Below are 144,179 nucleotides of genomic sequence, written 5' to 3' on the forward strand. Positions count from 1 at the left end.
ATTAGGCACACATAAGTCGATTTCCTTCAACACTCCCCCTTGTTCCCCTCAAACTTGGTGGTGACGCTTCATCCATTGCCTCGTTAAAAACATTGCTCAAGTGAAAAACCCTGTGGGACAAAAACAAGCTCGAGGAGGAGAAAAAGAGTACAACACGTTTTTCACTCTTCGAGATCGAACATGTAGACATCATAACTCCCCTTGATGCTGATATCTCCCCCTAATTGCTACAATCGTGGGAGTTTGGATAACTTTCCCAATCCGATGCTCTTCACATGTTTCTCGAAGGTGAATTTTGGTAATGATTTAGTGAATAAGTCCGCTACATTATCCTCATAAATGCATATAGGTACATCCGTGGTAGACTTCAAACCATAAATTCCTCGAATATGTCTAATTATAGACCTTAGCCATATACATTCACGCACGGCTTCATGTAGAGCAATAATCTCTGCATGATTTGAGGAAGCAGCAACAATGGTCTGTTTTGTAGACCTCAAAGATATCGTAGTGCTTCCCATGGTAAAGACATAACCCGTTTGGCAACGACCTTTGTGAGGGTTAGAGAGGTACCTTACATCAGCAAGATCCATCAAAACATCATTGTCATTTTGATGGAGGGGAGGAGGAAGACACCGGCACCTTGGACAATGGCAGTGCCAGTGGCGTTGAAATGGCCAGCGGTCATGAATGGTGGCGTTTTGCCTCTTAGGGTCCAATCCCAATTTTCCATTATTCCTCTTCTCTTTGTAGGGATAAAATAGGCCCATATCAATCGTACCTCTTAGGTATCGAAAAATTGTCTTTACATCAATCCAATGTCGGTGTGTTGGCGCAGAGCTATGTCTAGCTAACAAGTTCACTGCGAATGAGATATCGGGTCTTGTGCATTGAGCTAAGTACAATAATGCACCTATTGCACTTAAATAGGGCACTTCAGCCTCTAATAATTTTTCGTCCTCATCCTTTGGACGAAACATATCTTTTCCGGGCTCAAAATTACGGCCAATCATGGGAATACTTACAGGCTTCGCTTTATCTTCATTAAAGCTCCGTAGAATTTTCTGAGTATATGCAGACTGATGGATCAAAATACCATCACTACGGTGCTCAAGTTCTAAACCGAGACAAAACTGTGTTTCCCAAGATCTTTCATCTCAAATTCAGATTTTCAGTATTTAGCAGTTTCCTTTAACTCCTCTAGAGTTCCAATTAGATTCATGTCATCGACATAAACTGTTACAATTGCAAATCCTGAACTTGTTCTTTTAGTGAACAAGCGTGGGCATATTTTATTATTAATATATCCCTTCCCAATCAAGTAGTCACTTAGAGGGTTATACCACATCCGTCTGAATTGTTTTGATCCATATAGTGAATGTTTTAATCTTATTGAAAACACGCTCCGTGGTTTAAAGCCACTTGATTTGGGTAATTGAAGTCCATTTGGAACCTTCATATACATCTCTGAATCTAGATCCTCATATAGATATGCTGTAACCACATCCACAAGCTGCATGTCAAGTTTTTCGGAAACTACCAAACTGACAAGGTAGTGGAATGTTATAACGTCCATTACGGGAGAATATGTCTTCTCATAGTCAATTCCAGGGCGTTATGAGAAACATTGTGCCACGAGGCGGGCTTTATATCTAACCACCTCATTTTTCTCATTAAGGATTCTAACAAAGACCCATTTATGGCCAACAAGCTTTACATCTGGGGGTGCCTATGTTATACGCCCAAATACCTGTCTCTCTGCTAGTGAATCTAATTCAGCCTGGATTGCATCTTTCCATTTAGGCCAATCCGTTCTTCGTTGAAATTCTTCGACAGAGCGAGGTTCTATATCATCATATTCTATAATTCCTTTTGCAGCATGATATGCAAATGCATCATCAATAGCAATAGAATTTCTATCCATCATCTCATGTACACTAGTGTAATTCATGGAGATCTCCCTATTCTCTGGAATTGGTTCTGACATTGGAACATCCCCTAATGATGTCTCTTGGACATAACTATAATCTGGAATATTCTCATGAGATGGATTATTCACATTGATGATTAATAGATTATTTTGTGCCAATCTCGCTTTCTTCCTTGGGCGAGAATCCATCGAACCTATGGGCCTCCCGCGCCTCCTGGCAGAGCCATGGGCCTAGCCACAACATCACCATGGGAGGGGACGTTGGCGCCATGCTCAGATATCGTTGAGATGACATCATGTCCTCTAATTTTAGGGATATCAATTCTTGCAGGCACGTATGCAGCAAGTATGTGTGATATTGTCACTTTAGCGATATCAGAAAATGCATTAGGCATCGATTCTGCTACCTTCTGAAGATCAGAATTCTCCGTACTTCAATTTCGGACTGTGTGGTTCAGGGATCAAGATGAGACAGAGTTGGGACAAACCACGAAAATTCCTGTCGTTCCTGTTGAACATTTATGTTTTTATCTCCCCCTAACGAAGGGAAGACTGTCTCATCAAAGTGACAATCAGCAAATCTAGCAGTAAAGAGATCGCCTGTTAAGGTTTCTAAGCAGCGGACAATAGTTGGAGAGTCATAGTCGTTGAGGACTAATTTTAGTGCGCTGTGGCGGCGCGATTGGCACATAAACTGCACACCCAAATATGTGTAAGTTTGAGACATCATGCTCATACCCAGTCACCATCTGGGACGCAGAAAAGTGTTGAGCGGTAGTAGGCCGCAAACGAATAAGCAGAGTTGCATGCCCAAGCAGAAATAGGGAGATTAGTGGGCATTACCAATGCCCTAACAACCATTTGTAGTCGTTTAATGACAGCTTTTGTGAGACCATTTTGGGTGTGAACATGAGGAACATAATGTTCAACTTCAATCCTAATGGACATGCAATATTCATCAAAAGTTTTTGATGTAAACTCCCCAGCATTGTCTAGTCTTATAGACTTAATAGGATGATCAGGGTGGTGAGCCCTTAACTTAATTATTTGGGCTAGGAGTTTAGCAAATGCAGCGTTCCTTGTGGACAATAGCATCACATGTGACCAGCGTATTGATGCATCAACCAACACCATAAAATATCTAAATGGTCCACAAGGTGGTTGAATAGGTCCACAAATATCACATTGGATTCTTTGCAAGAATGATATATTTTCTTTAGTGTCCTTTGTATAAGATGGTCTCAATCCTAATTTTGCTAAAGAGCAGGCTTTGTAGAACGAATGTTGGGCTTTAGAAAGAACCAAGTAGGATTTTGGTTGAGTCACGAAGTCACAGTTGACTTTAGAAGTAGAATATGGAGTCAAAGGAGCATAGGTGGCGTCACAGCCACCCTTGGGCCGCAGGGGCATGGTGGTGCCGGCCTTTGAGGTTGGTTTTGGGGGGGGGGGGGGGGGGACGGTGCCATGAGGCTCAGAGGCTCCTTGTAGGTCCAAAATTCAATTTTTACTTCTTTTCATTCTGAAGAATGAATTTCCGTGTGAAGTCTTTAATAGACGGATCATCATATCACGACCTGGATGTCCCAAACGGTCATGCCAAAGCCTATATGTGTCGGAATCCCATAAATCATCTCTCATAACATGATTGGATTCAATGATTAGAATAGTGGTTGGATACAACCCACTAGATCGACACATAAGTTTCTCTAAGTCTCTTTTATGTCCGTACGTAGTCATTAGAGGTGATGCAAAAGAACTCTTCACTACTAGAATAACTTAATCACACGACAGCCATCAGACGACACATGAGTTTTTACTGTCGTCTGTGTTAGTCAGACGACTGATTTTTTAAACCTGTTGTCTCATCTCTACTCATCCAACACATGACCCTTTCGTAAATTTGAGAGATTTCAGACAACACTAACAAGGATATCTGTTGTCTGAATAATGAAAAAAAAAAAAACAATCATTAATTTATATTTATTTTTTCTCCTCTCAAAACACCCAAAACCTTTCCGCATTAAAAAAAAAAAAAAAACACCCAAAACCTAGCAGTAAACCCGAGTTCCCTCCCTTAGCTAAAAACTAGCAACGGTGCCCGCGCTTTGCTGCGGGATGTGAATCGCAACCACGAAATGTACTTACGTTTAGGCAACTTTGTCTCTAAACTGAAGGCTTCTATTGACTACAGTGTCTTTTTTTAGTCCCTTTTGTTGATCCCCTTTTAATTTAAGTATATAAACTAAGGTACCCTATTCGGTGGCAGCTGCTATTGATATTAGAAACTTTGATAAGATCTCAAAGGTAGGACGTGATCTAATTCATCTTTTGTTTTGGATGAACAGCTTAGGACAACTTGAAGGTTCATTCAAACAGTACATAATCATTACAATGTTACCCTGCTAATGACCCACAAAAGTTTCTGAAAAAAAAATGGAACTGAGAATCGAAAGACAATATTTATATTCTTGTGAAGAAAAAACCACAAAGAATCATGAAAATCAAACCAGGAATGTTGAAGAAACATTGGTTTTTGGGAGCCATTAACAATACAAAAAATAGCAAATGGTCTTGGCAACCAATCCATGATAGGAACAGTAGTAAGTGAAATCTGCTAGCAAAATCCATGACAACCTAATATCAAAAACAGCATAATCAATCTATTGTGGCCGCGGCAAACGGGATACATGAACTTATCTTTATGTAGGTTGCTAGTTTATGTAGTGGAGCCCAAGTCGCTTCCTCCAGTTTTGTTTTTACAAAAAGTGGTTTGGAACTTCAGTTGGTTTTCTCCTTGTTGATAATCTCCATTGATGATGTTGGTGGTTCAGTGTTAGCTTCCCTATCATTGTTACGGATGGCAATGGGGCGGGTTGGGGATGGGGATCACAATACCATCCCCATCCCCGGGGTCATTCTCTACCCCCATCCCCGCCCCAATCCCCAATAAAATTATATTGGGGATTCCCCATCCCCATCCCCACTGGGGACTAAACCTCCAAACCCGCCCCAAATCCCCAATAAGAATTTAATAAATAAAATATTTTTTTTCTCATATTGCCTTTTTTAAAATCAAAATCTACAACCAATAAATTTAAAACATGATTAAATTCATAAATCATAATTCATTGAGTGCAAAAGTCAAAACACCATTAAAGTAAAAGTGTAGCCATTAAAGTAAAGTAGTAAATGTATATATTTATGATTTATATTATAAAAAATAAATTAAAATATATATAGTTAAATATATGTATATATTATTGGGGCGGGTTTGGGGATGGGGATCACAATACCATCCCCGCCCCATCCCCAATCTTAGATAGCGGGGATTGGGGATCCCCATCCCCATTCCCCATTTGTCCCCGAATTCTCCCCCCATCAGGGGCGGGTATCCAATGGAGCTCCGCCCCTCTGGGGATTTTTGCCATCCCTAATCATTGTTAAAAAAGAAAACATAGTTAGTGGTTATTTTAATTTTTTTTTTATTTTACATTTGAGCTCTCAAGATAAATGAAGCTGAATGAAGAAAGATTTTATAGAGGTTTACCTGCAAGTTTTTTTTGTCTGAGTCAGTGCCAAACAACTGTCTTCTGCCTTTGTCGAGGACTTTCTTTTTTGTCAGGAAGAGAATGGGCTGGTGTAGAAGTGGTTGGCTCATTTCCTATCTGTAGTGCATTTGCAACCAAATGAACTTGTAACTTTCCACTCAGTCATTTCGAGTTTAGTCGTCGTCTTTTGTCATCTGTGCACAAAATTTTTCATGGTGAGAACTTTATTCTGCAATGTTTTGCAGCCAAGATAACCTTTTGTTTCATAGCTGTTCAAAAGTAAAAAAAAAAAAATGAAGATTATGACAGAGAATAACATTCTGGACAGAAACAATTGAATTGAATTTGTTTTGGTTAAGAAAACAGACAAATAGGAAGACTTTTCAGTCATGTGAATCATAAACATTGAAAAATTGGTTAATCCATGTATAAAGATGAAAGTGAATATCCAAATAAACGAACTGATTATAGGTAACTGAGACTGAAATCTAATAATCTAGTACTCATTAAGGTGAATAATTTAGTAATTTGCTACAGGTTCCACAAATCATTTCTCAATACTGATACAATATGATTTCTAAAAGAAAATTAACCCGGCTTTTATTCATATGCTCCATTTTCATATTATATTTGTCATATGAGATCGAAACCTCACCAAGCCTTTCCTATGTCAATTTCATATAGCCACAGATCAGTCTTGGATTTCAAATAACAATGAAGATAAAATCAATGACAAATCATGTTAAGGCTTGACAATCGACAAATCAGTGCACCAAATAGCTCAAATTGGTGAATAACTACAACATTTTGACATCATAAGTGTAACCGATAGACTAAAGCTTTGCAAAATTTTTCACACACTCACTCAATTGACTGTTCTTAATTCAAAGAACTTCTATAACTCTCCAAAAGCAGAAAGAACACATTTTCAATGCAACCCAACAATACCCAGTTGTTTCTTTTGTCTAGCTTCCTCTAGAGTAAGACAAATGCAATGAAAAGCTGTTCGTCAATGAAGAACATGGTAATACTACACTTGCCTCAACCTAGCAATTCCCCAACTGCTGACTCTGTGGGTGATGGTAATACTACACTTGCCTCAACCTAGCAATTCCACAACTGCTGACTCTGTGGATCACCCACATCCGCTTTCAGTTCCAGAGACTTCAGCTTCATACGGGCTCAATATCTGTGATGGGAACATTCCTTGCTTGCCAATGTTTGGCTCTGCTACAAAGGTACAAAAGTCATACTCAGACATTAATTTTTCATTTTATATGAATGTTATGTATATGAGAGATTAGCCAAACCCAAATCAGATTGCAAATCAGCTAATGAATCTACTTAAGAGTCATCTTGATTAGAAGAGGGGAATATTGTTTGGAACATGTACAATCGTTTCATTTGTTGGAATTGATTTACACTGATTTTGAAGAATTTTTTTGGAAAAAAACTCAAGTTGTTACCTCTCAAGAAAGCTCATCCCTGAGCTTATCCATGCAAGGAAGATTTGAGCTTCAGCACGAAGCACCAGACCTCTCACCCTTCTTCTCATCTTCTCCTGTTCTCTTTTCTTCATTCACAACAAAAATTTCAGGCTCTACCTTCTCTTTCTCACTCTCTGTCCATCGAAATACTCAAATTTCAGTAAAAAAGAACAATGAAAGAAATAAGTGAGCATTAAAATTTCAAAATAGGGAAGAAATCAAGAAAACCCAAAATGGTCTGTACCTTCTTCTGTAGTTTCTTCATTATCAAGGTCAAGAGCAGCCACTCGGATTGAAATACCCACAATGGTATGTACCTTCACTGAATTCTCTGCTTTCTGAAACACCCACAAAATCTTGAATCAAACAAAAGAAAGACTATAATTTCAATGTTTCCAATTAGATCAATTCAACAATTAATACCTTCTTGATGAATTGGTGGGTGGGTATCTATGAATTAATGAAAACATGGACCACTCAATCACTTTGATTTCAAAACAATACACTGCTAATCATGCAAGTACTGCAAAATAGCTAGGCTTAAAACCTTGAATATGGAACAAATGATTAAATTCAATTGAATCACACTGAAATTTAAAACATTTAGCCCAAGAAACCATAGACGAAATTAACATAAGCAATACAAACATCCAGTAGATAAACACAAATGATATATCTTCTTAGTTTAAGAGTTAAGTAAATAAAGAACAAAATTCAAATATAGGCAACAGTAAGAGAAACAAATGAAGAAAGGAAAGTATTTATAAGCTGGAGAGAACCAGCATAAAAAGTTAAGCATACGAAATAGGTAAGAATAGAGGATGGTTCAGTTGAGAAAATAATTTTACATGCAATTTTCTACTGGAAGAAAATAGAAACAGAGCAACTGATGTTATTGTTAAAGAAGGTCATACCTTCTGCGAAAGAAACTGGATCTCCAAGGCTTGTCAGAGCAATTCAACCTTAGAACACTGCAAAACTGTAAGATCTCAATCAAACTTACTGATTCCCATACCAGAATCGAAAAAATATTTGGGGTACATAAATGAGCTTGTGTATAGATAATCAGAGTAAAATTTTGGAGAAAAAATATGTCAAGACTAAACCTTGTTCTTGCAGCAGTCACATGCTCTTCTGTTGTGCTTTATGCTAGTTGATTCAACATTTTGTAGCAAAAGGATGCCGTTGATCTAAAATTTGAAATCATTAATTGAATGTCATAATTAAAGCATGCAGATACAGAAAATTAGAAGTGGCTGAGTGAGTGAAGAAGACCCGAGTACTTTTTAATGGCTCGTCGGAATATGACTGTATGACAGGGAAGGTGAGGCAGCGCTGGGACCGCATGCAGAGTTTAGACTACCCCTTTCCATTTGAAACCTAAAAAACCTAGAAAGCAAAAGGTAACCCCAAAGTTCTAAACTTTCCTACCCGTTCCAGCCATTTCAATTCAAAATCTGAAAACCCCATAAAACCCAGAAACCATACACTTAAAAGATCCAAACTTAACATCGGGACTACCTTTTGAATGCTATAGAACTTTATTGGTTTATAGGCTATATTGCCATCTAAACCAAAAAGTGTATTTGCTTGATCTAACTTTCAGAATCTATTGAACATCATTTACAGTTTTTTGTTCTTTTTTCTTCTTGTTTTTTTTTTGGCTTTTGCTTTGGCTTACAGAGATATTGCATTGAGGTTACTTAATGGCATAGATATTATCTCTGACTTGTTCGACTTGGTGTGTTCATGAACATATTTTAATTCGATCTGTAATTCTGTATACAACCCTGGAATGATGTACTCTATAGAATAAGGAAAGCAGATATGATGGAAAAGGCTTGCAGATAAAATCCCAACATTCTATATGACCATGCACCAAATCCTTGCTAACACAGGGTTTTAAATGCTCCATTTAACTCAACCTAAATAAAAGGAACAAATGTAGTTTTATTTATACTTTCAATTTACCTTTTGACATATATATAGGCTTAATATTCCTTCACCATAAGTTGTTAATCAGCAGTGTTTTAGTAATAATGCTGAACAACCTACAGGTTCTTATTCCATGTAATAAACTAACAATTATGAAACAGAAATAACATGCACTATACAATCTGAAACATCAGAAAGTAATTGTACTACAGGACTGTTTAAATTTTAAGATATTAGAAAGATCAAGTGTGCTTATTATGGCCTGCGGAACTGAATTGGAGCATGCTTTCTGAGGACTTACCATCAAATAACAAATTCATGACAGTAACATGTGTAGCTACTTCATCTGTAGCTACGTTAGCATTGATTTATATGGATTTCTTCTGGGGTTTGAGTCACCCATGAGAGATAATGATGAAACTCACCAGTCCAACCATGGCTGGCATTGGAGTCACTCGATCTCCAATGCCTGTTCCAACAGTAATGTTAGACGATCCAAATGTTCCTATTGCTGAGGCCTGCATATTAATGAAGCAGACACACATTGTGAATACCACCAAAGAAAGCTAATGAATCTGAAGATAAGCCAAAATGAAACTTTACCTTCACAACAGCCACAGAAGCAGCTCTGGAAGTATCCACTGTTCTCAGCAACCTAATTCCATATGAATTTGCCAGAATTTTAATACCATTGTCATTTGTTGAGACAGCTAACAGTATTCCTTCTTTGTTAAATCTAATAGGAGGAGAAGCCTGCAGAATTTTAAGACCATGATGATTAGTTGGAAAGAACGATTTCATTAAAAAATAAATAAATAAATAAACATTACGTAATGCCTACCGGCAGTCCACCATCTGCATCTGTACTCGTCAAAAGGTTAACATTGTCCATGTCCCAGAATTTATCGATGAACTCATCACCAGTAGCCAAGAATCAATTCTTGGTGGTATCAAACTGCACAACCCCAACAGTAAGCTTCCCAAGACCACGATAGGTACGCTTTACAGCTCCTTCACTTTCATTCCATTCCATCAAGTATGGATCCCCTTGTTTATCTATCCCACATGAGAATTGCCTGTGATGTACAGAGATTAGACGTCCATCAGAATTTTATACATAAGAGAACCAAACATGGCATCACTAATGGAAGAAAAGACTTTGTAAAGCAATCAGACGTTATGCCTAGCTTTTAGCTTAGATATTACCCGAGTATCTACCTTTTAGCTTAGTTTCAACAGAACTAAGTATGGTATGGTAAAAGGATGAGTTAATGATAGAGATCTTAGTTGATAACAATCAAAATGTAGTTCACACAATATAACACCTATATTCATGTATTGACTTTACTGAAAAGTTTTTCATTGACCTATATACTATATAACAAATACTGTAGTTTTGGTTTGCTGCCTTTATTTTACAGTGCCAAAAAGGTTTGGTTTCTGTATATATTCAGAAGTCACAACAGACACTACAGAATGAAATCAAGTTCGATATATAAAAAATTGAATTAAATGATCTTTAATTAACAAAAGAAGGAAAGAAGAAAGATATTTGTGTTGATAAATTGGAAAAATTTTAAAAAATTAATCAGTATGAAGATCATGATACAAACAAACAAATAAAAAAAATATATATATATAAATTTAAAAATATATATATATATATATATATATAACAAACACTTAAAACACTTGCACACAAACAAATATATAAAAAAAATTCTATATATATATATATATGTATATAACACAATAAATGCATTCATTTCTCTTATCAGTCGTGCATTAAGCATTGTGTGAAAAACACGCACCAAAAGGGTATGATCACGCCATTGTAATTTGGAAGCATTCCTTAACTGAGAAACAAACCATAAACAAAATCCCAATAAAAACCTTTTCAATGCTTGTGGAATCTGAAGCAGATTTGATTCCCATCAGGACAAACCAGGGTACAACAGCACATCAAATCGACTCCAACCAAATCCTACATAATATGTACAGAAAATCCTAATATTCTAATGTCCAACAACATCACAGATACTCACAATCCAAATAAATAAGATAGATACCCTACATTTCTAATATTTGAACTTAAAATTCATTGACAGCAAATCACAACTGTGAATATAAACTCTAACTCTAAAAACGTCTGTCAAGAACCCTTTAAAATTAGTCTACAAATAATAATATGAAAAGAGTCATTTTTTGTCAAATATGCATTGCTAAATCTTGGTAAACAGATAAACTACTTCTTATATTGAAAAAATGCGGCAAGAGAGTAGTACCCACTTTCAGGTTCTATGCATAAAGAAAACTAAGATTATTGGCCCATGATTGATAAAATATTACAGGCATCTGCTTCAAGAAAGACTTTTGCTGCAAAAACCATATCACAAATGAAGTCCCTTGAACACATAATGCAAACATATAAACTATCTACCAAACAAAGTTCAAATCTTTTCACAACAAAAGCTTAAAAGCTACACAAAAATGCTCATAAAGTCATTCTACACAATCAAGAACAAACTAATCAAATGCGTACAAAAATCAAAATCATCCCAAAAAAAAAAAAATTGCTGAGAGAAGTAGAGCTAACCTCCCTCAAACAATTTTGCTGAAAGAAATACAGTTGTTCAATCAAAATCATCCAAAAAAAAAATTGCTGAGAGAAATAGAGCTGACCTCCCTCAAACAATTTTGCTAAAAGAAATAGAGTTAACTAATCAAATGCGTACAGAAATTTTGCTGGCTGGTTTGAAATGGATCAGGAGACTTCTCAGACAGTTTGATCAAGTAAGTGAATAATTTTCTCAGTCACTTCTGTGCCTTCATTTTCCCTTCCTACCCTTATATCATTGAGGTACATATATGCAGTTGTAGTTATTCTGCATATCAAAAACTACATGCATGCCAAACTGAATAAAGCAGAAATAGAACAATTGAGACAGGCATAGAAAACAAACTCAGGAGAAAGAGATCATTCAACAAATGAAGTTCAGATTTATAGGAATTTAATAATTACTTTACACAGGAGAAAGAGATCATTTAACAAATGAAGTTCAGATTATTACCTTGATTAAATCACTATAAATCGGAGTCAAAAGTGATAATTAAATTACTATAAATCTGAACTTCTTTTGTTGAATGATCTCTTTCTCCTGAGTTTGTTTTCTATGCCAAGCTAATCAGGAATCAAAATATTGTTGTCTACCTTTTGCAGAAAAAAAAAAACTGAAAGTGGCCCGTCCTCCTTTTTCTATTTGATTGCTTGGACTTTGATGGAGACTGTAAATCATAGAAGAAGAATTTCAATGAAATCAGTTTGGGTATATGACGAATAGATGACTAATATCAATTTGAAAGAACTGAAGTGTCACCGAGTTGTCACTGTTCTTGTTCTTGATCTTGATCACCGACTCTGAGGTCAGTTAATAGTGAACCTTGATTTGGATGGAGGCTTCCCGAAGAGTATAGATCAGCTTTGTTGTTTATCTATATTTTGTGTTTCTAAACCCCACGACATCTTCAACTCCGCAAAGACACATATGCCTAGCCAACATCTTGCCAAACACCAAGAACAACCTGACATTGTGGAAGAAAAAGCAGGACAAAAAGGTCCTTTCCCACCCCTGACGAAGAATCGAAATAGTAACCTCAACTCACCACTTGAACTCAGTTTTCATACGCCCTCTCCCCAAAAACCCCCCACAGCACTTTTCTGACTCCCCAAAAACACCTGCAGCAATTTTGTGATTCCAACTCAAAGCCAGGAACAGTCGCGTCATTTCCCAACGCGTATGAACAATTGAAAATAGTAACCCCTAACTCACGTTTAGTATATGTATAATATGGTTGGAGGGTATGTATATAGTTCATACCTTTATTAGTTCCCAGTTATTGAGTGTTGTCATGTGAGAGCACTCACATGTATATACTATTGATGTAACTAGCTTTAGGAAAAGTGTGGGGATAGGAGAACGTGTGCAGCTGCACCTCTCCCTAGGTGAGTAGCATTAGGAGGAGTATGGGATTGACATGACCTTGTCTGGAATATGTTGTCTGCTGCATGCTTGTCTGGAGAAAGTGTGCTGCACCTCTCTCTATATATATGTGTAATCTTTATACATTGAAATATAGAAAAACCTTCTTTATTCATTTCCACATGGTATCAGAGCAGGACCAATTTCCTGTCTGACTCTTTCTTCTGTATTGTGTCTAAAAAATGTCCAGAGGAGATAGCTCCATTTCTTCTTCCTCTACACCAAAAAGTTATGAGAGTGATTCAAACCCAAATCAACGTTTGTGTTCAGTTTTACTCAATGAGTTCAACTATATATCTTGGTCAAGAGCGATCACTCTTGCTCTTGGTGGAAGATCCAAGCTTGGCTACATCAATGGTGACATTCAAATCCCACCACCTCTATCCGCTGATTATGAAGCATGGCTCAGCAAAGATCAGCTAGTCATGTCATGGCTCCTAAATTCTATGGAGCCATCTGTTGCTGTGATCTTTAACTATTCTGAGTCTTCTCAGCATATATGGAAATCTGTGAAAGAAATGTATGGCAACCAAAATAATTGTGCCAGAGTTTTTCAACTTCAAAGAGACATCACCAATCTCAAGCAAGGAGCAACCTCTTTTGTTCATCATCTTGGAAGCATGAAAAACATGTGGAATGAGGTAAATATCTATAGGCCTCACACCACAGATGCAGCTATTCTACAAAAAAGGGCCGAAGAAGATAAAGTGTTCCAGCTCCTAGCCAGTTTAGGACCTGAGTATGAAGATCTTCGCAGCCACATACTCATGACTCCTGAACTACCAACTTTGACCAGCATCTGCTCTACCATTCAACGTGAAGAGACTCGGAGAAAAGTCATGAATGAAGACTTAAAGACATCTGTTTCTGAAGCTAGAGCTTTTGCAAGTGATCATAAGCCAGCTGAGAAGAAACCTTACAGAGGTAAACGCCCTGATCTTCACTGTACTTACTGTGATCATCCTGGACATCTCAGAGACAGGTGCTGGATACTACATCCAGAACTCAAACCCAAGTTTGATAAGCAAGCCAGAGATACCAGGTTCTTTCCAAAAAATCATGGTCACAAGGCAAATCATGTGGCTTCTGCTACTGAGGGATTACTAAACTTCACTGCAAATCCAGCTGCACTGATAAATGAATTTGCAGCCTACATCAAATTGAAGCAAGGAAATGAAAAAGAGGCTGTTACTGAAGACTCAACAGCTTTACTTGGAAAATTCGCTGGTTTTCTAGCAGAGGCAGATGGAATAACTCAACATGATGTGTCAGGTATCTTAAAAGCTTTCTCTACAGCTTTACATGCAAGTAGTATGAATGATTTTTGGATAATAGATTCGGGTGCCACTGATCACATGACAAACCAAAACTCTAAGCTTCAAAACTTTGAAAAATTGTCAACTCCTTCTCATGTCTCTGTTGCTAATGGTAGAGGTGTGCCAGTTTTAGGAAAAGGGGAAATAAACATTCTTTCAGAAACCATAAAATCCATAGCCTTATATGTACCATCCTTTCCTTTTAAACTAATGTCAGTTGGAAGGATTACCAATTCTCTAGGATGCACTGCCATTTTTTATCCTGACAAGGTTATTTTCCAGGATCTAGCCACCAAGGAGCAGATTGGTGAAGGTTTTTTACCTTAATGGACTATACTACCTCTCAAAGGATTTTAGAGTTCCCAAAGTCTCCCAAGTTAATCTTAGTCTAGCTCAAGAACATCAGCTATGGCACCAGCGTTTGGCTCATCCCTTAGAACATGTTTTGTCTTCTGTATTTCCAAATCTATGTAAAGAATCTTTTCAATGTGAAATATGCCATCTAGCTAAGTCTACTAGACTTCCTTTTGGTTCATCTGTATCTCGAGCTAGGAAACCTTTTGAAATTGTACACTCTGATATCTGGGGGCCAGCTCCTCTAGATTCCTTTGATGGTTATAAGTACTTTGTTACCTTTGTTGATGATTTTTCTCGTGTCACTTGGTTATATCTTCTGAAGCTTAAGAGTGATTTTGTGTCTGTCTTCAAAGATTTCTATAATCTTGTCACAACTATGTTCTCAACTAAAATCCACACTGTTACGTCCCGAACCTAGAATTTACGATTTACTTTCGTGTTGGACGGTAATTGTTAAATATTTTCAAGTTTGAACCTTTTTGGATGTTTTAGTGGCCCTAAAAGTTGACTTTTTGTTCGGGTCAAAATTTGAGAAAATGTTCTTCACGAAAGTTGTAGGGGACGTTAAACCGAGCGCGTGCATATGTGGTTCGTAAAAATCGGACTTCGTATGCAAGAGTTATGGCCGAAATTGTAAAGTTACTGTTCATGGTAACTTTTGATAAAAATGGAAAGTTACCCGGGTAGGTTTCCATTTCCGGAAACCACCCCAGGCCTTTCTCTCTCCTCTCCCCCGATCTCTCTTCCTCCGGTTCGACCCATTTCCTTCCTCCTCCGATTGCCGGCGATTCCGGCCACCTCAGGGCGTGCCACCGGTCACCAGAGGAGCGCCTCCTCCCTCCGAGCACCCCAGCAGCCTTGGTTTTCCACGATTTAGCCGGAAAACCACGGATCGAAGCAAAACCTCCTCCGGCTGCAGTTTTGGACTTTTGACGATTTCCGGCGATTCCGGCCACCTCCGGTCCCCATCTTTCTGTCGAAGGTTTGGTTTTCAATACTGATTATTTCCCCTATGGCCTTGTTTCATAATTTGAAGTGTAGAGGCCGGATTGAATTAGGGTTCTTGATTTTTCTGGGTTTGTGTTCTTGGATAGATTTCGACTGTTTCTAGATGTTATTTGTAAATGTTGTAGTTATGAAGTGGAATCAGTGTGTTGAGTAGGTGTTGTACCTGAAATTTGGTGGCCGGAGGTGGAGGTTGGCCACCGGCGCGTGAAACCCACGCACCGCCACTGTAGGTGGCGCGTGAGACAGGGTTTTGGCCGGGAATTTTGACTGTTGAGCATGTTTTGGGTCAATTTTACGCATAGTTAATTAATCGAAGCTTGGAAATCGATTTGGAAGTGATTTGAATATAAATTTTGATGGTTGATCAAGAAAATTGGTGAAATTATTAAACGAATTATGAGGAATCCATCCATCGGATTTCCTCGGTTTGGCCTTTGAGCCTATATATTAAGGAGATAATATTATTGAAGAAGATTGGGAGAAATTGGGCAATGAAAGTGATATTAGGGTTGATTTTAATTAATCCAATTTGGTTTTCCAACCCGAAATTAAAATTACGAACGTTATATTGTACAGGACGTGAGGAGGATTTTCTCGAGGAGGGTTTGAATCGACGGCAAGCTTAGCCGTACTTTGTGAGTGGACTTTTGTTTTCAAACAAGTGATGCATGCATTTATTTATTAAAGCTTGATTTATTTTATTAACGTATTTTTACCGAGCATATAAAGATAATTGTGAATTATCTTATGGAATTACTTTTAAATATTGTTCCTCATGAAGTATTTATGATTTATATCGGTTGAGAATTTGGTTATAAAGTTGTTATGCTCGGATTCGAAATTATATTTGAGACTTTATTTTTAAATGGAGTTTGATTGAAATAAATCACTATGATTATTTATTGATTATGATTTTGGCATTGGGAATGCCTCATTGATGATTTATTTATTTCTTTAGCGTGTGGGACACGCTGTTAATTTATACGGCTTTTTACGAAAATCAGAGTACGGTTGGGAATCGTACCCGTATGTTCTTTATACGTGGGACTTGGGGAAGCTTTAAGGATTTAACGGTTTTTAAACCGCCATACCTAGGGTCGTTATTTATATATTATATTACTGGCTAGCCTATTATTACTCCTCCCTACTTACTATGTGTTCGTAGGTGAGTAGAGGAGAGCATGGGATGCTCAAGAGTGTGGGACACTCCGACCCGAGCCAATAAGGCTCCCTTCTTTCGTATGGTGAAAGTCCTTCCCCATCTTTTATTATGATTTGACTAGCGGGGCTAGTCCGATTTATTTTATCCAGCGGGGCTGGAATGGTTCGCACGAGTTTTGAGTTTAAAGAAATACGTTTTATAAACGTTGCATGCATCGAGACTTTATATTGTAAACTTGTGGGAAAGTATAAATTTATCTTCATTTATACTTATTTATTTTGTCCACTCACTCTAACGTTTTTATGTACTTTCCCCCTGGGCCCTTTGGTTTAAATTGCCCAGATCACAGTGTTGCGGACCGGCATAGGAGCGGAGGCTAGTACCACCTTTATCATCCATTCTCAGTAGGTTATTGATTAACCTACTTATTGTATTATATTCCGAGTCTATTCCTTAGATTGGTCTGAATACTTGTTGAGAGTGGATTTATACTTTTGTATAATTATGTGTATAAGAGTGGTTTATTTTGGGAGATTGTTGAACGATTGAGTTGCTGGGTTGTATTTGTTTAAGATGTTAAGATTGTGGAGTTTGATGTTTATACTTGGAAAATTATGGAATGTTGCTAGGAAGCAGGGTGGCTTCAAGCATAGCATTTAGAGTATTTGAGGAGTGTTTTCAGCAGGTTTAGGGTTGCCCATTTTTAGGGGAGGTTCTGTCGAATTTTCTCGAAAAGTGGGTCCCACAGGTCCACCTAGGAGTTAGGAAATAATTCCGGGGTGGGTCCTGACAGTTGGTATCAGAGCATTAGGTTTCCCGTTTCCTGTCATTTATACTACTTTATACAATTGAGGACATCTAGTATCTTCCGAGTGATGGCCCGACCGCGGCGGATCCCCATCGTATGCTCTTCGATGCTAGTGTGTTCTTCAAGTGTATAAGGTAGTTGTCCTAGTATCTTCATTGTGAGTCATATAATTCTTTCTTAATCTTAGGTGCTATGCCTCCTAGATGCCGGACTCGTGAGGAAACCCCTCCCATTCCAGGAGATGAGCATACTCCTGGAGGAATAGCGGAAGCGTTGGGATGTATTGTGCAGCAGTTGACTGCAGCGCTTCCAGGCTCCAGAACTGACTTTACCATGGAGCGAGCGAAGAGGCATGGAGCTTATAGCTTCTCTCATGCTCCTGAGGCTATGGATGCCCAGAATTGGTTGAATAAAATGGAAAGAGTCTTCACTCAAATCCATTGCCCTGAGGATCGAAAAGTGGGCTTAGCGGTGGATTTTCTGGATGGTGTGGCTTTTGATTGGTGGTCTTATATGAGCAGGGATTTAGAGATTGATGGCCCAATCACTTGGGAACAGTTCAAAGAGCACTTTAGTGAGAGATATTATGGCACAGCTATCCGGGATAGGATGAAATATGAGTTCTTGCATCTACAGAAAGGGGAAATGACCGTGACAGAGTTTGAACAGCGGTTCACCCAGCTAGCCCAGTTTGTGCCTGATATGGTTAGCACTGAGAGGAAGCGGATTTATAGGTTTGTTGATGCTTTGAGTGTGGACAGCAGGGCCACTTTAGGAGGGATTGCCCTCTATTGACTCAGAGAGCTGCATTTACTCCTTATCAGACCGCGGGTCAGTCTTATGCCGGAACGTCTACTAGTGGTACCGTGGCTTCTACTAGCGGTACCCATCATAGTTCAGCAGCTCGTGGCAGCCCGCAGCGGGGTAGGAGTCAGAGAGGACGTCCTACCACTCAGGCTCGATTGCATGCCATGACACAGCAGGAGGGCCACGACTCACCAGATGTTATCATTGGTACGTTGTCTGTTTTTGGTCAGCCTGCTTATACTTTAATTGATCCTGGTGCTTCGCATTCTTTTATGTCGAGTAGATTTGCATGTTTCGCGAATGTACCATCATCGCTCCTTATGGGTGAATGGAATGTGTTATTACCTGCTGGAGCATCACTTAAGATAGAATGAGTTTTTAGAGGTTGTGATGTTTTGATTGAGGGTGTTAGTTTGGAGGTTGATTTAATTCCATTAGATCTTGTTGAATTTGATGTAATCTTGGGGATGGAGTTCTTGGCGACTCATCGGGCCAATATTGATTGTTTTCGTAAGATTGTGGTCTTTCGAAGTCCAGGAAAGCCAATGATTACTTTTCAGGGAGAACGTAATGTTCTAGCTTCCTGTATGATTTCCGCTTTGACTGCGGAGAGGCTGTTGAATAAGGGAAGTCAGGCTTATTTGGCACAGGTGGTGGACACTAACAGGGAAGAGTTGAGTATTAGAGAGATACCAGTGGTTAGGAAATTTCCAGATGTATTTCCTGACGAATTACCTGGTTTACCTCCTGCTAGGGAGATAAATTTCACTATTGATTTACTCCTTGGCACCACACCCATATCTTTGGCACCTTACAGAATGGCCCCAGCTGAATTAAGAGAGTTGAAGATTCAGTTGCAAGAACTAGTGGATAAGGGGTTCATCCAATCTAGTGTGTCTCCTTGGGGTGCCCCGGTTTTGTTTGTTAAGAAGAAGGATGGTTCTTTACGGTTGTGCATTGATTATCGAAAGTTGAATAGGGTTACTGTGAAGAATAAATACCCTCTGCCTCGTATTGACGACCTCTTTGATCAGTTGAGGGGAGCCAAGGTCTTTTCCAAAATCGATTTGAGATCGGGTTATCATCAGTTGAGGATAAGGGAGTCTGATGTACCCAAGACTGCATTTCGATCACGTTATGGGCACTATGAATTCAGAGTGATGCCATTTGGATTGACTAATGCCCCTGCAGCTTTCATGGACCTCATGAATAGAGTGTTCCGTCCTTACCTTGATCGTTTTGTGATTGTGTTCATTGATGATATCTTGGTGTATTCCAAGGACAATAGTCAACATGCCAAGCATCTAAGGATTGTATTGCGGACTTTGAGGGAGGCCCAGTTATTTGCAAAGTTCAATAAATGTGAATTTTGGCTGAATAGTATTGGATTCTTGGGTCATGTTGTATCTGCAGAAGGTATCAGTGTGGACCCTCAGAAGGTAGTAGCGGTGCTAAATTGGGAAAGACCTACCACAGTGACAGAGATACGTAGTTTCTTGGGATTGGCAGGTTATTACCGGGGATTTGTGCAAGATTTCTCAAAGATTGCAACTCCTCTTACTAAGTTGACTAGAAAGGGTGTGAAGTTTGTTTGGTCAGAAGAGTGTGAGCAAGTTTTCAAGAACTCAAGGGGCGTTTAATTAGTGCTCCGGTCCTAACTTTACCTGATGATAGTGGGGAGTATGTGGTATACAGTGACGCCTCGAGGCAAGGCTTGGGTTGTGTTCTGATGCAACATGGAAATGTGATTGCCTACGCCTCTAGACAATTGAAGCCGCATGAGTTGAATTATCCGACACATGACCTTGAATTAGCTGCGGTAGTACTTGCACTTAAACTTTGGAGGCATTATTTATATGGAGCTCGGTGTCAAATCTTTACTGATCATAAGAGTCTTCAATATTTGCTCACACAAAAAGAGATTAATTTGAGGCAAAGAAGATGGTTGGAGTTGATTAAGGATTATGATTGCACGATTGAGTATCATCCAGGAAGGGCTAATGTAGTAGCTGACGCTCTTAGTAGGAAGACATATCCTTCCCTGTTGCCCTCCCCTTCCTTGTCGCATATGAGAACAGTTCGGGTTCCACTCCTTTATGAATTGCGAGCTACAGGAGTTAGTTTGGAAGGGACTGATGAATTTGCAGCCTTAATAGCCAGCTTCCATGTGAGGCCAATCCTTATTGACAAAGTACGAGAGGCACAGCTACATGATGAAGCTCTACAAGAAGTAAGAGAGGCAGTAGAGAATGGAGCTAGAGAAGACTTCATTGTTAGAGGGGATGGAGCTTTGATGTTTGGGAATAGAATTTGTGTACCCAAACAGGATGATCTTAAACAGGAGATACTAGAGGAGGCTCATAGTTCTTCTTATGCCATGCATCCTGGTGGAACTAAAATGTACCGAACTCTCAAGGAATACTACTGGTGGTCTAATATGAAGAGGGAAATTGCAGATTATGTACGAAGATGTCTAGTGTGTCAACAAGTGAAGGCAGAAAGACAAAAGCCCTCAGGTTTATTACAACCCTTACCTATACCAGAGTGGAAGTGGGAACACATTACTATGGACTTTGTATCAGGACTACCACGTAGTCGGAATGGTCATGATAGCATTTGGGTAATTGTGGACCGACTTACTAAGTCCGCACATTTCCTACCTGTCAGCAAGACTTATAAAATGGATAAATATGCAGAGCTATACTTGAATGAGATAGTGAGACTTCATGGCACACCCGTTTCTATTACTTCTGATCGTGATCCTCGCTTCACTTCAAAGTTTTGGAGTGAGCTGATGGAGGCTTTGGGCACTCAGTCTCAGTTTAGTACTGCATTTCATCCGCAAACAGATGGACAGACGGAAAGGACCATTCAGACACTGGAAGACATGTTGAGAGCATGTGTTTTACAATTCAAAGGGAATTGGGATAATCATGTCGCATTGATAGAGTTTGCTTATAATAACAGTTATCACTCCAGCATTGGCATGGCTCCTTATGAAGCCCTTTATGGCAAACAGTGTCGTACCCCTTTATGTTGGAATGAGGCAAGAGAGAGGAAACTCATTGGTCCGGAATTGGTACGAGTTACGACTGAAAAGGTCAACCTAATCAAGGAGAAACTTAAAACGGCTCAGAGTAGACAGAAGAGTTATGCTGATAATAGAAGAAAAGATTTGGAGTTTCAAGTGGGTGACTGGGTGTTCTTGAAGCTGTCTCCTTGGAAGGGTATTATAAGATTTGGGAAACGAGGGAAACTTAGCCCTCGATATATCGGACCATATGAGATCACGGAGCGGATTGGTGCAGTTGCTTATCGTTTGGCACTACCTCCGAGACTATCTAGAGTACATGATGTCTTTCATGTCTCTATGCTTCACAAGTACATTGCTGATTCCTCTCATGTTCTCCAAGAGCAACCTGTCCGGTTGAGAGAAAATTTGACATATGAAGAACAACCGGTTCAAATACTTGATAGGAGGGAGCAGATACTCAGAAACAAAACAATATCCTTGGTCAAGGTGCTTTGGAGTAATCACATGGTGGAGGAAGCTACTTGGGAACCAGAGGAGCAAATGAGCAAGCAGTATCCTCACCTTTTTGGCTAGCAGGTATGTAATTTCGAGGTCGAAATTCTTTTAAGGGGGGAAGATTGTTACGTCCCGAACCTAGAATTTACGATTTACTTTCGTGTTGGACGGTAATTGTTAAATATTTTCAAGTTTGAACCTTTTTGGATGTTTTAGTGGCCCTAAAAGTTGACTTTTTGTTCGGGTCAAAATTTGAGAAAATGTTCTTCACGAAAGTTGTAGGGGACATTAAACCGAGCGCGTGCATATGTGGTTCGTAAAAATCGGACTTCGTATGCAAGACTTATGCCCGATCTCTCTTCCTCCGGTTCGACCCATTTCCTTCCTCCTCCGATTGCCGGCGATTCCGGCCACCTCAGGGCGTGCCACCGGTCACCAAAGGAGCGCCTCCTCCCTCCGAGCACCCCAGCAGCCTTAGTTTTCCACGATTTAGCCGGAAAACCACGGATCGAAGCAAAACCTCCTCCGGCTGCAGTTTTGGACTTTTGACGATTTCCAGCGATTCCGGCCACCTCCGGTCCCCATCTTTCTGTCGAAGGTTTGGTTTTCAATACTGATTATTTCCCCTATGGCCTTGTTTCATAATTTGAAGTGTAGAGGCCGGATTGAATTAGGGTTCTTGATTTTTCTGGGTTTGTGTTCTTGGATAGATTTCGACTGTTTCTAGATGTTATTTGTAAATGTTGTAGTTATGAAGTGGAATCAGTGTGTTGAGTAGGTGTTGTACCTGAAATTTGGTGGCCGGAGGTGGAGGTTGGCCACCGGCGCGTGAAACCCACGCACCGCCACTGTAGGTGGCGCGTGAGACAGGGTTTTGGCCGGGAATTTTGACTGTTGAGCATGTTTTGGGTCAATTTTACGCATAGTTAATTAATCGAAGCTTGGAAATCGATTTGGAAGTGATTTGAATATAAATTTTGATGGTTGATCAAGAAAATTGGTGAAATTATTAAACGAATTATGAGGAATCCATCCATCGGATTTCCTCGGTTTGGCCTTTGAGCCTATATATTAAGGAGATAATATTATTGAAGAAGATTGGGAGAAATTGGGCAATGAAAGTGATATTAGGGTTGATTTTAATTAATCCAATTTGGTTTTCCAACCCGAAATTAAAATTACGAACGTTATATTGTACAGGACGTGAGGAGGATTTTCTCGAGGAGGGTTTGAATCGACGGCAAGCTTAGCCGTACTTTGTGAGTGGACTTTTGTTTTCAAACAAGTGATGCATGCATTTATTTATTAAAGCTTGATTTATTTTATTAACGTATTTTTACCGAGCATATAAAGATAATTGTGAATTATCTTATGGAATTACTTTTAAATATTGTTCCTCATGAAGTATTTATGATTTATATCGGTTGAGAATTTGGTTATAAAGTTGTTATGCTCGGATTCGAAATTATATTTGAGACTTTATTTTTAAATGGAGTTTGATTGAAATAAATCACTATGATTATTTATTGATTATGATTTTGGCATTGGGAATGCCTCATTGATGATTTATTTATTTCTTTAGCGTGTGGGACACGCTGTTAATTTATACGGCTTTTTACGAAAATCAGAGTACGGTTGGGAATCGTACCCGTATGTTCTTTATACGTGGGACTTGGGGAAGCTTTAAGGATTTAACGGTTTTTAAACCGCCATACCTAGGGTCGTTATTTATATATTATATTACTGGCTAGCCTATTATTACTCCTCCCTACTTACTATGTGTTCGTAGGTGAGTAGAGGAGAGCATGGGATGCTCAAGAGTGTGGGACACTCCGACCCGAGCCAATAAGGCTCCCTTCTTTCGTATGGTGAAAGTCCTTCCCCATCTTTTATTATGATTTGACTAGCGGGGCTAGTCCGATTTATTTTATCCAGCGGGGCTGGAATGGTTCGCACGAGTTTTGAGTTTAAAGAAATACGTTTTATAAACGTTGCATGCATCGAGACTTTATATTGTAAACTTGTGGGAAAGTATAAATTTATCTTCATTTATACTTATTTATTTTGTCCACTCACTCTAACGTTTTTATGTACTTTCCCCTGGGCCCTTTGGTTTAAATTGCCCAGATCACAGTGTTGCGGACCGGCATAGGAGCGGAGGCTAGTACCACCTTTATCATCCATTCTCAGTAGGTTATTGATTAACCTACTTATTGTATTATATTCCGAGTCTATTCCTTAGATTGGTCTGAATACTTGTTGAGAGTGGATTTATACTTTTGTATAATTATGTGTATAAGAGTGGTTTATTTTGGGAGATTGTTGAACGATTGAGTTGCTGGGTTGTATTTGTTTAAGATGTTAAGATTGTGGAGTTTGATGTTTATACTTGGAAAATTATGGAATGTTGCTAGGAAGCAGGGTGGCTTCAAGCATAGCATTTAGAGTATTTGAGGAGTGTTTTCAGCAGGTTTAGGGTTGCCCATTTTTAGGGGAGGTTCTGTCGAATTTTCTCGAAAAGTGGGTCCCGCAGGTCCACCTAGGAGTTAGGAGATAATTCCGGGGTGGGTCCTGACACACACTCTCAGATCAGATAATGGTACCGAATATATGTCCAAAATCATGTCACAATTTCTAAGCACAAATGGAATCTTACACTAGACAAGTTGTGTAGGAACACCACAACAAAATGGTGTTGCTGAGAGAAAAAACAGGGACCTCCTTGAAAAGACAAGATCCATAATGTTTCAAATGAATGTTCCCAAGACATTTTGGTCTCAAGGAGTCCTTACTGCTGCATACCTTATAAACAGATTGCCAAGTAGAGTCCTTAAGTTCAAATCACCTTATGAAGTTTTGAAAGGAAGAAAACTTGACATTACACACCTCAAAGTTTTTGGTTGTGTCTGTTTCATGCATGTGCAATATGCTCACAGGGATAAGTTAGATCCCAAGGCTGTAAAGTGCATATTTTTGGGATATTCAACTACACAAAAGGGATATAAGTGTTTTAATCCAAACACTAAGAAGCTGTCTGTATCAAGGGATGTTCGATTTGTTGAGAACACTTCCTTTTTTAGTACTCTTGATTCCTCTCCTCAGGGGGAGTTCTTTCATGATTTCTTTCTCTGCCAATTTCTGGATCAACCTCACAGGATAGTAGAACCTCTCAATTGGAATTACCAAGAGATGATGTTGACATGCAACAAATAGGAACAGATCTCACTGCTCCAAATGTACCAGATACATCATCTGAGCCAGAAACTCACTCTTCTCCTGCTCAAGACAATGGTAACTACCAAAATGATGTCCTTGATGACCTAGAAGAAGCTACTCCAGAACAAGGACAAGCTATCCCCATTCCAATAAGGTATCCTACTCGAACAAGGAGGCCTCCTCTCAAGCTGCAAGACTATAAAGTGTACACCACTAAGTATCCCCTGGAGAACTTTGTATCTTACAACAAGATCTCAAAAGCTCATGCTGCTTTTCTCTCTGAAATCTCTAATGCATCAGAACCTAAAAGCTATCAAGAAGCCTCACAACAAAGTGTCTGGACTACAGCTATGAAAGAAGAGCTGAGAGCTTTGGATGAAAATCAAACTTGGAGTGTGGTTAAACTTCCTAAAGGAAAAAGAGTGGTAGGAAGCAAATGGATCTTCAAAACAAAGTTCAAGTCAAATGGAGAAATCGAAAGACACAAAGCTCGGTTGGTAGCGAGAGGATTCACTCAGACCTTTGGTGTTGACTATAAGGAAACCTTTGCTCCAGTTGCCAAAATGAACACAGTTCGAGTTCTCCTATCTGTTGCAGTTAATAATGCTTGGCCATTATACCAGATGGATGTAAAAAATGCTTTTCTTCATGGAGATCTTGAAGAAGAGGTCTATATGCAACTTCCTCCAGGTCATCCTCAAGAATGTGATCCCAGTTTGGTGTGTAGACTTCACAAATCCTTATATGGATTAAAACAGTCTCCTCGAGCATGGTACTCTAAGCTCAGTTCTGTTCTGGAGGCAAACGGGTTCAGAAGAAGCAGTGCAGACTCATCTATGTTTGTTCGAAGTGGTAGCTCTGGGAGATTAGTGGTGCTCGTCTATGTTGATGATCTTATTATTACAAGAGAGAATGAAGATGAGATCAACACTCTTAAGAAATCCTTGCATCATAAATTTGCCATTAAGGATTTGGGAGTGTTGAAATACTTCCTTGGTATTGAAATGGCCACATCTTACAAGGGGCTATTTCTAAACCAAAGAAAGTATTTAATGGATCTTCTGGAAGAAGCTGAGATAATGGACAGCAAGCCTCGTGCCACGCCCCTTGACAGCAAATTGAAACTAAAACTGGAAGGTGATAAACTCAGTAATATAGGTGAGTATCAAAGACTTGTTGGGAAGTTGATCTACCTCACCATTACAAGACCAGACATTACTTTTGCAGTAAGTCTGGTCAGCCAATTTATGCATGCACCTACTGAAGCACATCTGCAGATTGTCAAAAGGATTCTCAGATATCTCAAGGGTTCCATTGGAAGAGGGATACTAATGCAGAATAATCAACATACAAAGATAATGGGGTTCTCTGATGCAGATTGGGCTGGAAATGCCTGTGATCGAAAGTCTACCACTGGTTATTGCACTTTTGTTGGTGGAAATTTAGTGTCGTGGAAGAGCAAGAAACAGACTGTAATTGCTCGATCGAGTGCAGAGGCTGAATATAGGGCCATGGCCTCTACTGCTTGTGAGTTGATTTGGTTGAAATATCTCCTATCTGATTTAGGAATCCATCATGATCAACCTATTCCTATGTTTTGCGACAATCAAGCAGCAATGCACATTGCTGCCAATCCAGTTTTCCATGAGCGCACCAAGCATATCGAGGTTGATTGCCACTATGTTAGATCTCAAGTTCAAAACAAGGTGATTGATACTGTTTTCACTCGAAGCCATGATCAACTTGCAGATATCTTCACAAAATCTCTTCCTTCTGTCCAGTTTCTCCGGTTGCTTTCCAAGCTTGGATCCATCAATCTTCTGGATCCAGCTTGAGGGGGAGTATTGAGTGTTGTCATGTGAGAGCACTCACATGTATATACTATTGATGTAACTAGCTTTAGGAAAAGTGTGGGGATAGGAGAACGTGTGCAGCTGCACCTCTCCCTAGGTGAGTAGCATTAGGAGGAGTATGGGATTGACATGACCTTGTCTGGAATATGTTGTCTGCTGCATGCTTGTCTGGAGAAAGTGTGCTGCACCTCTCTCTATATATACGTGTAATCTTTATACATTGAAATATAGAAAAACCTTCTTTATTCATTTCCACACCAGTTTATTATTCATGCTTGTCAAAAGGTTTTATAAATTGAATTTAGTGGTGGGTTTATGTACTTTGACACAACCTCATGGGTTCAATAAATTTTAGCATATGGAAGTTTACTAGGCTTGGATTCTGTACTGTCTCTTTGCATTATTATTCTACTAAATTATTATCATGGAGCATCTTCATTTTAACTTATGCCTAGTATTTAACCCAAGTTGAATAAAACCTTATCATTCATTCATTGTCTGTTTGCAGCGGTATAAATAAAGTCAGACTGGTGTCATATACTTTGTCAATGGCTAATTGGAATCCAATGACAATTAAGATGTGACAAGTGATGGAAATGGTTCAGCAAATGGCAGTGTTTTTATGTTGGACTGGACTTACTTTCCTTTCACACTAGCACAGTTTTACAGTGAATGCAGAAGAAGCAGTAGCAACAGAAGCAGGTTAGGTTAGGTTAGGTTTGGTTGGATTCATTCATTCATAAAGGCTTTCAAACTTTGCATCCGTGACTCTGAACAAGAGACTAGGAGGAGTTCTTAACCCAATTGCAATACTTTTTCTGAGTCTCATTTCTGGTGGAATAAACAAATTTGAATTATCTGTCACATATATCATATTTTCTATATGAAGATCCCATCGAAGTGTTTTGGACCACAAGAGAAATGAGCTGCTGCCAATATATTTGTAGTGTGTCTCATGTAATCATCATGTGGTAAGTGGTTAACTAACCATTTCCGTAAAACACTCGCACTAGGAAAACTCTAATACAAATCCAAAGTTGGTGAGGTGATGAGCAAGTGTGTCAATAATGAAGGGTGCGTTTCTTCTTTTTCCAAACTTTGAGATACTCCATAGTCCCTGGAAAAGAAAGACCACACCTTGCCACCACTCAACTCAGCAAGATAAGTTCAGTTGTTTAACCTCCTAAGCCTTACATTTTCTTTATCCTCCATTCAACTCATGATTAACAGCCTAACTGCACAGAGAAGAAAACCCTTTTTTCTGTGCAACCTTGGAGGACCGTTCGCCCAAATTTTGATATATCTGCAGATATTTTGTCTTTTTTACTAGGAAAGATATTTCACATATTGCCAACAAAATGTTCTTTACGACCGAGTGTCTCAGTCACCTTGGCCCAATCAAAATGTAGTGACGTAGGCTCTGCTTTTGGCATTCATATCATCCAAGACCGAGTTCAAAGCGACTCCTAAAGGGTTAAATCTGGCATGGGGAAGTTAGAACTGTAAGAACTCTTCAGCCAGAGTCACACTAAGAGTATCATGCAATTTTACTGTCCTCTTTTCACTCCCATCAGAAAATATGTTTGATTAATATGAAGAAAACATATAATGGTCAAGATTCTGAGACAAATAAACCTTCAGAACCGACCCAAAAACCTTAAGAATCGACCATTTTGGCTGACTCCTGTTGGTGCATGTTTGCATCTGGCACAGCTAATCTTGTCTGTAGCATCATGCACTAGGAAAACATTAAGAATCAATTATAGAATCTTACCCAACTTTGTTTTAATAATACGAGTTGCTGCAATTTTTGTGCATTTCATTGTTCAGAGATGTTACAGTTTCTTAATGTTGCTCATTTCCAGCTTTTATTAATAGCAGCGAAGTCAGCCCTAATGCAGCTGTTAACAACCAACTGTTCTAGCCTAGGTTCTTAATGGGATAGGCTGCCGCAGCAAATTTTGATAATTACATTATAGAATGCCTTGTGGACCTTTGAGCATGTTATGATTGAGCATTGACATTTAGGCTTGCCTGAGAGAGAAGGTTAACTCATTTCCCCAGACAAGGATGGATCATAGTATTTACGAAATTATGCTGTATGGTTTGGTTTGGAAGGAAAAACTATAAAGTAGGCATTGAAAAACAAGGATTATCTTCAGGAAGTTATGGAAGGATTGATAATACTATAATAGAGTTGAAATACTACATGTCTACATGTGATGAAGTACATTGAAAGAGTAGACGAGAAACATGATCAACTTCTGATTCACTAGCGAGCTGACTTAAAGGCCCATAAATATATATTGATCCGATACATTACATTACACTGTGTAGACAAACCAAACCTCTAGTTATTCTCATATTCCGACTCACTTTTCTCGATCAGTTTTACAAAGTTGCGAACGATTGTCCTGCCTTCGGAAGTGATGATACTTTCAGGATGGAACTGGACACCCTGCAATTTTGAATTCAATGGGTTACAACAAGAACACTACATTTAGCTTATAGTGCAGATTCTACAAAACAAACATCACAATAGTCTCGCTCTACAAAATAGAATGGAAAAAGGACGCCAATGTCTTACCTGAAGATACCTATATTTCTTGTGACGAGCAGCCATTATCAGTCCATCCTCGGTCCATGCTGTAATTTCAAGTTCTTCGCTAGGAAAACTGTCCTTTTCAATTACAAGACTGTGATATCTGCCAGCAGTGAAAGGGCTGAAAAGAAAAGAAAACAAATATGTTAATAACATTATTAATTCAGAGCCCATGTAATGCCCAGGGTGTTTAATACGTATTTGTACAACTTCAAATAATTGCAAATCGGTGAAACCGTTCATTTTTTTCAATAAAATACCAAACAAAGTTGGGTGTGTTTGACAGGAAAATACTTTGGACATTTAATTCCACCACACTTGCATACATCATTTTTTTAGCAACAAACCAAACCCCCAATATGCTACTGTCAAAAGCATAGATAAGTTTATAGAAAAAAGGTAAGACCCCAGATTGTTTAAAACAGAAGTAAATCCACCAACTCACTTTGATAGTCCAGCAAACAAGCTGTCTTCCTCCTTCTCATTATAATACACGGGAGAGCTCTTCCCATGCACAACACCATAAGGAGAACGAACAACATTCCCTGCAACACCACAAAGATCACTTACAAGGCAAAATAGAACCAATAATTCCACTGATATTTTATGATTTAATTTGCTAATTTTACAAGACATGAAAAGAAAAATCATAGAAGATCTAGGTAATAACATGATCAAATTCATAAACCAAATATTCCGTCTTAGAAGACTTGCCTCCAAAAGCCTCCCCAATGCACTGCAGACCCATACACACACCAAACAAGGGGACAATGGGTCCTAACTCCAACACAGTTTGCAATGATATTCCAGAATCTTGGGGTGCCCCTACAAAAGGGAGGATACTATGTGTTAATAAGTACAACAGGCTTGCTCACCTAAGAGACAGTTTTAAGGGACTGTGAGGGACAAATGCATCTCAACCACATGTATTAAATATAAAAGCAGAAATTATAACAATTTAAAACTCTGCATTTATTTTCAGCCATCAGATTCACTTGTCTCTCACAATCCCTTAAAAACTGTCATTTAGGTGAGCAGGCCTTATAAGTACAATTGGTGATATGTTTCTCCTTTGTTTCGGTTTTCAAGCATCTATCAAAGGGAAATATCAATAGAACTAACCTGGCCCTGGGGAGATCAAGACTCCTCTAGGATTTTTCCTATAAGAATGGAAAGATGTTATGATGAGACATTTTATAAAATCAGACATTTTAAGAATGATACATGCTCGTTCATATTTGGTTGCACCCACATTAAATAATGTTGATGGATTGGCAAACAACGATCAGGTAAAGACGTAAAGTATAGCTTCTTACCTTTTTAGTTCATCCACTGTTAATTCATCATTGCGATAAACTTCAAAGTGACATCCAAGCTCTCCCATATACTTCATATCATAAGTAAGATATTAGTACCACGCCTTCTTGACTTGTTGGAACCATCAATAAATATATAACGACAGAAAACAATCATATAGGATCGTTACGGAAATCAATACTACGCCTTCTTTACTTGTAGGAATCATTAATTAATAGAACGACAGAAAATAATCATATAAAAGCGTTACAGAAAAATACTTAAAACGCATACATATTCAGGAGAAATTTTGAGTTGTTATATAAAATCTCGTCAAAAGCTCGATACTTTGACAAGTATCACTCCTCATTCCCACATTTCATCTTCATTTTGCATGTGTCATCAACTCAAAAATATCCAACTACAAGAAAGTTCTAATCACTACTCTCATTCTTCACCTCTGTCCAGCTTTCACCATTCCTTGAATGAAATACATCAACTTTTCACTAAAACATCCCTCAGTCCAAAACAAGAACAAGGAAACAGAGAGGTCTAAACCAGGTGTTTCATTTCATTTTCTTTAACCTATCTAATGTTGTAGTCACAGATCTAATACAAAACTCCATGGTATTCCTTACATTTTTATAATTCACAACATAAATGACAAATGAAGAACACAATTCCATGAAAGATCAAATCTTTATCACTGTACACATGCATTTTACTAGCACCAAACATCAAACGAACCATGGCTTATCAAATCCAACAAATTGAAAGAAGGAAAACAGAAACAAACCTGGCAGAGATTGTAGGTGAAGCTATCATAATTGTCAATAACAATGATGGGGCTGTTGGCCCTCTTTTCAGAAACTGAAGACTTCGAATCGCTCTCATTGACAACCATTGAAGCTTTTGCAGCGAACCCATTTCCCAATTTGAGACCAGATTTCAGTTCTGCACATAAAGATAAGATCTTTGAGTCAAAATCAAAATCAAAATCAAAATCAAAACTCAGATAAGTTTGGGAGATTTACTTGAGTTCGTGAAAGAGGGCACATAGATTAAAGTGGGGCGAGGGTTTTGCGGGGTTTTGGGTGAGAAAGGGAGCAGCTTTGGTTGTTTCAGAGAAGCCTGAGATGTCACTGCGGCAGCCATTGAAGCAGAGTGTGGCGTCTCCGTAATTACCAATTAATCCTACTTGGACTCAGGGGCGGATCCAGGAATTCAACCTTGGTGGGGCTTGAATTTCTTAACAAATGAAAAAAAAAAATGGCTCTGCACATCAGCAACATCCATGAACTCCATTCAAGTTTACACACACATTCAGCAAACCCAACCCAGAAATCAAGTTCACGTTTACACACACAAAATTTCAACAAACCCACAAATTCATGTTTACACAATTTCAGATACCAAAAAACAACCCATTACCCAGAAGGTCAGAAATCAAAAAGGGTTTAGCTAATTAGCTTTAACAATTTCAATTTGGGTTTTATGAATTGGTTATCAGAATACCTATTTAACATCGGTGATTAGGTATTTCGATGGACTCACTGATCAAGCCATCAAGGGCCAAAGACAGAGCCAGAGGAGGAGGAGAATAAGAGAAGAGACCTGGAGCAGTAGTCGACTAGTCGGTGGAGTGACTGATCAAGCCATCAACGCATCGAGGGCCGAAGACGGAGAGGAGGAGGAGAAGAAAGGAAGAAACCTGGAGCTTTAGTTTACTGCTGGAGCCTGGAGGCCTAGATCTCAGAGTCGAAGAGGAGTAGAAGAAGACGAGAAGAATCGGTGGTGGGGCTTGAGAAAGGGAAAGAGACTTCAAAAAAAAAAAAAAAAAACACAGATATATAGACTTAATTTTTTTTCCTGCCCAAAAATCTCGGTAGGGCTTGAGCCCAACCGAAACATGGCTGGATCCGCCCCTGCTTGGACTAGAGAGGTGGAAGACGGCGACGTTTGATTTATATGAAAAATAGGATTGGCTTTACTGAGAAAATAAAGGATGCGAGTGATAGCACCCTGAAGAGAAAGCGGTCACGAACTCAAAGTAAATCTCCCAAACTTATCTGAGTTTTGATTTTGATTTTGATTTTGATTTTGATTTTGATTTTGACTCAAAGATCTTATCTTTATGTGCAGAACTGAAATCTGGTCTCAAATTGGGAAATGGGTTCGCTGCAAAAGCTTCAATGGTTGTCAATGAGACCGATTCGAAGTCTTCAGTTTCTGAAAAGAGGGCCAACAACCCCATCATTGTTATTGACAATTATGATAGCTTCACCTACAATCTCTGCCAGGTTTGTTTCTGTTTTCCTTTTTTCAATTTGTTGGATTTGATAAGCCATGGTTCGTTTGATGTTTGGTGCTAGTAAAATGCATGTGTACAGTGATAAAGATTTGATCTTTCATGGAATTGTGTTCTTCATTTGTCATTTATGTTGTGAATTATAAAAATGTAAGGAATACCATGGAGTTTTGTATTAGATCTGTGACTACAACATTAGATAGGTTAAAGAAAATGAAATGAAACACCTGGTTTAGACCTCTCTGTTTCCTTGTTCTTGTTTTGGACTGACGGATGTTTTAGTGAAAAGTTGATGTATTTCATTCAAGGAATGGTGAAAGCTGGACAGAGGTGAAGAATGAGAGTAGTGATTAGAACTTTCTTGTAGTTGGATATTTTTGAGTTGATGACACATGCAAAATGAAGATGAAATGTGGGAATGAGGAGTGATACTTGTCAAAGTATCGAGCTTTTGACGAGATTTTATATAACTCAAAATTTCTCCTGAATATGTATGCGTTTTAAGTATTTTTCTGTAACGCTTTTATATGATTATTTTCTGTCGTTCTATTAATTAATGATTCCTACAAGTAAAGAAGGCGTAGTATTGACTAGCAACAGTGCCCGCGCTTTTTTTTTTTTTCACTCCTTAACATGTTCAACAAAAACAAAGACTATCTAAGTTTGAAGTTTACTTAACCCATGACCCTTGCTTCAAGGTTTTGCTGTAAACATAATAGCATTTATCTTTGGTAGCTGCAATCTTTTTCCATCATAAAAGAAAGTTGTTTATCAATGAAATTAACTTGTTAACAATTTGATCAGTTGATGAACATTAGCATGGAACAAATTGAAACAAAGGAATTAAACACATTGATGAAAAAAACTGACAGTTATGCAGAAGATTGGACAACTGCACTAACTGTAAAGTGGAATCCCTGCTCTAAATCAAGTTTTTTGGACATTTGCCATTATTACTGCAGAAGCTTGATGTATGACCATATTTTGTTCAACTAATACCATGGCTTTGCACTATTTTAGGCATATATATTCAAGACAGAAATCATTACGACCAGTAGACTTTTTTCTACTCCAGTGGATGGGTCAACAACCTGTTCTTGACAATTTTGATATCAGTAATTTGAAAACATAGGACAATTGTGACTAATAGATTCAAAACAGGAGGAAAAAAAAGGAGCTAAGACTACTACACTGTGTGCAAGAGGTGTTTTGTCTTTTGACTGTACCTTCTGAACATCAACCTCTTCACGATCACTTTCCTTTTTTACTAAATCCCTCCAAACCCTCTCTTTGTTTTTAACCAACAAAATCCTGAGTCAAAAACTAGAAGACAAAACATCTTCAGACCCTCGATGAAGCTCTAAGCTCTCAATTATTTGGCATAAAAATGTAATCCTTCCTTTTCTGTAAAACCCAAATTTCAAGCTTTTTCTTACCAAAACACGCAGTTCAAATCCTAAAGTATTCTAAGAATGAATCCACTTACACACAGCAATCAAACTCAAAACAGACCAATTGAATTAAAACTTAGGGAGTTTTGCTCACCTGGGTTTTTGTCAAACCCCGGAAATCTACACTCTGATGGAGATTTTCATTTTCCCAACTTCTTCCCACTTGAGGAGGCAAAGAATACTACAAACAAAACAAAACAAAATTGAAGCTTTAAACAATTAATCTAAAGTGAAAAATGAATCACCTAAGAACAGAGGAAAAAGGCAAATTTGCCTCGGGTCATACTCACTGGAAATGAACTCAAAATTGGAACACAGTTACACAGTGATTTTGATTTAATAAACACATATGACCTAGACTAATCTATACCTTTCATCCTTACCATTCATATCTCCACTACATAACAAAACAGTTATCTGCTCAGAACCGAAACTAAGACCATGTAGAGACGGCTCATGGATTGCAGCTCCAAGACATAAGATTGTTTACTGGTTTTAACTAACTTAGTCTTTGCACTGAACATTATGACAAACATAGAAAGAACATTGACGAATTAGATCACTGGTTATTACCCAAAATAACATTGAATCTGACCCATTGCAACAATGCTTCCAGGATTGTGAACAGTTTTAAAATGTAAACACTAAAATTATAAACATGTCACACATCCTTTAACCTTGTTGACCAATACTGGCCCTTTAATTTACGTGGAAAAGCTGATGCAAAAAGCCCTTTATCTGTTTCTGTTACTTTGCCATTTGCTTCTTGATACAATCTTTCATGCCATTTCAAGCATGCATACAATCTTCAAAATTTATATTCGCTTTCACCTCTGCAGCTAAATGAACTTTTGAACACAAATAATTTAAATACCTAGAAATACATTCATTTAATACACACGATTGTAACTGATTTAATCATTTATACTAACAGCTTCAATTGATCATCATATGTATCAAAACTCAACATGAACTGATCATGAACAACTATTTGAATTGCTTTTAATTATCTGAATTAAACATGTTACTAAAGCTTTGCTTGTCAACAATAAAGCTTAGCCTGTTGGGATAAATAGATATCAATTGATTGCTACCGTCGTTGCTTTTGGTGGAGGAAGATTTTATTCCTTTTCAGTACCACATGATGATAGCAGAAATAATTCAGATTTCGATACCTAATGGCAAACTATCAAGGCTTTGAATGAAGAATACAAACTAAGGGGTATAAGCATTAACTCATAAACTATAAAGAAGGTAACAGCTAAGTTAGAAGGGAAATACTAAACTCATCCCTAATAAATTAGGAGAATAAATCCTTATTCCAAACTATAAATAACTTGACTAAAAGGAAGAGAATCTTAATTAAATTTGGAAACAAAAGAAAACAATCCAAACACTGCACTAATTAGCTTAGTCCTTCTACGTTAAGGACAATGAATCCTTAATCCAGACCAAGAGAAAAGAACGGGTCTGACCCCATTGCATTTTGTACATAAACCTCTCTCCTTTATCTCATACTGCAATTGCAATAATCTGAAAACAGCTTAGGAAATTTGGGGATTTTTCTTCAAGTTAAGGAGTTCATCAAATGGCTACTAATGGAGAACGTACTTGTACAAAACGGCCTCCGAGCCCCTCTCCTGTATATCAAATGGCTACTAATGGGGAACGTACATATCAAAAGCAAGTTTCATTCTAGAATCACATTATACTAAAAGCAGATTCTGTATAGAAAACCCTACTCGCTAATTCATAAAAGCAGATTCTTAATCTGGCACAACAAACTCATAGAAAACAACAAAATTAGAGAAATCATACCTAGATGTTAACAACCTTGGGCTCTAAGATGCTCAGACTTTTCTTCCAAAAACAATATAAGAAAAAAAATGAAGAAAACACAAATCAGTATATAATTGATATAAAAGTTAGCATATAATTGATGCTAACATCTTTCAGAAGACTCCTTAAAGAACATAATTTCTGCACCAAATCCAATTCCCATAAGAAGCATGAACAAAACATAAAAAGGCATAACAGCACCTATCATAAAAAGGCTTAACAGAACCCATCTTGATTGTATTATTTCCTTATGTATTCTCCATTTGACTTATATCGCCAACCTCTCATTTTTCTCTTGCTTTCTTGAGTGAATTAGAGAAGGAAGTATTCTGTCATTTTCATGCTTATTAGCAATCCATAAAGCCATAGACATTACACCGATCACAGCTTTCTCTTTTCCCTATCTCTATCTAAACCCTAATAATTATAATTGGCTGCTAACTTTACCCAAAATTCCACCTTATAATACCTTTGAAGCAAAACAGTAGATCATCTCATCTAATTAGCAATTAACATTAGCAATAACAGTAGCTCATCTCATAAATAGAATGTTAAAAACTCATTGTTGGAAACAGACCACCTCATAATCTTAGTATAGCAAAAGAGAAACCCAAGCACGAAACAATCAAATTCAAGAGATTAAAAGAAAAATAGACACGATTATCTCGATCATAGGACAAAACCCCACACCTGGTTGGTCTAGCACGATTATCTTCAAAACCCAAGCACACCAAAACCTAATCCAGCCCCTTCTATATCGCGTCAAAAAAACCCCTTCTATATCGCGTCAAAAACACAACACACAGACTTATATCAACATACAGACTAATCTCAATCTACCATTACTGTAAACCAAAATAAAATGGAAAAAGAAAGCGAAAGATTTTCCTGTTTCTTTTCTAATAACAATACCCAGACTTTCCAGAAATAAAATACAGACCCTTGAAGGAAAAAAAAAAAAAACCATACTAACACCATAATCTTCTCCAGATATACTAACACCCATAGCCACTATTATTTTTAAACTGAACAGAAAATAAATAAAACATGAGAATTTTGGTTACTGGAGGAGCTGGGTTCATTGGCTCTCACCTAATTCTTAATTTTAGAATACCCTAAACGTTGGCTGAGACATGGCATTCACCTAATTCTCCACGGATATGCACTTTATACAGAGAGAGCCAATACAATCAAGATAGTTGAGATATAAATACATACGGAGGAAATAAGAATGTAGATCATTTACCTTTGCAGCTATCAAATATATTGAAGGATTAGGCTTTTACTCTGTCACACCATCACCTACAAACAAAAATGGAAGGATATTTGTGAACTTAAGTGTGAGCCAGGTATGCAAATGGAAAATCTACATGAGTATGACAAAATCACAATTTAACCGAGACTTTTCTAACTACCAAAAGACCATAACCTAGATCTTTATATAGCAAACTCCATTGTGCTATCATGTAGGTACCGAAGATTGAACAGAATAAAAAATAAAAAATAAAACATGGGAGGTACAAAATCAGTCAACAAATAATGAAAATATGCTCCCAACATTGCACACAACAGAGAAGTTAGAAATTCAGTGCTAACTCTCCCAGTCCAGTGATCTTTAGGCGGTTAAGCACTCAAAATTAAACCGCCAAACACCCAAAACAGATAAAACCCAGATGATATTCCAGGCTCCGAAGTCCAAATTGGCTCTGAAATTTAATCCCTTTTTTCCCTTTCTTTGTGAATGCGTTGAAAGAGAGACATAAAGAGAGGAGAAAACTCATCGAATTAATTTGGGGAAATAAGGGATCAAACTATTAGATTTCGGTTCTTGATTTCTTCTTCTTTCCCTTTTTTTTTTGGTTTGGGTATCATATCAATGAAACAAACGATAATAAACAAACAAACACTATTATCACAGAAACCAGGAACAACGGAGCAAAAAAACCAAATCAAACAAACAAACCGAAAACCCAATTTCACCAAAAAACAAAACAATGAAAAATTCACAAATCGGAGGCCCCAAGTTTCCATCGAAAGACCACAACTTTAAACAAAACCCACAATATTCACATCCACGTGCAACCAGCCCTGAGAATTAGGCGAGACAATTACCGGATTGAAGATTCAAACTTTTCCTCCGATATATCTCTCTACCTCCTCGTCCGAAGCAAACACACACAACCGCTCTCTCTCTCTCTCTCTCTCTCTCAACAATTGATAAAGATGGTCAGAAGAGTGTAGAAGAAAGAGCAAAACGACGCAAAGATACGATATATCCGGAACCGAGGTAGAGCCGGAAAAAAAATCTGAATCGAGGGCAAAAGAGTCAAATCACTTGGAGCCAAATCACTGTTAAATGAACAGTGTAGGAGCTTTAGTATATGTAAAACCAGCAACGGCACCCGCGCTTTGCCGCGGGATTTATATTGCTAATAATTTACAATAATGACAGATATGAATGAAGTACTTGATTCTTGATCAAAATGATAAAATAAGAGAGAAGTTTCGTCTCTCTAAAATTGTTTTGAGTTTAAACAATAATATCCTATCAAAGCATTCTATCGCAACATTAAGCATTGCAGGGAGCAGGGAATGCTAAAGTAAATGAATAGAAATGTTGCAGCAGCTGTCCCAAGAGCCAAGTAAACAAATTTCAGACAACCCTGAGGATATTGAATATGCCAAATTAGCTTTGATTAAAGCTTCCTATCAACAGTTACATACGTTACAAAAGCTTATATCTGAGGATATTCCTTAATGCAGAAATTATACTATTCTAGCAAGTAGATTGAGCTGTGTAGCTAGAAAAATCCAAAATGAATGATGCATGAAAACAGAATTTGGGGACTTGAAGTTGCAAGTTATGCAAAGGGCCAACAAAAGTTTTCACATCAGTTGAGATCAGAACAGTATAACGAATATTTGTTTTGCTTAAGTCTCGTGTTAATTGTGGTTGCAAGCAATAGCTTATGCAAAGGCAATCAATGAATTTCTCTCAAGCAAATGCATTTGTGTTGGTTGCTTTGTCTAAGGAGGTAGAACGAATCTCCTAGAAAAGCTTTTTACTTTTGGTAGCCAAAGTAGGAAGGGAAATTAGTACATTTAACTAAAAATGTTGCTCTTACATAGGTTACACAACAGATTACACAGATTTAAAAGAAGAAAGAATGAGAAGAAGGTTCGTACCATAAGCTTTCTACAAAGCCTACAATCAATTTCAAGGTTGAAAACTCAGAACAAAAACAAAGGCAAGAAACCAAAAACCCAGACTTTTATTTAAAATTAAATCATTAAAATCAAAACATAAAAGAAGATCAGGACATTAAAGAAGAAGAATTTGTGAAAGAGAAAGGGAGAAAACGTGAAACTGAATCTAAAACGGTCCATCAATAGTTCATCCAGCTAATGAATAATTAGTTGGAGTAAATAGTAACACTTACCGGCAGTAATCCAGACCTTAGAAATCAGACCAGTACTCTTAACTGATCTTTTTGTTTGTTGAAAATCCAAGCAAATGCAGAAAACTGAAATTACCACAATGAAACCTAAAAACTGATGAGCACCTCTTTGATAGTACACAGAACTAAACAAATCTCAAATAGTTATTTTTTTTTTTAGAAGAAACAGCTTTTTATTAAAAAAGCAAAAATCGAGATACAGGGAGGCGGACAAGGAGTCCGCTTTAATGATCTAAAGAGGGCAGCTAGGGCTATAGGCCTAGCATCTCGTCTAATAATACTAATCAAGGCTTAGGGGCTTATACTACAGCTGCTTGCCAGTTAAGAATAATGGAAGAAAGGTTATAATCCTTGAATTCCTTAGAAATAGAAACCCATAAGGATGCCCAAAACTTGACTCTCTCCCACAGGTCTTCCTTCTCCACCCCTCCATAGTTTTCAAATAATCTTTTATTTCTTTCCATCCAGACCACCCAAACTACAGCTAGCACCCCACAACCCCAAAGGGTTCTGGCCTTTTTACCTTTACCAAACGCTATGGGGTTTTCCCTTAGCAAGTCATTTCTCTGTAATGGAGTTGTCCAGTCCACTCTTGCTTCCCAAAATAATTTTTTCCATAAGAAATTAGCCACTTCACAATGCACGAAGACATGATCAGCACTTTCCCCTTGAGCTTTACATAAAATGCACCAGTGAGGAGAAAAACAACTTCCTGGTCTTCTCCTTTGAAGAACATCACATGTATTTGTCTTCCCCAGTACCACAAGCCATCCCAAAATCTTCACCTTAGTAGGGACCTTGACCTTCCAAATAAACTTTGCAGGAGGAAAAATTGGATCTGATCCACCACTAATTAAGAAGCTATGGAAAGAATTGCAAGAGAATTTCCCATTAGGCTCAAGCTTCCACCTCCTTTCATCTGGTTTGGACTCCACTAATCGGACATTTTCTAGCTTAACCATCAGCGAGGCAAACTCCTCAATCTCTTGATCATTTAAGTTTCTTCTGAACCCAAAATCCCAGCTCATCGGAAAATTGAGAGGGAGAGCTAACCTTTCCACTGAATAGTTGGTGTGTCTTGATAGTCTGAACAACCTTGGAAAGTAGAATTTTAAGGGTTGATCCTCTAGCCAAGAGTCTTCCCAGAACCTCACTCTTTTACCATTGCCCACAATTAGTTTATGACAGAGAGAATATTGGCTTATTCCTGCTGAAATATCCTTCCAAGGGCTTCTACTTGATCCACCCATACTTGGCTTTGTGTCCCACCCATTCACATTATATCCATATTTGCTCCTTATTACAGCATGCCATAAGGACTCTCTCTCCAAAGGAAATCTCCAAAGCCATTTCCCTAGGAAAGACTTATTTTTTGCTAGTAGATTCCCGATTCCCAGCCCTCCTCTTTCTTTGCTTTTCGACACTATCTCCCAACGAACTAGATGGTTCTTCTTACCCTCTCCGACTCCATCCCAGAAAAAAATTTTCAGAAGAGATTCTAATCTCTTTGCCACTCCCACCGGAATTTGGAAAAGAGATAAATAGTATGTTGGGAGGCTGCTTAGAACTGCTTGAATCAATGTCAGCCTACCGCCTCTCGACAAAAAAGCTTTTTTCCAACCCTCCAATCTCTTTTCAATTTTCTCTACAACTGGGTTCCAAAATGAAGCTTGCTTTGGGTTACCACCTAAGGGAAGGCCCAGGTATTTCATAGGCCAAACTCCAATCTCACAGCCTTGATCAACAGCCATCCTTTCTAATCTCCCAGCCTCAGTATTTATTCCAACTACGGAGCATTTTGATTTATTGATTTTCAGCCCTGAAAACAAACATAAACTTTCTAGGACCATGTTTAAATTATTCCAATTCTGGTCATCATCCTTCAAAAAGAAAATTGTATCATCAGCGAATTGCAGATGAGTGATTTCAACCTCTTCCCTCCCGACTACCAGGCCTTCAATTAGTCTACAATCTCTTGCTCTCTCCATAAGTCTATCCAGAACATCCACCACTAGGGTAAAAAGAAAAGATGATAAGGGGTCACCTTGTCTTAATCCCCGAGAAGCACCGAATTTTCCTCTTGGTCTCCCATTTATCAGAATAGAAAAATTTGCTGACCTGAGACAACCCCCTATCCATTTTCTCCATCTGTCTCCAAAGCCTTTACTTTCCATAACATAATCCAGAAAGTTCCACTCTACGTGATCATACGCTTTCTCAAAGTCAATTTTGAACACCAGACCCTCTTTCTTCTTCTTCCTTGTCTCATCAACCACTTCATTAGCCACCAAAACTGCATCTAATATTTGTCTCCCTTTTATGAAAGCGCCCTGGGCACCAGAAATGGTGTCACTTAAAACCTCTCTCAATCTCCAAGCTAATACCTTTGCAATAATTTTATATAAGCTTGTTATCAAGCTAATAGGTCTGTAATCCCCCACTTTTAGTGAATTTGCTTTCTTTGGTATAAGGCAGATGTATGTCTCATTCGTCACCTTATTCACAACTCCGTTTGTGTGAAATTCTGCCATAACATCTAATACCTCTCTTTTGACCACTTCCCAATTTCTTTGTAGAGCTGCGAATGAAAATCCGTCCGGACCCGGAGATTTATCCGTGTCACACTCGAACACTGCTCTTTTAATTTCTTCTTCTTCAAATGGTCTCTCCAGCCATCTTGCCTTCTCTACGCTTATTGGGTTCCAATGGAGGCCTTCAATTCCGAAACTCACTTCCTCTTTGCTTGAATAGAGATTCTTGTAGAAGCGGATGATCTCTTCCTCTATCAAAGCCTCTTCTTCAACTACAATGCCGTTGCTTAATTCCAGCTTTTCAATAACATTTCTTTTTCTTCTGCCATTGACTAGCTTGTGGAAGAATCTTGTGTTGTTGTCTCCTTCTTTGGCCCATTTTAGCTTAGCTCTTTGCCTCCAGAAAATCTCTTCTCTCAAGGCTATCTCCTCCAGTCGCCCTCTTAAAACTTCCCTCTCCCTTTTTTTGACCACACATATACCTGCATTCCTTTCTTCCTCATCCAGCTCGTTTATTCTTGCTTCCACCACTTTCTTTTCTTTCCCAATATCACCAAAAGTCTCTCGACTCCATATCTTTAATTTTCCTTTCACATTCTTGAGCTTTCTCATGAATCTAAAGCCTTTCCAGCCATCACAGTTTCCTTCCTCCCACGACTTTCTAAAGTTTTCTTTGAAGGAAGGATGTTCCAACCACATGTTTTCAAACCTAAAAGGTGTAGGACCCCATTTAACACTAATTGTGTCAAGCAAGATTGGGCAGTGATCAGAAGTTACTCTCGTAAGAGCCAATTGTCTTGAGTTTGGAAACATGGACTCCCAATCTGTAGAGTATAGAAATCTGTCAAGTCTACACCAGATCGCATTCTCCCTTAAATTGGACCATGTGAACTCTGCTCTTTGAAGACTTGGATCACAAAGATTTGCCTCCCTTATGAAATCATTGAATGCCTGCATGCTACGGGTAGTTCTGCCACCACTTGATTTTTCAGAAGGGAATCGGACTACATTATAATCCCCACATATGCACCACCTACTTCCACATAACCCATATAGCCCTGCCAGTTCCTCCCAAAACCTTACTCTTTCTCTGTATTTGTTTGGGCCATATACTCCTGAGAGCCACCAATCCAAGCCATCAACTCCAGCAATCTTTATTGATACAGAATAAATCCCAACTACGGATTCTGTCACAGAAACACATCTGGTGTTCCAAACCACCACCACACCACCAGATCTTCCCCACGATGGGATTGCTACCCAATCTTTGTGTCGTGCTCCCCAGATGCTTCCGATTAGTCTTCGATCTATTTCGCCTTTTTTTGTTTCCTGTAAGATTACTATATCAGCCCCACTTTCAATCAACAAATTTTTAATCACCCTTCTTTTGTTCTTACTCCCCAACCCTCTTACGTTCCAGCTGAGAATCTTCATTTTAAAGTGTTGGGTTCTCCCATCTCACCAATGGCATTTAGCTGCATATTCGTCCAGTCCTTCTTGGCTTTTGCATCAAGGTTGTTCTTACTCTTCTGCTTTTTCCTTGCATACACTTTCAGCTTCATAGGCGCTAGGAACTTCCCAAGTTTACCTATTTTTTGTAGGCCTGTGACATTTTTTTGAGTCTGATGTGATCTCTCGTTGGTTGTGTCTGTCCCCTCCTTTCTCTTAGGTTGCTTGGTTAACAAATCTCAAATAGTTATTCAATCAACTATTATTAAGATCCTTTCAATATTTTGTAAACAAATATCAGGAAGATGCCAGCAAGCTAGTAGACATGAAGTTTAGTATTCTGTTATCTACATACAACCTTTAATTTGTTCTTTTACGCCATATCATAAGCTGGAGAAGGTACCAAATTCAAATTTCTAACATGTTTTAGGGATTCTAGTTTCTTTAACAGGGTCGATCTGTAATTTTTTAGTCAAGTTCATATGAAACTTGAGTACCAGCTTCGTCATTTTTATTTGTATTATGCTTGAAGCACCTTGAACATACAATTAGAACTGCTTTTGAAAGTGTGATACAGGGAAAAGGCAATCATTTTTAAATTAACACATTAAAAACAATGCCCCTCTTTCTCATCAGCCAACTTTTATTTCTTCATAAATCAAAGCTCTTGAAATTTACACATGGACGTTAAATATACCATGCTTGTAGACTACCACACATATGAACAGTAAGAAACAAAATGCATAGTAACACAGAACCATAGTAGCAGCATAAATGCAGAAAAATGAGGTCAAAATGCAAAATGTTTTTAAGTGTCTCAAAGTGCTAAAAGCAAATAAAATTAAACTCATATAATGAGCCTACAAACTAATACATTCTGATCATTGTTTGATGTATGGAATATATAGACCAGTATACAATAATTCACTCCTCACGTCAAAAATGGCATAAGTTCTTTCATCCTCTTTCTTTTTTATGTATTTCACCACAAATTCTCTAGAATTTTCCTAAATCTTTCTGCTATATACTCCTAAAGAAATGCTTAGTGATCCATAAAGCTGGCAAAAAAATACCCATATAAAACTATTAGCTCTCAGTTTTCCTTTCCAGTGTTTAGGTCCCTATGCACATAAATTGAACATTTCCAAAGTTTTTCATCTCCTTCCTAAAGGTTTCTTACATCTTGGATAAGTCATCTAAGCCAACATTATAAAGAGAGCATTAGGATTAGCACTTCTCTTAAGTAGGCAGTGAAATACAGAAACCACCCTACACTATGAACTGCAATATTTCTGTCAACTATGCATTAAATTTATTCTGAAACCAATATATGCAGTTTTCTGCAAACAATGTAGTGTACAGAACCAAACACTATTGAATCCAGTAGTAAAAAAAATCAATCATTCTTCCAAAGAAAGCTACTCAGGAAATCTTGCTGTGAAATCAGAGTTGTATTATAAAATATCAGAGGGAATAGATAGTTCCATCCTAATTAACTGCTAGCTACCAAATGTTTTATAGTTTTTTAAGGGGATTGATCAGGCTACAAATAACAAATAATGAAGGCACTATACAATTGCGTCCTAATTTACACTACTCAATTCGAATCAATATCACCCATTCAACGGCCATGAATCATTATTGGGAAAAAAAATAGAGAGGAGGTTCTCAGCTTTGAAAAACATATTAACGCAATTGAGAAACAAAGAGAGAAAAAACAAACCACCAAAACTGATTTGATCTCTTTTCATTACAGTAAACACTGTCACCGATCTAAAAGTAAACATTGATAAAATGAAAACCTTTTATCACCCAGTAATAGAGTGAATTACATTTATATAAACCCTCAAATCAAAACCTGCAAATTCAAATCCAATACATATCCCCCAAATTCAAACAACAAAATCAAGGTTCCCCACAAAAAAAAAAAACACTTACCAATTGGAAATTTAGGATTGCAATCAAAACAGATCACTATATCCCCACAAACAGAATATCGAAAACAACAGTCTATGCTATTAGTTATGCGTGATATGTTCTATTCTATCTGCTTGTATTATCAAATTCGATGGTTAGACATGGTTTTGGGATTACCTAGCTCATTGTATTATCCGTGATATCTAGGATTCTATCTGAGAAATAAAGAAAAGTTATGGACAACTTATGCCACTGAGTAAGAGATTCATATGAAGAACACATATTTAGAGAAAAAAGAGGACAATCGTTTAGAAGGCTACTATGATTAGGAATATGAATACATCATTATCACAAAATTGGGAATCATATTAAAATAGCAGAGAACCATACCTAAAGTCTGACCAAGTTATGACCAAAAACTTCGATTGAAAGAAATGTGCTACAGCCTTTGCAAGTATTTGATTATTAAATTCTGTGGAAATTAAACACACAGTGTGATTGCCTTTAATGAAAAACTAAGGCATAAGAATGTTAACACCCAAAAATAGAAGAAATACTGAAGATATTAAACGTATACTCAAAATCTAAGGTCAAGTCCATTTAGAATACAAAAATAGATCATTTAGAGAACCCACTGATTATTCATATATATTACTGAGTATATGTTTGCCCACTGATAATTTAGTAAACTATCTAATCAGCACCCTACATAGATCCAAGTTAATAAATAAAAATAAAAAAAATAAAACCCAACAAAAACAAATGACATAATTCCAATGTAAGAAAAAGATATCTATGTTTCACAAAACGCACCTAGACCATCAATTAAATAACACATACAACAAAATAAAACTTCTAAATGACCAAATTTCTCCTTTGTCTATATCAATTTTCTCCTGCTTTAATGGTCGAACGAAACGTTAATACTAAGAAACAAAATCAAAGCCTAAAACTTCATTCCAGGAGTATGGAATCTAGCCAATCTGATCCCTCCTCAAGCGATATCAGACAATCCAAATTTAGTTGCAGCACCGATATTAGACAAAAACAAAAGACAGAATCCCTCTTCTTCTTTTTTCTAAATTACCTGCTATTAACCGATCTCTTCATCTCCAACGATATTAATCATTGAAATTCTCCATTCAAAATTCATAGAAGAAATATAATATAAATTGTAACAATCATATTCATAGCTATTTGGTGGACAAGGAAGAAGAACAACAGGATACATTCCTTGAACAAACCTGTAAGTCGCAGAGAGGCGCAGTGAAACCGTTGGTAAGCTTGGGTGCCCCATCAAAGACCTCAGCCTAAGAATTAAGTCCATCTCCCTCTAAAATCTCTTAAATCCCGATGACTTCTGAATCGAGTAGTATTTCAGATACTATGCTAAACTGTGAGGAGTGGTCTTCTCATAGCTTAACTGAAATTGTAGGAAATTGGAAATTACCCAAGAAAAGCTACAATGAAATATACAAAATAGGAACCTTTGACTTCAAAACTTTATATTCAATTAAGACACAAGAACAAACCATTGAAGTAGGTTCTGACCATCAAGTTATTCAAATGTTTACTCAAAAAGCTTTAGCAGAACACAAAAAGAAAGACTACAAGTATTTGCATATAGGTGCAGTACAAGTAGGAATTCAACCCTTGACCAGAAATGGTCTCAAAGCCTCTGTTTTTGTTGCTCTACGTGATTGTAGACACAGAAACTTTGAAGACTCAATTTTAGGACTAGTTGAATCAAGTTTATGCAATGGTCCTATTCACTTTGAATGTTTTCCCAACTTTCCTGTGTCACTTAATGATCCAGGACTTTTAAAAGCTTTAACCCTAAATGTCAAAACACATGGTTATGACATGTCTCCAGGTGAACAACCCTTGGCTGTCATTTACCGAATTCACTACAGAGTAATGAATACTCTGTTAAGTGCAAAAGCAAAATCTACAGATCCCAAAGGTCAAACTCTTTTATTAGAAACAGATATGAGAAAGTCAAATATTGTCATACCCAAAATGATAAAGTGGACTGACATTGAGCTACCCTCTGAGTGGAAGCTTGATGAAGCAGTTCCTCCAAAACCCATAGAAAGCCATCAAGTAGATTATATTTCCCAAAATTCTGATGGAAGCGTAAACATACGTTTTGCATCAAGTAGTTCAGGAAACAATCTGCTCTGCAGACAATTTTCAAGCTCAAATAGATCTACCCGATCAACCCCAATCTCACATGAAAATGAAAGAAATCTTAGAAACCTTAATTTAAGAAATTTAGATGAATCCTCTACAATACCAAGACCCTTCTATACCGTAGAAGAACAAGAAACTAGACAAGCTTCGCCAACTCAATCCTCAATGGCTGCAGAAGAAATTAGAGATCCTCAAATTTTTACAATATTAAAACCCTTTCAACCAGATGAAAACCTTTCTCTAAAAAATGATAGTCAACTACTAGAAGAAATTGAACAACACTTAAAAAGATTAAATTTAAGTGAACCCACTAGTTCAAATCCTTCAAACTCCTTAAGAATCAATACCCTTTCTGACCTTAGAGAAGATTCGGATAGTGACTCTGACGTCAGCCAAATTGAAGAAAACTTCAAGATAGAAAAACTAAAATTTCCCCCTTCAAGAAATTATTATCCAAGACCAACCCCAATAGATTTACAATTTGAAGAAGCAAAACTTGAAAAACATGCTGGATATTCTGCTGGTACTTTGTACGAGTGGAACATAGACGGCATGAGTGAATACAGAATAATCCAACACATCAATGAAATGTTAATGGTTAGCAATGTTTACAAAAATACAAAAACAGATCGAGAAATCGGTAACATCCTCGTAGCAGGATTTACTGGCCAATTGAAAGGATGGTGGGATAACTATCTCACATCTGATCACCGCAATCAAATTTTAAGCAGTGTCAAAATAGAACAAACAACTGGTGCCATGATTGTTGACCAGCAAAATTTGCCTGTAACCGATGTAGTAGCAACGCTTTGTTACTCCATCATGACTCACTTTATAGGTGATCACAAAGCAATCAAAGATAGAATGGCCGAAACCCTTACAAATCTAAGATGTAAAAAGCTTCAAGATTTTCGTTGGTACAAAGATGTTTTCCTCTCAAAAGTCATGCTTAGAACTGACTCAAACCAACCTGTATGGAAAGAAAAATTCATATCAGGATTACCAAATCTTTTTGCTGAAAAAATTAGACAAAAGTTAAAACAAACTTATGGCAATGAAATTCCTTATGGAGATTTAACCTATGGACAGTTAATTAGTACGATTAACACCACAGGTTTAGAACTCTGTAATGATATTAGGTTAAAAGCCCAAATGAAAAAGAATCAAATCACAACAAAGAAAGAACTAGGATCTTTTTGTGAACAATTTGGATACCAATCTCTCAAATCTCCTTCTAGGAAAAAGCCAAAGCATCATAAAAAATATTCAAAGTATTATAAAAAACGTAGATCAAACCCAGAAAGAAAAGTCACATCTAAACCCTATACAAGCTCAAAACCTTATAAAAAATACAAAAGAAAATTTGTCAAGAAAGACTCAGGTCAAAACCCAAAACTTCCTATTTGCTACAAGTGTGGCAAAGCAGGACATTACAAAAAAGATTGTCGAGTCAAACAAAAAATCAATGCTTTAAATCTTGATGAAGAAACAAAAAACAAACTTCTCAAAATCATGCTTGATTCAGAATCAGATAGCTCAGACTATGACGACTCTGATTCAGAAGAAGCTTTGCAAATAGACGAAATTGACTTCTCAGAAACTTCAAGTTCTGATGAAGAAGAAACAGAATGTAAAACCTCAAAAGAAGGTATAAAAATTTGTAACTGCAAAAACAAATTAAAAATTCAAATGATTTCCCGAAAAACAAAAAATGAGTTTTTAGAAATAGCTGCAAAAATGGAAGACACAGAACTTCAAGCTCAATTTCTTACTATCTTCAAAGATTTAATTAAAGAAGATATAGGAAAAGATAATCAGTCAAATGACCTTTATAACATAAAAGATATTTTTCAAAGATTCGATAAAAGACAAAAATCTGAAGTAACAATTTCAGATTTACAACAAGAAATAAACCAAGTCAAGAAAGATATAATTCTTTTAAAAACAGAAATTACAGAACTCAAGAGTAAATCTACAAATGAGGAACCATCCAAAATTGAAGAAAAAGGAGAAAGTAGCCAAAACGATCAAAATATTCAAGAAAATGTGTTTAATGAACAATTTATTGGATTTATTACTAGAGTAACCTACCAAAAATGGAAAACATTAATAACTCTAGCAATTTCAGATTCTTATACTATTCAAATAGTTGCCTTGATTGATTCAGGAGCAGATATGAACTGTATTCAACAAGGTATAATACCTACCAAATATTGCGAAAAATCAAAAGAAAAACTCACTGGAGCAGAAGGATCAAAATTGAAAATACGATACAAATTACCAAAAGTTCATGTATGTGTAGATAATATCTGCATCCAAACATTTCTCACAGTTGTCACCAACTTAGACACTGAACTGATTCTAGGAACCCCTTTTATCAGTTTAATCCATCCATTTTTGACAACTGATGAAGGTCTAGAAACGACAATTTTAGGTCAAACAATTCGTTTTCCTTTTATTGAAAAGGCAAAAACTAGAAACTTAAACCTAATTCGAAATGCTGCAATCACCAAGAGGGTCAATTTAATTCAAAACAAGGAAAACCACATAAACTATCTCAAAGAAGACCTGCAAATTAAAAGAATTGAACATCAACTTCAACAGCCTTATTTACAAAATAGAATTAAAGAATTTAAAGAAAAATTAGAAAAGGAAGTAAGCTCAAACATCCCAAATGCTTTTTGGAATAGGAAAACCCACATGGTTGAATTACCATATGAAAAAGACTTTGACGAAAGAAAAATCCCTACAAAGGCAAGACCAATTCAAATGAACAATGAATTGTTAGAATATTGCAAAAAAGAAATTCAGGATCTTCTAGACAAAAAGTTAATACGACCTAGCAAATCTCCATGGAGTTGTTCAGCTTTTTATGTTCAGAAGGCTTCTGAACTAGAAAGAGGAGCTCCAAGACTTGTAATTAATTACAAACCTTTAAACAAAGTCCTTCAGTGGATAAGATACCCAATTCCAAACAAAAGAGATTTACTCAAAAGACTAGTTCAAGCAAATGTTTTCTCAAAATTTGACATGAAATCTGGTTTTTGGCAAATCCAGATCGCAGAAAAAGACAAGTACAAAACAGCATTTAATGTTCCCTTCGGACACTACGAATGGAATGTTATGCCCTTTGGACTCAAAAATGCCCCTTCAGAATTTCAAAATATGATGAATGATATTTTTAATCCTTATTCAAATTTTTCAATTGTTTACATAGATGATGTTTTAATCTTTTCACAAAATATTGATCAACATTGGAAACATCTCTACAAATTCTTTCAAATTATTAAAACCAATGGATTAGTGTTGTCAGCACCAAAAATTAAATTATTTCAAACAGAAATTAGATTCTTAGGTCACAATATCAAACAAGGTACTATAGTCCCAATTTCTAGAGCAATTGAGTTTGCTAACAAATTTCCTGATGAAATTAAGGATAAAACTCAATTACAAAGATTTTTAGGATGTCTCAATTATATCTCTGATTTCTATGAAAAACTAACAGTTGTGTGCAAACCCCTTTATCAAAGATTAAAGAAAACCCCTCCAGCATGGACAGATGCCCATACTCAAATAGTTAGAGAAGTCAAAGCTTATGTCAAAACCCTACCATGTCTAGGGCTACCAGACCCAGAGTCCTTTAAGATTGTCGAGACAGATGCGTCCGACATCGGATATGGTGGACTTTTAAAACAAAAATTAGCAGACAACCAACCTGAACAATTGGTTAGATTTACCTCAGGTTTATGGAACCAAGCTCAGCAAAATTATAGCATTATCAAAAAGGAAATTTTAGCTATAGTGCTATGTATCACAAAGTTTCAAGATGATCTTTTGAACAAAAGGTTTTTACTTCGCATTGATTGTAAAGCAGCAAAATCAGTTTTAGAAAAAGATGTTCAAAACCTTGCCTCTAAACAGATTTTTGCAAGATGGCAAGCAATACTTTCAGTATTTGATTTTGACATTGCATTCATCAAAGGAGAGAGCAATTCCCTTCCAGATTTTCTTACAAGAGAATTTTTACAGGGAAGATGAGTGAAAAAACCCATCCAACTTCAAAAGAATCCTATGCAATGACTCCCACAAGACCACAGCAAAGCAGACTGGTTTCCAGTCCAAATACTTTAAATGTTGCTGGACAATTAGTTCCTATCAGGAACTCTTTCACTCCTTTAGTGGAGCAACCTCAAACGTTTGCTCAAAAATTTACTCAGCCAAAATCTTCTGTTTTACCTTCTTCAAGTCAAACAAAATCTTCAAACCTGCAAAAACCTTTTAAAAGCCCGTATTTTATCAAACCTGAAACCAAAACCATTCTGGTTATTGATCCAGAAATTTATGATACTGAACCGTATCAAATTCTTAGAAAAACAACTTATCCTCATTATTTTGTTACCAATGACCCAAATAAAAGCCAAAGGTTTTATGAATTTATCTTGGTTGATACCAATTCAATCACAATCACCCACAACCAAGACAAAGCCAGTGGCCAAATCTCTCATTCCAAAATTCAAATTCGCCAAATTTTAACATTCGATGATTGGAATCAACACCCAATGACTCCCAAACGGTTTTCTCAAGATTTTATTCCTCAACACTATACTTACTGGGATTATATTGATGCCTGGTCAAATGTTTTTTATCTTCAAAATAAAAACAGGCAGCATTCCTGGTTTGTTTTCTTTTGCAAAAACTTTCGCCCAAAATTTCCTTCATGGTTCAAATCATGGTGGCAGTACTTCGGTGCAACCGAAATTATTTTGCCTCCACCAATGAAAAGCTTATTCAAATTCTTTCAAGAAAATTGTGAACTTTCTATCATCAAACCCTTTGATGCAATTTTTACTTTTTATGCCTTTCAAAATATTGCATGGATCATCTCGTGGGATATAATTGTATCTCCACCAAATCAAGACAGTTCAATGACACTGGTCAGAAGATTCAAACAGAAGTGGTGGGATGGCTTCACAGTTGACAAGTTCTCTGAAGAGTCCCTCCTCCAATGGTTCAAGACCCATCCTCAATATTGGAAGCAAGGATCAATAGTCCAAAGTCAAGAGCAAAGCCAATTCTTGTTACAAAACTCCAAGATTCAAAGTCAGCTAGCAGGCATCTCTTCCCCTCACGAGTATGCCATGAAGCTCAAAGAAGTATTATCTCAAATATCACAAAGTGACAATGGAGATGACGACAATGACATCACGGATGAGGTTCAATCTCATTTCGCAAATCATGATCCAGATGCTTTTATCTTCGGCGAGTTTTAATCGCACAGCTGTCTCTCAAAAGATCTCAAATCAGACAAAACCCAATTCAGATCTGCAAACGGACAAGACCCAATGTTTACAGATGTCCTAATCTTGATAATTGGGACAGATGTGACTAGTGCCACCTCCCTCAAAATTCACCCTTTGATGACACGTTCCATGCTAGGAACACTCAAAAGCAAAAGCAAAGACTTCAAGCAAGACTTTCTTTCCAAAAGCAAGTGATGGTGACTTGACCAAGATTTTCAAAGATGGTGACTTTACTCTCCAGCATGACTAGATTCATGCATGGCAAGAAACACGTCAAAAGGTGATACACCAAAGTCTTCAAAGTCTGTCAAGACTGGCGGAATCACGACAAAAGTCGGCAAGATCTTATCTTGACGAATCTCTTCAAATCCAAAGAAGATCATTTTACTTTCCAGCTGTAAACTTGTAACAGTATTGTAATCGGCTATAAAAGGCCATCCAATGTACCAATGTAGGTAGAGTCTTTTAGAGACCTGAAGAGTTGAAAAGAGTTTTTGAGAGTTTTAAAGTTGCATAGTAGCCTGCATACTTGCTCTCATCAAGATCAATCTTGTATTCAAATACTTGCATCAATCAAAGTTTCAACAATTTCAAGGTATCTTTATTTCATAATTTTTATCATGTATTTACTATCACATTTAAGAAGTAAAATTACTGAATATCAATTTTATCTTCGACGATTAGAATTACAACAAAAGTTTGTTCAAGGAATGTATCCTGTTGTTCTTCTTCCTTGTCCACCAAATAGCTATGAATATGATTGTTACAATTTATATTATATTTCTTCTATGAATTTTGAATGGAGAATTTCAATGATTCAAGGTTTATTAAATTATTATAGAGAAGAACTTTCAAAGCTAACTTGTTAGATGGTTAAGATAAACAAACTTAAAAGAGAGATTGCTAGGTATCAAAAGCAACTTGAGCGAACCAAATTACAATTAAGATTTGTAAAAGCCAAATACCCCGTTGTCCTCCCTTCTGTGTGTTTTGATTTTGATCATTTTGATTTATACCTTGTACCCATAGTCGACTATGACCGGTGTATTTACCAACTCAATTTAATAATCAAATACTATTCAAATGAACTTTCCCTGTTTGCTTATTAATTCCAAATCCTGTCAATCTATTTTCAAATACTGTGAAGCCATTCCAAACCCAGTTAAGCCCCTCAATTCCAGTTTAGCTTAGCTTAAGCCCCAAATCCAGCTTAGCACCTGTACCCTGGGATACGTCTCTGGTATACCATGGAGATTTGCTTAAGTTGCTACTATGCAACTTTAAAACTCTCAAAAACTCTTTTCAACTCTTCAGGTCTCTAAAAGACTCTGCCTACATTGGTACATTGGATGGCCTTTTATAGCCGATTACAATACTGTTACAAGTTTACAGCTGTAAAGTAAAATGATCTTCTTTGGATTTGAAGAGATTCGTCAAGATAAGATCTTGCCGACTTTTGTCGTGATTCCGCCAATCTTGACAGACTTTGAAGACTTTGGTGTATCACCTTTTGACGTGTTTCTTGCCATGCATGAATCTAGTCATGCTGGAGAGTAAAGTCACCATCTTTGAAAATCTTGGTCAAGTCACCATTACTTGCTTTTGGAAAGAAAGTCTTGCTTGAAGTCTTTGCTTTTGCTTTTGAGTGTTCCTAGCATGGAACGTGTCATCAAAGGGTGAATTTTGAGGGAGGTGGCACTAGTCACATCTGTCCCAATTATCAAGATTAGGACATCTGTAAACATTGGGTCTTGTCCGTTTGCAGATCTGAATTGGGTTTTGTCTGATTTGAGATCTTTTGAGAGACAGCTGTGCGATTAAAACTCGCCGAAGATAAAAGCGTCTGGATCATGATTTGCGAAATGAGATTGAACCTCATCCGTGATGTCATTGTCGTCATCTCCATTGTCACTTTGTGATATTTGAGATAATACTTCTTTGAGCTTCAGGGCATACTCGTGAGGGGAAGAGATGCCTGCTAGCTGACTTTGAATCTTGGATTTTTGTAACAAGAATTGGCTTTGTTCTTGACTTTGGACTATTGATCCTTGCTTCCAATATTGAGGATGGGTTTTGAACCATTGGAGGAGGGATTCTTCAGAGAACTTGTCAACTGTGAAGCCATCCCACCACTTCTGTTTGAATCTTCTGACCAGTGTCATTGAACTGTCTTGATTTGGTGGAGATACAATTATATCCCACGAGATGATCCAAGCAATATTTTGAAAGGCATAAAAAGTAAAAATTGCATCAAAGGGTTTGATGATAGAAAGTTCACAATTTTCTTGAAAGAATTTGAATAAGCTTTTCATTGGTGGAGGCAAAATAATTTCGGTTGCACCGAAGTACTGCCACCATGATTTGAACCATGAAGGAAATTTTGGGCGAAAGTTTTTGCAAAAGAAAACAAACCAGGAATGCTGCCTGTTTTTATTTTGAAGATAAAAAACATTTGACCAGGCATCAATATAATCCCAGTAAGTATAGTGTTGAGGAATAAAATCTTGAGAAAACCGTTTGGGAGTCATTGGGTGTTGATTCCAATCATCGAATGTTAAAATTTGGCGAATTTGAATTTTGGAATGAGAGATTTGGCCACTTGCTTTGTCTTGGTTGTGGGTGATTGTGATTGAATTGGTATCAACCAAGATAAATTCATAAAACCTTTGGCTTTTGTTTTGGTCATCGGTAACAAAATAATGAGGATAAGTTGTTTTCCTAAGAATTTGATACGGTTCAGTATCATAAATTTCTGGATCAATAACCAGAATGGTTTTGGTTTCAGGTTTGATAAAATACGGGCTTTTAAAAGGTTTTTGCAGGTTTGAAGATTTTGTTTGACTTGAAGAAGGTAAAACAGAAGATTTTGGCTGAGTGAATTTTTGAGCAAACGTTTGAGGTTGCTCCACTAAGGGAGTGAAAGAGTTCCTGATAGGAACTAATTGTCCAGCAACATTTAAAGTATTTGGACTGGAAACCAGTCTGCTTTGCTGTGGTCTTGTGGGAGTCATTGCATAGGATTCTTTTGAAGTTGGATGGGTTTTTTCACTCATCTTCCCTGTAAAAATTCTCTTGTAAGAAAATCTGGAAGGGAATTGCTCTCTCCTTTGATGAATGCAATGTCGAAATCAAATACTGAAAGTATTGCTTGCCATCTTGCAAAAATCTGTTTAGAGGCAAGGTTTTGAACATCTTTTTCTAAAACTGATTTTGCTGCTTTACAATCAATGCGAAGTAGAAACCTTTTGTTCAAAAGATCATCTTGAAACTTTGTGATACATAGCACTATAGCTAAAATTTCCTTTTTGATAATGCTATAATTTTGCTGAGCTTGGTTCCATAAACCTGAGGTAAATCTACCAATTGTTCAGGTTGGTTGTCTGCTAATTTTTGTTTTAAAACTCCACCATATCCGATGTCGGACGCATCTTTCTCGACAATCTTAAAGGACTCTGGGTCTGGTAGCCCTAGACATGGTAGGGTTTTGACATAAGCTTTGACTTCTCTAACTATTTGAGTATGGGCATCTGTCCATGCTGGAGGGGTTTTCTTTAATCTTTGATAAAGGGGTTTGCACACAACTGTTAGTTTTTCATAGAAATCAGAGATATAATTGAGACATCCTAGAAATCTTTGTAATTGAGTTTTATCCTTAATTTCATCAGGAATTTTGTTAGCAAACTCAATTGCTCTAGAGATTGGGACTATAGTACCTTGTTTGATATTGTGTCCTAAGAATCTAATTTCTGTTTGAAATAATTTGATTTTTGGTGCTGACAACACTAATCCATTGGTTTTAATAATTTGAAAGAATTTGTAGAGATGTTTCCAATGTTGATCAATATTTTGTGAAAAGGTTAAAACATCATCTATGTAAACAATTGAAAAATTTGAATAAGGATTAAAAATATCATTCATCATATTTTGAAATTCTGAAGGGGCATTTTTGAGTCCAAAGGGCATAACATTCCATTCGTAATGTCCGAAGGGAACATTAAATGCTGTTTTGTACTTGTCTTTTTCTGCAATTTGGATTTGCCAAAAACCAGATTTCATGTCAAATTTTGAGAAAACATTTGCTTGAACTAGTCTTTTGAGTAAATCTCTTTTGTTTGGAATTGGGTATCTTATCCACTGAAGGACTTTGTTTAAAGGTTTGTAATTAATTACAAGTCTTGGAGCTCCTCTTTCTAGTTCAGAAGCCTTCTGAACATAAAAAGCTGAACAACTCCATGGGGATTTGCTAGGTCTTATCAACCTTTTGTCAAGAAGATCTTGAATTTCTTTTTTGCAATATTCTAATAATTCATTGTTCATTTGAATTGGTCTTGCCTTTGTAGGGATTTTTCTTTCGTCAAAGTCTTTTTCATATGGTAATTCAACCATGTGGGTTTTTCTATTCCAAAAAGCATTTGGGATGTTTGAGCTTACTTCCTTTTCTAATTTTTCTTTAAATTCTTTAATTCTATTTTGTAAATAAGGCTGTTGAAGTTGATTTTCAATTCTTTTAATTTGCAGGTCTTCTTTGAGATAGTTTATGTGGTTTTCCTTGTTTTGAATTAAATTGACCCTTTTGGTGATTGCAGCATTTCGAATTAGGTTTAAGTTTCTAGTTTTTGCCTTTTCAATAAAAGGAAAACGAATTGTTTGACCTAAAATTGTTGTTTCTAGACCTTCATCAGTTGTCAAAAATGGATGGATTAGACTGATAAAAGGGGTTCCTAGAATCAGTTCAGTGTCTAAGTTGGTGACAACTGTGAGAAATGTTTGGATGCAGATATTATCTACACATACATGAACTTTTGGTAATTTGTATCGTATTTTCAATTTTGATCCTTCTGCTCCAGTGAGTTTTTCTTTTGATTTTTCACAATATTTGGTAGGTATTATACCTTGTTGAATACAGTTCATATCTGCTCCTGAATCAATCAAGGCAACTATTTGGATAGTATAAGAATCTGAAATTGCTAGAGTTATTAATGTTTTCCATTTTTGGTAGGTTACTCTAGTAATAAATCCAATAAATTGTTCATTAAACTTGTGTTCATTAAACACATTTTCTTGAATATTTTGATCGTTTTGGCTATTTTCTCCTTTTTCTTCAATTTTGGATGGTTCCTCATTTGTAGGTTTACTCTTGAGTTCTGCAATTTCTGTTTTTAAAAGAATTATATCTTTTTTGACTTGGTTTATTTCTTGTTGTAAATCTGAAATTGTTACTTCAGATTTTTGTCTTTTATCGAATCTTTGAAAAATGTCTTTTATGTTATAAAGGTCTTTTGACTGATTATCTTTTCCTATATCTTCTTTAATTAAATCTTTGAAGATAGTAAGAAATTGAGCTTGGAGTTCTGTGTCTTCCATTTTTGCAGCTATTTCTAAAAACTCATTTTTTGTTTTTCGGGAAATCATTTGAATTTTTAATTTGCTTTTGCAGTTACAAATTTTTATACCTTCTTTTGAGATTTTACATTCTGTTTCTTCTTCATCAGAACTTGAAGTTTCTGAGAAGTCAATTTCGTCTATTTGCAAAGCTTCTTCTGAATCAGAGTCGTCATAGTCTGAGCTATCTGATTCTGAATCAAGCATGATTTTGAGAAGTTTGTTTTTTGTTTCTTCATCAAGATTTAAAGCATTGATTTTTTGTTTGACTCGACAATCTTTTTTGTAATGTCCTGCTTTGCCACACTTGTAGCAAATAGGAAGTTTTGGGTTTTGACCTGAGTCTTTCTTGACAAATTTTCTTTTGTATTTTTTATAAGGTTTTGAGCTTGTATAGGGTTTAGATGTGACTTTTCTTTCTGGGTTTGATCTACGTTTTTTATAATACTTTGAATATTTTTTATGATGCTTTGGCTTTTTCCTAGAAGGAGATTTGAGAGATTGGTATCCAAATTGTTCACAAAAAGATCCTAGTTCTTTCTTTGTTGTGATTTGATTCTTTTTCATTTGGGCTTTTAACCTAATATCATTACAGAGTTCTAAACCTGTGGTGTTAATCGTACTAATTAACTGTCCATAGGTTAAATCTCCATAAGGAATTTCATTGCCATAAGTTTGTTTTAACTTTTGTCTAATTTTTTCAGCAAAGAGATTTGGTAATCCTGATATGAATTTTTCTTTCCATACAGGTTGGTTTGAGTCAGTTCTAAGCATGACTTTTGAGAGGAAAACATCTTTGTACCAACGAAAATCTTGAAGCTTTTTACATCTTAGATTTGTAAGGGTTTCGGCCATTCTATCTTTGATTGCTTTGTGATCACCTATAAAGTGAGTCATGATGGAGTAACAAAGCGTTGCTACTACATCGGTTACAGGCAGATTTTGCTGGTCAACAATCATTGCACCAGTTGTTTGTTCTATTTTGACACTGCTTAAAATTTGATTTCGCTGATCAGATGTGAGATAATTATCCCACCATCCTTTCAATTGGCCAGTAAATCCTGCTACGAGGATGTTACCGATTTCTCTATCTGTTTTTGTATTTTTGTAAACATTGCTAACCATTAACATTTCATTGATGTGTTGGATGATTCTGTATTCACTCATGCCGTCTATGTTCCACTCGTACAAAGTACCAGCAGAATATCCAGCATGTTTTTCAAGTTTTGCTTCTTCAAATTGTAAATCTATTGGGGTTGGTCTTGGATAATAATTTCTTGAAGGGGGAAATTTTAGTTTTTCTATCTTGAAGTTTTCTTCAATTTGGCTGACGTCAGAGTCACTATCCGAATCTTCTCTAAGGTCAGAAAGGGTATTGATTCTTAAGGAGTTTGAAGGATTTGAACTAGTGGGTTCACTTAAATTTAATCTTTTTAAGTGTTGTTCAATTTCTTCTAGTAGTTGACTATCATTTTTTAGAGAAAGGTTTTCATCTGGTTGAAAGGGTTTGAGTATAGGCTCATTGATTTCTTTATTTTTTCCTTTTGGGTCTGGTCTAGATTCAGACCTAACTAATGTTTCTATACGGTCCAATTGGGTTCCTACCGTATCTAAATATTGGTTTGTAAAATTGTTTTGTTCCATGATTTTTTGAATATCATCTTTTGTTGCTTCTTTTTGTCTATCTAGCGCATTTTGCATTTTGTACGGAGAAGCAATAATTGTTTCTTTTCTTATTGGAATTTTTATTTCTTCCATTGGTGGTCTCTTAGCTTCTACGGTTTTCCTATCTGCTAGAGTCCAAGTTTTTGTGACTTTGTTTGTTACATTAATTTTCTTGTTAGAATTATTTTCAGTTTTGGACAAGTCAAAGTACCAATCAAAGAAATAAATGTTTAATTTGTGTTTGTTCATAAAAGCATAGTATTCTTCTTGAATTTGGTCTCTTTCTTGTTTGTCAAAGATTGCAAAGAAGGCTTTACGTTTGGAACTATTTTGGTCAGAATAAAAGTCTTTCCTTAGGTACTCTTTGTCAATTTCAAAGGGTTTTAATATTGTAAAAATTTGAGGATCTCTAATTTCTTCTGCAGCCATTGAGGATTGAGTTGGAGAAGCTTGTCTAGTTTCTTGTTCTTCTACGGTATAGAAGGGTCTTGGTATTGTAGAGGATTCATCTAAATTTCTTAAATTAAGGTTTCTAAGATTTCTTTCATTTTCATGTGAGATTGGGGTTGATCGGGTAGATCTATTTGAGCTTGAAAATTGTCTGCAGAGCAGATTGTTTCCTGAACTACTTGATGCAAAGCGTATATTTACACTTCCATCAGAATTTTGGGAAATATAATCTACTTGATGGCTTTCTATGGGTTTTGGAGGAACTGCCTCATCAAGCTTCCACTCAGAGGGTAGCTCAATGTCAGTCCACTTTATCATTTTGGGTATGACAATATTTGACTTTCTCATATCTGTTTCTAATAAAAGAGTTTGACCTTTGGGATCTGTAGATTTTGCTTTTGCACTTAACAGAGTGTTCATTACTCTGTAGTGAATTCGGTAAATGACAGCCAAGGGTTGTTCACCTGGAGACATGTCATAACCATGTGTTTTGACATTTAGGGTTAAAGCTTTTAAAAGTCCTGGATCATTAAGTGACACAGGAAAGTTTGGAAAACATTCAAAGTGAATAGGACCATTGCATAAACTTGATTCAACTAGTCCTAAAATTGAGTCTTCAAAGTTTCTGTGTCTACAATCACGTAGAGCAACAAAAACAGAGGCTTTGAGACCATTTCTGGTCAAGGGTTGAATTCCTACTTGTACTGCACCTATATGCAAATACTTGTAGTCTTTCTTTTTGTGTTCTGCTAAAGCTTTTTGAGTAAACATTTGAATAATTTGATGGTCAGAACCTACTTCAATGGTTTGTTCTTGTGTCTTAATTGAATATAAAGTTTTGAAGTCAAAGGTTCCTATTTTGTATATTTCACTGTAGCTTTTCTTGGGTAATTTCCAGTTTCCTACAATTTCAGTTAAGCTATGAGAAGACCACTCCTCACAGTTTAGCATAGTATCTGAAATACCACTCGATTCAGAAGTCATCGGGATTTAAGAGATTTTAGAGGGAGATTGACTTAATTCTTAGGCTGAGGTCTTTGATGGGGCATCCAAGCTTACCAACGGTTTCACTGCGCCTCTCTGCGACTTACTACCGGGAACACAAGTTGCTACTTCCTCAAAGGACAACCTCCTAAGGTTTGGGTCTCTCTCTTACTAACTTCCCTCTCGGCCTTTTGGCTCTGATACCAGAGACGTATCCCAGGGTACAGGTGCTAAGCTGGATTTGGGGCTTAGGCTAAGCTAAACGTTGCAACAGTGCAGCAGCTGAGGTCGGTCTTCACCGATGCTTCCCGAAAGTAGGCGTTGGTTCTTGAGATTATATATTTAGGGTACAGGGCAACATTGTAAATTGCCAGAAAAAATGGATAAAGCTGTAATCAAGACCCGAATCAGTAAAGACAAAGTGATCGGAAAGCTTCAAGCTGATTCTAGATGGTTTGAATTTTCAATATCTTGAAATTGATGCCTAGACTTGCAGCTCTCAATCTCAATCTCAATGTGAGTATCAGAGCCTTGGATATTATCAATGACATCAAACGGATTGAAATCTCACCCTCAACACCTTGGTTTTGTCCAGTTCCATCGGATATCGTGTTTTTTTTTTTTTTTTTTAACATAATTGAAAACGTTGCTTTTTAGTTTGACCAAGTATGACATAAGATTTTGAAAAAGGAGGGGAAGTGGATGTTGTTACGTAATTGTATACATGGTTATTATCACATGTGGACTTCATGTACATAAATTGTATACATGGTCACCAGCGTGTGGACTTCGTGTACATAAATTGTATACATGGTTACCATCATGTGGACTGCATGTACATAAATTTGTATCATGTGGATGAAGTCATAGTATACATATGTTAATCAACTATATGCAAGAGAAAGGTGTGATAAGGGAAAAAAAAAAAAAAATATATATATATATATATATATATATATATATATTGGTATATGGTGTTACTTAAATTTTTATACCATATGTACTTAGTCAATGTTCATTTTAGATTTAGTCAATCTTCATTTTGTTATTGATATAATTATGTCCTTGGCAATTTATTAATGAACTTTAAGGGATTATCACGTTTTGAATTTTTTTTGTAATTGCAAGGATGTTTTTGAAAGTAATTTGATCAATGTAATGTATATTTTAATTTATAAATTTTGTAAAACATCTTTATAAACTATGTTCTTAGTATATTTGTTTGGTATATCATTGCTGTTATTTATTAATATTTTTAAACCATTTTTTGATGTGACTCTTGATAGCGCAACATACAGTTGTCCATGAGTAAAAACAGGCTCAGGTAAATATATACCTACTTGATTTAATGATTGACCTTGACTTTTGTTAATCGTCATAGCATAACATGGTCTGATTGGAAATTGACGTCTTTTAAAAATAAATGGCCATTTATTTTCAGCAGCAGTAAGCACAATTCTTGGTATAAAGAACTTGTGACCTATATTATTTCCTGTTAGTATTTTTGCTTCTATTAGTCGATCAAATAATTTTGTAACTATCAATCTAGTACCATTGCATAAACCAGATCTTTGATTTAAATTTCTTAATAATATGATAGGCATTCCAATTTTCAAAATTAATTTGTGTGATGGTAATCCAGGAATTCTAGTTTATTTAAAAATTCTGTAGGATATAAAAGATCAATATTTTCATTATTTCCAAAATTTTGTACAATCGTGTCTGAACTTAAATAAGTGGTCGTATTACCTGGCAATAAATTTATAGCATAATCATTTATATCTTTAACTATAGTATTTCGAGGCGTAACTATTGCGCGTTCTTTTAGATAGTTAAAATTATCGTAATTACTAATAAAATTTGTATAAGTTGCAAGAAAAATTGCTTCTATTGGGTCTCTATAATCATTAATAAGTATATCATTCGGTATTTCAATCCAAGATGTATCTTCATCATTTTCATAATCAATTGAATGTGTACGACCTTCTCCAATTTCTAATAACCAATTTGCAAAAATTGAAATATCACGTTTCTCTTCATTAGTTAAATTTTTTTTTAATAATCTCATATTTTCTGTTAAATGAAATATTTTGAATGATTGCCAAAGATATGAATAATTTAATGAGGCTTGAATTATCTGTTCTTTAGTTCCTCCTGTAATAACAGGTAAAATTTGTCTAAAATCTCCACCTAATAAAATAGGTTTACCACCAAATGGTTTGTCACTTTCTGTATTATTTGGATATGACAAAATGTCACGTAAAGATTTATCTAATGATTCAAAACAATGCTTGTCACACATTGGAGCTTCATCCCAAATAATTAATTTTGTATTTTCAATTAATTTTGCAAGATGGCTACCTTTTTTAATTGGACATATTGATAAATTATTTACTATGAGAGGTATTTTAAATCTAGAATGAGCAGTTCTACCTTTTGGAAGTAATAGTGAAGCAATTCCAGATGAAGCAACAGCCAAAACAATTTTTCCTTCGGATCTTAATTTGCTTATTATTGTGTGCCATAAAAAAGTTTTACCAGTTCCTCCATGTCCGTGAACAAAGAAAGTATTATGTGTTTTTTTTTTAATTGCATTAATAACTTCATTATAGACAATCTTTTGACCTGAATTTAATTGACTCACTAAATTTTCATGTTGATGTTTTAGTTCAACACAATTATAATCTAATTCTTCTGTTAATAATCTATTATTCAATTCCAACATTCTATCTGTATTCGGCATTGGCAATTGATAATTTTTTAATGAACTTGATGAAGCATTAAATATTTGTTCTAATTCAAATAATAATCTATTTTTTAATTCTGAATCAGGCAAAATCAAATTTGGATTTCCAATTTCAGCTCGTATTTTATATAAAATATCATCACACATATTTAACCAATATGAATCCAATAACATTTGAGGATCTGCTACATCGCAAAATAGAATTATTGTAACAAAAAGTTGACGTATTTCAGATGCTGTTGCAACATATGAAGAATTTGTTAATGCTTCCATCCATTCTCTATCATCACCTAATAATCCTAATGCTCGACAGGCTTCTTGATAAGAAGAATACGTTATGCCATTAACTGTTTTTATTGAATCAAAATTATGACAGCCTTTTTGAACATTTAACAACATTCTCATGAAATATAATTCGCCTAATGTAGGATGTACATGTACTATTCGACCAATAGTTCTACCTAGTTTTCTTGGCGTCCAATGATTGTCACGATCATTCCAAACAAATTTAGTTGGAAATTCTGTATAAGTTAATTCACGTGCTTCTGGATAAGTTGCATTTGCTTTAAACCAAGCAGTAAGCGTAGTATCTTCTGTGCTTTTATGTCTTATTATAGATTGAAGAGATTGGGATTCATGAAACACAACATTTTGTTCTGAAGGTAAATGAATTTGTAAGCGTTGAACAGCAGGATGTCGAGAATGAATTGGGTATTCAAATAATCTCCATACGGATTCATGTGGAGTTAAATAACGACAATTGAGATAGGTTTGAATTTCATCATTTAAATTTTGTTGAAATAAAATTCTGGCTCGATCTGGACCTTTATTAATATATTTAAATAAATATTTAATTAACATAGACTAGGAACATGATTCAACATTTATGTGAGCATTATATCTTAATAGCAAATTTGAATTATAAGGGACAACAAAATTATTTCCTATATGTACTCCATTTTTCATGACAAATTTTGTTTGATCATCACGACGTCTATATATTGGAGGTATATTTGTTTCAAATATAGTGTTTGCATTATACGGTTTTGGAAAAAATTTTGAACATTTTCCATTTCGAATGCAAGGAGATTTGGGATTTATTTGTCCACAGGGTCCATGAATCATAAATTCACTAACAATTTTAAAGAGTTCTGGATGAACATTTTTATCTGGTAATTCTGCTGAAATAATAGAATCAACATCTGCCGCTGTATAACATTTGTAATCTTTTTTTAACCAGAATAGCATATGAGCATGTGGTAGTCCTCTTTTTTGAAATTCAATTGTATGTACATCTGCTTCAACTTCTCCGAAAGGTTCTCCAGATTTAATATAACTAATCATGTCTTGTAATTTCATTTTAAACATTCTTGTAATTATATCAGGTCTATCATCAGCTCTATATTTTGGTATATTTTTAAAATATCTTAATATTTCTGGCCATTTAACATTGCAAGTAAAAGTAATAAATAGATCAGGATTACCGTACTGTCTGCAAATTGCCATAGCATCTTGATAGTTATTAATCATATTTCTAGGACTTCCAGTGTGAGAACTTGGTAATATGATTTTTTTCCCTAAATCACAGCCTTTGTTGATTCCTGTTGAAGCTGCAGTACATAAATCTTTAAAAATTTCACTTCTAAAATTTTTTTGATTTTTTCTTATCCAATCTAAACGATCTTCTTCAACAGTTGCATAAGAATCAACCAAAAACTGTTGAAAAAGTCGTCCACCTTTTAACAAAGTACTTGTTTCATTACTTCTATCTTGAATTTGATATGCAATATAACTACGCATTGATATTCTTTCTCTTTTTTGTCCATAATTTTCTGTGGTTTGCTGGACTGATAAATTTGGTGTATATCCATCTTCACCATATGGAAAAAGTATTGGATATTGTAATGACATATATTTTGGATGTATTTTAGAAATTCTTTGTATATGTCCACAATTTGATTCAATAATTATATCTTTATTTGAATTATGTTCCCCAATGTCACCTACAACCAAACCACCGATTTCTTCGCTTATTGGTAGTTCATATTGTTTACCATATGTAGATAAGCAATCAAGTATGGTCATATTAAATGAAGGTAGAGAATGGTTTTCAAATTTATCTCTCATGGTTCGAAATTTTTTAACCAATTCATTAATTTCGTCGAACATTTTAATAAGTCCTCGAACAATATCTGATCTAATATTTTCATTAACATGAGTAGGGTCAATAGCATTAATACGATTTACAACTTCATTTTTGGTATCATATATATATAATTGTGCATATTTAGGACTATCTCCATCAGAAGGTAATATAGAACCCATCAAATGATGTACTTGGCCACTAATTTTGAAAATATAAGGACCTGATCCAGCATTTATTTTATGATCAATTGTTGCTCTCATTGATGTAAATGAAAACATTGAATTATATACTCGAATATTTTCTCTAAATAATCTGCTCTCTAAACCATTGTTTGGATCCAATAATTTTTCGAGAAAACTTGGAGTAGGTTTGGCTCGTTCTAGTTTGACTTTTCCTTTTCCGCAACAATTTGTATAAATAGGCTGTGCATTTGCAGATTGTTGTTTAAGAGATTCTTCAGACCAAAAATATGCATTACAATAATTGCATATATAAATATTGTCACCCAAATCTTGACATGTTACAATCAATCCTGCAATCAAAATGTTATTTCTTGTTAAACAATTTGCCCGAACATTATTCCTTCTAGAACAATTGGAAAAATTCTGCAACATGAAACCTTGCTTTGTCTTTTGATATGATGCTTGACCAGATGAATGCGAATATTGACCTATATGGAAAATTTGCATATAATTAGTCACATTATTCATAAATTCCTATGGCATAATGTTTGATCAAAAGAGTCTGAATCAAACCACAATTTGAGTTTTTTTTTTTTTTTTTTTTACAATCTCTGTTCAAAATAGTTTAAACCACAAAAAGCTTTAATTTCTTCTGTATTTGTTAATACGTTGTCTTGAAAACAAAAGCAAACTTTAGGTCGAAAACAGGTAGCTAGAATATATAAAGATGAATTTTATATGATACAATACCAGTAGCTGAAGAAAAGATTCTTGTACCTCAAAGGTTAAATTAAGATAAAAGCACTGTTAATTTGGTTTATAAAACTTTCAAATATACATCCACGTGAATAAATAGTCTGTACTAACTATAAAGAATGGAAACAGATATAAACTTTTAAATTGCAGTATCTTATCATTGCTGTAAGGTAGAACCATTTCTTGTTATTGTGTAAATATTTCAAAACCAAAACTGATAAAACTATTGTCAAAATTATGTATCTATAAAATTTACCTTCTGCAACCACATTATGAATATTTGATGCTGCACTAACTCCAACACCAGCAGTTTGTTCATGGAACACTATAACAAAAATTTAAGCAATATCAATTAGTGTATATCTGCAGAAGGAACAACAATTTTTGCTAAAACCATTTATATAAATTAACATTTTTAAATACATAAGATACACGTACATGTTTTCCACCTCTTTGAGTTAACTGGACGATCCTCATTCCCACCAAAACATAAATGATCAGATTCAGTTCTTCTCACAGCAGAGTTTTGAGTAGTACAAATTTGTTGAATCTTTTCTTGACTATCACGACTTTCAACATCATACTCTCTTAATATTCTCTTTGTTCCTCTCGAAATACCTTTTGATGCCATCACTGTATTTAAACATGTAATCATCTTAACTTTCATAAAAATCAAAAATCAACTACATAGTGTTAAAAATAAGATTAACTTGACATATAAATTCCACATTACATTTTAGATTTACAATTATAGTCTCTCTAACGAAACCATCAAAGAGGAAAACTCCCTACCCTTCCATCATTTAAAATTTTTCTATGAGAAAGTAACTCATGACTTGTTGCAATTGAGAGAAATCAAAGTATTAGTAGTTAATAAAGGATTGATATACAAAAGGAGCACAATTTACGACGGGATTCTCTAGAAAATATTTAAATAGGTAACCATGAGGGAGTTCGATGCCCAGACCACATGTGAGAGAATAAGTCCTTTATATTCAAACGAAAGCCTTAATTAATTCCACAGGAAATGTAAAGACTATTGATAATTCAAAGCGGGGATCACTCATGTATTACATCTGTTTGTTAGATCCTTGGTTGGTTTGTCAGAAGTTGACATATCAAACAAACAAATAATTAAACAAACAAACACCCTTATCACCAAAACCATGAACAATGAAGCAAAAAACCAAACCCTTAATTCTCAATTTCCACAATCAACGATCAAACAAAGCAAACCCGAAACCCAATTTCACCAAAAAAAACAAAACAATGGGAAACCCACAAATCAGAAACCCCCAATTTCCATCCAAAGACCACAACTTTAAACAAAATACAGAATAAGCAAGCCCAGAAGAACACAAAGGAGACAGTATTCAGATTCGGATGCAATCAGACCCGAGAAGAATTAAGTGAGAGAATTACCAGATTAAAGGTTCAAACTTTGGAACCCAATTGGATTGACTCGGCGACGACGCTGTGCTTTAGAGATTTGCCCCCGATCTCCCTCTCTATCTCTTCGTGCAAAGCAAAGAAACGCACCCGACTTCTTGATCTCTCTCTCTATCTCTTCGTGCAAAGCAAAGAAACGCACCCGACTTCTTGATCTCTCTCTCTCTCTATTTCTCGATCGTTCTTGATTTGATAAAGATGAGTACACGACTGTAGAAGAAAGAGGAAATCAACGGGAAAGACTCGATATATCCAGGTCGGTGGCAGAGGCTGCAAAAAAATCTGAAGCGAGGGCAAAAGCGTCAAACCATTTCGAGCCAAAACCACTGTTAAATGAACAGTATCTCTCCTTTAGTTTATAGTAAATAGTAAATTTCCGTAACGATCCTATATGATTGTTTTCTGTCGTTATATATTTATTGATGGTTCCAACAAGTCAAGAAGGCGTGGTACTAATATCTTACTTATGATATGAAGTACATGGGAGAGCTTGGATGTCACTTTGAAGTTTATCGCAATGATGAATTAACAGTGGATGAACTAAAAAGGTAAGAAGCTATACTTTACGTCTTTACCTGATCGTTGTTTGTCAATCCATCAACATTATTTAATGTGGGTGCAACCAAATATGAACGAGCATGTATCCTTCTTAAAATGTCTGATTTTATAAAATGTCTCATCATAACATCTTTCCATTCTTATAGGAAAAATCCTAGAGGAGTCTTGATCTCCCCAGGGCCAGGTTAGGTCTGTTGATATTTCCCTTTGATAGATGCTTGAAAACCGAAACAAAGGAGAAACATATAACCAATTGTACTTATAAGGCCTGCTCACCTAAATGACAGTTTTTAAGGGATTGTGAGAGACAAGTGAATCTGATGGCTGAAAATAAATGCAGAGTTTTAAATTGTTATAATTTCTGCTTTTATATTTAATACATGTGGTTGAGATGCATTTGTCCCTCACAGTCCCTTAAAACTGTCTCTTAGGTGAGCAAGCCTATTGTACTTATTAACACATAGTATCCTCCCTTTTGTAGGGGCACCCCAAGATTCTGGAATATCATTGCAAACTGTGTTGGAGTTAGGACCCATTGTCCCCTTGTTTGGTGTGTGTATGGGTCTGCAGTGCATTGGGGAGGCTTTTGGAGGCAAGTCTTCTAGGACGGAATATTTGGTTTATGAATTTGATCATGTTATTACCTAGATCTTCTATGATTTTTCTTTTCATGTCTTGTAAAATTAGCAAATTAAATCATAAAATATCAGTGGAATTATTGGTTCTATTTTGCCTTGTAAGTGATCTTTGTGGTGTTGCAGGGAATGTTGTTCGTTCTCCTTATGGTGTTGTGCATGGGAAGAGCTCTCCCGTGTATTATAATGAGAAGGAGGAAGACAGCTTGTTTGCTGGACTATCAAAGTGAGTTGGTGGATTTACTTCTGTTTTAAACAATCTGGGGTCTTACCTTTTTTCTATAAACTTATCTATGCTTTTGACAGTAGCATATTGGGGGTTTGGTTTGTTGCTAAAAAAATGATGTATGCAAGTGTGGTGGAATTAAATGTCCAAAGTATTTTCCTGTCAAACACACCCAACTTTGTTTGGTATTTTATTGAAAAAAATGAACGGTTTCACCGATTTGCAATTATTTGAAGTTGTACAAATACGTATTAAACACCATGGGCATTACATGGGCTCTGAATTAATTAATGTTATTAACAGATTTGTTTTCTTTTCTTTTCAGCCCTTTCACTGCTGGCAGATATCACAGTCTTGTAATTGAAAAGGACAGTTTTCCTAGCGAAGAACTTGAAATTACAGCATGGACCGAGGATGGACTGATAATGGCTGCTCGTCACAAGAAATATAGGTATCTTCAGGTAAGACATTGGCGTCCTTTTTCCATTCTATTTTGTAGAGCGAGACTATTGTGATGTTTGTTTTGTAGAATCTGCACTATAAGCTAAATGTAGTGTTCTTGTTGTAACCCATTGAATTCAAAATTGCAGGGTGTCCAGTTCCATCCTGAAAGTATTATCACTTCCGAAGGCAGGACAATCGTTCGCAACTTTGTAAAACTGATCGAGAAAAGTGAGTCGGAATCTGAGAATAACTAGAGGTTTGGTTTGTCTACACAGTGTAATGTAATGTATCGGATCAATATATATTTATGGGCCTTTAAGTCAGCTCGCTAGTGAATCAGAAGTTGATCATGTTTCTCGTCTACTCTTTCAATGTACTTCATCACATGTAGACATGTAGTATTTCAACTCTATTATAGTATTATCAATCCTTCCATAACTTCCTGAAGATAATCCTTGTTTTTCAATGCCTACTTTATAGTTTTTCCTTCCAAACCAAACCATACAGCATAATTTCGTAAATACTATGATCCATCCTTGTCTGGGGAAATGAGTTAACCTTCTCTCTCAGGCAAGCCTAAATGTCAATGCTCAATCATAACATGCTCAAAGGTCCACAAGGCATTCTATAATGTAATTATCAAAATTTGCTGCGGCAGCCTATCCCATTAAGAACCTAGGCTAGAACAGTTGGTTGTTAACAGCTGCATTAGGGCTGACTTCGCTGCTATTAATAAAAGCTGGAAATGAGCAACATTAAGAAACTGTAACATCTCTGAATAATGAAATGTACAAAAATTGCAGCAACTCGTATTATTAAAACAAAGTTGGGTAAGATTCTATAATTGATTCTTAATGTATTCCTAGTGCATGATGCTACAGACAAGATTAGCTGTGCCAGATGCAAACATGCACCAACAGGAGTCAGCCAAAATGGTCGATTCTTAAGGTTTTTGGGTCGGTTCTGAAGGTTTATTTGTCTCAGAATCTTGACCATTATCTGTTTTCTTCATATTAATCAAACATATTTTCTGATGGGAGTGAAAAGAGGACAGTAAAATTGCATGATACTCTTAGTGTGACTCTGGCTGAAGAGTTCTTACAGTTCTAACTTCCCCATGCCAGATTTAACCCTTTAGGAGTCGCTTTGAACTCGGTCTTGGATGATATGAATGCCAAAAGCAGAGCCTACGTCACTACATTTTAATTGGGCCAAGGTGACTGAGACACTCGGTCGTAAAGAACATTTTGTTGGCAATATGTGAAATATCTTTCTTAGTAAAAAAGACAAAATATCTGCAGATATATCAAAATTTGGGCGAACGGTCCTCCAAGGTTGCACAGAAAAAAGGGTTTTCTTCTTTGTGCAGTTAGGCTGTTAATCATGAGTTGAATGGAGGATAAAGAAAATGTAAGGCTTAGGAGGTTAAACAACTGAACTTATCTTGCTGAGTTGAGTGGTGGCAAGGTGTGGTCTTTCTTTTCCATGGACTATGGAGTATCTCAAAGTTTGGAAAAAGAAGAAACGCACCCTTCATTATTGACACACTTGCTCATCACCTCACCAACTTTGGATTTGTATTAGAGTTTTCCTAGTGCGAGTGTTTTACGGAAATGGTTAGTTAACCACTTACCACATGATGATTACATGAGACACACTACAAATATATTGGCAGCAGCTCATTTCTCTTGTGGTCCAAAACACTTCGATGGGATCTTCATATAGAAAATATGATATATGTGACAGATAATTCAAATTTGTTTATTCCACCAGAAATGAGACTCAGAAAAAGTATTGCAATTGGGTTAAGAACTCCTCCTAGTCTCTTGTTCAGAGTCACGGATGCAAAGTTTGAAAGCCTTTATGAATGAATGAATCCAACCAAACCTAACCTAACCTAACCTGCTTCTGTTGCTACTGCTTCTTCTGCATTCACTGTAAAACTGTGCAAGTGTGAAAGGAAAGTAAGTCCAGTCCAACATAAAAACACTGCCATTTGCTGAACCATTTCCATCACTTGTCACATCTTAATTGTCATTGGATTCCAATTAGCCATTGACAAAGTATATGGCACCAGTCTGACTTTATTTATACCGCTGCAAACAGACAATGAATGAATGATAAGGTTTTATTCAACTTAGGTTAAATACTAGGGATAAGTTAAAATGAAGATGCTCCATGATAATAATTTAGTAGAATAATAATGCAAAGAGACAGTACAGAATCCAAGCCTAGTAAACTTCCATATGCTAAAATTTATTGAACCCATGAGGTTGTGTAAAAGTACATAAACCCACCACTAAATTCAATTTATAAAACCAAAAGGACAAGCATGAATAATAAACTGGGAACTAATAAAGGTATGAACTATATACATACCCTCCAACCATATAAAAACTCTATTCACCCACAATAAAATTTATGCTTTTTTTTTTTTTTTTCTGCCCACCCTCTATACACAAAAGTTGATGAATGCCAATGGTGCTCATATGAGAAATTGAATCTGCAACCTTCCCTCTCATTCTCAAACAGAAGTTGTATCCGCTAGGCTTGCTCTGCTGCTGCTCCTGCGGTGATGTTTTCGTTGACGGTGGTGCCCATGCCCGAATGTAACGGGGTCAAACACGCGGAGTCTTTCAGCTTCTTGGGGATTGATCACACACTCTGGTGGAGCAACCTTGTATCGTATTCTGTCCTAGCAATATGAGTATGTCATCTGCCTCTTCCTGAAACTCTCCATCCTCATTCTTTGTAGGCGCGTAACACCGGTAGGGATATATTCAGAACCTTGGGTTTTATCACATTTCTTTGATACCTGTTCAATTGGATCAACTGCACAGCCATGTAGAACAAGGTCAGAGAACTCGGCCTTGAATGGAGCATACTTGTAGTTGACTCTGTATTTGTCTCCATTGGTAGCCCAATCGGATCCATCCCATATTGTAGCATACAATGACATTGGCTTCGAGGGATAGTCACCACCCATCGCCTCCGATTTCTTAACCACTCTAATGGGAATATTGTCAACATAGAATCTGCAGTTAAGAGACACAATTGAAACAAGTACACAGTTAAAATATAAAATTACAGAGTAGATAAGAACTGATGGAGAGCTTCAACAAAGAAAAGAGAGAACTTTTCACGGAAAGAATGCAACCAATTCCATTTATTTAGTTACTCGTAGAAGTCGAGAACTGACTAAGAACAAGAACTGATGGAGAACTTCAACAAAGAAAAGAGAGAACTTTTCACGGAAAGAATGCAACCAATTCCATTTATTTAGTTACTCGTTGAAGTCAAGAAATGACTAGGAACAAGAACTGAAGTCAAGAAATGACTAGGAACAAGAACTGATGGAGAACTTCAACAAAGAAAAGAGAGAACTTTTCATGGAAAGAATGCAATTCCATTTATTTAGTTACTCGTAGAAGTAAAAAAATGACCAAGAACAAGACTATGAATTGAATTGCAGATAATTCTAGTGCTAGTAAGATTTTAGTGTTTCTTGCTTGCATCAACATTCTTGAGTTTTTTTTTTTTTTTCGAAAGGAAATTCTGGAGTCTTAATCACACCCAAGATGTTTTATCTGTCGTTAAACTTAAGAATCTACCATTCGAACTAGAGTTCTCAACCTCTGGTTTTCTTCACTTGCATACCAAACAGGAAACACACTATTCTAGACATGCGAACAGAGGACTGCTGGTTTTGATGAAACCGGGGTCTCGTATAAAGGGATAAAAACAGGGCAAGTTCTGTTCTGTATTCTCCCTAGAGAAGAAGACGTAGCCTCTACCCTACAACAGAGCCATCACATCCCAAAAACTGTAAACTCCAGACTTCACAATCTAACATCACTAATCAAAACGGGAAATCTATCTTCTGAAAAAAGCCAACTTCAAACCCGGAAAACAGTAATCTTCAGACTCTAGAATCTTACATTATTAGTGAGAATTGGGAAACAAAATTTGCTTTGACAAAAAGCTGATGCATCAAATTTAACAGAGTAAACCAAATATATTGTGGTGGGTTTCGATTGATGCTTACATGATATGAGAGTCAGTCCAGAGAATACTGTACTGGTGGTAATCCTCAGAAGGATCAAACCAGAGATTGTATCTCTCTTCTCTCCCAGTATCAGTGCTTCCATTGCCATAAACGTTGGTCTGAACCCTCCATTCTTTGCCTCTTATATTACCCAGAAACTCGAAATCGATTTCGTCATGGTTCTTGGGGAACATGTCAGCATTCGACATCTGTTTAACACAAAACACAAAAAAAACGGATGAGCATCTCATCTTTTAAATTCCGGATTAATGAACACGTAACAGAGTAATTTGGGTGTGATTGGTTTGTTTGAAGATTTGAACTTTGGGCCATAAAACGAAGTTTACATTCAAGAAACTAAAGAGTAAACTTCTGGGTATCACAGAAACTGAGACTTTGAAAGCAAAAAAAAATAATAATACAAGTACTAAACTTGCATTGCCAAATTGAAAGGTGAGATCCAGAGTGTTGAAAACCCACTCCAGAAACAAATTTACAACTGAAATCATCTGGTTCTTATAGTTGGATTACTCAACAGAGCTTAAAAGTGCAATCTTTCAAACTTTGCATCCGTGACTCTGAACAAGAGACTAGGAGGAGTTCTTAACCCAATTGCAATACTTTTTCTGAGTCTCATTTCTGGTGGAATAAACAAATTTGAATTATCTGTCACATATATCATATTTTCTATATGAAGATCCCATCGAAGTGTTTTGGACCACAAGAGAAATGAGCTGCTGCCAATATATTTGTAGTGTGTCTCATGTAATCATCATGTGGTAAGTGGTTAACTAACCATTTCCGTAAAACACTCGCACTAGGAAAACTCTAATACAAATCCAAAGTTGGTGAGGTGATGAGCAAGTGTGTCAATAATGAAGGGTGCGTTTCTTCTTTTTCCAAACTTTGAGATACTCCATAGTCCATGGAAAAGAAAGACCACACCTTGCCACCACTCAACTCAGCAAGATAAGTTCAGTTGTTTAACCTCCTAAGCCTTACATTTTCTTTATCCTCCATTCAACTCATGATTAACAGCCTAACTGCACAGAGAAGAAAACCCTTTTTTCTGTGCAACCTTGGAGGACCGTTCGCCCAAATTTTGATATATCTGCAGATATTTTGTCTTTTTTACTAGGAAAGATATTTCACATATTGCCAACAAAATGTTCTTTACGACCGAGTGTCTCAGTCACCTTGGCCCAATTAAAATGTAGTGACGTAGGCTCTGCTTTTGGCATTCATATCATCCAAGACCGAGTTCAAAGCGACTCCTGAAGGGTTAAATCTGGCATGGGGAAGTTAGAACTGTAAGAACTCTTCAGCCAGAGTCACACTAAGAGTATCATGCAATTTTACTGTCCTCTTTTCACTCCCATCAGAAAATATGTTTGATTAATATGAAGAAAACAGATAATGGTCAAGATTCTGAGACAAATAAACCTTCAGAACCGACCCAAAAACCTTAAGAATCGACCATTTTGGCTGACTCCTGTTGGTGCATGTTTGCATCTGGCACAGCTAATCTTGTCTGTAGCATCATGCACTAGGAATACATTAAGAATCAATTATAGAATCTTACCCAACTTTGTTTTAATAATACGAGTTGCTGCAATTTTTGTACATTTCATTATTCAGAGATGTTACAGTTTCTTAATGTTGCTCATTTCCAGCTTTTATTAATAGCAGCGAAGTCAGCCCTAATGCAGCTGTTAACAACCAACTGTTCTAGCCTAGGTTCTTAATGGGATAGGCTGCCGCAGCAAATTTTGATAATTACATTATAGAATGCCTTGTGGACCTTTGAGCATGTTATGATTGAGCATTGACATTTAGGCTTGCCTGAGAGAGAAGGTTAACTCATTTCCCCAGACAAGGATGGATCATAGTATTTACGAAATTATGCTGTATGGTTTGGTTTGGAAGGAAAAACTATAAAGTAGGCATTGAAAAACAAGGATTATCTTCAGGAAGTTATGGAAGGATTGATAATACTATAATAGAGTTGAAATACTACATGTCTACATGTGATGAAGTACATTGAAAGAGTAGACGAGAAACATGATCAACTTCTGATTCACTAGCGAGCTGACTTAAAGGCCCATAAATATATATTGATCCGATACATTACATTACACTGTGTAGACAAACCAAACCTCTAGTTATTCTCAGATTCCGACTCACTTTTCTCGATCAGTTTTACAAAGTTGCGAACGATTGTCCTGCCTTCGGAAGTGATGATACTTTCAGGATGGAACTGGACACCCTGCAATTTTGAATTCAATGGGTTACAACAAGAACACTACATTTAGCTTATAGTGCAGATTCTACAAAACAAACATCACAATAGTCTCGCTCTACAAAATAGAATGGAAAAAGGACGCCAATGTCTTACCTGAAGATACCTATATTTCTTGTGACGAGCAGCCATTATCAGTCCATCCTCGGTCCATGCTGTAATTTCAAGTTCTTCGCTAGGAAAACTGTCCTTTTCAATTACAAGACTGTGATATCTGCCAGCAGTGAAAGGGCTGAAAAGAAAAGAAAACAAATCTGTTAATAACATTAATTAATTCAGAGCCCATGTAATGCCCATGGTGTTTAATACGTATTTGTACAACTTCAAATAATTGCAAATCGGTGAAACCGTTCATTTTTTTCAATAAAATACCAAACAAAGTTGGGTGTGTTTGACAGGAAAATACTTTGGACATTTAATTCCACCACACTTGCATACATCATTTTTTTAGCAACAAACCAAACCCCCAATATGCTACTGTCAAAAGCATAGATAAGTTTATAGAAAAAAGGTAAGACCCCAGATTGTTTAAAACAGAAGTAAATCCACCAACTCACTTTGATAGTCCAGCAAACAAGCTGTCTTCCTCCTTCTCATTATAATACACGGGAGAGCTCTTCCCATGCACAACACCATAAGGAGAACGAACAACATTCCCTGCAACACCACAAAGATCACTTACAAGGCAAAATAGAACCAATAATTCCACTGATATTTTATGATTTAATTTGCTAATTTTACAAGACATGAAAAGAAAAATCATAGAAGATCTAGGTAATAACATGATCAAATTCATAAACCAAATATTCCGTCTTAGAAGACTTGCCTCCAAAAGCCTCCCCAATGCACTGCAGACCCATACACACACCAAACAAGGGGACAATGGGTCCTAACTCCAACACAGTTTGCAATGATATTCCAGAATCTTGGGGTGCCCCTACAAAAGGGAGGATACTATGTGTTAATAAGTACAATAGGCTTGCTCACCTAAGAGACAGTTTTAAGGGACTGTGAGGGACAAATGCATCTCAACCACATGTATTAAATATAAAAGCAGAAATTATAACAATTTAAAACTCTGCATTTATTTTCAGCCATCAGATTCACTTGTCTCTCACAATCCCTTAAAAACTGTCATTTAGGTGAGCAGGCCTTATAAGTACAATTGGTTATATGTTTCTCCTTTGTTTCGGTTTTCAAGCATCTATCAAAGGGAAATATCAAGAGAACTAACCTGGCCCTGGGGAGATCAAGACTCCTCTAGGATTTTTCCTATAAGAATGGAAAGATGTTATGATGAGACATTTTATAAAATCAGACATTTTAAGAATGATACATGCTCGTTCATATTTGGTTGCACCCACATTAAATAATGTTGATGGATTGGCAAACAACGATCAGGTAAAGACGTAAAGTATAGCTTCTTACCTTTTTAGTTCATCCACTGTTAATTCATCATTGCGATAAACTTCAAAGTGACATCCAAGCTCTCCCATATACTTCATATCATAAGTAAGATATTAGTACCACGCCTTCTTGACTTGTTGGAACCATCACTAAATATATAACGACAGAAAACAATCATATAGGATCGTTACGGAAATCAATACTACGCCTTCTTTACTTGTAGGAATCATTAATTAATAGAACGACAGAAAATAATCATATAAAAGCGTTACAAAAAAATACTTAAAACGCATACATATTCAGGAGAAATTTTGAGTTGTTATATAAAATCTCGTCAAAAGCTCGATACTTTGACAAGTATCACTCCTCATTCCCACATTTCATCTTCATTTTGCATGTGTCATCAACTCAAAAATATCCAACTACAAGAAAGTTCTAATCACTACTCTCATTCTTCACCTCTGTCCAGCTTTCACCATTCCTTGAATGAAATACATCAACTTTTCACTAAAACATCCCTCAGTCCAAAACAAGAACAAGGAAACAGAGAGGTCTAAACCAGGTGTTTCATTTCATTTTCTTTAACCTATCTAATGTTGTAGTCACAGATCTAATACAAAACTCCATGGTATTCCTTACATTTTTATAATTCACAACATAAATGACAAATGAAGAACACAATTCCATGAAAGATCAAATCTTTATCACTGTACACATGCATTTTACTAGCACCAAACATCAAACGAACCATGGCTTATCAAATCCAAAAAATTGAAAAAAGGAAAACAGAAACAAACCTGGCAGAGATTGTAGGTGAAGCTATCATAATTGTCAATAACAATGATGGGGCTGTTGGCCCTCTTTTCAGAAACTGAAGACTTCGAATCGGTCTCATTGACAACCATTGAAGCTTTTGCAGCGAACCCATTTCCCAATTTGAGACCAGATTTCAGTTCTGCACATAAAGATAAGATCTTTGAGTCAAAATCAAAATCAAAATCAAAATCAAAATCAAAACTCAGATAAGTTTGGGAGATTTACTTGAGTTCGTGAAAGAGGGCACATAGATTAAAGTGGGGCTAGGGTTTTGCGGGGTTTTTGGTGAGAAAGGGAGCAGCTTTGGTTGTTTCAGAGAGGCCTGAGATGTCACTGCGGCAGCCATTGAAGCAGAGTGTGGCGTCTCCGTAATTACCAGTTAATCCTACTTGGACTAGAGAGGTGGAAGACGGCGACGTTTGATTTATATGAAAAATAGGATTGGCTTTACTGAGAAAATAAAGGATGCGAGTGATAGCACCCTGAAGAGGAGGCTTATTGATACCACCACTGCCGAGGAGGCTGCTGGTGGATCTCGCCGGCGGCGCCACTAGGATACTGCATTTTGTCGGATAAAACCACATTCCCCGATGGCATTGTCATTAGAACCCACTACACAAGATTCAGTACTAGCACATATAAAGCATTCGTCGCTATCTTCTACACCCAAAAGACCCAACAACGGCTACGTTATAAATTCAAGCAGATCCCACCAAATAAAACCCAGAATCTAGCAGGAACTGGCTTAAAGACTCAAACTTTCTTTGATTTTACCACATTTACGATAACAAAGAGTGCGAATTTCTAAGAAACGATGCAAAACTTGAAATGGGTTTCTCTTATATTGTTCAAATTCCGCAGCGATCGTGCAAAATTGTGGAAATTTGAAGCTGAATTGGGGTTAAAGCTCGGAGCTTTGGTGGGTTTAGGTCTCAAGTCAGATCTGGAAAAAAAGGGGTTTGTGGGGAATTGAAAGTGAGATAAAAAAAGGGTGAGTCTGCGTTTGAATTCATGTATCCATTTGTTGTTGTTGTTGGGGTTTGAAAGTCTCAGTGGCGTAGAGACTAGGGTGGGGTTTTCTATATATAAGAAGAAGAGTGTAAGATCTAGGGTTTGGCAAGAAAATAGTGCTGGGCGCGCGTGTGTGGAGTGATTTTGTGTAAGATGAAGAATTGGCTTATTGAGCACGCATTTGGTATTGTTATAGGGTCTTAAATGGTGGCTGTGAAACCCTCTCTCTCTCTCTCTCTCTCTCTCTCTCTCTCTCTCTCTCTCTCTCTCTCTAACTTAAGGTGAGGGAAGGGAAGGGAAGGGGGACCAAGATAGCATATTCTTGAATTTGGGGGTGTTTGTGTCTTTTTCTCATTTAGGGTTTTTTGAGTCAGTGTGATGAGTTTAGGACTTTAGGCTAGGGTGGGGTCGGTTTTATTCGGTTCGGTTTTGGGCCAGAATCAAGAACCGCACCGAACTTAAATTCGGTTCGGTTTTTCGTTTTTGAAAATTTAACACCGAAAATCGAACCGAATTGTTCGGTTCGGTTCGGTTCGGGTCGGGTCAAGTTCGGTTTTTTTTTTTAATAAATAATTTAAGCTGAATAAAGAAATTTCATTCTTAATTTTTTATTTTTTTAATCATTTATATATATCCATTTGAGCCACGAATCAATCCCATCTATAATCCAGAAATTAAGAATAAAGGCCATTGGAGCCTTCCTTTCAAAAATAATAAAGGCCATTGGAGCCTTATTTATTATAAAAAAAAGCAACCCATTAACCATATACAGAACTGAAAGAACCACAAAAAAAAAAAAATTAAATAAACTGAGCAAATCACTCTTCCACCATGTAAACACAAATTTCACTACTTGAGCTTGTGGATTCTCTCCCAAGGCAACATCTCCGTACCAAGAGCAGCTTGCAGCAATAGATTAAACTGAGCCACAAAAAATATTAGACAAAAGGTAACAGTGCAACATAAAAAAAATTAGACAAAATGCATACAGGTATAAGACCCACGCAATATAGGAACAAATATATTAGCAAAGATCTTATGAGTCAGAGAAAGGCAATGATATTCAAGAGCCTTGTTCATCATGGTCAGTAACTAATATTCATGGACACATTAGTTATCAAGAACAGTAAGCATTGTTCTTGTTGGCAAAATACTTGAATCATTCAAGACACCAATGGACCTAAAGGGCAAGCTTAATCACAGAATCAAGTAAGAGCGTACTTCTTGGTGATTGAGCACCTAGTAATTAATTACATGTCCCTACAAAACCTACTTTTGAATATTTATCTACTAGTTAATATGAGGTCTCGATCAATAAGATCAGTTGGACAGAAAATAAGTAGGAACTTACCTGCAATTGTCAAGGAAGCTTCAGCCAGATTAAGACCATGAAGCACATCTCCTTCAAGGGTGCGAAGCATGGCAAAAGCTGAAATCCCCAAGTCTATATTCTTTTTCCTCTCAAAATGGTTGATAGAGAGAAAATTTAACCTACCAGGAAAAAAAAAAATAAGTCTAAGCCTCCAAATCAAATTCAAAGAAGAAAGACACACAATTAATGTCTTTGCACTAACAAATGTATAAGCATGCTCTTTGCCAAAAACAATTAGAATTAGAGAACAAAGATGCAGTATTCAAAGGTTTATTTGTTGAACTAGAAAGAGAACATAAAGGAAACAAAGTAGAACTTACTGGCATCAGTTTTGAACCATTGATAAGTTCCCCAGCTTAAGTTGATTATGTAATTGTACTGCCAGATGGTAAGAGCAAAAGTTTGCATTCCATACCCAGAAATTTCATGCTCTGCTAAAGCAGCTTCCAGCCTTCCACCAACATAAAAGAATCTGACAATTTTGATACTGCACAAAGCAATGACAACACTCATCAGTGACAAAACACAGACCAAGCAAATGCCATTTCCATCTATTATGTACCAAATTTGCAATTTAAACAACATTGCTACCAGAACCAAGCAAATGAAAAGAAAGTTAAGTGCCATTATGCAATCAATAAAGCAATTATGTATCCAATTTGCACACAACACTCATCTATCATTCTATCCCATTCCAACAACATTGCCAAAATAAAAAAGAACTAAAGAAAACGTCAAAATAAAAAGCTAAAGAAAAAGCTAAGCGTACACAAGTGAAGACTTACAGTTTTCCAACCATCATCAGTTTCAACAGCAATCTGGATCTGATTTCCATTTCCTTTGATGTTTCAAGCTTTGGATCAAACCAAACCACAAACAAAAAGGCAAAACAATATAGCATGTATCAGTATCATAACTCACACTGAGGCTTGTTTGTCATAACTATCAACTCAATATCATAAAAGAAAATGAACAACTTACAGGTCTTTCGACATTGAGATACCAAGGTGCAGAAGATGTATCACTGACGAATATAAAGATTGGTACTAAAAAAGCAGAGAACTATTAATCAAAAGCGAAAGAACAGAAATATTCATCATATCTGGGTTTATCAAAAAGACGAAACTACGATGAAACAAAGATATAAACCCAGCATCAAGAGCAGCAAGATTTGAAATTGAAAAAGCTTGAAATCATACCAGCACCTCAACATCGCCGTCGGTAATCTCTTGGATAATCTACGATGAAAATCCTACAGATCCTTGCCTTCGACCAAGAGAATCTCCTTCACTATCCCGCTCAGATCCCTGGCCATCGATTTGGTCTTCATGACCCAACCGAGACCTTAGCCTCGTGAGCTTGATCGATCTAGTCCTTGGGGATCTCGAATTTTCTATGGCGATGAGAAAATTGAAAGGATTGACGAAGATAAGAATGAGAGGGCGAGAGAAGAGAGAGAGTGGCTGAAGAGAAGTTCTCGAGAGAGAGACTGAAGATTGACTGAGGGATTTAGCATCTATTTACTATGGGGGGTGTATTGTATTTAGATTTGTGCAGACTTTTTTTAAATGACAGACTTTTTGAAAAGTCCACAGACTCTTTAAAAAGTTGATTGATTGTTATTGATTTCCTAAAATCATTGATTTTAGCAACAGACTTTTATTGATTCATGAAAAGTTATATACTTTATTATGAATGACTTCTACAGATTTCCTAGCATGTACAAAATATAAAAACAAAAAACAAAACAAATGTAGCCCAAATACAAAACAAGATAATAACTCGTTACCTCTTCAATGTTCAAGTATTTTCTAATAGAAATTGACTCAAATGAATGATTGTTACTCTGTCTAGCTAGTTTGTTCTCATTCCTAATCTCCCAACAACATAAAGATACAATATAGATCATTTGATGTTTATGATTAATTTCGCCGATTAACATATATCATAACAATATTGGTCAATGTCTTGATCTATAATCAATCAATTGAAATTCAATTGTTCAACCTTTCTTTGAACCATAATATAAATTCAAATCGATGAGAATAATTAATAAGATAGAATTTAGTATGTCATAGCAACACTGTTCAAGATTTTAGGGGTAGACCACAATATTTGGGTTTTAGGGTTTCATAAATCATTTTTATTGCTATTAGAGTTCGAAGTATCACAATTAAAAGACAAAAAAAATCACATTCAACAACTACAATGAACTTGTTGGGTATCAAAAAACGTTGATAGCATAAAAGATTAGAGAAAAGACAAAAAAATCAAGAAAGAGAGACGATGAAGGACCAACATCTTCGTGCGCAGAGAGAAGAACTTTGATAGATATTATTATTATTTTTTTTTGCAGAGAGAACTTTGATAGACTTTTTCAAATCTTTGGTCTGGAGACTAGAAAATTATTAGAGTTTGATATGTATAGTTAACACTACAAAGTCCATGATTATCCATGATTTTCTAATTCCATAAGTATGAATGATATTTTGAATACCTCTGTACTTTTATTCATTTTTAAAAGTCCTAATTGAATACCCCTAGATTTTGGTGGAATTCATGAAGTCTTTAAAAATCCTAATTGAATACCTCAAAACTTTCATGGACTTCTAAAAGTCTATATTGAATACACCCAGACTTTTAAATTCCATAGATTTCTTTAAAAGTTCCATTAATTCTATATACAATACACCCCCCTATATACTAAAGATGGAGTACTGTTCATAGCTATATACTAAAGATGGAGTACTGTTCATAGGACTGTTTCTAAGCACTGTTCATTGGCTTATGAACAGTGACGGCTTCAGCTGAGCCGGTCATGGATGAAAAGATGATTTTGTCCCTGCTTCATCTCTGCTGCCCGACACCTGTCCACCGTCTCAAAACTCCCGCGTCTTTCTTCTCGACACCTGGTCTGCTGCTCAGTCCTATCGTGTCTTCGCTAACTTCGCTGCACAGAGAGGTGGAGAAAGAGAGAGAGAGAGATAGCGAAGAAGGTGGTACTGTTTGTTGGCGTCTACGATTCGGATTCGATCTTCCCTCTGTAAATCTGGAAGTCTCTATCTACACGGAGAGAGGCGTCTGTCTACGGTAATATTTGCTGAGCCAGATTATCGGGTTAACTGATCGATCAAAGCTGGATAGAGTTTGGGTTTTTCTTGATAACGTTCAGTCTTTCAGATTATCAGGTTTGGTTATCGATCAAAGCTTGATAGAGTTTGGGTTTCTATTTCATATTAGACCTGATGATTTTTTTTTTTCTTTTGGGATTTTGTTGTTCGTCGAGCACACAGAAAAAGAGAGGGAGAAGAGGACGGGGGAAGAAGGAAAAGAAGCAGAAGAGAGAGACTAGAAACTTTTGCTCTTGCTTCAGAGGAAACAAGTGGAAAGTATTTTTTCAATCTTATATTTTCTGATTGAAATTGTTTCTGGGTTTGATTGTAGTGTGTTTCAAACAAGGAAAAGTAAAGTTTTTGTAGTGTGTTTGTTTTTGATTGTTCACTTTTGATCTGTGAATTTGGGTTTGATTTATTGTTTTCTGATCAGCATCTTTTGTCAGGTCGATATCAACTATTGAAGCTTCAACGTGCTAGAAGGAAGGAGGATGACCCGTATGAGAATATGGATGCCAAAATCAACTGGGCTTTAGAGCAGGCCTTCAATTTGAAGCTTGATTTCAGTGAGGCTGGGGATGATTTTGTTGTTTTTCGAAGACTGATGCTGGAATGATGCTCAGGTATATGTGGTTTTCCATTTTTTTTTACTTTTGCTTTCAGTTATGATCCCCAATTTGATAGGGTTTCATTCGGCAAAGTGGGAACCCCTCTCTCAATTTCTAAGATTTTGCTCCTACCTTCTCTTGGTTTTTGGCTCATTTTTTCTTATATCTCTTTTGCAGGAAGAGTTTGAGGATCTCAGAACCAAGGGCTGCCAACTTCTAGGTATGGTTTCCCTAATTTCGCTGCTTTATATGAGTTTGTTGTGCCAAATTGGAAATCCACTTCTTATGATATTTCTACTTTAGTTTAATTTATGATGTCAACAAATTATTTGACATAACAGATCGAGCTGATTATGTTCATAGACTATTGTTTAATGAACGCTCACTAGAACTGAACCAAAGCTGTAAATAGCTTAGCTGTTTCTATAGTTCGAAACTTCAGATCTCCAGATGAAGAAGCTTGGGGAAACAAAGTAGATAGTTTAACCACATTCATGTGCCTACTCATGTATATAAGAGATTCTTTTGTTTTCCAAATTTTTCCACAAAGAAAATACTTTTTCTTTTTGTGCTCATGTATAATAGAAGAAGAATACAGAATTCTTTTTGTCTCAATTTTGTCTGCTTCAATCTTTCTTGAATTTTCTGTTCTCATTAAGTTTCAACTGATATTAGTTTTTACGTTTTAGGAATTCTGTTTCTGCTGCAGTTTTGGATGTCGGTAATTGACTACAACAGTTTCAAGGTATAATTTTCATCTCTGGCAATTTAAAACCTTTCGTTGATTTGTATGCTATATATAACTCTATTATCAGTTATTGAAATCATTCACTTTTCATTTGAAGAAGAAAGCAGTAAGTTTATCTGATGGGTACAAAAATAAAATCCATTTTTAAATTTCCAGATTGTTAACACTGATCAAATCTAAATTCCTAAAATCTCATTACTTAATAGCTCATGCTGATATGCTTTCTTCAAGTTTGCATGTTTTTGAATAATTTCTAATGAATAATACTTCTTTCCCTTCCAACAAAATAAACATTTACTTAACAGATAATATGCTTTTCAAAAATCGATTTAAATCTGACTATTTCAACAACTACTTAGTAATCAAAGAACCAACATTCACTTTCTGCCACAAAGTTTGAAGTTTATATATTTGCTACCAAGTTTGGCTGTCTAGGAGAATAAGGTAGTATTCACCAAATTTGATCAATATCCAGATTTGATGCAACATTTGCAATTTTCTAGCCAGAGTCAGCAATTGAACACTAATATTTTCACTCTAGAAACTATCAACTTAGTTCGAGGTGAATGCTGAATTTACTGTTATTGCTGGTGTAGCTTTTTGAACCCAAGAAGTCACCTGAAGCAGGCAAGATTTAGGGAAAGCTATCAACAGCTTCCAATTGGTAAGCTTCTTTATATGGATGTGTTTTGTAGTTTAGAAAATGAATGGAACTTATTGCCTTTTGGGCTCTTTTGGCTGTAAGTGGCGTATGTTTGATATTTTGTTGATAATTTATATTAACGTTCGGTGGAAAGGATTATATTTAGTTGTACAGTATCAACATATTGGTGCATTTATTTCAATTTGATTTGTTGTTTTGTCTAATAAGTATTTACTTGCATTATTATTCATTATTGACAGGTGATAGCCACAATCTCAATCGTCTGATTACAAGATATCCAGCCTTTACAGACTGACCATAGATGCTGGAATTCTAGCTACGCTTCCTCAAACAGGTGATGATCATCTTCATCTTTTGAGCTCACTACTGCAAACTTTTGCTAAATAGTTTTGACAAATAAAAGTATATGGCATTTCTATAGTTTTTGATTGATTGTGTGCTTTGTGTTTCAGACCTCGGGGACCAAAGCCAATGAAAATCTTGCTGGCGCTACATGAGCCATGGTGGTCTGTTAATAAACTCTGTCCATAAGTGTTTCTGTCCACTAGCATTGTTGTTGCTATTTATGGCTCATTTGTTTGTTTTGATATGTTGTGGCTCTTTTTCTTTGTTTATTTATTTATTTTGTGATCTTCCGAGGCAGGAACTCATGTATAAGGTCCAGAAATCAAAAGGCTTAGCAGAGTGAGACAATGGTTCAAGAGGGATGTCATGACATTAAGAAGTTAGATTTTGCAAAGAAGCATATAACAAACCACCATTACTGCTCTTCATAGTCAGACCATGCTAGGTCAGTTGCTATATTCAGTCTTTTAAAGTTTAATGTGTTTTTTTGTGGTACAATGACTTACTCTTACAACAGTTTGGAGTGTATTGACATTACCTTTTCATATCAAAGTTAGTTTGATTAACAGATATATATTGATTCTGAGAAAGTTGTGCAGAGTTAAATTCATTTTCATGGCAATACTTTTTCTGTAACTTGGCAGCCTCTGCTGTTGACAGCTTTTAAGTGATGGCTTCCAAACGACAATGTAAAGAGGTAGCTGCACAGGTGGAGGTAAAGTCACACGTGTTTTCCGATTTCTCAAGGTATGTTGTTAAAACTGTGTGCATGTGTTAGTAGTTTGTTTTGGGTTAAATATCATAGTGCATCTTCATCTTTGCTATGCCCTCTTACAAATTGATATCATACATTTTCTAATCATTGTTGGATTGTCTCCTCGGAAAGGGCATTCTGCTCTCCTTAGACAAGCAGAGTTAAATACATCGGTGGATCTGCATGTGAATGAGGTTTGCTTCTTACTGAATGTAATTACTTTGCATATCTTCTGTGGTAGTTGAAAGTGATCAATTATTAGTTTTATATAACATTCTGTTGTTCATCCTTAATTTTATATAAGGATTTTCTCAACAAATACATGCAATTGAGATTGTAGGATATTTGAAAGTAGAGAACTTTGTTTCTGGGGAATACTCTGTGTGCTTTGGTGAATTAAGTTAGAAGAATTGGATCCTTGGTTTAGGATTATTGAGATATCAAGAAGTAGGAAATTGGTTTTAATTTTGATATTGATTGAGATTTTATTGATTTGTATAGGTCATTGGAAGGCTTTTCTTGATTTTGTTTTTCCAGGCAATGACAGAAACGAGTTTGGAGCAGAATCTCAGCCAAAAGAGGCTGAGGAAAGTGTGGTAAGTGATTCTCAACTTCTGCATTACGAATTGTGCAATTGATTTACGAGTTTGAGTTGCGAATGGAAGTTCTTTTGCATTTTTATTATTCTTAGACTACTTATAAGATAGGATTAGTTGCTAACATGCCGTCTGAGTTTTATACTTTTAGACTACTTACAGAAGTTCTTTGCATTTTTATTATTCTTAGATTCTATACTTTTGTCAAATTTGTAGTAATTTCATAATCAATTTGTTCATTATAAAGAGTTTAGGATAATCATATCTCATTTCTATACTATCGACCATGGCAAGAGCTCCACGTTGTGACAAAGCTAATGTCAAAAAAGGACAAGGGTCTCCTGAGGAAGATGAAGCTAAGTCTTTAGACTCATGGAACTGGTGGCAATTGGATTCATCTGCCACAAAAAGCTGGTAAGTTTATTAAAGGGTCTTTCTAAACTGGAACCAATCTTTAAAGATTTAAATGCCAATATGTATGGCAACCACGTATCCTATTACACTTAAAGTAAATGGTTTTATTATGTTAGATTCTTAATGGAATTCTGGATCGAATTTGGAAGTTTTATGCTTTATAGTTGGAATTTGTATTATTGCTCTTGGCTGATGATTGGTTTCATCAAGATCTTTAATTTAAACTTTATTAGTCAAAGGAAACCTGGCAACCGGTATGATTTGTTATCTGTTGTTTTGTTTGATGCTAGGCCTTCAAATTTTTGACAATAGTCGGATAAATAGTAGACATTTTAATGACCTATAATAAAGCCCGAATCTTTTTTTAATTCCGTAACATTTTGTTCTCTGTTTATCATGAACTTATGACAACCTTGCTAACTTTGTTGTTTTTCTATCTAAAACAGGCTTTTAGGTTCTTCAACAAGAATCAAGTCGACCACATTAAGGTAAGAAGTAATCTTCTATGTGTATATTTGTGTTGTTAAATAAGGACCAGGCTTGGTCAAAAAGTTCTATGTTGGGGGTGGTACAATGCGCACCCACTGCGTAACTTGCATACCAAATTATGGGGGTGGTACAATGAGGGCTTGGTCAACATAATCTTCTATGTGTCTATTTGCCAAAAAGTGCATTCAAGTCTGTGATGTTAACCAACTGCTCGATTTTTTGATTTGAATCAAAGAGTTTCCAGTTTCTAAACATAGAATATTATTCTAGCTGTAGATGAATAACACTTCTAGCTGAATTTTGATTGAATTTCTTTACAAACTTCTTTGTTTACTTCAACAATTTTAAATTCTATCATAGTTTACACTTTTGGTTTTATACAGCTCCCAAACTGAGATTTAGTTGATAATCTAAGAAAGCAAACTTATACCAAAAGCAAATAGAAAAGGCTTGATTTTGAAACAAACCATCTTTCTACAGTTATTTTTTCAACTTCTGCACATCATTACTTTTATTCAGTTTTCTGCTCCGATCTACTCTAAAGTTCTGAATTTTGTTGATTTAGTATATGTTTATGTAATGTCCATTTGAATTGTATTTAACAGGGTGATCAGAACACGTGGTTTTCTAATAAAGAAGCCAAGCTGCCGGAATTGTATTTAACAGGGTGATCAGAACACGTGGTTTTCTAATAAAGAAGCCAAGCTGCCGAAATCGCAGAAATTCACCCCTGAATTTGGTTCGTTTTCGATCCCTATTTGTTCTTCAATTTAGTTTAGATTGGTCACTTTACATGGATTTATTGATCTGTCAGAATTGAAGCATTAATTCAATGTTTTCATATTGTAGGAACTTTATTTCTTCCGTGACTTCACATTTGAGTAATTGACTGCAATACTTTGAAGGTAACAATCTGATATTTTCCAATCAGTTCTCTGTTTGTCTTATGAATCCACCATTTCAATCTGATACTTTCAAGCACAACAAACACTCAGCAACATTTATCATCTTTTTCCTTTATCATTGTTGGTTTTGTTTTTTTTAATTAATTTTAAATACATACAATTTGATCTCATTTAATAAGTTTAAATACATACAATTTGATCTCATTTAATAAGCCAACTTTTAAGTTTTCAATAGTTCCAGTATCCAAAATGTTTTGCTACAACTTTCAGTTTTCAACTTTCTTTCTATTTTGTTTGTTTCCTTCTGTTTCCAGCTTCAATTTTAGATCTGCTGTTACTACTCCTACCATTTTGAATTCTTGCTCATTTTGAACCTCTTCGATTTTCAATTAATTCACTGAGGTATCTACAGCAAGATTGTTGTTTTGCTTATGGATGTTTGTTTTAGTATTTCACTTCTGTTAAATTCAAGGTAAGAAGATCGTTGGAATATTGACAATTGTCAGCTCCTTCATCTTTATTGTTTTGTGAATCTGTATGCCTTACTATATCAATGCTGCTTTTTATTTCAAAATCACTATCTGTCATAGAGACAATCCTTTAGATCTGTATGAATTCCTAGGAATTCATCTTTGAAAAGAACATTCCCAAGATTATTGTTCTGCATTTTGAGAATGTCATTCACGTTGCTTATTTCTTCAATACGTCCTATGTCATATTGTTTGACCTCGCTTAGTTGTTAAACAATTCTTTTTGTAATTCTGATAAAAAAATGTAATAGATCATAGTTACATAAGTTTGAGAAGTATAATTTTAGATTGTAGCTTAAGCAGATTATGGCCGATTCATAAACAAAGTCTCTATAGTGCCAGTTTTAATAAGCTCCTTGAACAGATTACACATTTGCGAGAACTACAATTACAAAAATATGATTAATGGAACTCTTTCATTTTTAAGATTAAAAAAAAAACCTACTTTAGGTATCATTTGTAAAAATTTACAAATACAAAACAGAATTATTTTCCTATAAAATATATATATATATATATATATATATAAATTTAAAAAAAACTGAAAAGATATGGCAAAATTGAAAAAAAAAAAAAACAAAACAAAAAAAGACATTGTAATTTTAGTTACATGAACAGTGATAAACAGTGGATCTGCTGGGAGGCAGATGGAGGAAAATAGAGGTAAAAAAGACAGTGGCAGAGTCGTAAAAAAATTCAAATGAGGGCAAAATTGTCTTTTTATTCATGAATAAACAATGATTAATAGCAGCTTTGTATTTTTCCATAAATGCAAGGGTAAAATAGACTGTTCACTGTACTTAGCAATGCTGCGGGATAAAAGTAATAAGGTGTGCGAAATAAAGTTGATCAAAAAACGGCTTACATTGTATCATCGTGTACAAATCATCATCGCATCAAAAAATAGTTGATATAATTGCTATGTAAGGAAAAAAAACAAAAATTCTATAGCTTCATAGCACTTCCATTTACATTGTTAAAATGTGTACAAATCATTGTTTCATCAAAAAATGGCTGGAATCATTCCAGCACATGAGATTGTCATGTAGGAAGCAGAAAAATATCTTCATGGCTTGCTTGGTCCTTATATTTTTAATCTTGGTTGGCATGGGACTGATGTGGTTTTGATGTGCCTTTGTCTATCGTCGTGTGTAAAGCAAAGACAATATCATCATTGTTATGGAAGTAACCGATTTATCTATGAAAAATTTCTGCTTTGAAGACATTATCCTAGACTTGAGCTAGAAGCATCTTAGTATTTCCATCAATAAACTAAAAACCATCAACAAATGACTCGATGCATCAAACAATACGTTTGTTCGGAAACTATACAATTCAAGACAACTAAAAAATGATCCAAAGAGCTCATAATGTGAAGATCAAATAGTACAAAGAAGATGAACTTTTATCTTGCATTCATAGTCAGAAAAGTTTGCTCCATTTGGCGGCATTAACACATTGTGCATTTCAATGGAGCACAACTGAAGGAATCACTCTAACCAATTCTCTAAACTTTCACCTACCTGGACTGTATATGCTTAAATTCCTTGCTTAACGTTCTCTGCAATTTATCATAGCCTGTTTCATAAGGCAGTGCTTAAACATTGACTTGTACCTGACAAAAATACAAAATAAACTAATGTGATTACAAAAAACAACATTGAGTAGAAGTAGCTAAGAATACTTAATAGAGTTAGTAAATGTACCACTAAATAGAAGCAGAACATTAGTGTGAAAAAAATTTTTGGGGCACAAACCATTGCTGGTGCAAGCTTCAGTTGGAGAAGGAAAAATGGTTACTGTGTATTGCAACTTCCTATTATGAACTTCCTGCAAAGCACACAATTGACAATATCAAGCATTCAAAATGGAAAACACTACCTTAACTAAACCCCATCCTATTTCACATATTATGCTCCAAAACAGTAACTACACTCTCATGATCACCATCCTCTTTATTTAGTAATGCTTATCTGCTCAAATTCAATAATAAGAAAAAGTATGAGAAGCTAGTTGATTTTAAAATGCTCTTAGCAATCGATCCTTACTAATCGCTAAATAGGGGCTCCTAGTTGTTCACATAGATTCTTTTAGGCTCAAAATCCCCTTGGGAGATATTAAGCAAATTTCATTCCTTCCAAACCTTGCACATGTCTGTATATGTATGAACAAACATACAATAAATGAATCTCAAACCTCAATGAAAAACAGGATCATGTATTTGTTAACCATTTGCCACTCAGGTATTTGCCACTCATCATGTTTGTATCTGTATTAGAAAAAAAAAAAAGTTGAAACCAAGTGCAATTGATAAAAATTGAATTAGCTAGCTTAGCTGAAGTAACTCTAGGGCTATTATTGTATATCGGAGTAGCATATGCAGTTAGTATGATTTATTTTCATGATGTGAGACCTGTGATGATAATGATGATGGAGTTATGTTAGTTATATCAGACTTGCACTTTACTGAAAGCATGATTGCTTGTAATAACTGAACGCAGGAAAATTATTGAGTATAGTCAAACTGGTTTATAACAGTTTGGTGGAAAATAGCTATAACCAACAACAATTTTAATCACTTTTAATCATTTTTAAATCAGTTCCAAACTCTTAATTTTTAAGTGAGTTGCAGATTCTTAAATCACTTTTAACCTTAAATAAATACTGCAGAAAAAAGTGTAACCATGCTAGATATCAGTAATTGATCTATCATGCCAGAAAATGTATCTCCTGTGATTTTTTTTACCTGCATTAGCTACAATACTCATCTTTCCTTGTCTGTGTTGAAGAGTTACCCGCTTTCTCTGCTTACTAAATTACCTTGATGATTTGATTTTCCACAGTCGACCTGCCAAAAGAAAAAGAAGAAGTAAAAAACAGCACTAAAATCAAGTAACAATAACTACATTGAAATCAATTAAAAGCATCGCGCTTACTGTTTGAACAAATATTTAGTAAAGTTTTCTTGCTGCTACAATAAACTACTGCTGGAAAAAAAAATAACCTGCATACTAATCATTCATCACTTCTAAATAGTGAAATCCACTTGCTATTGTACCAGAAAACTGTATCAGAAGCATATACTCACTCCCTCAGTTCATTAGATGAAGCAAGATGAAGACAACTATTCGAAATCTTGTGGGCTTTGCAAGAAAAACGAATCCAGAAAAAAAATGCAAGCGAACATGAAGCTATGTAATGTTAGTTTACATTAGACCCAATCAAAACGCAAGTCTCTGGATACAAAACAAAAACGAAGCAAACACCGATTATAACCACTACAAAACTGAAAAACACACATAACAAATTCAAGCTCAATTCCTCATTGTTATCCAAATTCATCATTGTTATTAATCAAAAGAAAGATTAATAACAATGAATACCAACTAATCTGATCAAAAATCACAAAATAAATCCATGAAATCAGGTAAGTCAAACTTGAATTCAATTGAGATAAGAGGCCAAAATTTATCAGATCTGTGATTCAAGAAAAAAAAAGTGAAACACAGTGATTGATGATACTAACCCAGTTTCTATGGAGCTTGATGTCGGGTTAGATAGAGACTTCCCGGAGCAACAACTTGGCTGTAAGATCCTCCAACTGTTCCTGCAAAACCGATAGAAAATAATAATAAAAAAAAAAAAAAAAACCCCAACTCAATCAGAAACCAAACCAACATGCGAGCAAAATTTCAGAAATTTACAAACTGGCGCAGAATCTTACTGGGAACTTTTGCGCAGCAACATCATGGGCACTTGGTAGAAATTCAACCGACACGAAAAAGGTAAATGGAAGGCCCTCCCTTTAGTTGGGGTAATTTCTCTACATATAAGCCAGTTGCAAACTTTTGCGCATCAATTTTTATCAATTGCACTTGGTTTCAATTTTTATTGTGTAGATGAGAGGAATCAAGAACTTAATTTGATCAGCCTATATTCTCTTCCTCACAATGAGACGAAAAACCAAAGCAACTAATTTCGAAACAGAAAGATTGATTTCAACTTGATGTACACAATAATGAGATATATTCCAGAAAACTGAGCAACTCGATTTATCAATTTCCATTTAGTGCAAAAGAAATCAAATTCTATACGAAATCCCACAGCTTGTCAGCTACAACAAAACGCAAATAAATATAGAGAAATTACACTTACACTTGTTTTGGGGCAACCGACTTTTAAAGCTGAAGCCAGTCTCCAAAATTGCCAAGTTTTAAGCTTCACAACAACTTTAACTTCTCAGACCACAAAAAAAAAACACAACTTTAACTTCATCGCCATCTTCTTCTTATTCTGCTTCAGTTGCATCGCTCGGAATAACATCAACATCGCCCTCTTCTTCATTGTCCTCCTCCTCTTCCTCATCTTCACCTCTCTCGTTGTACGAATCAAAATAGCAAAGCCTTTACGATTGGGTGGAGAGTAGATGAGGGTCGGAAAGAGAAGGACTTTGATTCGATTGGGTTAAGGTTTTGGATAATTGGAAACTGGGATCCCAAGCTTTTTCCGTTGTTGATGTCGGTGGCTCACTCTGACTGTAAACAGAGGCTTCCAGACCAGACCTCATGGTTATGCTTATCCACACACCAATGGCAGCCTGAAATTGCGAGAACAATCCAAGGGCAAAATCGGCATTCTACTGTACTTAGAACAGTGTAACAGTGCATCGACGCTTTATATATGTATAATATAATGACGGTCATTAAGGTTTCTGAAGTTAAATCCAAAACGATGTCGTTTTGTAGTAAATGAATAGTGTTTCGGTTTTGCGGTTTGGTTTGGTTTTGGCAGGGCCGAAACCGAAAACCAAACCGACCAGATTCGGTGCGGTGCGGTTTTTTTCCAGTTCGGTGCGGTTTTTTTCAGTGCAGTTTTTTTCGGCTGCGGTTCGGGTATCGGTGCGGTTTTTTTTCGGTTTTCGGTTTCGCGAGCCCACCCCTAGTTTAGGCCCCGTGGAATTGGAATGGATGAGGGTTTTGGATTTTACACTCATTTGGAAAAAGCTAGCTTAATTTCCGTGACCCAGAGTCATCACTGCTCTAGGCTTTTCATCACCTTCGTTACGTCATAAACTTAATTTAGATGTCACTAGTTTTAGTATGGTGGGAAACTTTTAAGTTTTTTTCTTTTTTGAGAAAATTATCAACTCATTGCATTGATAATAACTTATCCATGTGGGACTGTCAAAGGAGTCACTACTAAGTAATTCAACATTTTTAAAGATCATGAAGCTCAGCCAAAACCACCCTAAAGCATCCATGAGAATCAAAGAGGCACATATGCTACGGACATTTTTGGCGACATATTCTCAGAGAGACCCTATGACATTTTTGGCTACAGACTTTTGAGTATGTTTTGTTATTATCTTAACCGCTTATTTTCTTATTATCTTAAGTGCATGCCCAACATATTTTTATTTGTAGTCTTGTTTGTGGTTTATGGTTGCAAGATCAATATTTTGTCTTTCGATCAAAAAAATCAATACACATATTCATTATGGACGTAATTAAAGTGAATAAATTTTGCATTAACAACATTAAACGAATTTTTCTTTAACGGTATTATCGTCTGCTTTTTTTAATACGACCATTTTGTTTTTTTAACTTGAATTGTAGCATGTGCAACAGGCAAAGAAATAAGAGTGGTCGGAAATTGAGCCCCTCAATATAAGGACCATGATGGTAGGGTTAAGTGTTGGAGGTTTGTAGGGGTAGGGTACCACTAGGGCTTTGTTGTTCATTAATTTTGGGTTCCCATTTAGTCGAGGATTTGTTTCGAAATTGATTGAGTGAAATGGATACAAATGATGCTGATTGCATACAAAATATTTGATTTGATTTTTGTTTTCGATTTTTGACCACAAGAAAAGAAAATTCATTGATAAAAAATTATAATACATTTAGTAATCAAATTCATTGATAGAGAATTTAGAAACTTGAAAATAGAAGGGAAATAATTTAAAGCCTAAATTTCTACTACTACCACAAAATGAAGCTCAATTTGAGCTGGTTTGGGATTGTTGTGACTTTAAAAAAAAAAAAACTACTGTTGCTGTATTGTGAGAATAATCGGTTGTGAATTAAAATAGTTTCGTGTTTGGTAAATAATATTTTTAAAAGTACTGTCAGTACATAAAACAACTTCAGAACGTGTTTCGATCCACATAAGCTTCTAAAAGCAACCTCTGGGCTGCTTCTAAAATCAGCTGTCAGTGACCTATAACTTTTAATTAAAGCTGTTTTTTATTTATTTACCAGACACAATAAAATTTAAAATTTTGAACATAAACTGATTCTTTTTCAAGTTCAATAACTTCGCCAGAGCTAGTTCATAAAAGGGAAAATTCTCATACACCCCAAATCTAGCAATCTACTTCCCATACACCCCACAAACTTATTTTTATTCTCACTCACACAAAACTTTTCACTTTTTCTCCCTACTATTCATCCCACTAATACCTCTCTCCATCATGTTTTTCTTTCTTATTACGTCTTTATTATTTTTGATAAAGCGTGGTGGGCTCATCTTGAATTTATTTGTCTAGACTATAATTGCAGCTATATTTCATCCTCTATATTCAAAGGTAGACAGTTAAGTTTACTATTCATAATATCGATTGTTGATAGACTTGAGTTAAGTTTGTTCTTGCTAATATCGATCGAGCAAGAACAAAAAATTATCAATTTATGCATATTAGAGCAGTCCAAGTAGGCATAAAACTTCTTGCCCGAGAAGGCATAAACTGTTCAATCCTATGTGTCTTACAAGACAATAGACTAACAAATTTTCAAGCTAGTATGTTGGGAACCCTTGAGGCATCTTTATGCAATCAAGTGGCTTATTTCAACTGCTTCCCAAATTTCTCAACCAGCTTGAAAGATGCAGCTCACTGTCTAAGACTGAGAGTTAAGACAGATGACATATCAATGAAAAAAGATATGTAAGAACTGGCTATAGTATACAAAACATACTATAAATTGATGAGTACCACGGTAGAACCTAAAACCAGGATATCAAATATCTCAGGTCTTACTACTGGTTTCCTCACTAGCCAGAAGAACCATTCACAACAGATTCACAAGGTTACTTGGAATGAAGTAACGTTTCCTATTGAATGGAAATTATCTGATCCTAAAAAACCAGCAGAAAATGCCAAAGCGGCAATTTATGAAAGCAGAAAGACTGGAGATATCAGTCTAAAATTCGATGATCACAGAAAAAGTGATGTCTGTCCTGAAAATATCAGGATAAACAACAATCTTCTCAGAAGAAGCTACAGCACTAGAGAGCTAGTGTTAGTGGTACTAAATTGTCACACCCCTGATTTTTAACAACAATAAAAATCGATATATATAATCCCATAATTATACATGCGTGAATGTTCAGTCATCAATACAATTACCTGGAACATCTTTCCCTTAAAACAAGTACTTACTGATGCACTGAACCATCCAAGTTAATATACACTCGCTCCACAGAGTTATATATTACACAAATTTACGAATTAAATTGTCATCACAAAATAAAACGTAAATGCTCCTCAGAGCTTACTACATAGCGGAAGTCATATACTGGCAAAGCCAACAAAATTTGCTTCCTACCCGTTCTGCTGCCAACAAGCTACCTCAGCTTCAGCCATGATTTTCCTGACCTGCAGGATTAACCCCTACACCATTTGAATGGTGCACCGAGGTTGCCAAACAACAAACCCTGTAAGCTTTTGCAAGCCCGTATAAGTAACTCATGAACATCAATCAACAACTCACATCAATCTACTTAAGGAAACATGCAGCCATGATTCTTTCTAACATTCCATATCATTTCCACAGAAAGGACAGCATGAGTCACCGCTGTGAGCATGCCCTATTTGCTAACTTAACCATCAAGTAGCAATTCAAGTCTCATCTAGACAATTAAAGAAGAATACCATCGGAACTCTCCTTTAAACTGCATACCTATGAGTCTCAAGCAACCTCGACCGTTACTTCCATAAGCTATCATGGCAGATAAACTAGAACTCTATTGAAATCGTAATCACTCATCCTACCAAGGACGTGATTACCTATTTCTTGCCTTGGTCACCATCTGCGACCTATCACCATCTGTGACATATGATTTCAGACTCCGTCTGATCATGAAATCAGCATCAAGGTCGCCATCTGCAACCTGTCACCATCTGTGACATATGATCTTTAGACCCCATCTGGTCTCAGATTAACCATTGATCACCATCTGTCACCATCTGTGACTTTTGGTTTTCAGGCCCCATCTGGTCTTAGAACCAACTATTAGTCACCATCTGCGACCTATGCTTTTCAAACCCCATCTGGTCTCAAGTCAAACGTTAAGTAAGTCACACCTGACCTAAAACGTTACAACTATCTAATTTCGGCTTTCCTTATCCCTGCTCACCATCTGTGACCCTTAGTACTCTTGGTTTTCAGACCTCATCTGGTCTTAGAACCAACTATTAGTCACCGTCTGCCTTATCAGTTATCACCATCTGTGACGCATGATCTTCAAACCCCATCTGGTCATGAAATCCAACATCAAGGTCACCGTCTTCAACCTGTCACTATCTGTGATCTATCACCATCTGTGACATAAGATCTTCTTAGACCCTATCTGGTCTTAAGGTCAACGTTAAGTAAGTCGCATCCGACCCAAAAACGTTACAACCATCTAGTTTCGGCTTTCCTAATCCCTGCTCACCATCTGTGACCCTTGATACAAAGACCAATACATCTAAAATGAGTCACGCTTGACTAAAAAATGTAACATCAAGCTCAATACTTTTCAAACAATAGAAAACATCTTTTTCCATAATATTGTTTCCTGAAAAGTCACATTCAACAATAATATGAACATCAACATGCATATTATCATTCATCACAATCATCCACAAGGATATATATATTTCATCTAAATATATATATACGTAGTCATTCGCTCAGGAATGCCTACTAATACCAACTATAGTTTGCAGTTAATTAATTAACGCCAAAACAATAATAGTACTTCTGTTCATAAAGATCCTTGTGAGATTTACTCACCTCGAAACTCCTGCTGCGTCTTCAATGCAGAATAAGTAGTCAAACTACAGAATAATCGTCCAAATACTTCGTCAAGTACCTATTCACATACAGTTTCCACTTAGTAATGATTCACATTTGATTTAAGTCCGAAACCCCTGTTTTGAACTAAAATCCCCAAAGTGGCGCCAATAGAGGCAAAACCACATCCGAGACCTCCTAAAGTCTCCGGAATACGTCCACGATCGATGTGACCAAACCACAAGTCGATCGGACGCTCAAATCCTCAGGGATCAAATAAATTGATCGGTATGAAACTGCAAAAATCATAACAAATCCATTCGAACTCCAAAATTTGCATATTATATATCGAAACGCTCGTATCGACGAGTAGAAGACAGATAATACCAGAAACAGTCTCATACATGGCCGGAACTCCGCCACAGGCTGTGGCGCACCACCGCCGGCCAAAACTCAATATTTCACAAAACTCCCAACATAAAAAAGCTTCATCTAAGCATGCTTGTGAACTTTCATAACTAGCTCGAAGTCAGAAAACAAGCTTAAGGGATCAAAAACTACCTCACAAACCATGAACAGTAATCCCAACTGAGTTGAACCGATTTCCATGTAAATCGATCGAAACAAACACCATAGATCGACTCAGACGACCGCCACGAATCCAAAGAAGGAAACTTGAAGCCTTGACGTCGCCGGAACTGTGTTTTCCGGTCGGGTCCGAAAACACCAAGCTGCACCGCCTTGCTGCGCCATGCACGGTGGTTATCGCCACAAAAGGATGCCACAGAGACGACCAGAAGGAGGAGACGAGTCGTTCTGTGCAGGTTTCACGGCTAGAGGTCATCGGAGATCACCGGAAAAGCCGGGTCGGGTCGGGTCAGTCTGAAATCTTCGATACTGAAGGTATCGACCGAGAGAGAAGAGAGAGTTTCCGGAAAAGGAAAGGGAAAAATGAAAATAATTTCTGATTTTCCCTATTTATACTAAAATGGAAACTTCTTCCAATAGTCATAACTTCCTCATACGAACTCCGATTTACGCATTCCGCATGTCCACGAACTCGTATCGACGGGCTCTATAACTTTCGTAAAGGAAGTTTTCCAAGAATCCCAACATATAAAAACTCAAACATCACACAACCCCCTAAACTGTGAAATTCGAATATTTATACGTACGAAAACCATTCCACTCCACATACAACCTACGAATAAAGCATACTAACAATTATTCGTACAACTGGTCCATTATCAATTTCTAAAATTACATAACGAAAATGCAGGTCATCACATAAATACTGTGAAGAACCATCAGAGTCCATCACTGAAGAAGAATTAGAAGTTGATCTGAACAGACCAGTAAATATGTTTAGAGCACAAAAGCTCTATGATCTCTATGATGAAGCAGAGTCCTGCGAAGATCCTGAAAGATTAGAAAAACTAATCGAATAAATGAAAATTTTCAAGCCAGGAAAGGAAAGAAAACTCCTTCCCTATCAGGATATTGAAATGGAAGGAGAAAACTCCAAAACGGTCATCATAAGATAGAAGGGAAAAATAAAACTCCCTTTACAGAAAGCCCCTATGGGCAAAAATTGAGAAAGAAATTCTCAAAGATTTGTCCCAGAGGACAATATACCCAGAATACCAATTTCTACTCATGGTATCTGGCTAAATCTAGACAAAGCTCTAGACAAGAGAAAAACTCTGGACTAATGGGTTGATAGCCTGATGATAGCTTCTGCTCTGACCCTTGGAAAATTTGAAGCACCAGATCTTCAGATGTACTATGAAACTACTCTTACTGGAGTAGCAAAAAAATATTACTTCTCTTTCAAAGAGACTACCAAAGGGAAAGACTGGCTTAAAGAAATAAAAAATTCAAAATCTCCGTATGATTTTGCAGTACTCCTGTATGATCAGTTCTATGGAAATCTCTCAAATCTAATTGATAAGGTTAGAGAAACGGACAAATCAAATATCTATGCTCTCAAAATTTGTGACATGAGATATTTTCTGTTGCACAGAAAACTCCCCAAACCATGGAGAACAGCTGTGAGAGAAAGCATTGCTGAGAAACCAATTGAAAGATTTTAAGTTGGAGGAATTGCTGACAGAATTCGGCAATTACTGAAAAAGCAATGCAAAGCCAATCTTAGAGCTAAGATGGCCAAGAAACAACTCAAAGGAGTTGAAAATTTTTGTTATGGAATACTGGATATGCCAACCAACTGGGGATGTCATGAATCCAAGTTCCACAGAAAAAGAAAAGAAAAAGATTACTAGAAAAAAATTCAAAAGGAGTAATAAGAAAAAAGATTGGAAATTCAAGAAAAGTTCCAATTACAAGAAACAACAGGATAAAGATCCTAAAAAGAAATTCTTCAAGAAAAAGAAGAATCACCGAATCAATCCTCAGAATACTCAACCAGGCAAGAAAGCTTGCAGATGCTGGTTATGTAAAGCTAAAGGGCACTATGTCAATGAATGCCCGGAAAAGGGTAAAAGATCTACTAAAGCTCTATTTGAAGAATATGAGTCTATAGTAGAAATAGCAAACATGAAGGGCTACGAAATAGCCTATTCTGATGATAAAGATGATGACATGTCAGTATACTCTGCCTGGTCTGAAGAAGAAGAATCATTTGATTCTGAAATAGATTCTGAAGTAGAGTACTTGGAATCTAGACAGATGAACGTTTTACACGTCAAAAACTAGGAAGAAAGTAAGACGGAAGCAATAACGTCTTCTTACCAGGTGAACCCTGGTACATTCGTTTGTGACTACTGCCTATGTCACGAAAAGAATGGACTTCCTATGTTTTGTGAAAGGTCCAGAAAGACTTATCACAAAGAATGCTTCATAGCTGAAGCAAGAAGAAAGACCAAAAATGGCCTTGTCAGCCATTTGGTAGAACAAGAATATGAAGAATATTTCTCTGAGAAAAAGAGAAAGAAATAGAAAAGATGTTCCAAGAAGCTATGGAACCCTCTTCCTTAAAAATAAAGGAAGAAAAAATAGAGGAAGAAAAACTCGATATAACAGAAGAAAAAATCGAGGAAGAAAAACTCGATGCAACCATTGAACTGGTTGAAATACCAGAAGAATGTAAACCATTCATACCTCACAAAAATGAGCTATAACAAGCGAAAGTCGTCTCTACTAGTAGATACAGTAACTACAAAGAGATTGGACTCAAATTCCCTGATCATAAAAAATATCATCTACATGCATTTGTAGACAATGGATCAGGATTTACAGTTGCAAAGAGATTTGCAATTCCAGAAGAACTCTGGAAAGAAGACAATAAAAGAACAACTACTGGGGTTACGTTCAATGGAAGCCATCTTATAATGAATAAAGTAGTAAAAAATGTTCACATCACCATTGGTGGAGGAACATTTATCATCCACAATGTTTGGCAATCTGAAGGCCAAGGATCAGATTTCTTGTTGGGAAATAATTTTATTCTCCAACAAAGATTCATCCAGGATGAAGAAGCAATAGGCTTCAGAAAAGGAGAAAGGGTATACTGGGCAGATAGGCTTACGCAAGCCAAAAGTGTAGTAGGTCCAAACTTTACTATACAATATCAGAGATCGCAACAGAATAGTGGTGAACTTACCCCCTACAAACCCAAATTTGAAACCATCCTCCAGATTAAGCAACAAGAAGAACTACTTGTTGAAGAATCATCTTCTGAAGACGAAGACGAATAAGAAGAAGAAACATCTAGCGCAGATGAAGAAGCTAGATTCATACATGAGCATAACCTCAAGCACTTTCAGAATAAGCTTGAGTCTCAGAAAATTCCCACTCTTGACAAAATCAAGAAACTACTCGAGCAGAACATCGATGTAGACCCTCAAAAGTTTTGGGAAAAAGACCCAGTGGTTTGTGAATTAAGATTACATGATATAAATGTCATCTGTCATGTCAAAGCTATTCCTCAGTACAAAGAGGAAGATCATAAAGAATTCAGAAAAGATATTGAAGATCTCTTGAACAAGAGATTAATTCAACCTTCCACTAGCCCTCATCATGCTCTAGCATTCTATGTGAGAAATCATGCAGAAAACCTAAGAGAAAAAGCTAGAATGGTGATTGACTACAGAGATGTCAACAAGAAGACTTTCAAAGACGGTTATCAAATTGCTCAAGTAAGAGTACTAATCAACCAGCTCAGAGGAGCTAAGGTCTTTTCAAAATTTGATGCAAAGTTGGGTTTTTGGCAAGTCAAGATGCATCCTGAGAGTATTCCTCCCACTGCATTTGGAACATCACAAGGCCATTACGAATGGTTAGTAATGCCTTTTGGTCTAAAGCAAGCTCCCTCAATCTTTCAAAGAAAGATGGACAACATCTTCAAACATGTTGCGGAGTTCTGCGTCATCTATATTGATGACATCCTCGTCTTCTCCAAAAATAGAGAAGAACACATGAAACACCTCCATGAGGTTGTAAAGCTGATAGTTCAGCATGGAATTATCCTAGGAGAAAAGAAAATCTTCTTTATCCTCGATGAAATTGATTTCCTAGGAATAAACATCAAGAATGGAGTGATAAAACTCCAACCTCACATCCTTGAGAAAATCTGGAAGTTCTCAGATAGAATTCCTGATGCTAAGAGTCTAGAGTGGTTCTTAGGAGTCATAAACTATGGGAGAGATTTCGTTCCCAAAATCTCATGACTAACAACAATGTTATCTCCTAAAACAAGTTCCAAGATAAAATGGAACTTCACTGCATATGATGAGAAAATTGTAAAGCAGATAAAGAATCTCTGCAAAAACCTCCCTCCTCTGCAACAACTAGAAGAAGATGATGAAATTATCCTCCAAACAGATGCGAGTGATAATTACTGGTCCGGTGTTGTCCTGGCAAAAACGTATGGAACTAACATTGAAAAGATTTGTAAATTTTGTAGTGGCATGTTCAGCCCTGCAGAACTGAATTATCCCACAGGGGAAAAATAAATTTTGGCTGTCAAGAAAACAATTTTAAATTCTCCAGCTTTTCTTGGAAAACCCTTTATTGTCCGCACCGATTGTGCTAGAGTAAAGAATTTTAAAAATTTTAAACTTGATAAAGCTGCTGATAGAGGAAGATTAGCAAATTGGCAATTATTTCTTAACCAATATGATTATAATGTTGAATTAATTGTAGGAAACAAGAATTATCTTTCAGAATCCTTAACCAGAGAAATGGTAATGTTCAGTAGAAAAGATGACAACGAAGGTCGCAATTCCAGAAGCAGAATAACTGGGAAAGAACATGAAACTACTGAGAATCCTAAAGAAAAAAAATCCTCAAAAGGTTTCTGTTAAGTCCAAAAGGACTAGCCACAACTGATCAATCTCAGGATAAAGGATTGGCTAACCCGTCTCAAACGGCCGACGGTAAAGGCTCATCAAGACCGTTGACGGCTATTGCTTTGCCAAAAAGCAAACATACTCCAACTGGAGTTATAAATGTTTGGACTAAATACTGTTTAGTCCTCGAGCTTTTGATCATAAAACACTTCAGTCTCTGACCTTCTAATTTCACAAGTTTAGTCTCTGTACTTCAAAATTTCAGACCAATAGGTCCTTACTGTCTAAAATTCACGGTGAAATGTCTATTATGCCCTCAGTTTTTTTTTAAAATAAATTTATTCCTTTCTCTTTTTTTATTTATTCTTTTTTCTTTATTTTATTACTTTTTTTTTTCAAACAGAAAGAAAGAAAAGGAAAAAACAGAAGAAAAAAATAAACAGAAAGAAAGAAAGGAAAAAAAACAAATTTCATTTTCCAAAAAATAAAAAAATTAATTAATTAAAAAAAAAAAGAACTGAGGGCATAATAGACATTTCGCAACGACTTTAGGACCTATTGGTCTGAAATTTTGAAGTACAGAGACTAAACGTGTGAAATTAGAAGGTCAGGGACTGAAGTGTTTTATGGTCAAAAGCTCGAGGACTAAACAGTATTTAGTCCTAAATGTTTTTAATTATGAATTAAGAACTTTTGCTGATCCTGTGTTCAGAACTGGCAGGAGGCTAGCTTACCACCAGAAGGCAATTCTGGATAATCTCTTATTTGCCTTTCAGGAAAGAAACAGTGATATTATGTTCCCAGCTTTGTTCGCATTAACTGAAGAACTCCATGAAAATGCTAGACCACAGCATGAAGAAGTTCAGCTACAGCAGAATGCTGTTAGAAGTGAAAAAATTCACTATCTTGAAGATCCAGAAAGTGCTCGAATTCCTACCATAGCACTAAAAGAATCAGATTGGTTTGAATTCCATAATCTGATAGGAAGACATAATTTTGAGGCCTGTATTCCTCAAACTCTCTTCATTATTGCTGAACCTTATGTTGGAAGATACCTAGTCAATGTTCAGAGTGAACATCCTCAAGAACACAAGCTTTGGCTTGTTGAAAATGGTTTTGTCCATAATCTATGGACTAAAACAAATGATGATCTCAAGGGACTGCCCCTATAATCGTCAACACAGTCAAAAATATCAGAAAAAATGACTGCATGCTGAGATTGAAGTTCAGATCCACCCCACCAGAATGGATTCAGAAAACGAACGGTGAAGTTGAATACATTTCTCTGTATCATTATGTGAGAATCATTCAAAGAAGATATCTTCAGCCCGCCTGTGTTGCCTACAATGGCCAGCCAAATTCAAGCATTCCATGGATGAAAGCCATTACATTAGAGTACATCAAGAAGATCATCGCTGAAGATACTAAGAATACTTTCCTGGCAGCAGGAGAAAAAATAATTATCACTGCTTACGATTATCCTGACGTAGTCAGCAGTGACATTTTCCTATATCTCACAAGGAAGGAGATAGACTCGACACTGGCATGCTTACAGTGGGTTGAAAAGCTTGAAGCAGACAACCACTACAAGATGTATGTTGATACAGATGTCGAAGACAATGCAACAACTGCTCGTATGGCCCAGGCAGAAAACGACTCGTTTATCCTTGGTCACAATTCAGAAACAAACAAGAACATGTGAAGCAGCTGGTGTAGAAAGTACCGAAAGTACTTTTGGATTTTTCCAAAAAGCTACTTTTGCTTTTCAGAAAAGAAAGGTGAAAAATATTTCACCTAGAAGAATCTGCTTTTCCCCGTCCAACCCCACCAGCAGGAGCACTCAGAAAAGCAGGAAATCACGGAGTCGTTCTGTAGATATAGTTGTTTTGAATTCTAGTTTGAGTTCCGCTCCCTATATAAGGAGTTTTAGCTTCAGTTGTAAGGCATTTGAAAACTTCTAGATCAATTATAGATCAGAAAATAGGGAAGAATAATATTCTCTCAAGAAGTAAGAAAGTCATAGTAGCAGAGTGCTCTTTCCTTCCTGTCTAGTGTGAAGTAGTGTGCTTTCATTACAAGTAAGTAACTGTAATTATTCTTATGGGTAGCTAAACAGCTTTTTAGCTATTTACCTGAGAATGAGGCTCTGAATTTTAGTCTGTGATTATGTTTGAATAAATAATTTCAGATTGCTCATCCACCTTGTCATTTTATTTTAGTTTGATGTTTAAAAATGTTTATATCTGTTTCTGCCTCTATTCCTGTACTATTTTTAGGCTTGAACTTTCTGTTTCTTAGAAAAAATTGCGTCAGCTTAAGATAGAAACAAGCAGCAATGATTCCGCCTGTTAAAGTAACCACTAGGTAGGGAGCCGTTAGATGAAAAACTTGGGCATGTTGAAGGCTAGTTTTGTTTTTTTTTTTTTCAAGAGTTTGAACAGGTTTTCCTAAGAAAAAGCAAAAGTTAAACCCAAAAGTCAGCATATGACATATTAGGCACTAGTTTAGAAAAAGACTACCCCTATAGGTCTTTTCCTCTAAGATTTGTGTAAATGGGCACAATACAAACTTGTTGGTGCAAGTGGGCAAAATACATGTGATTTCTGGATAAACATGAATTAACCCTTCATAAAATTTTGACCTATAACTTCGTCGGAGCCCAGTCACCGACTGCCGGATTCCGGTAGTCGGAATCCAGTCACCTGTAGCCAAACGGACTTTTCAAAAAACCTCACCGGAAAAGTTTACTGCTCCAATAGAAGTCTATTGCCCCCCAATAGACGTCTATTATCCTCCAATAGAACTTTCGGTTGCCAGAATATGAAATAATCTCCTAAAATTTAAACAATAAAACTTTGTTTAAAGAAAAAAACGAAGAGATTATATCAATTTAAAAACGTCTATTGCCTTCCAATAGACATTCAAAAATGTTTTTTTTTTTTTTTGTCTTTTCCTTCTGTCCAATTACTTAAAAAAAAAAAAAAATCTGATTTGGGCAGCCAGAAAATACTCTGGGCACCCACGTCAATAGTTGGACCCCATTCTTGCTGGTGCTTCGGACCTCCGACTCCAAGATAGCCTACCAAGTGTTGGACTACAGCAAGGTAGCTCCGACTGGAGCTGCTTCGTCATCTTTAAGAGTGGATGCTGCTTCTCTGATCGACGCCTCAGATGAAAAAAAAAAAAAAAAAAAAAAAAACCAGGTCGCTGAAATCGACTAGAAGATCGAGGCTGTAAACGGAGGCATTTGCGGCACGTGCCAAGGCCTAAGGACGTCAGTGGCGATCGCTCCCTACCCGAGTTGACTCAGCGCTCCGTGCTCGTCGCCGTCCTATCTCATCAAAGTCCTCAAACTGCGGCGTCGTCTCCGGCCTCTACGGCTCTCTCGACCTCCAAGGCACTATCGTCTCATGATTCTAAGAGATACGTACCTAAGTAGGGCTGGGACTTTAGACCCGAAAAACTGAAAAACCAAGCTGAATCGCCCCGAAATTGGAGGTTCGGTGCGGTTCCAAGCTTTGAGAATACATCATTTTCAAGAACCGAACTGAGTGTATAAAATGCGGTTCGGTTTTTGTTCCAATACTTCAATACCACCACGAACTGAGGAACCGCACATGTTAGCCTATATATATGTAAATCCCGAACAGAATCGAGATTTTCTCATTTCATTTTTTTCGATCTAAACCCTAATCCCTATTTTCACTCCTCCAGTTCTTCCTCATTTCTCCCAAAAAGTACCCTAAAATCCTAAATCCCTTCAACAATTCAACATCCTAAATCCCTTCATTTCCCTATTCATTATTCATTAATTGATTTAATTCCTCAATGACCTCCGATTCAAGTCCTAGTCCTGTTGGAGCTGAGTTGGTGGCTGAATGTGCTGCTCCAACAGAAGAAGAAACCATTAGTCCTAATGCATCAGAAGAAGAAGAAGAAACCAATGTTGCTGGTCCGAGAGGCAAGAAGAAAAAATCTACTCCGACTCTGAGACCGAGAGTTTCAAAGAGGAAGAGGGAGAAAAAAACTGCAGCAGTACGTTCAGAAGTTTGGGAGCACTTCACCAAATTTGATCAGCCACTAATCGAGGTGGTCGATAGAGTGGAAACGGTTGTTGGGAGCACAAAAAGAGCTCAATGTAAGTATTGCCCTACCCATCTAGCATATGATTCTAGGGAGAATGGCACTAGCTCACTTAGGAAACACATTGAGCTTATTTGTAAGGGTTATCCAGGCAGAGTTGATTTAGAAGAGGGGCAACAAATTTTAAGTACTGATATGGTGGATGGGAAGCCTAGTTTAACTAGTAGGACTTGGAGTCAGGATGCTTGTGTAGTTTCTTCAATTTCTTGTAGTAGCAGTTTGGTAATTTGTTCTTGTTGAATGTTTGATTGTTTGAATGTTTGATCATTTTGAATTTGGATCATTTGGAACTGTTGGATGTTCTTGTTGAATGTTTGATCATTTTGATCAATTGGAAATGTTGGATGCTTCTTGAGTTCTTGACTTCTTGTTGAATGTCTGAGCATTAAGCATTTGGATCAATTGTAACAGTCTAACAGTTTGGTAGTTTACAGTTGCAGACTTGCAAGTATGATTTTGGATTTTTGGACAATTTGGCAGCTATTTCTAGACCCAAGGAACTGGCATAACCGAACCGAACTTAAACGGTTCGGGTCGGGTCCTTGTCGGTTCTATCTTTTAAAAATGGGAAAACTGAACTGAATTGCTTATATGCGATTCGGTCTTGGTTTTGCAAGTTTTTTTTTTTTCTGAACCGAACCGTCCCAGCCTTATACCTAAGTAAGAGATATACGTTTATGGATTATATTTTTTCTATTGCTGGTATAAAAAATCGAGATGTATACAAAGTAAGAGATATAGGGATTAACTTTCTTTTATTGTAGGTACTGTTTGGCTCCAGAATTTTAGCTGTATGCTGCGGTTGGTCAACAGTCTCTTTTCTTGCTTGGGCGTGCCAGCACCGTTCGGGTACGGTCATCGGGGGTGTCCCTTGACCTGACTTCTGTCGAGCGATTGTAGACGAGGAGAGCACCAACCTCGTCGCGGGATTCTTTGTGCCTCGTGGTGAGGACTTTGCTGAAGTTTCTTCTTGTTCACAAGTCGATACTCAATATTGCAGATTGAGCAGATCAAAATCACTGGGAAGCGTGACTTTATCTTGGCTGGTTTGCTAGGGCGTTACCCTTGCTTGGCTGGTGTAAACACAAAAAATCCTGCAACGAATGAAAGAAGGACACGTGTACAAAATAATATATATTTATTAATGAATTTGCGGGTTACAATCTCTGTAGATGCTCTTTCACAAGATTCTCCTCTGATTTGATCTCTGACGTTGATTTAATCCAAGGGTGGCGAGCACTTGATCTTGAATCAAACGGTTGCAATGTGGACTTCCTGCTATGTTGACGATTTGAGGAAGATGATTGACCAAGGGCTGTAGAAGCTTGATCTTGATCGGATTTAGGCCACGAGTGGTGTCACGTGGTGAGTGTTCTTCGGCTTTGGTAGGGGATGAACCAGCACGTGTGTTTGGTGCTTGTTGATTCTCCACGAGCTTGATGAAGAACTTGTAGAGGATTTACTTTATTGACAACTTGTAGAAGGCGGTTGATCAAGGGATGCAGAGGCTTGAACTTGATCAGATTTAGGCCACGAGCGGTGTCACGTGGTGGGCGTTCTTCGGCTTTTGATGGTGGATGAACCAGCACGTGTGTTTGGTGCTTGTTGATCCTCCGTGTGTTTGACGACTTCCGAGCTTGTAGGTGATTTCCCCTGCTTGTCTGAAGTCAGCGTGGTGAAGAGACCGGCTATTTGGCAGCTTGATGGTTCTTCACGAGCTTGGGAGACTTCTGAGCTTTAGAGAGGTTTCTTCCGTCTACTTGCGTCCCTCTGTCTGTCGTCGTCCTCGATGCTGTACTTGGCTCAAGGGCGATTGACGCTTGATCTTGAGTCGTATGATGGCCACGAGGGTTGACACGTGACGAGTGCTTTGACTTGAGGTTGGTGATGAACCGGCTATTTGGCAGCTTGAAGGCTCTTCACGCGCTTGAAGACTTGTGAACTTTGGGAGTGATTTTTCTCTCCTTCCGCCCCCAGTCCTTCTCTTGATTTGAGAGGGGCTATTTATAGTGTCAGCGCCTCTCTCAATTTGGAATGCCTTGATGACACGTAATTAATTGTATTTTCCTTAATTACGTAATCAAATCAATCAGCCCTAATTAACTGATTTAATCACGATTATTAAGGAATTATCTAATCAATTTGATGGCTGATTTTAATTGTATTTCATTAATAGCATAATCAATCAACTTTAATTAACTGATTTAATCATGACTATTAAGGAATTAGCCAATTAATTTGATGGCTGATTTTAATTGTATTTCATTAGTAGCATAATCAAATCAATCAGCTTTAATTAACTGATTTAATCATGACTATTAAGGAATTAGCCAATTAGTTTGATGGCTGATTTTAATCTTGATTATCGATTTAAATAAATTGATATCTAATCAGCAGACGAGATTTAATGCTTGATTTTATTCGAAATCAATTAATTTGAATGATCCGCTTTAATATCAATTGATTTAGCCGGAGCAAATTCATTTATTGCCGTCGAGCCTTTCATGTATCGACAACTGTCATTCTCTGAGTCTGCGTGATTTTGCTGACTCACAAGCCATGTGGACAATTTGCGGGACCCACATGCTGACTAAATTTGTTCGGTCATAATTTCAAGTGGTGACCGAATTATTTAATGAATTTTATTTTCATTAAATTTTTGGTGTCTACAGCTGGTTCTGTAACTGTTGTGGTCGCGGCACTACCGTCGGCTCCCGAGGAGACTAGGACAGATGTACATTGACAGAGGGTTCGGTGGCACTAACAGTCGGCTCCCGTGGAGACTGGGACTGGAGTGTGGTCACCTGTAAGAGGAAGAGGGTTGTTTGCTCCGGAGAGGCTCGGGTAATCGTAGAGATTAGTTGATGAATTGGCTGTCTATGTAATTTCGTTGTAGCCTCTATATATAGGCTACTCTGCAGATTCATCAGGCCACAGTCGTTGGCCTTGAAACAAATCAAAAACCCTTAATGGTTTTGATAGCTGTAGTGGGCGATAATTAATAATTATCAACTGGCTTGGATATAACTAAAATATAGGCAAAGCTGAATGCCCATTGGACGCGGGCAGCTCAGATAATCTATTTTGGTGCTATCCCCAGCGAGCACATCGCATTAATAGCGCACTAATATAGTCATCATGCTATATTCTTGTTCTTCTACAACTGTGTACAGACCCCATCGCACGCTTGCTTTCTTTATTTTACCGTGAGCACAGCTGTACTACATTCTCTGACTCCCATGTGGGCGAAGAATATGATGATTACTCCACGCAGATTCTCGAAAAGCAGGCTCCGCTGGGCCTCTGTAAGTCCTCGCGGGGGTTTCCAGCAGACTTCCCCCGGGACTGAAGGCCAGGCCTTCGGTTTGGGCCGCTTTGCTTGTCCTTTATGGACCCAGCCCAAAATGTTCTTTTGGGCTCAAACAGGTACACCATAAGTAAGAGATACATACCTAAGTAAGAGATATATGTTTACGGATTAATGTTCTTCGATTACTATAATTGAGATATATACCTAAGTAAGGGATATAAATTTATGGATTATTTTTCTTCTATTATAGGTATAAATAATCGAGATACATATGGTGAAAAAAAACTATCTATATATGAGACCTAAAAGTGACCCTAAACTCCAACCTCACACGTTAATTTCAGAGTGAGGCCTCACTCTGGATAGGATCTACACACACACACACACACACACACACATATATATATGTAAGTTAAGAAGGAAATGTAAAAATAAAATGAAGAAGAAGAAGCATAGCTGCCATCCATGGATGGAAGAAAAAGAAAATCGAACACCAAAATGACCACAATCGTATAGAGCCGACAAGCAAATACTTTGACTATAGAAAACATAATGTTAAAGAATGAGGACCACGTTTATAAAAAACTTGACATTACATACAAGAGCCATAAATATAGAAGCTTTGGTGTTGAAGAAGAAAAACATTACAAAAAATTGCTTTAGAAAGATTCCTAACTTATAAAAGACATCTTGTAAATTAGAATAATTTTAGAAATGATTTACGTTAAATATGGTATTAAATGTCATATCAATTCCATGGTTTTATGCCGGATCAATAAGAATAATTTAAGAAAGATAATTATCAAATATGATATTAAGTTACTAATCAGATTGCTAATTTTAATCCCTATTAATTCTTGCATTTTATGTGCAAAGACATTTATAAGGGTATATTAGTCATGCAAAAAAGAAAAATTCATGAGGGTTGAGTCAGCAAGATGAAAAAAGAAATAAATCTGAGGTGTTAGCTGAGTCATTGGACCGCAATTAATAAAAAATTTAATGCGGACTACAATCAATATAGGTCTACCTTTTGGACTTTAATCAAATTAAATCATTATTAAATGGGATTTTGTCCATTTACCCCATTTCTAGGGATTTTTTTCCCACTTACCCCATTAAGTTTTTTTAATTCTCTCTTACCCAATACACTCTAAGGGAGTCTTCCCTAATACCTTTTTTTTTGTTTTTAATTTTTTTTTAATACCATTTTACCCTCACCCCCTTGTTACTTAGAGAGAGAGAGAAAAAAAATAGAAGAGAGAGAAACCATGGGAGACTTCGCCGGAGCCCGTCACCGGCCGCCGGAATCTGGTCACCGGCCGCCGGAATCCGGTCACCGGCCGCCGGATTCCGGTCACCGGCCGCCGGATTCCGGCCACCGGCTGCCGGATTCCGGCCAACGTTCGCCGGATTCCTGCCAACTTTCGCCGGAATCCAGTCACCGGTCGCCGGATTTCGGTCACCTACTGCCGCCCACCGGAATTTGCTGAAAATCTTACCGGAAAGTTTTTTGCCCCCAATAGACATCTATTGCCCCTAGTAGATGGGCAATAAACCTCTATTGCCCCCAATAGACGTCTATTGCCCCCTAATAGACGTCTATTACCCTCCAATAGACGACTATCAGCCATGTATTGCCCCCCAATAGACGACTATCAACCATGTATTGCCCCCCAATAGAAGCCTATTGCCCCCCAATAGGACTTTCAGTTGCCAGAATGGGAACTAATCTCCATAAATTTAGACAAATAAAACTTTGATTACAGAAAAAAAACAAGGAGATTACATCAATTCAAAACGTCTATTGCCCCCAATAGCCGTCTATTGCCCCCAATAGACATCTCTCTCTATTTCCTTCTCGGATTTATGCCCAAAGTTTACAAAAAAAATAAAATAAAAAGAAGTTGATTTCGGCACCCAGAGAAATGCTCTGGGCACCCACGCAGCAACTGGACCAAATCACTCGAGTCCGACGGAGGTGGAAGCTGGCCACGAACACCTTCCCCTGGTCGCCGGCGACGAGATCTCCTACCACATGAAGGCAAGTGTATCTGGACAGATCGGTGTCGCCATAGCCTTGAAGATCCGGTGCGACTGTTGGTAGCCGAGCGAGGCCACAGCCTGGTTTTGGTGCCTCCATGCCAGATCTCCGAGAAGCCGTGCCAGTGACAACGAGGGAGGGAGGGAGGGAGTGAGGCCACAGTCTGGTTTTGGTGCCTCCATGCCAGATCTCCGAGAAGCCGTGCCGGTGACAACGTCGTCGATGGGAGGGAGGGAGCGAGGCCACAGTCTGGTTTTGGTGCCTCCATGCCAGATCTCCGATAAGCCGTGCCGGTGACAACAAGGGAGGGAGGGAGGCCTGCAGAGACCGCCGGTGACAACGTCGTCGATGAAGGGCGACCAGAGGAGGGAGGGAGAGAGAGAGAGAGAGAGAGAGAGAGAGAGAGAGAGAGAGAGAGAGAGAGAGAGAGAGAGAGAGAGAGAGAATATCGTGCCTGCAAAGAGAGGAGAGACAGTGTGGCATGACAGTAATTTATTAATTAGGCTGAGGGCAATTTTGTCTTTTCATTTTAAATTGGGTAAGTGGGATTAAAAATCTGTTGGTGGGGTAAGTGGGATAATTTTTGTTCATTTTGGTGCTATTGGTCAAGGACCCTTATTAAATTCCTTTTCAATTTATAAGGGTTGACCGGTCCTTAAATTCGTCTGAGACTTGAAAAAGAATGTGCAACTACCAAGTTGCGATAAAGCAGTTTCGCCAAGTTCTTATCACATTTGCCTTTAACTTTGATCAGTCTCACACTTATAGGACATCTAGTTCTCATGCAGCTGTGGTGTGGTCAAAAGAAGATATAAAAGAGAAGAAATTGACTAGGTAGAAAGTTGAAAAAGCTAGAAGAAGATATATGGAGGCAGTGGAGGAAATACAAGAGTCACTACGTAGTGAGTTTACTGTAGCTTGGTGTTCAATTCTCTAACAAGCTAGTCTTTAACAACTTCCACCTGAAAGCTAGTTCGGTGGCAAATTCTTTTCATACAAATTGCATTACCACAATTGCATAACAACGGCAGCTAGTCACGGTGGAAGAGGTAAGGGCTCAAGGTGGATTTGTATGAGAATTCAAGAGTCTGGGATAGAGATTGAATTGGATTTGAAGGCTTGAAGCACCTCGTTGCTGCTATATTTAGGGAGCCTCTTTTCCACTTTATTTGGTATATATGTTGGTATTAATTTGGACATACTTGAAAGCTGTTACCACTTAATTAGGGCTTAATGTACGTACCAACGGTGAACAATTATCTTTCGCTATTATAAAGTTTATGGCGGGTTAACACATGCATAAAACCATTATCTTTTGTTTATATGCTATAACTGTTGAGATTGGTGTTCATCCTCATGCAAAAAGAATTGATGACCCACAAGTACTAATGTGGCCACTATGTTTGACAATTGACACACTTGGTATAGAAATCATTGTTGCATGTTTCACGTAGTGCATATGTGCATGGGTAAATTGGCAAGGTCTTCGAATGTGAATGTATTAATTGTTGTAGGCTATTAATGGTGGCATCATGTTGAATGAAGATTAGCTTGGTCTTTGTTTGCTGCTCCACATTATTCACAAGATGGCATGGGAAGCTTCCCACCCTTGCTCTTGGTATGCCTATATATGTAGCATCCCGACCCGAATTAATAAAAGAGAAAAATAAGACAACACCATCTACTAAATCCATACCTGAATCAATATTAATTGTATCCATTATAATCAGAAGAATCGAAACCTTTGATTCACCGATCATGGTCACAATTCATGACCAATAATTACTTCACTACCCCTGAAGAAACGATCAACACACAATTTTCAAGAAAAGATAATTGGACGATGTCTCTTTTCTGATGATCAAACCGTTGCTACCGATGGCAACTCGGGAGGAAGGAAAGTAAAGAGATAGAAGCAAAGGTGGTTCGAGAGAGAGAGATCGAGTCTTTCTCTGTCAAGGGGAGTGTTCCTCCGGCTTCGAGTGGGATCAAGTCTTTCTCCTTTTTCTTTTTTTTTTCTATTCTTTCTCTCCCTTACCCCCCCCCCCCCCCCCAACCTTCTTGATCCTTCTTAATCCATTTTATTTATTTATGTAATTTACTAATGTCAGCAAACAAATCAAGGGCTTGTAATTTGCCACATGTATTTCTTTAACACCATGTTTGGATGGACAATCACATAATAAAATCCTTATTTGCTAAGGAAATGATGGATGGCAAGGAAAAAGAAAACATTTAGATTATTAGCCTCAAAATGAGTTTCAAAATCCATTGAGATAATGAGAAAATATTCATTACATTTCCTCATGGTCTCATGATCTTTCTTTTGCAAGAAAGACTTGTCACTAATAATTTACGAGCATTTTAAAATATATATATATATATACAATTTATTTTTAAAATGTCTCGGGTATTACAGTATATATGTAGCAAGGTTGATGTATTCAAGCATGCAAGTAAGCATCAGGCAAGCATTAGAAAGAGCTTGTGGGTAGTGCATGAGAGTGAGGGAACAAAGTGCTTAAAGGGGAAATTCTCTTAGGTGAGATATTATGTTCTTGGATATTATGTTTTGAGATTTGGGTTATCAGATTTAACTCATGTATCTTGTACTAGTTTTATTCTCATAGTGAAAGAACAAATATGTTGGATGGATCGATGTAGGCAGGAAATTTGCCGAATCATTTTAAATCTTGTGTCAAATGTTTTTCGTCATTGTTTATTTTGACAGGACCTGCCCCGAATTCCAGCCTGAAATCCGAGGTGGCCCTATGGGGCCCACCTTAGGAATAACTTTACCGAAATAATGGACTACCCAAAGAAAAAGTCTTGGGTAGGGGCTGCCACGTGGTGGGGCCGTGCGGCCCTCCAATCAAAAATCTCAAATTTTTCCCTCTTTTCTAAAACTGCCCCTGATTTTTAATATGCAATACCCAAAATACCCCCCTGCTTGGGCACTGATTGGCCCGCCCCACTGCCACGTGGTGAGGGTGCCGTACGTAAGACCTTCTCGTACCCAAATCCTATAGAAAACACCTTGTATGTCTAACAAACCAACCTTATTCTCCAGGAGCCACCTTGCTCCCCAAATTCCAACAACTCCACAAATTTTCAACTAAAATCCGAAATTACAACAAGTTCTCAAATACACAAATAAAACTCCCAAGCTTTAAACAATTGTCCCACAGGTTATCAGACCAATCTAAAAGAGAGAAGAAATTCATAATACAAGTAGGTTCAATAAATAACCTACAATATAGAAAACAACAGTAGTAGATGCTATGCCCCGAATCCTACTGTGCCGAACCAGCTACTCTGCACTCTGGGCATTTGAAACCGAATGGCCTAGGGGAAAAGCACATAAAAACGTTAGCATGAGTGGACGAAAATAAATAATTGTAAAGAAGAGAGAGATTTTATACTTTCCCACTTTTTGAATTATTTACAAAGTCTCGATGCATGCAACGATTATAAAACATATTTCTCACAATAGGAAAATTCGTGAAAAAATATACCAACCCCGCTGGTTAAAAGAAAACAAACGAACCCCACTAGTCAAGTAACAAAAGAGTATGGGAAAGAAGTTCTCACCATACGAGTAAGGGAGCCTCCCAGGTTCTTGCTCTACTCACCCGCAAACACATAGTAAGCGGGGAGGAGTACTAATAGGTTAGCTAGCAACAAAATAAAACGACCCAAGTATGATGGAGTAAAGATCATTAAAAACCCAGTAAATTCATAAATCCAAGAGGCTTCCCCATAAATCCCAAAATCGACGAATAAAATGTTAAGTATAATTCCGAAAAATCTCCTCCGAAAATAATTCGTTGAAAATCAACATCAACCATAAGTCCAAAATTGAGTATAACAAACTCACATCCACAAATCCAATCAATATACCCAAAAAGTATTCAAAACCGATTAATATGCTCAATCATTAAAAAAATAATTAAGTAAATCCATGGTTCAGAAAACAAACGCATGCATGCATCATTTAAAATCAAAGTCCACTCACAGTATACAACTAACATGGCCTAGCGTAAGGATCCTCGTCGAGCGAAGGGTCGTTTCCCCGTGGTGTACAAAATTATATTCAGTAAACGACAATTCGACAAATAATTACGATTCTAAAACGAAACCCGAAAACTCCACGTAAACCAACATCTCCATTACTTCTTGGATTCAACCCAAACTTCACCACTAACACTAATCCGTCGATTAAGTATTCAATAGTGGATACAAGAGAAATCCGAAGGTCAAATTCCCATAATCGACATCCGAAATCCCAAACTTCGAAAATTCCTAATTGATAACAAACCTCTTCGATTTCCACCAAAATCACATTTACAAGTTCTACAACTCACAAGTAATTTAACTTACCAAAAATAGAAAATCATAACCTGCCTTACGCGCCTTCACGCGCCACCCACAGTAGTGGCGGGTGGGCTCCAACTTCAAATCCGGTCACCAAATTTTACCAACAAGTGCATCTCAACAAGCCCAACAACTTTCTCAACTATGACAATGTCAGAAAATACCTTGGTTGGCCGGAAAATAGCTCGATTAGAAAGGAGGCCAATTTACATAGTGAAATGTTCAAATCTTCAATTCTCCTTCCACACCTCAAATTGGATCGTGAAACTTGGAGGGATTCATCAGCAAGGAATGGGCTTTCGATCAAGATTGGTTTCGCGGCCAGTGGTGGCCGAAATTGGAAGAAATCAGTGAAAAACACGATCTGCTACAGTAAATTCCCAAGCCTGGATTCGTTCTTCTCCGGCCAAATCACCATGACCCATGATCACAGGCGTGTAGAGGAGGAGGAGACGAGTCGAACGCGACCGGTGGCTCGCTATTTGGTGGCCAGACGACGGCAAATCAAAGAAGAAAGTGAAGAGGGCCGAAGTCGTCGAAGAGAGAGAGAGAGAGAGGGACAAGAGAGAGAAAATGTCGGTGGGTAAGTTTCCGAAAATGGAAACTTACCACAGTAAATCCACCTTTTATAGGAAAATTACCATGAACAATAACTTTAGTTTTCAATCAAAAATTTCGAATACGAACTCCGATTTTTGCGTACCACATGTCCACGTACTCAGTTTAACGTCTTTTACAACTTTCGTGAAAATGATTTTCTCAAAATTTGACCCGAACAAAAAGTCAACTTTTAGGGCCACTAAAAGTATCGAAACAAAGTAAAAGGTGAAAGTAATTGTCATTTCCCGTCCAGATGACTAGTAAAACGGTAAATTGAGATACGGGACGTTACATGTTTATTCTGCTTTATTGTGGTGTTATTGTAGGGTGGTCTATTTCAAAATCTCAATTTGTTCGTGGGGTTAAAATTCTAACAATAAGTAGTGCTTGAAACACCCTGGTATGCTCCCTATTTAATTTGCGTGCATGTTTGGTTTGAAAAAGCAAAATTGTGAAAATGCCAAGAGAGCTGAAACCAAGGGACCAAGCTTAGCAGAATTAGGAGAACAACCCTCTTTCCCTTGGAGAAGCATTTGGGAAGGCAGAGCTCTCCTCAAACAAGGCTTACGTTGGCTACCGGACTCCTACCCACGTACGTAGTCCTAGTACACCACAGCCCAGAGATGCACCAAAAAAGGTATGTTGTTGTAGTATATATGAATCATGTTGTATATATGAGTCATAGTATAAATGTCTATATCATGTATACAATAGGTACTTGAGTGTATAGATAAGGTACTTGAGTGTATAATGTAGGTATAGAGACTTGTGTGACAAGCTTTATACCAAAGGGCAACAAGCATGGCAATTATCATCATCACAGCCACCATGTGGAGCTGCAGCTGTAAATGTAGTTGTTATCAAATTGAGTTACTCTTTGAGCTTTCACACTTCAAATGTATTCCTATAAATACCTCTTTGTATGAGATGAATAAACACACTTGAGTCTCCATTCTCTCTGCAACATTACTCTCTCTCTCTCTGTTAATTTATGCTTGTCCTTAAACACGTTATCAGCACGAGATTGCTCTAGATTTAGAATCGAAAAGACAAGAGAAGAGGAAGTTCATCAAGCAATCGAAGTCATTTTTCCAACCATACAAAAAACCTCCAAATCCTACCACATATCAAAGCCCTTCATCCAAGAAGCCCAGAATTGGCCTCAGAACCACCAGAACCGGTCGGAAAATACCCAAACCGGTCCCCGGAAACACCGACAGCTCTCTGCCCAGTTCGAAGCCTTCCACCCTGCCCCCTGCTGCCATACTCCACTAGAAGCTGCAGCCTGATCCCAGATCGCTGGAGCCTAAAATTATTCACCAGAACCGGCCGATTATTGCTTGAACCGGCCGCCTGAAGGCATTGCACCACCGAACCGCTGCCTGCCTCAGTCAACCCAGCCCAGCAGACGCAACCCAACCACATAAGCCCTAGGCCAAGAAGCAGAAGCGGACCAACTAGCCCAAAAGCAGATGCAGGCCCACTTTCAGCCCACTAACGTCAGCGCCCAATCAGTGTCCAGTCAGCGTCAGAGTGCCACTTCAGCGACCGACTGCCACATCAGTACATCGGTCAACCCTCCGGTCAACGACCGGTCAACACTTTTCCGGACACTTTTCCGACAACTTTCCGGCGACTTTCGGGACACTTTTCCGACAACTTTTCGGTCATTTCCGACAACTTTTTGGTCATTTCTGACAACACTATTTCAAGGTATTATTTACTAAAAGTTCCCGTTTTTGAGTTTTTACTCATTTTTCCTCTCTTTCTTTTTCTCGGGAACTTGCAATCAAAAAGCAGAATTATAGAAATTTACGCTAAACGAACTAAGAGCGTTCATGATCAATGAACTAAGAGTGTTCATAATATTCGGACTAAGAGCGTCCGCAAGCATCGATTTATGAACTAAAAGTGGAATCGTGGGGATTCACGCTAAACGAACTAAGAGCGTTCGTAATCAATGAACTAAGAGTGTTCATAATGTTCGGACTAAGAGCGTCCGCAAACATCATTGTTTTGGTCTAATCCAAATATTCTTGGAAATTAATTTCTTGGTAGCATAGCTCGGAAATCTTATTATTTTAGTTTTCGTGGAAGTTTAAACTCCGAAACTAATATATCTTCTCTTCTTATTTTTCAGGATGTCGAATGAACCTAGACTCGACTTTCCAATGCTTGACTCAACATGCTCGGAATACCATGGCTGGGTAACCGACGTTGAGAACCATCTCACTGCGAGTGGGATATTGCCCATAATCGAGGCACTTGACCAGGGCCTTGTGTTCCAACGAACACCCACAAAGCATGCTCAAGCAATCATCTTGATGCGACGCCACATGGATAAATCTCTTAGATTAGAGTACATGTCGATCAAGGATGCAAGAGATCTATGGTTAGCGCTAGAAGAGCGCTTTGGAAATATCCAAGATTCCCTCCTGCCTGACTTGAAGGGTCAGTGGAACAACATACGCTTCTCCGACTTCAAGTCTGTTGCTGAATACAACTCTGAAGCTCTTCGCCTCAAAGCCATGTTGAGGTTCTGTGAAAAACCTCTCACAGAAGAAGAACTAATTGAGAAGACTCTCTCCACCATCACCGTCACAGCACTTGTGGTATCAAAGCAATATCGCACTGAAGTCAATGCTGGACGAATTACGAAGTTTAATGAACTCATCAATATTATGTCGGTAGTTGAAAAGCACGACAACATCCTTGTAAAGAATTATAATTCAAGGCCCATTGGAACCAAGAGTGTTCATGAGGCGAATTATAATGCACCCAAAAGAGGGCGCATGGAGCGGTACCCTAATAATAGGGGACAAGAAGGACGAATGGGTCCATATAACCACCCCAATAAAGAAGGAAACCGCAACTTTAGAGCGGACACACGTGGTGGCAACTCCACACGTGGGAGAGGTGGATACAGTAACAACATGGGCCATGGAAGTAACAATATGGGCCGTGGCGGTCGCACCATGAGACGTGGTAGTAGCAGCAACCCTCCTAGGGAATATCCACAACGTGGACAACCTACACCTCAAATGAAGGGAGGCAACCACAATGACAGGTGTCATCGGTGTGGATCAATTGAGCATTGTTTTAAGCAATGCCATGCAAGTACTCATCTAGCTGCATGCTACAAGGAGTATAAGCAATTGAGAGAGCAAGAAACCAATCTTGCTGAAAATGAAGATATCAATCTTGATGAAGATGAAGATGGTGAAGATATCACTCTCACCACTGAGGACTTCAAAGCTGCAGATAAAGAGCACGAGGATGCCGCAGACTTCGATTAGAATAGTCCTTTCTATTTTCCAAGAATGGAAAATGTGCCTTAGTCAAATGACAAATGTATGAAAACTTTTTCTCATGTGGCGCATCCAATGTAGTATGATGTCTAGGAAAGTAATTGAGTTCGGGGTACTTAAGCGAGCCTCGCTCCACCAACATCTCTCTACTTTACTGGTCATATTTCATTGGAGTTACCAAACGGATTGAGTAACTACAATGTCTAAAGTTTGATTTTATTATGGAATAAATTTTGGAAAACTTTGATGTAATCATTGGCTATTTTCCTTATTAATAAAGTGTCGCATTATTATTCAATGTCATGGACATGTGTTAAATTCCGAACTTTATTATTTGAAAGATATAAGAGCCAATGGTTTTCATGTGGAAACACATTGTGAGAATGGACAAGAATTCCTTTGCATTACCTCTAATGACTACGGACATAAACGAGTATTAGAGAAACTTATGTGTCACTCTAGTGGGTTGTATGCAACCACTATTCGAGCCATTAAATCAAACCATGTCATAAGAGATGACTTATGGGATTCTGACACATATAGGCCTTGGCAAGACCGTTTGGGATATCCAGGTCGTGATATGATGTTCCGTATATTAAAGACTTCACAAACATCCATTCCTAAAAACGAAAAGAAGTACGAACCAAAGATTGGTCCAAAGAGTTACTTCGTTTTGCAAAGCTTGCTCTTTAGCAAAGATAGGATCGAGACCATCCTATGCAAAGGACACTAAATAAAATATACCATTCTTGCAAAGAATCCTTGCAAAGAATCCAAGGTTATATTTGTGGACCTATTCAACCAACTTGCGGACGTTTAAATATCTCATGATGTTGGTTGACACGCAAACACACTGATCACGTGTTGTGCTATTATCCACTCGTAAAAGCTACGTATGCTATACTCCTAGCACAAATTATATGACAACGGGCTCACCCCCCGTCATCCTTAGGTCAATTGGGTTTGCCTATGCTAGAGAGTTTACATCGAAGACTTTCGATGGTTATTGCAAAGGGACTGATGTTGGACATCGCATTCCCATATACACGCCCAAAAGGTCTCGCGGACATAACTACAATGGTAGTTCGGACATTGGTGATGCGCACCAATATCCTTATATCCGCTTGGGGTGATGCAATATCACATACAACTATGCTAATTTCTCTACGACCTACCGCCACTCAATGTATATATGCATTACAGCTAGTGACTGGGTACAAATATTTTGTACTTACGCACATTCGAGTGAGTCATTTATGTGCCAATCGCGCTGCCAAAGCGCCTATGGTAGGTCCTTACAAATAAGTGAGCAACTTAGTTGGATTTGAGACTCTAACAATCGTCCGCCACTTAATGCCCTTGCAAAGGAGATCTCTTTCCCGTTTGATTTACGGATGTCACTTTGATGAGACAGTCTTCCCATCGTTAGGGGGAGATAAGAACACGAATGTTCAGCAGGAACGACAGGAATTGTCGTGGTCTGTCCCCACTATGTCTCATCTCGATCCCTATTAAAAGTGACAAGATCACACACATTTGCTGCAAAAATGCCTGCAAGGAAGGACGTCCCTATAAAAGGACGTAGCGCCACCCTACACAGAGGTAGGCAAGCCGCCAATGCCATAGAAAGTGGCACTCTGGCGTTACAGGCCATGGCCCCAGCTAGGATGCGTGGGAAGCCCGTGGATTCGAATGATACTTTGGCACATCCTTGGATCATCGACACTCAACATCCGTCTTATGAGTATCTTCCGGATTATGGTTATCGTTGGGGGACGCCTCAACGCAGAACCTATTTCTGAGAATATAGAGCTCTATGAAAATTACACTAGTGTACATAAGACGTGGAATAGAAACTCCATCATAATTGATGATGTAGATGCGCATTTTGATGCGCATGAGTTTGTTGAGATTGATGATATCGAACCACGCTCCGTTGAAGCATGAATACCAACGTGGAGAAATTTGGCCTAAATGGAAAGATGCGATCCAGGTTAAGATGGATTCTCTAAACGAAGAGGAAAGTCTTTGAGCCAGTGATGCCAACACCTCCTTACATAAAACCTATTCACTAATGGGTCTTCGTTAGAAAGCGTGTTGAGAAAAAGAGATGGCAATCTGGCCTTATGGCGCAAGGCTTCTCACAAAAACGCCCTGGAATTGACTACGATGAGACATATTCTATCGTAAATGGATGTCATTGCACTCCACTACTCTGTCGATCAGTTTGGTAGTTTCCAAATAACTGAACATGTAGCTTATAAATGTGGTCACTACGTATCTCTATAGGGATCTAGATACGGAATATACATGAAAAGTTCATGGTGAACTTTATTTACCCAAATCAAGTGGCTCTAGACCACGGAGCGCGTTTGCAATAAAACATGAAACGCTCACTAAAGTGACTACTTGATTGGGAAGGGATATGCCCGCGCGTTTCTTATAAACAAGTTTCGGATTCTATCGTGGTTTTCATGTTGGACATGATCTTCATTAGAAGCCCTTAAAGAGTTAAGGGAAACCACTGAACACTCTATTGGACACAATTATACCTTAGTTTGGAACTTGAGCACAGTGTTAATAGATGCTTAGGCATTTTGACAAAGGTCAAGCCTTTAAGCACCCCATAATCATTCGTAGTCTTGATCCTGAAAAGGATCCTCTCCGTCTGAAGGATGATCAGATGAAGATGTGCTAGAGGCAGAAGTGCGAATAAGCACATTATTGTACTTAGCTCAATGCACAAGACTGGACATCTCGTTTTGACATAAACTTGTTAGCTAAAGGTATAGCTCTGTGCCAACGCAACGCCATTGGATTGGTGTAAAAGATATCTTTCGGTATTTGAGATGTACGATCGATATGGGCTTATTCTATCCCTACAAAGAGATGATGAAATCAGACCCATCACACACCAGAAACGCCGCCAAACGCTGGCCTGCGTTTTCTATCCCTACTCCAAAACGACATAAGTGTTTTGGAAGGTTTTGCTGATATTGGGTATCTGTTGACCCATATAAAGGCCTTCCCAAACTGGTGAAGTGTTCACCATGGGTAAGACCGCGATATCTTGAATGTCTACAGAATAGACCTTAGTCGCTATATCTTCGAACAATGCAGAGATTATTGCTCTTCACGAAGTAGTTCGTGAATGTATATAGACTGGATCCATAGTTACGCATGTTCGAACAGTTGTGGTTTGAAGTCTACCACAGATGAGCCTACAAGCATTTAAAATAATGCTGCTTGTTTTGAAACAAATGAAGCAAGGCTACATCAAAAGCGACAACATCAAGCATAAAATCAGCAACAACAGACTCTCCTCAAAGATCAATCAGAGGGGGAGATGTCTACATATATGGTCTCGAAACGTGAAGAGGGTGTTGTGCTCTTTTTCCCTTTCGACCGAGGTTATTTTTGTCCCATAGGGTTTTTATTACTCGGCAAGGTTTTTAATGAGGCAACGAGAGAAGCACCACGTTTGGGAGACACAAGGAGGAGTATCTAAATCAGGGGGAGTATCCAGAAACATACTCCACACTCAACGCGCGTTGTGCTCTTTTTCTCCTTCGACCAAGGTTGTTTTTTCCCACAGGGTTTTATTACTTGGCAAGGTTTTTAACGAGGCAATTTCGAAGCGAACGGCCTAGACAATACTATTGACATGAAATATCCAAGGGGGAGTGTTGTAGTATATATGAATCATGTTGTATATATGAGTCATAGTATAAATGTCTATATCATGTATACAATAGGTACTTGAGTGTATAGATAAGGTACTTGAGTGTATAATGTAGGTATAGAGACTTGTGTGACAAGTTTTATACCAAGGGGCAACAAGCATGGCAATTATCATCATCACAGCCACCATGTGGAGCTGCAGCTGTAAATGTAGTTGTTATCAAATTGAGTTACTCTTTGAGCTTTCACACTTCAAATGTATTCCTATAAATACCTCTTTGTATGAGATGAATAAACACACTTGAGTCTCCATTCTCTCTGCAACATTACTCTCTCTCTCTCTCTGTTAATTTATGCTTGTCCTTAAACATATGTGAATTAATATGCCCCCAAACCAAGTGTTGGGATATATAGAAAATAGAGCAATGGTTCGCTCCAGTAGATAAAGACTTGATTCTAAGCATACCTTTAAGTCAGAGAGCTCCCAGAGATAGACTAGTGTGGCATTTAAATACCAAAGGCATATTCTCAACAAAAAGTGCATACTATAAGGCAATAGATATGTCTTTGGGCCTGGTCAGCTATATGGAATGCAAAGGTTCCAAATAAAGTTGCCTTGCAGACTTGGAGATCATGTGTGAATATATTACCTAATAGAAGCTGTCTGAGTACGAAAAGGCATACAGGGGATCTAACATGCCCAATGTGTACAAATGGAATCGAAGACAATATCCATATATTCACTAACTGTGAGTATGCCAAATAAGTATGGGCAGCAGCTACAGTAGTGCTGCCTCAAGGAGAATTTGCAGACTTGAAGGAATGGCTGTTGAACATGGTGTCCATGACAGGTAAAGAAGGGTTTGCAAAAGTGATGATGCTGATATGGGGAATATGGAAGAATCGAATACTCATGTTTGGGAAGGAAAAAAGCAACACCCTCGAGATGTAGTACTGATGACCATGAGTTGGCTAGAAGATTTTCTGAAAGCAAATCGCAGTGAGCATATAACTATAGTAGGAAACAAAGGATGAGTGAAGCCTCCAGTGAACTGGGTAAAATGCAACATAGACAGTGCTTTCATCGCACAGACGGGTCAAAGTGGAGCTGGCATGGTGTTCAAAGATGATAGAGGGCAATTTAGAGCTGCTGCAATGCAACCATTACAGGCCATTACTAGACCTTTCCATGCTGAATTACAGGCCATGTATGAAGCAGCCCGAATGGCAGCAGGTATGAACTAGCGCGGCTATCAAAAGGTTATCTTCGAGACTGATTGCTCTATACTGGCAGCTGCAATAAACCAGGAAGAACGAGATTGCTCTATGCATGGATTTCTGATAGATGATGTTAAAGACTATGCACACTAATGTGGAGTTCAAAGTCACTTTTGCTTCATGTAAGGCCAATAAGGCACAAATTAGCTAGTAAAGCATGTAATAGTGTTAGCCAAAACTGGTTTGGCTCTACTCCTAAATTTATAAGGGATGTCATTCTAAACGAGTGTACTCGTTGATATATTTTAATGAAATCTTTTTTCCAAAAAAAGGGACCAAGCTTAGAGAGACTCTAATTAATGAACCTGTTATAGATTTGTGTTGAATTGTCAATGCGTTAGTCGATAAGAATTAATTTCGCAGTACTTCAAAAAATTAATAAAAATTTGAAAATTAAATGAAAAATTGATTAATGTAGTATGAAATTCAGAATATGGGTTTCTCTGGAACAGGTATAAACTTGACAAGCCAACCAATTGGCCAAGAGATGACTGCAATCCCAATGCATACGCCCCATTGTCCCCAATTCAACCTCTCTGTATCTGCAAATTTCTTGAGAACCTCCACCATCACAACCTGAAGAACAATTATCACCGCAATGATCCCCATAAACAACTTCTTGGTGTGTATTCCCTCGAAGACGTTCCTCTTCTCTAGCTTCCTTGCATTGAACACATTGAAAACCTGGCAAAGCACAAAAGTGTTGAAGATCATTGTGTCCTTTTCCTTATCACTGACACCAAAGATTGCTTTGCACCTGGATTGTAAGATCAAGAGGACTGTTATTTGGTGCAGTGCTTGAGGCAAAAGATTCCTCCACATGATGTTTGTGATGAGAGGTTCCGTCCTTCCCACTGGTGGCTTCTCCATTAGTTCTCTTGTGGGTTTTTCTGTGGCAAGAGCAAGCGCTCCAAGTGTGTCCATGATCAAGGTGACCCACAATAACTGAACTTCTGTTAATGGGACTTGACCTGCTGAAACTTCCGCAACAAAGTTGATCACAAGAGCTGCAACATTGACGGTGAGTTGGAATTGTATGAACTTCTGGATATTATTGCACACACATCTTCCCCACATCAAAACTGTCGCAACTGAAGCAAAGTTATCATCCAGGATCACAATATCTGAGCTCTCTTTAGCCACTTCTGTTCCTTGAATCCCCATAGAGAGTCCTATATCAGCCTCTTTCAATGCTGGTGCATCATTGGTACCATCACCGGTCACTGCAACTACATGACCTTTCTGTTTCAAGCACTGCACCATTAGAAGCTTATCAAACGGAGAAGATCTTGCCATGACTGAAATTTTCTCAACTTTCTCCGATCTCTCTTCTGGCGTGTAGTGGCGGAATTCGACAGCTTCTATGACTTCTCCAAGCATGTCCTGACCAGGCCTGAGTATCCCACATTCAGTGGCTATGGCTTTTGCGGTGAAAACATTGTCTCCGGTAATCATTTTGACGTTCACCCCTGCATATTGGCAATCTTCAACTGCTTTTCTCACACCTGGACGACATGGATCTTTAAGGCCCACAAGTCCCAATAGGGTCAATTCATCTTCCTTTAGCAAAACTTTCTGGTCTGCATTTAGTTGCACCTCTGCTGGAACTTGTTTATGTGCAAATGCTATGCATCTGAGGCTGCTAGCTGCCATACCTTGAATAATTTGCTCAAACTTCCTTTTTTCATTCTCATCCATATCCTTAACAAGTCCACACGCATTGTAGTAACTTGTGCACATTTCTAGTATCATCTCTGCTGCTCCTTTCCAGTGTACATGGATCGAGTTATCTGCCTTTCTCTTCACCATAACTCCACTTTGTTTCTTCTTCGAATTAAAGGCTTCAACGTGGAGAATTCTACAACTCTTCACCACTTTCTCCATATCCATCTTCCACCCATGTACAGCCCATGAAAGAATAGCTTTTTCCGTTGGACTGCCAGAGATCTCAATTTCAGAATCCAAGCTAGGCCTGTACACACTACCAGTTGTGTTGAGAGAAACTCCTTCTTGGATCAAGTTGAGAACGTAAAGGGAAATAGATGAATAAGCTTCTTCTTCCACAGATTCTTTCCCCAACCAAAACTTAGTTACCTTCATCTGGTTCATGGTCAGAGTACCTGTTTTGTCTGTACAAATTGTTGTAGCAGATCCCATGGTCTCACAAGCAGAGAGCTTCCAGACCATTGCATTATCAACCATCATTCTCCTCATGGAGTAAGAAAGACTGAGAGTCACAGCTAATGGTAGGCCTTCTGGAATTGCCACCTCAACGATTGTAAGTGCAACTGATACAATTCCAATGATAGCATTTATTATGCCATTGCATTTTGTCTTGCTGCCATTGAACATTTTGTTTCCATTCTCATTCTCTGTATTCCCTGTGAAGTACCGGACCAACATGATTACAAGAACAAAGAAAGCAACTGCCAAACCAACTTTACCCATCGACGATGTTAGCTTATCTAGATGTGCTTGCAGAGGTATCTTTTCAATGGTGTCTTGGCTGATTCGGCTCATCTTTTCACCCCAGTTCGTGTTCATCCCGACTGATATGACAAGCATCCGGCCATAACCATCAGCGATTTTAGTCCCAGAAAACAAGAAAGGATTCTCAGTGACACTAATCTCAACATGGTCGTTCTCCCCTGTTATGCTTGGTTCGTCTACTGATACAGAGTGGCCTTCGATAAGTAATCCATCAGCTGGAACTTGGTCTCCAATTTTCAAGCAGATGACATCACCCACCACAATTTCGAATATTGAAATCAGTTGGCGCCTTCCATTTCTCACAGCCTCAATTTGAAGATTGTTGCTGACTTTCGACAGCTTGTCAAATTGTCTGCTCTGTCTGTAGTTGCTTATGGCTGAAACAGAAATGACCAGAATGACTGCAAGACAAATGCTTCCACCGTCAATCCAACCTTCTTTCAATCCTTGTTCTTTGATGCTGATACAAAGAGAAAGCGCAGCACATCCCAAGAGGATTAGGATTGTGAGTTCTTTGAAGGCTTCACACAAAATGGAGGAATCCATGCGTTGGAGGTTTCTTGTATGTGTTGGAACCAAATGCTTCGTGTCTGCGCGCAATGTCTTCTGCATCATCACCATTGATTCCATGCTCTGCATCAGTTTTGAGAGCTGATACTACTTCGTCAACCCCTCCAAGCTCCAGTAGCTTGTTGAGATTTTTCTCCTTCACAAGCTCAGTGAGGCTTTTTTGGTCTGCTTTGAATCCATTAGTGGCTGGGTCCGAGACTGGCTCGACCCTAACAATGGGGTAAGAGAGGGTGCGAGACATGAATGTGGAGTTGGTATGTTTGGGAAGTGTAGAAGGTCGTAAAGAGAGGAAGGCTCTAGAGCAGTAGATGGTAATCAAAGCAGAATGCCATTTTCTTTTGCTTCTGCCAAGATTACTGCTCGGAACATCAAGAATCAACCCGACATTGCTTCCCACTTTTTTTCCAGGGCACTGAAGGTTGACCTACGCATGCTCTAACTGCAAGGTGTATTACAGAAACTATTCGGATCAAATCGATTGCCAGCAAAGAACTATTGACAAGTCGAAGATGGGTTGTGTAACATGCAATTGAATTTTGAAGAATTTTCGAAAATCGCAAAGCTAATGTTTGTCCATCACCTTGCATGCTAAAGCCCTACTTATAGTGAAGTAGGGAAGACGCCAGTAGTACACTTAGTTACGACCGTTGCAGCATTCTCACTGTAGTGACGTACTCATCTTACGGCTACGAAAGCATTCTCACTGTACGTCTGTTGCAGTATTATATTTTTGGTGAACGCGTTGCAGTATTATACCAGTGAAGGAATGATGAAAACGCGTTCGCCGGTTATAAATAACGATAAATCTATCAGGCCAAGTTTGTGATTCCTATATTAATCTACTTGAGTGATTGAATTCAGAAGATGGCTACGAATTTAGTGCACACTTTTATTTTATTTTTATTTGTAGTAGAACAAAAATTATAAACAAAATTGACTGTGGTAAATCTATCAAGCCAGGTTTGTGTTTCCTATCTTAATCTATTTGACTTATCGACTTCAGGAGATCGCTACAAATTTAGTTCATCTTTTATTTTATTTGTTATTTGTTATTTTTACTTGTAGTGGAACAAAAATTATAAACAAAATTGACCCAAAATGGTCCAAGGCACAATAATTTGACATTTGCACAAATAAATCTAATTGATAAAGATGTTAACAAATTGATTTTAATTTGGTCTAATCCAATTCCATTTGCAGAAAAGAATCATAATGAAGTGGTCAATAAGTTTTGACAGAAATAGTTCGTTGACTTCCGCGTACCGAAACTCAAGTTGTGATTCACCAACATTCTGGCATGCAATAGAAGACCACGAAAGTACGAAATAAATAGCATGGTAATTTCATACCGGAAATTTACCTTAACAATGTCGGTAAAGGTTAAGCAAGCTAGGGCTACCGACTCATTGGTGCGTACGTTGAGGAAGCTCATTGGATTATGTTTTTTTTGTTGCCAACAAACATAATCCACGTGCCACAACCCATCCACGCGCCCGCGCCCATTGTGTGTCCGAGTCAGGGGCACAGTTCCGGGAAAGGGAAACACCCCCCCCCCCCCCCCCCCCCCCCCAACAACACTTTTTCCCACATGTCAAATTAATATAAAATATTACAGAATTAATTGAATAATTATATAGTGATGTGGGCCCCCCGTTTCCACCACACGTGATAATACATATGTATAATTGTATATAAAGAAAAAAATCAATAGTAATCATTGTTATCTGAATAATATCATCTGAATAGTAGGATGTATTAATCATATATTGATTGATTTAAATAAATTACAAAAGAAACCATTACAAAACATTTTTTTTTTGACCTAGCCGCACGCTCTGCTAGGGTTTTCGTAGGAACTTTTCTTTGACCAAACTCCAAAACTCGTCTTTGATCTCAATGGCGCAGATTAGGGCTATGGCTGCTCGTAACCCCTCTGACTCTGCAAGGGTCACACTAGGAGCGGTGGGGGCGGCGGCTCTGCAGGATACTCACTGGTATATGGTTGGGCGCCTACTCGGGAATAAGACTCTATTCCCTGGTTTCAAAGGGACTATACCCTCAATTTGGCGTGTGAAATCGGATCTCTCCGTCTAGGATGTTGGAGATCGATTTCTTTTTCAGTTTGATCACGAAGCGGATCGCAATAAGGCTCTACATGGCGGGCTGTGGTTTTACAGGAATACGATGTTGTTGCTTGGAGACTATGATGGGATTGGTTCGGTGGAAACAGTCCCGCTGTGGAAGTTGGAGTCTTGGGTGGTGGTGAAGGGACTGTCGATAGCCCTTCGTAACAAAGAAACCCTAACTCTGATAGGGTCTGCGATTGGCCAGGTCATTAGATTTGATCAATCGACACTACGATGGAAGGAGGAGGAACAGTGGATCCTGCTAGTGATGGATGTTCAGTGTCGAGTCCAGAGTTGGATGCTTTTTTTTTCTTTTCTTTTCTTTTGCTCAAAGATAACATGACTTATTATATGTGACTTATAGTTTTAAGGGTTAATTACATATAAGTGCATCTTAGAATGTTTTTTTAGTCATAAGGCCACCAACTAGTTTTTTCCTTCATAAGGTTACTAGATTAAAAAAGATGTTATATTTTGGATATTAAAAACCAATATATTTATATAAATGCCACAAGAGTACAAAATCAACATTCATTCTCTCTCTCCTCTCCGGCGAGGTCTCTGATCAACTCCGGCGGGTCTCCAGTCGACCTCCGGCGAACTCCGGCCAACTTTCGGTGAACTCCAGCGACCACAAAAGCTACTGTCACTGACACCAAAAGCTACTGTAGCTAGCAACAAAAGCTACTCTGTTGAAATTTCCTGCAGTCACCGGCGAGGTCACAAAAGCTACTCTGTTGAAATTTCTGGCAGTCTCCGGCAAGGTCACAAAAGCTAATATCACTAGCAACAAAAGCTACTCTAGTTAGATTTCCGACAACCTCCAATGAGATAACAAAAGCTACTATCACCAACAATAAAAGTTACTGCTTACCAAATAACCTATGCTCCCCAAAACGAAAAGCTACTATCCCCACCAACAAAAGCTACTGTCACCAATACCAAAAGCTACTCTCACTAGCAACAAATGCTACTCTCACCAACACTAGAAAACTATTCTCACCAACAGCAAAAGCTGCTTTCACCAACACCAAAAGCTACTCTCACTAGCAACAAATGCTACTGTCACTAACACCAACGAACTACTCTCACTAACATTAGAGAGTTACTCTTGTATCAAAAACTACTCTCACCATCAATAAAAGCTACTCTCACCAACGCAAAAAACTACTATCACCACCGAAAAAAACTACTATCACCACCGCAAAAACCTACTTTCACCACCGACAAAAGCTACTCTCACCAACGTTAAAAACTACTATCACCACCACAAAAAGCTACAATCATCACACCAAAAGTTACTCTCACCAAAGACTAACAAAGCTACTATCACCAACTGAGAAAGCTGTTACCAACCTACACAAAAACTACTATGAAACATTAAAACAACTATAAATTTACAATGTCGAAAGCTTGCAATGCTCAATCTTGCATGTATTGCACATATCATAATCAATCAACATAACTTGTATCCATGAGCATCATTCACTAGAGTAAGCCGTAAAATTAGAGAGTTACTCTTGTATCAAAAACTACTCCCACCATCAACAAAAACTACTCTCATCAATACCAAAAACTACGCTCACTAACACCAAAAGCTATTACCAAACAAAACAAAAGCTACTCTCAGAGACCAAGTAATCTATTATCAGAAACTAACAAAGCTACTGCAAACAACTAAGAAAACTATTACCGACCAATACAAAAAGCTACTTCGAAACATGAAAATAACTATATATTTACAATGTCAAATGGTTGTATACATTAATAGCATGTACAAATTACATGTGTTCATCAAAATAACTATAAATTTACAATGTCAAATGCTCAAATGCTTGAATCAAAGCACTCCGATTTCAACCAAACAAACCAACAATTAGACACAAATTCAGCCAAAATTGTCTGAAACCAAGAACTAGTCAATTTCACCGCTCAAGAATGTTGCATTTGCCTCTTCAATGTGTAATCTGCCACCTATATGGCTTATCCTCCACCGTCTTCACAAAAAAAAGTCAATTCTTCCGTGAATCACCAAGGCAAATCATCAAACCATTTTGAATAACTTGCACAACCACACTAATAAAACTAAAAATATCAAGTACTGGCATAGTTTACAAATAATCCTATTATATTCAAGCATTTCCTCAATTTCAATAATCCATTTAGGACTCTATGAATATGAATAAATTAACAGTACCTTCTCCTTTTATTGTTGAGTGGCGATCCATCAGTTTTCTCCTTCTCTGACTCAGCGCAGCTGTTTGAATTCGAAGCCACGTCAGCCGGAGATTCTGTCGACGGTGAATCCACGAGTACATCCGCCAAAAAAAAGCTCACAGTACTCCCTAGGTGGCTCCTCCAAAGCCACCTTGCTTCCGTCATCATCTTTCATCAGCATCTCCTCAACCTCGCCGATCCACTTGTCAATCGATCCCGTCTCCGAGTTGGCCAGAGCATCCTCCACCGTTGATGACGACAATGAAGAAGGTGAAGCCCTAGTTGCCCCTGTGACGGCCGGGTTCTCCAACTCTTGCAACAAATCTAACCCATTCGCATCGTCGAATACGAAATCCCAATTGATCTCTCCGATCACGTCAACGTCGCTGTCCAAAAATTCAAGGCCTACCTATGGCTTCATTGAGATTTGAATGAGAGAGAGAGAGAGAGAGAGAGAGAGAGAGAGAGAGAGAGAATCTTCGTCAGAGTTCGGGTCGGTGAAGGCTGGGTCCGATCTGAGAGACGGTGGTGAGGATGGTGGTCGCCGAAATCGGAGGCAGAGACCAAGACGTGAAGATTTGTGATCGGAGGGAGAGAGAGAGAGCGATCACATATCGATGTAAGGCTGATAGACCTTGGGTTTATTAGGTATAAGGGTAAAATTATCAAGAATGAAATAATTTTATGAATGCAGGTGACTTTATTTGTACAAGAAAATTTAGGTGGCCTTGTGGCTAATATAATTCTCAAAATGACGCTCGCATGTAATTTTCTATAGTTTTAACAACATATATCCCGTAGTTGTCGATTTAATTCAAAGTTTTATATATAGGTGAGGAACGTAAGGAGTAGAGAAACTCGGAGGAAAACCTAGAGAAAACCTAGAAAGACAAGTTGCCGTCCGTGCCTGTCCGGCTGCGCCTCGGCGCTAACGATGGCTTCTGGCCTCGTCGGCGATAGTCGAGTGCGGCCGGATGGGTTGCCGGCGTGAGTGAGCGGCGATTGGGGTTGAATGGGCTCCTTATGCCATGGTTTTGGCTGGCGGCAGTGTCGACACAGGCAGAGGGTTCACGACAGATGGTGGAGCCTGATCGGATCCGTTCGGATCTCGCCGCATTCGTCGGGTTTGTGGCTGGGCTTCGTATCTGTGTTGGTGGTTTCTATGGGTTGATCCATTCGGATCTTGCCATAAAATCATTGGAGTTTGGATTGATCTCAGTGCTTACAGCGGAGGACGGCGAAGAGCAGGTATGGATTGGCTTCGGTGCGTGCAGTGGAGGGCGGTTTGAGGTGCTGATCGACGACGTGACTTCGCCAGAGGTCGGGATCTGCAAGCGGCGGCGTGACGGGTTTGGAAGCACGTTGGTGTTGGCTGGCCTGTCTGTGCAGCACATGTCGTGGGCCGGGCTCAATGGCTGGAGCTCTTGGGCTCTAATCCGGTGGTGGGCCTAGGGTTTTCCTCTGGGTTCAAGATGTTTTATTTTATATTTTAATTTTTTTAGTTACTATTATGTTTTCTTGCTTTGGGAACCCTAGGTTTGTATTACTCTCTAATTTTGTTAGGGAACTACGCACTTTCGTGCCTCTAGCAAATCCTCTAGAGTAGTAACAACGGAGGATTCTCGAGCCAAGGGCAAAGGGAAGCTTTTGGTTCCCGGGTCTCCTTGCCTAGTACTTGAAATTGAGTCTTTTACTATTTGCTTCTTAGTTCTCTCTAGTTGTACACCAATTGAGGTCTCTAAGCGACTAGGTTTACTTTTCAAAGAGAGGCTTTGTAGTGAGGGTTTGATTTCTTGTATGTAGGCTCATTAAGTGAGCGCATGTGTTAGCAGTGAGGGTCATCTGTCCTTTGTCTGGTAGCTTATACCATATATGATTTTGGTGTAAGACACCATTCGATGTACGTGCCTTCTGGCCATGGATAATTAAATGAAATTTTCTCCTTTCCTAAAAACAATTCAAAGTTTTATATGAGTAGGCAGGCATACCGCATACATAGAGGACTGAGAATCATGAACTGCCACCCTTGTAGTTGTGCCAGTTTATTTCACGACAGACCCCGTAAAAATTATAACCGTTAGACCATGTGAAGAGGTCGGTTGTGTTTCACTTCAATTGAGTGCAGATGGGTCTTTGGCTTTAGACAACATTAACCAGAAGGGCGACGCTTACACTAAAGATCGAAGCTTTACTAATTCTGATCTTTTCAAGGACAATATATATGTAGTGGGTACTATGGTAGAGTCTCGGAGAATTCTAGAAATATGATTCGTCTCTAGAACTTCCTAGTAGCCTATGTTCCTATGTTATTAAATAAGTTTGTGTTTCCATGATATTAATTAGGGTTGGTATTTCCCAATGTTAATTATGGGTGTGGTCTTCTAGGGGTCATACTCTAGAATATGCATCTAGTCCCTATAAGAATATGTACGTATTATCTTGAGAAAGGAGAATGAATGAAAGTATTCAATTTAATATTGGAGGTTGATCCCCTCGAAGTGATCCCAGTCCTCTATTCTATTAAGTTTCCAAGTTGATAAGGTCTAGTCTTATCAAGTTGGTATTAGAGCTTCAACCTGGTGCATGCCCCTGACGCGAAAACAAAAAGATCAGTTAGGCATATCTGATCTGGAGAGTTATTCCATGGCTCCTAATCAGTCCTCTAAACCCATCGATGAAAGCCAATTGGAATCAAGGATTGAAGCAAAGCTTGTTGCCCAGTTTGATCAAAAGTTTGAGCAGCTTATGGTACTCCTCCGAGAATCTATTACCCAAGCTATTGATAGGACCCGACAAGATTCAGGTTCGGGTTCAGCTTCCGGGTTCAACCACTTCATCCCGAATCAAGGCGAGCAGCGATTACATAGAGGAAATCTGGGTCATCCTCATATGAAGGTGGAGTTTCCTCGATGGGAAGGAGGAGACCCTACAGGATGGATTTCAAGAGCAGAAAAGTATTTCCGTTTCCATCGAACTCCGGAAGCTTCAAAGGTGGAGATAGCTTCAATTAACCTTGATGGAGATGCGATCCAGTGGTACGATTGGCTTGAGTCAAGCCATGGAGTCCCAACATGGAACGAGTTTGTCGAAGGCCTGCTTGTACGATTCGGACCTTCGGAATACGAGAATGTAGATGGAGAGCTTGCAAAGCTTCATCAAACAACGACCGTAGTGGAGTTTCAGAGTCGCTTTGAACGGTTATCCAATAGGGCTCGTGATTGGACTGAACGTCAGTTGGTGGGAACTTTCGTTGAAGGGCTTCATCCAGACATTCGACGCGAGGTTAAGGCATATAGACCCCGAACTATGTCAGCTGCAATTTCTTTTGCTCGAATGCAGGAAGAGAGACTCAATGCAGAAAATCGTCGCCAACACAAGAGTTCCCATAAGTCTACGATTGAACAGGGTGTTGTTGGAGCTCGAAACTCTCCAAGAAGGCTTACAGAACAAGAGCTAAAGGAGCGGACATAAAAAGGATTGTGCTGGTATTGTGATGAAAAATTGAAGCGAGGCCATCAATGCAAACATAAGCGTATCTTGATGATTGAACCAGCAAGGGCCAATGAGGAAGAGGAAGAGTCAAAAAGAGAAATTGAGGCTCAGGGGACAGGTGATTGTAATTCGGATGACGATGATCAATTTCCCATTATTGTTCATGCCTTGGCCGGGTATGCAAATCCACAGACCATGCGAGTTGAAGGATATGTGAAGAAACAATCAGTAACTGTTCTCATTGATTCGGGTAGCACTGATAATTTCCTTAACATAAAGGTGGCCAAGCGACTAGCCTGTTCAACCATTGAATGCAAGGCGTTCAAAGTTAAGGTTGCTGATGGAAGACCAGTGACTTGCTCTGGGAGATGCCCCAATGTGGAAATTTCGGTTCAAGGTCAGAAAATCACAGCTCCTTTCTTCTTGTTGCCATTAGATGGGTATGACTTGGTCCTTGGTGCACGATGACTACGAACTCTAGGTGATATCATCTGGAACTTTGCTAAACTTACTATGAAATTTACTTTGAATGGAAAGAAATATTTTATTCAGGGAAAAGGTTCTGGTGAAGTGTCCAGTGTCAGTTCTCATCAGATGGAGCAGATTCTCAAAAAAGGGCCTGAAATATTTTTGGCACAATTATGGAGCATGAGGCTCCAATATTCAGAGACAAAGCCTCGGGAATTGGAGGATCTTTTGTCAGAATTCACAGATGTATTTGAAGCACCCCAAGGACTTCCCCCCAAGCGCACACATGATCATCGTATTCCCTTGCTACCAAGAAGTACACCAGCTAATGTCAGACCATATCGCTATCCATACATACAAAAAACAGAAATTGAGAAGATGGTTAGGGAGATGCTGGAAGCAGGGATTATTCGGCCAAGCATTAGCCCACACTCTAGCCCAGTATTATTGGTTCGCAAGAAAGATGGTTCTTGGAGACTATGTGTCGACTACCGGGTGCTAAATAAAATGACAGTAAAGGATAAATATCCTATTCCGGTGGTGGAGGAACTGCTAGATGAACTCGGTGGAGCTCAATATTTTTCCAAACTAGACCTTCGAGCTGGATACCATCAAATTCGGGTACATGAAGAAGACATAGCAAAAACTGCCTTTATAACCCATGATGGTCACTATGAGTTCCTAGTCATGCCGTTTGGGCTTACAAATGCCCCATCCACTTTTCAGAGCTTCATGAATGATATCTTCCGGCCATATCTTCGTAAGTTCATTTTGGTATTCTTTGATGATATTCTTGTCTATAGTTCATCATGGGATGCCCACTTAAATCATCTGCGTATAGTTCTTGATCTCCTTCGGGAGAATTCTCTGTTTGTTAAGCAATCCAAATGCAACTTTGGATCAGAGGAGGTGGAATATCTTGGCCATATTGTGTCAAAAGAAGGTGTAGCAGCAGACCCTTCAAAGATTAAAGTAATGGTGGATTGGCCAACTCCAAAGACGGTTCGAGCACTAAGAGGATTCCTTGGATTGACCGGTTATTATCGGAAATTTGTTAAGGACTATGGAAAGATCAGTGCCCCATTAACAGTGCTTCTAAAGAAGGATTCATTTAAATGGGATTCAGAAGCTGAGAATGACTTTGTCAAATTGAAATCAGCAATGACCACAATCCCAGTTCTGGCCTTACCAGACTTTCATAAAGTATTTGTGCTCGAGTGTGATGCTTCTGGAGTAGGGATTGGCGCTGTCCTAATGCAAGAAGGTCGACCGCTGGCTTTTACAAGCAAGGCTCTCTCTCCATTGCACCAACAAATGTCAGTTTACGACAAGGAAATGATGGCAATAGTGCATGCCGTTACCAAGTGGCGACCTTATCTTATTGGGAGACATTTTCAGATTAAAACAGATCATAAAATCATCAAATACATCTTGGAGCAAAGAATTTCCTCAATGGAACAGCAACGTTGGGTATCTAAACTTATGGGATATGACTATGAAATAATCTACAAGAAGGGAGTTGAGAATGTGGTAGCAGATGCATTATCACGGTTGCCGGAACAAGTTGAACTCTCGGCAATTTCAGCCCCTATTTTTGCAGGAATTGATGACATAAGGAGGGAATGGAGGGAAGACAATGAGGTGCAAGAACTGATTCATAAGATACAAAAAGAGCCAAGTGTTGTTCGTCACTATACATGGGATGGAACAGACCTTAGACACAAGGGTCGCATTGTTCTAGTGGCTCATTCGGCTCAAAAACCATTAATACTCCATGAATTCCATGCTTCACCCACAGCGGGACATTCCGGTTACCTTCGAACATACAAAAGGGTCTCTCGTGCCTTTTACTGGAAGGGTATGCGTAAGGAAATAAAGAAGTTTGTTGAAGAGTGTGATACTTGTCAAAGGAACAAGGGTGAAACAGTGGCTAGTCCGGGTCTTTTGCAGCCCTTACCAATTCTAGAACATGTTTGGGAAGACATTTCAATGGATTTCGTGGAGGGACTACCCCTATCTCAAGGAAAAGATATCATCTATGTGGTGGTTGATCGTCTCACTAAGTATGCACATTTTTGTCCTTTATCTCATCCATATATTGCTGCTACTGTTGCTCAATTGTTTGTTGAGAATATCTTCAAGCTGCATGGAATGCCCCATTCAATAGTTAGTGACCGAGACCCGGTGTTCACTAGCACTTTCTGGAAGGAACTCTTTCGTTTACAAGGAACACAACTGAAAATGAGTACTTCTTACCACCCACAAACGGATGGTCAAACCGAAGTAGTCAATCGGTGCTTGGAAACTTATTTAAGGTGCTTTACCAGTGATCGGCCAAAAGATTGGGTTCGTTGGCTCCCTTGGGCTGAGTGGTGGTATAATTCAACATTCCACTCATCCATCAAAAAAACTCCCTTTGAGGCTCTCTATGGACGTCCCCCTCCACTCATTACTTCCTATACCCATGGTAGCTCGAGTGTTCATCAAGTGGACTGTGACCTCAGAAATAGAGACAGAATGCTAGAACTCTTGAAGCATAATTTGGTTTATGCACAAGCTAGAATGAAGCATCAAGCTGACAAGCACCGTAGTGAACGACAGTTTGAGGTAGGTGACTGGGTATTCCTGCGTCTTCAGCCTTATAAGCAAACCTCTGTTACAGTACGTGCATCCAAGAAGTTATCTCCTCGTTTTTATGGTCCTTACAAAGTCCTTACACGCATCGGACCAGTTGCCTACAGGCTTGATTTACCGGATGGAACTAAAATCCACCCTGTGTTCCATGTTTCATGTCTTAAAAAGAAACTGGGAGCTCAAGTTTCTGTCCAGAGTCATCTCCCAGATGTTTCTCTTACTGGGGAGACTAAATTTGAACCAGAAGCAATCCTGGAGCGTCGGCTTGTTAAGCGCAATAATCGAGCTAATGTGGACCTTCTCATCAAGTGGGCAAACTTACCAGTTGAGGATGCTACATGGGAGCCTTATGATTCAATCAAGGAGAAGTTCCCGGACTTCATTACATCCCAACCTTGAGGACAAGGTTAATTTCCAGAGGGGTGGAATGGTAGAGTCTCGGAGAATTCTAGAAATATGATTCGTCTCTGGAACTTCCTAGTAGCCTATGTTCCTATGTTATTAAATAAGTTTGTGTTTCCATGATATTAATTAGGGTTGGTATTTCCCAATGTTAATTATGGGTGTGGTCTTCTAGGGGTCATACTCTAGAATATGCATCTAGTCCCTATAAGAATATGTACGTATTATCTTGAGAAGGGAGAATGAATGAAAGTATTCAATTTAATATTGGAGGTTGATCCCCTCGAAGTGATCCCAGTCCTCTATTCTATTAAGTTTCCAAGTTGATAAGGTCTAGTCTTATCATACTATTAGGATAATCCCAAACAAGTGAGGAAAAGAAGGAAAGAGACTTTGAGAGTGAGGAGAAGATGGAAACATCCGACTTGTGAATCGCAGAAGTCCTCATCAGTTCAAGGAGTTGGGAGGAGGACTGAAGAAGTGAGCTTTAGCTCTCAAAACTAGCAATTCATGGTGATGCCCACCAAATGTTCGATGAAATGCCTCGAAACAAATACAGGAGTATTAAGTATTCAAAGGAGGTTGGATTGGTGAAGTAAACAGAATTGCTGGAAATACAAATTACAAAAGATGGAAAAGAGAGATAGAAGGTCTGCAATTTCAAAAACACCACAAAAGACAATGGAGAAGGTTGGCAAAATGTGTAATGGAAGTGCCCTCTACATTTGACAAGCTTCTAATGCTGCAATGCTTGATTGGGAAGGGTCATCTACGTAGTTGCAGTAGTGACTGGCGACGGTATTAATGATGCACCTGCATTGAATGTTGCCGGAATGTTGCCAAATAGAGGTGCGGAAGAAGTGTGTATAATAACATCCTTAAGTCCATCCAAATATTCCTGCCAAAGTAAATGTTGCTGCTATTGCAATCAGCTTGGTTGCAGCTGTTTCAGAAGGTATACTGCTCAAACTATATATTGTCTTATTGGTAGCAGAATTTCATTTTAGTCTATATACTCTTTGTTTTCACAATCCTATATGCCCTTATGATTTAGTTTTGTACGATTGCATTTGAGTTGAAAATCACATCTTCAGCTACAAAAATGTCAAATATTCAGCACAAAAAAGATTCTTTTTAGCTAGTCACAGTCGTTAAAAACTATATTGCAGTAGGTTTTGGTATGAACAAAATGCAATCAGATTATATTCAGATTAAAAACTGTATTCAAATTATTATTTTTTGCAGTACATGGAATCAGATTCTCATTGCTTATACATATTCAGTATGTTACATTTTGAACAAAATGCAGAGCAAACTTCCATATAAGATATGAATTTACATTACACTGTCCTAGAATAGTAATGACATGTTTACAAAACAAAAAAATAATTACCAATTATTTAATAAACGAACAAAATGAATATATTCTAATTCAGAACATACTACTATCCAACAATGCGTGTGCATTCATCCGGACAGTTCTTCTCATGTTGAAGTTCATCTGGGGTGCTTATTTTTCTTCATCTTCAGATAGCTGAAAATGGGTTTCTGTGGAACAGGTATAGACTTGACTAGCCAACCAATTGGCCAAGAGATGACTG

At 37.5% G+C, this 144,179-nt stretch overlaps 5 protein-coding genes, 1 long non-coding RNA gene and 3 pseudogenes across 36 annotated transcripts; 1 reads left to right on the plus strand and 8 right to left on the minus strand.

Annotated features, from left to right (window-relative positions):
- Positions 1–4,370: 4,370 nt before the first annotated feature.
- LOC112201075 (topless-related protein 4) lies at positions 4,371–11,276 on the minus strand. 7 transcript variants are annotated; one of them, XR_005810320.1, is made up of 10 exons: positions 9,504–9,559; positions 9,202–9,418; positions 8,072–8,155; positions 7,880–7,936; positions 7,389–7,488; positions 7,210–7,303; positions 6,945–7,099; positions 6,583–6,705; positions 5,478–5,672; positions 4,371–4,772 (listed from the first exon to the last, which is right to left on the minus strand). XR_005810320.1 is itself a non-coding variant. In XM_040519079.1 (9 exons), the coding sequence occupies exons 2-7, from the start codon at positions 9,790–9,792 to the stop codon at positions 7,285–7,287; spliced, it is 480 nt and encodes a 159-aa protein (XP_040375013.1). In that variant the 5' UTR covers positions 9,793–9,976; positions 10,712–11,276; the 3' UTR covers positions 6,571–6,708; positions 6,945–7,099; positions 7,210–7,284. The 7 variants fall into 7 exon arrangements, 3 of the variants coding, with proteins under 3 accessions (XP_040375013.1, XP_040375012.1, XP_040375014.1); XR_005810319.1 differs by having other exon boundaries at positions 7,880–7,944; XR_005810322.1 differs by lacking the exon at positions 8,072–8,155.
- A 17,872-nt stretch (positions 11,277–29,148) lies between these two features.
- Positions 29,149–46,981, minus strand: LOC112197077 (anthranilate synthase beta subunit 2, chloroplastic). 19 transcript variants are annotated; one of them, XM_024337625.2, is made up of 14 exons: positions 46,935–46,972; positions 46,238–46,319; positions 39,933–40,016; positions 37,739–37,794; positions 36,472–36,508; positions 34,748–34,834; positions 31,929–32,142; positions 31,691–31,848; positions 30,915–30,985; positions 30,721–30,758; positions 30,313–30,423; positions 30,044–30,143; positions 29,584–29,719; positions 29,149–29,454 (listed from the first exon to the last, which is right to left on the minus strand). In XM_024337625.2, exons 7-14 carry the CDS (start codon positions 32,047–32,049, stop codon positions 29,347–29,349), a joined length of 843 nt encoding a protein of 280 aa, XP_024193393.1. In that variant the 5' UTR covers positions 32,050–32,142; positions 34,748–34,834; positions 36,472–36,508; positions 37,739–37,794; positions 39,933–40,016; positions 46,238–46,319; positions 46,935–46,972; the 3' UTR covers positions 29,149–29,346. The 19 variants fall into 19 exon arrangements, with proteins under 19 accessions (XP_024193393.1, XP_024193394.1, XP_024193389.1 ...); XM_024337626.2 differs by having other exon boundaries at positions 36,472–36,513; XM_024337621.2 differs by lacking the exon at positions 39,933–40,016 and having other exon boundaries at positions 46,935–46,981.
- A 6,589-nt stretch (positions 46,982–53,570) lies between these two features.
- Positions 53,571–69,428, minus strand: LOC112198635. Its single transcript, XM_040518611.1, has 6 exons — positions 69,074–69,428; positions 68,090–68,284; positions 67,908–67,976; positions 67,333–67,383; positions 66,713–67,245; positions 53,571–53,813 (listed from the first exon to the last, which is right to left on the minus strand). Exons 2-6 carry the CDS (start codon positions 68,280–68,282, stop codon positions 53,571–53,573), a joined length of 1,089 nt encoding a protein of 362 aa, XP_040374545.1. The 5' UTR covers positions 68,283–68,284; positions 69,074–69,428.
- Positions 69,429–69,554: 126 nt separating this feature from the next.
- On the plus strand, positions 69,555–71,415 carry LOC112197078 (anthranilate synthase beta subunit 1, chloroplastic). Its single transcript, XM_024337635.2, has 6 exons — positions 69,555–69,648; positions 69,805–69,842; positions 70,140–70,250; positions 70,420–70,519; positions 70,845–70,980; positions 71,110–71,415. The coding sequence occupies exons 1-6, from the start codon at positions 69,572–69,574 to the stop codon at positions 71,215–71,217; spliced, it is 570 nt and encodes a 189-aa protein (XP_024193403.1). The 5' UTR covers positions 69,555–69,571; the 3' UTR covers positions 71,218–71,415.
- Positions 71,416–73,247: 1,832 nt separating this feature from the next.
- Positions 73,248–75,241, minus strand: LOC112198405 (annotated as a pseudogene).
- Positions 75,242–76,968: 1,727 nt separating this feature from the next.
- On the minus strand, positions 76,969–79,991 carry LOC112200956 (anthranilate synthase beta subunit 2, chloroplastic). The gene is made up of 8 exons (XM_024341970.2): positions 79,756–79,991; positions 79,512–79,669; positions 78,736–78,806; positions 78,542–78,579; positions 78,134–78,244; positions 77,865–77,964; positions 77,404–77,539; positions 76,969–77,274 (listed from the first exon to the last, which is right to left on the minus strand). Exons 1-8 carry the CDS (start codon positions 79,874–79,876, stop codon positions 77,167–77,169), a joined length of 843 nt encoding a protein of 280 aa, XP_024197738.1. The 5' UTR covers positions 79,877–79,991; the 3' UTR covers positions 76,969–77,166.
- An 11,625-nt stretch (positions 79,992–91,616) lies between these two features.
- On the minus strand, positions 91,617–96,357 carry LOC112197412. Of its 7 annotated transcripts, none has more exons than XR_005810405.1 (7): positions 94,804–96,357; positions 94,606–94,686; positions 93,826–93,927; positions 93,276–93,348; positions 92,786–92,909; positions 92,603–92,694; positions 91,617–92,218 (listed from the first exon to the last, which is right to left on the minus strand). It is a non-coding gene; the product is annotated as an uncharacterized LOC112197412 (long non-coding RNA). The 7 variants fall into 7 exon arrangements; XR_005810404.1 differs by having other exon boundaries at positions 91,618–92,218; positions 92,837–92,909; positions 94,804–96,351; XR_005810407.1 differs by lacking the exon at positions 91,617–92,218 and having other exon boundaries at positions 92,313–92,694; positions 92,837–92,909; positions 94,804–94,924; positions 95,235–95,785.
- A 32,248-nt stretch (positions 96,358–128,605) lies between these two features.
- On the minus strand, positions 128,606–132,671 carry LOC112198636 (annotated as a pseudogene).
- Positions 132,672–143,783: 11,112 nt separating this feature from the next.
- The window catches only part of LOC112198638, a 3,514-nt pseudogene continuing 3,118 nt past the window's right edge, over positions 143,784–144,179 (minus strand).

Source organism: Rosa chinensis, chromosome 4 (genome assembly GCF_002994745.2).
Source record: "Rosa chinensis cultivar Old Blush chromosome 4, RchiOBHm-V2, whole genome shotgun sequence".
In the NCBI taxonomy this organism is placed as follows: Eukaryota; Viridiplantae; Streptophyta; class Magnoliopsida; order Rosales; family Rosaceae; genus Rosa; species Rosa chinensis.

Excerpts from the sequence above, each read along its gene's own strand:
- LOC112201075 (XM_040519079.1), bottom strand. The coding sequence starts at position 9,792 with ATGGACAATGTTAACCTTTTGACGAGTACAGATGCAGATGGTGGACTG. Across the intron at positions 9,419-9,503 it reads CTTCTGTGGCTGTTGTGAAG|GCCTCAGCAATAGGAACATT; the intron begins GTAAAGTTTCAT and ends ATTAATATGCAG. Across the intron at positions 7,945-8,071 it reads GTGACTGCTGCAAGAACAAG|TTTTGCAGTGTTCTAAGGTT; the intron begins GTTTAGTCTTGA and ends GAGATCTTACAG.
- LOC112197077 (XM_024337618.2), bottom strand. The coding sequence starts at position 32,049 with ATGGCTGCCGCAGTGACATCTCAGGCTTCTCTGAAACAACCAAAGCTG. Across the intron at positions 30,424-30,720 it reads CTTGATCTCCCCAGGGCCAG|GGGCACCCCAAGATTCTGGA; the intron begins GTTAGTTCTATT and ends TCCCTTTTGTAG. Across the intron at positions 29,455-29,583 it reads AGAAATATAGGTATCTTCAG|GGTGTCCAGTTCCATCCTGA; the intron begins GTAAGACATTGG and ends TCAAAATTGCAG.
- LOC112198635 (XM_040518611.1), bottom strand. The coding sequence starts at position 68,282 with ATGGCATCAAAAGGTATTTCGAGAGGAACAAAGAGAATATTAAGAGAG. Across the intron at positions 67,246-67,332 it reads ATATCAAAAGACAAAGCAAG|GATTGATTGTAACATGTCAA; the intron begins GTTTCATGTTGC and ends TTTTGATTGCAG. Across the intron at positions 53,814-66,712 it reads TCGACGAAATTAATGAATTG|GTCTCTAAAAGACTCTACCT; the intron begins GTTAAAAAATTT and ends TCAACTCTTCAG.
- LOC112197078 (XM_024337635.2), top strand. The coding sequence starts at position 69,572 with ATGAAGTACATGGGAGAGCTTGGATGTCACTTTGAAGTTTATCGCAAT. Across the intron at positions 69,649-69,804 it reads ACAGTGGATGAACTAAAAAG|GAAAAATCCTAGAGGAGTCT; the intron begins GTAAGAAGCTAT and ends CCATTCTTATAG. Across the intron at positions 69,843-70,139 it reads CTTGATCTCCCCAGGGCCAG|GGGCACCCCAAGATTCTGGA; the intron begins GTTAGGTCTGTT and ends TCCCTTTTGTAG.
- LOC112200956 (XM_024341970.2), bottom strand. The coding sequence starts at position 79,876 with ATGGCTGCCGCAGTGACATCTCAGGCCTCTCTGAAACAACCAAAGCTG. Across the intron at positions 78,245-78,541 it reads CTTGATCTCCCCAGGGCCAG|GGGCACCCCAAGATTCTGGA; the intron begins GTTAGTTCTCTT and ends TCCCTTTTGTAG. Across the intron at positions 77,540-77,864 it reads TTGTTTGCTGGACTATCAAA|CCCTTTCACTGCTGGCAGAT; the intron begins GTGAGTTGGTGG and ends TTTTCTTTTCAG.